This window comes from Anabrus simplex, chromosome 2 (genome assembly GCF_040414725.1).
Source record: "Anabrus simplex isolate iqAnaSimp1 chromosome 2, ASM4041472v1, whole genome shotgun sequence".
NCBI classification, from domain to species: domain Eukaryota; kingdom Metazoa; phylum Arthropoda; class Insecta; order Orthoptera; family Tettigoniidae; genus Anabrus; species Anabrus simplex.
This window is the reverse complement of record NC_090266.1, coordinates 508286343-508430521: the sequence shown is the minus strand read 5'-3', so window position 1 is coordinate 508430521 and position 144179 is coordinate 508286343.

The window sequence follows — 144179 nt, the reverse complement described above, 5'->3', positions numbered from 1 at the left end:
TTGCTACTGCTTCTCTTAAGATAACTCGCAGTTCATTAAAACTTACAGGAAGAGGTGGAAGAGACACTTTGTCTTTAACGTAGCCCCGTAAACATACATACACACACACACACACACACACACACACACACACACACCCACACACATACACACATTCAATGGCGTCAGATCGGGTGAACTTGGCGTCCAAGCTATCAAACATGTAAGGGATCTGCCAAAGTTAAATGACTTTTGAGGACAATGTTCTATCAAAGCGTATGGTCCATTCCTGTTTATCGAGAATACTGTTACTGGAATGAATTTTCTTGTTATGTTGGAAAACTATACAATGCCACAATGCAAGAACTCATGCATAGAGAATTTATTCTTCAAGAGGATGGATCACCTCCACATTTCCAACACGAAGTTACATCTTCAGTGGCATATTGACGTGGATTGGAAGCAACGGGACGATAGCTTGGCCACGAAGATCACTCAATCTGATTCCCTTGGATTTTTGTGTGTGTGTGTGTGTGTGTGTGGTGGGGGTCTCCTTTAAATGGAAAGTGTACCTTACACCTTTTCCTGTAAATATAAATGAAATACGAGTTATGATAAGATAAGCAGTAGCAATCACTGACCGTGATATGATTCGTAGAATTTGGGACGAAATTACTCACATATTAGATACTGTATATGCCGTATTACGAAAGAAAAACATAATGAACATTTGTAGTACTTATAAACGAAACTGGAAGTAGTACTGAACGTTTTGCTGTATTAGCCAATTAAATGCGATTTACACATCCTTCACTATCCAATTGCCATTCCATATAACTAATTTTCGGAGACCCTTTTTAATATATGTACGTACGTAAATATGTACTGCACACTTGCAAAGTGTATAGCTGGCGGTGACTGGCAGTGGCCCTGCCTCGGCGTCATAGACTATATATAGCGTGGATACTATTTGCTCAGACACGATCAGTTTGTCGTTTTTTGTTGACATTTTTCGAGCAGACATAACGAAAGTCGGCGCACACTTGTTGAGCTGACTGAATACCCCATGTACCATGAATGAACTGAATTGCGTGTATGTGGCAATGTATTTTGATCTACTTTTAAAGTCTGGGGTGAGCTTTTCCCTATGACGGCTAGGTGAGGCTATTCAGAGCTGCCCATTTCTATAACATAAATTTTAGCACTGTCGTTCCTGGTGCCTTGACTTTATAAAATTGAGGGGTTGCAGGCAAGAACCCCACTAGTCAAAAAAAATCGAAAAACGAGTTATAGGCGCCATCTTCTAGTGTTCAGTATTACGCACGTGATTACACAACCGACTCTGTCAAAACCACCTCAAGTCGTACTGTATTCGCCTCTAAACATACGGCGGTTCGGCAAATAAAACCACAAGTCTGGACTGTTGCTAGCGAGGACACCACTGGTCAGTGGTGCTTCAGGCAGGTGCTACGAGAGCGCTCTGCTCAACTCCCGATAAACCACTAATAAGCTACACTTTCGTTTACAACTGCCCGAATTCCTCTAGGTTGTATTCCTGTCCTCCAAGGTTTTACGTTAATATGGACACAAATGGTTCAATGAGGTTATCTCAATGCTGCCACATTTCATAAATAGCATCGCACACTCCGAGTTAACAGATGAGCTGGTTTTAATAAGTGACAGCTGTCCTGGGCAAAACAAAAATAAAACTATAGTTTACTTCCTCTTCTGTGTAGTGCACATTCGCAAATTTTTTAAAGGGGTTACATACATTTTTCCCGTTAGTGGTCATTGCTGCCTACCAAACGCCCAGGTATTTTCACTTATTTATGCTCAACGCAGGAAGACTACCATCGCCGAACTTCCTGAAGACTGGGATGAAAGGATTCTGAAGGTCCGAACGCGTCCATCTCCATTTGGTTTGGAGATATTCACCCACCAAGGTTTCAAGGATTTTAAAAAAGCAACTGACATTTTATTTTGTAAAAAACCAAAGCCATCATTCAGGCTTTAGTGTGTTTGATCTATGCGGTGTGACTTCAAACATAAAGATGTATATTTGCGACAAACGTACCGTGGTCCTTGGAGCCGTCACATCATCACATATCCGAAGTTCAAAACTCCTGACACAATCAACGTACCAGGAGCTTTCCCATCCCCTCCAGCAGTGAAACCCTGATCTATCAAATTAACATTTTTATAAAAATAAAATCAAAAAACGGCAAAGTGTCATAACAAGTGGTTGTAGTACAATCGTTTCAAAGTCCTTTAAACCATCAGATTTTAAAGTAATGATTGTCACTAGAATTATTCATGTTTTTCTTCTCTCAGTTAAAGATTTCTGAAACATAAGAGTAGTGTAGTCGTCCAAAGAAAAAGCCTCCCCTTCTTGATGAAGAGCACAAAATGCCTCGAGTGAAGCGTAGAGTGCCGGTGCTCGTAGAGTGTCAAAGTAAGCAGTATACTGCTGGACGAACTAAGTAGCTCTGAGGAGAGACGTTCTGTAGTGTCTTTCTGCTGAGAGAGACATGATTTGCCTAGAAAAGATCCATTTTATTTGAAAATTTGGGGCGAAGAACGTACAAAAATTTAGAGCTGAAAGAGACTAAAGACGGGAATTACCTAACAGAAGAATTAAGAAAGTAAAATTAAAAATCAAACGTAGGTTTTAAGGGAATATCTCTATGACAATTTAAATAAACAATCCTCGAAAAGGACATAAATAATGTAACCAATCAGGACGGAAGGAGAGGAAAAAAAGAGATCGCTGAAGGATACATTACGTCATCCGGAACAAATAGCAAATTAAGTTGCCGTTGGCAACATAGCATTTTTATTACTACGTATGAATATATAAGTATGTCTCAATTAATTCTATGGCCATGCTTTTTACATATTTTATTAGGTTAAAACAAAAATAAACCACACTCTTACACGAACATAAGGAAAGGTCGAAAAATTTAAAATAGGAATAAATATACCTGTATCTTTCCAGAAGCTTAACATTAATTACCGTACGTGTTAAGAATTAAGCCTGCTACTCCAGAAAGAATTATTGATGTATTCACTTCTTTACTTGAACGAAATATTATCTCTCGTAGTTGATGATGGAATTAGAAAATGTACCCTCTAATATTTATTACACCTGGAGTGAGAAGAAATTTCGTGATTGGGTGGCTGGTGGCACACTTACTTGGGTGCTTGCATCTTAGGCTTCAGGTAGTTGGACCTTAAGACAGTAGAAGTAACGTGAAATACATAACGTTGTGTGTACTCCCTGGTAAATTGTTTTATTGTTGTTTCGGTCAGGCGTGCAGTATGGTACCAACCTGTGATGAAGTTGAAGTGATGAAATAGTTGAATTCGCAGGGCTAACGCGCACTATTCTACCCCTAATATTGGGATATGGTAAAAGTGAGAATCGAACCTAAGCAAATGTAATGGAAAATGCGTATGCTACGCTGCCGGACTGTGGCGAATACTGTGATAAACGTCTTAAACACTTAATATGAAGTGAAGTATATAATAATTATTATTTTTGCTAGTTGCTTTACGTTGCACCGACACAGATAGGTCTTATGGTGACGAATAAAAAGAAATAGGCAAGTGCTGTTCTCATATGCGTAATCAAAGAAATTCTAGCACATAGTTTATAACCAAACTCATGCAACTCAGATTTTGTCAGAGGTAATAATCGGTGTAGGAACAACCTACGTTTAAAGAGCGATTTAGACGGCTAAAGCGAGTCTGTAATTCACTGTTATGAGAACAAAGTGAACACTTTGTAAGGCAATCTAAAGAGAGGATTAAAGGTTAGAAATTAGATACACGAGGTGTGGGAGAAATAATTAGTTGATTAATTGCTTTAGGTTAATGAGCGGATACGACCCTAAATATTGTACACAATGCACAGTGTGAAGAGTCAAGCGTATTTAGTTAAATGTCACGAGAAATAAGTTGAATTCAAGGTACAAGGGGGTTGTGTTTCTTAAAATGGCTTTACAGTATACGTGTAACTCGTCCGTTATTACGCTGCTTGAACTGAATGCATTCATAACTTATCGAGAAATCAGCGGCCGTGTTCTTGGTCGGAATTGAATTTCGAAAGAACCGAGTACAGTTCTGAACCCAAGAGTCACTCCAATCTACAAACATTCACCAAATATGGAAGTGACTATAACTGTGATCTCAGCAGTTGTTGCATTTCTGTTTTCCTAACATTAAACACATCCTCATGACTACAGTGTTCGTACTGATCAAACGGACACCGTGGTGGTTATTGCAATTTTTCTTGTTTCTTTGTGTATATATTGGGATTATTGCTTCGTTCGTCCTATCAGAATTTATTTTACTGTAATTGCATACTAATCATAGTCCTCAATCATATGAACTCGTACTTTCCTCACAATGGTGCTTAAACATACTATCTATCCCAATTTTAACAAATTGTGTCGATTTATGACTCATAGCTACCCATTACTCTACGGCAACCACTCTTATTCCGTTTCGGAACCGTTTACACCCCCACTGAATTCTTAAGTTGAAATTTCTACTTAAAACACTCCATTTCAAATCAACAGCATTTCAAAGTATACCTTTCCTGCATGCAGACTCTGCTAAGGATCCAGAATGTGTTCCGTCGCTTTACACAAATCGTGGTTCAGTCTGATTATCCCTTCCTTTCTAAGATTCTTAATTAAGTTTCAGAAATAATTTAATATATTTTGACATGACAATTTAAAGTGTTTTCAATTCTTCCACCCTTCCTTGGATTGTTTTTTGACTAAAATTAATTGTTCGGTTATACTTTCCTCCTGAATGTAATACAAACGACACATTTCAATTGAAGTCAATTCCTGTCAATGTTTGGCTGCTTCCCTCACCATCACTCCTCCAGAATGGCTGTCTTCCACAACTTGATACACTGTTCACCAAATGTATCCACTTCTGTTTCTAGAACAACAAAACTTAATGGCAAAATTTACTTATCAGAACATTGTACCTATATTTAGGAACAATTGTCTGATCACGAATTTGTACTTCTATGTGCTCTTCATATACATACTGCTTCCCACACTTATGAAAGTGCGGACCTCCTCTTCTCCTCCTTAGGCCTAGAAATACGCAATTGATGAAGAGCATAAATTATACAGTGTTTGAGTTTGTCACTGACACATTCCAGACATATAGACTGTTAGATTACACATATTAATGTGGTGCTATATCCTACACCGAATTACAGTCTATCGGAAAAAGGCCCACGGATATATTAGCGTTCGTGGTTTACGTGCGGTTTTCTTTAAAATCGCATAAATAACAAGTGTACCGTATATAATATGAAGACCCGTTTCATACCTGATGTCACTATAGGCCGTGGTATGAAAATGGAAAACAACGGAAAAGCATCTTCAGGGCTGCCAACGGCGGGGATCGAACCTGTAATATCCCGAATTCATGCTGACGGCTATATGATTCAAACCACGTAACCACTCGCTCCGTCCGTTGAAGATCCTGATGGTATTAACCTCTGATGGAAAACTTTCGATTCTTTGTACTTGAGAACTTTTATATGTTGATCAAACATGTAGGATGATAAAACAGGCTTGAAGGTCTTGACTTCGCAGATGACATTTGCCTTATGGTACAGTGGTATCGCAAGGCTTTAAGATCATCTAGCGAGTTACAACTTTGATACATGCATCATCCTTATAGACTGTTATGCCTTTCAACGTTCTGTCCTTAAGTCTTTGTGAATTAATTATACACTTCTATCTGCAACTAGCTCTGTGGCCTCGTTTAATTTTACACCTCTGCTCTTTAAATAGTCAAACCGTAATCACGCTCGTCTTCTTCTGCTTGTCTTTCCCTCCAGTTTCGAGTCTATTATTCTTCTAAGTAGCTGATATTCGAAACTTAATCTCACGTGACACCACTACTGAAACCTGTTTACACGCACAGCTTCATCCATCGCGTTCATTTCCATCTTAGCCTTTAACTCATCATTCTGACTACCTTTCTACCTTTGCTCCCTCTTTTTGTACAAGCAACGATTCTAGCTACCTTCATGCCTGTCACTTTCAGCTTATGAATAACATATCCTCAGTCCACGCAGCTTTCATGTCCGTGCAGCTAAGTCGATCGAAGTAAAGATTCGAGAGCTCACGACATTAGATTTTCTACAATATGATACGATTTCACTTACTATTCTAATGACATGGAAGATTTATAGTACACAATTTTGTAAGTTCATTCAATGACACAGTACTCCTACCTCCTCCTCTAAATCTCCAGGCCCCACCAAATCTCTTGGCCATAGAGAAGGCGTAACCTTTTAGTTGACCCATCCCTCCCCTTCAGGGAGGGGAATGAAAACTTGTAGAAATAAATATAATAAAAGTGAAATATCGAAGTTCAGTTCAGTTAGGATGAGTACACCTCATGGTTGGCAAATGATGTTTACAGGCTGATGTAGCAAAGTCCAGACTTTAGATGGAGTATTACACCAGACTTGCCTTCTCTCCCTTCTCTCTCTCTCCATTAGTTGAAGCGTGTCTCGAATATTGCAAACCAGCATTTAGGATGTGTCTCGAATATGAGTTCGCATGGCTCAGTTGATGTAGGCAAGGTAGAGAGAGATAGGGAGGGAAGAGGTGACAACAACATACTTTCACCGAACCAACAGACAACTGATCGAAGATCCCAGAACTCTTAAAACTATGCGACGTCAGCAGGAAACCGTAGTACAGAGTCATGTGTTCAGTTGAAATGCTGCCGAAGAGGAACGCAGTTCAAATGTCGTCATGGAGAGTGTGAAACATGATGCGGAGACGTTCAAAGGTGTTTAGCGCATACATGGTAAGCCCGCAGCATAACAATAATTTGGCAGCGTGTTTCAGCAAAAGCTAAAATTTGGGAACGGAACGAATATGTTATGCCCCAGTTATTAAACCCAACGGAAAATTACTGATATATTTTTGAAGCAATTTAAAGAAACGTGCCGGAAGGTTAATCTCCTAAATATGTTGTAGGGCCTATATTTCGTAAGTTACATCATGCGATATACAAGTGGACACAGTTGCTTTCTGCATATGACTTTCTAATGTTCTTACTTGCTCCGTAGTGTGAATATGAATCAATCAATGAATGAATTCAATATGAATCCTTTAATTATAGAAGGAAGTAAAGTAGGCAATGGGTAACCTTTTATTACTGTATATTATATTATATTATATTATATTATATTATATTATATTATATTATATATTATATTATATTATATTATATTATATTATATTATTAATTTCATATTAAATCATCATGTTGCATAATCCCCCATTTGTGCAGATTGTCCAGTTCGAAAATCTGTTGTCAGTAATATCAGATGTGAGATTGTGTTTGCTGACGACGCTCTAATTGTTCGTGTCCTCGAAGTCTGAACTGTTCCATATAAACAAACACACACACACACACTTTATTCTAGAATAGTGCTCAAGGCATGCGGTGTAGTTTACAGTATCACTGATTTTCTGCCAGAACGTTCAGCACTGCAATGAGCAGTTGAGATGTATTTCTTTCACAGAAAATCTCCGATGCATACAGAGTGCTTGTTTTCCCAAAGTGTGGCGAAGAATGTTTAATATTAGAAGATTAGGTACGTTGATTAGGTTAGTAAGACATTTATCTTAAAATGTTCTGATGTAATTGCAAGGTAGACATTAGAAGGAGACAAGCTGTTCGTTGCACAGCGATCATGTATAACAAATTGCTTTTACGAAACTTGAATCTAAAGTGAAACCCATAACCATGGTTAATGAGAAAAGAAGACCAATGTTTCACGCGACTCGAATTTCGCAAACCATAGGCAACGGCTGAATGGCTAGCATCCTACTTCGCAGATATTTACCAGGCACCACCAGACGGCTTTTAAGACACCTCGAATCTGTGGAATTGACGGATTGTAAATTCCATTTGAGATGCCAAGGACACCTTCGAAACAATTCGGTGAAGGAAATGGAATTCGAAGAGTAGCTATAAATATTAAAGGGATCATGGAATAAAGACTGTAAAACTGACGAGAACTCGAAAGAGGATGTGGTTGGTTTATGCTAGGAGTTAATGCTGTTCAAGTAAGATAATATAAGAAGTATGAGACAGGAGATTACAGGTATTATAATGTTTTCTTAAATTTTTTACCGGGAAAAGGCAGAGTGCTAGATGTGATTTTTCACCAACAAAACCTTAGCACGCAATAGAGTTTTGGACATGCAGGTAGGTGAAGAAATGATGTGGTCAACTATAGAGGTTGGAGCTACTAGGATAAGAATCGTCTCAGTGTATTCTCCGTTCGAGGGAGTAGATGGGGATTCGGTGCGAAATTTTTTATGAATTATTGACTGATACCGTAGTTAGGGCCAACCGCAAATCTAAGAGGGATGCAATACGTTATTTCATGAGAGAATTCGAAATAGAGCTGAGGTATATATGATGGTAATTTGTAAATTTGGGACAAGTCCAACGGTTTGATGTGTGTAAGTGTGGTACTGTAGATTGAGAAGACTGAGTGAACTAATGGAAATAGAATGGAAACTGGTTGTCTGTGTGTAAGTGAGGTGTAAACAAAAATTGTTAATTGTTTTAGGTGCGTTGATGAGGGATGTAAACGTACCAAGGGAAGAGGGAGGGGTGGGGACTTGACCCATCCCAAAAAAGTTAGGCTTGTGCATGTCTGCACGGGAAGAAAAAGGAGAGGGAAGGTAGTGCGTTGACAGTGGACTAGAGTATGTGGGACATACATAGCGGAAGTGTGTGGCAGGCCACCTGTTGGGTCTGGTTTCAGCCAAAGTGGCATGTCACCTATAGTAGGGAAGGAACACAGTGTCAGCGAGTGTCGGTGAGATATGATATCAGTTCTCACGTGGCGAGGCTGGTGGCTGCTGTCGACGGGTTGGTGGGCGTGTGTTTCATACCAGGGCTGACGCAGCGACCAGTCTAAATTTTTTTTAGATGGTAGGTAGGGGTTGGGTTTAGGGTAGTTAGTAGTGCGGTAGTGTCCTGCATGTATGCTGGCTATCCGTGTACGTGTGGGATGATAATGAGTAGATGTAGTGGTAGTTAATGTAGTTGAGTAGTTTTGAGAGAGATGTAGTAGCTATTGTTTGTTTGTTTTTTGTTTCGCTCTGACTTTATTGCCTGTAAGCCGATGGTGTATACAAGGGTTGGCAATAAAGATATATGTGTATGTATGTATGTATGTATGTTTGTATGTATGTATGTATGTATGTATGTATGTATGTATGTATGTATGTATGTATGTATGTATGTATGTATGTATGTATGTATGTAATTTGTAAATGTGAGAAGGTTGGAAGTTAGCAGGAATAGGAAGAGTTAACTGGACTTCTACTCGGGTATGCGGATATTGCACACCCAGTGGTTACACCCATGCCATCTACACTTACAGCAGGATTACCATGGTCATGATTTCGAAGCCCGAGGGGAATTCTGTCAATGGACCACGTAGTATATGGACACTGCTCCGCCTTTTTGAGACTGTCTTAATTAGGTACGAAGCGCTGTTCCACAACAGTGGAAAAAATAATCACCCTAATATGTAATACCGGAGCGTGCATAATCCCCGTTGGGTACGACAAGCAACTTTTCAGGTACAGGGTGGCATGAATGTACGTTGAGGCATCGTCCGTGATCACCTTACTGGTCTCCATTTCTTTGAGGGACCTCATACGGCAGAACGCTCTCTGCGGTTTCTCCAAGTTGAAATACCACGGTTGTGATGTTCTTTGTCTGTTATACTGCCTCACTTCTCCGATAGATGGGATTTTTGCAACGTACCGAGTATAACAGCTGCCTGAATATTGGCGGAATATAGCTGGCGACTTAGATAACTTTCTTCTTTAACATGCCATTCCTCTGGTTCATATATTTTCTGATTACGCTTGTACGCAACACACTGGTTCATCATAGTATTCCAGCAATTCGATCCTTACTCTGAGGCGCTGATTGGAATGAGCAGTATACACACTTACCGTATCATAACAAAGATGGCGGCTAGAGTAGACACGCGCAAGCTTAGTGCTGCTGCAGTTTGTCTTGTTTGTGTGGTAATAATCAGAGTTGTTGCGCTTTACGGTTCTCTGCACGGGTCTATTCGAGTTAAGGAATCGGCGTGTGCAAGTGAAAAAGTGAGTTCTCCTTTTGCATGGCTACTAGCAGAGAGAAACTACTACATTCTGGCGTTCTCTCTGACTGGATGCGCCATTTTCCAGACTTATAGGCGCCTCCCTACTAGCTCTGAGCCGAACAAGCCTAGGCCTGGTCGCTCAGCGATTAGGGGCTTGCTTTGCCTCCTACTACTGGCTGGAGATGTTCACTTAAACCCCGGTCCCACCACTTGTGAAATGAAAACAGACATAAATATCTATTGTCAGAATGTGCAAAGCCTAAACAATAAGCTGTCTGATTGTGAACTATCCCTGCCAGACTTAAGAGAAGTTGACGTGATCGGACTTACTGAAACATGGCTCTCGTGGGCTAGTGACAGTGAACTACCACTCAGTGCTAATTACAGCATATTCCGTCGTGATGGCGCTACTCTAGGTGGTGGAGTGATGCTAGCAGTGAACAGTGCGTTACCGTGTAAACGAAGGACAGATCTCGAACGGAACTGTGAGTTATTGTGGGTGGAGCTACTCTTTCCTCGACGCCCTGTACTTGTGGGATGTTACTACAGACAACCAAACAGCCCATTCTGTCACCTTGAACAGTGCCTGGACTCAGTCATTGCAGCTTTCCCTCATGGTGAAGTAATTTTAATGGGCGACTTTAACCTGTCTATAAAGTGGTCTTCTCCAACTACCGGACTGTCAGCTAACAACTGTGACACATACTTTATAGACAGTTTTATTAATGGCCTCGGACTGAAACAGTTTAATATGTACCCAACCCGTGGACCCAACACCTTGGACTTCATACTCTCCTCATTAGAACTTAAAACAATAACCCCAGGCAGAAACCTTTTCCTGTGCGACCACCAGTCTCTCGATGCTACATTCCTTCTTCCCCACCCCTCCTCAAAGCCTCACAGCAGGACATCCTACCGCCCTACCTACATCTGGCGACGTGCCGACTGGCCTGCAATGTGTCGTGCCCTGGAATGCCTTCCCTGGAGTCTGCTCGAAATAGCTGACATCGAATCGGCTCTTGACCTGCTGTACGACTGGCTGCAAGCTGCAATTAAAGACTTCGTACCTGCACAACGGGCTACTACCAGCAAACAACAACACTGGATATCACATGAGACCAGACTGATACTGTTTAATAAAAAGAGAGCTTGGCGCCTGTGGAAAGACTTCCCTAACCCACACACTCACAATACTTTCGTTAAAATCCGCCGCCACGCGAGGTTTATGGTCAGAAGAGACTACAAATCACACGTAGACACTGTCACTGAAAACGTCCGCAGCAATCCCAAGCGCTACTGGAGTCTCATCAACACACGAAGAAGGACGGAGCGGATTCCTGTCAGCGTGAACCACAACGATGCAACAGCAGACGGCGCCGATCGCAATGAACTGTTCAACAGGTATTTCTTCTCCAACTTCTCCCCTCCCTTACAAAACCAATCGCTCCCACCCATTGGTACAGCCTCAAACAGAACCCTATCAAGCATAACCACCACACCAAGTGAAGTTCATGACCTTCTTCAAACTCTTCGTACCAACAAAGCTACCGGTCCGACACTATAGGTCCTATTTTCCTAACAAATACTGCCAGTACTCTTTGCGTCCCTCTATCTAAATTATTTAACAGATGTTTTGCCGCGGGCTATTTTCCTAATGCCTGAAAACAGGCAAATATTGTTCCACTTCTCAAATCAGGCAACAAATTTAATGTTTCATCTTACCGACCAATTTCTATTCTCCCCACACTATCCTTTATCTTTGAAAATATTATACACCAGCGTCTCCTCGCATTCACGTTGCCGTATATCTCAACCAAGCAGCATGGTTTTCTACCAGGTGGCTCTTGTCTAACAAACCTGGCCACTCTGCATAGCTTTGCATCACACGCCATTGCAGCTAAATCGCAGCTGGATATCTGCTACGTAGACAATTCGAAAGCTTTCGATTCTGTAGACCATACTCTGTTGCTCCATAAACTCTCCGAACGATTTAATATACATGGCAGTATTCTGACCCTTCTTTCTGGCTTCCTACATAACCGTTGGCAGAGAGTGGTAATATCAGGCACTTCATCCTCATGGTTACCAGTCACGTCCGGTGTCCCACAAGGCAGTACTCTTGGCCCCTTGCTGTTTTCTTTGTTTATGGACGATCTGCCGTCCGAACTCAACGAAACGGCCAATACCCTACTCTTTGCTGACGACTGCAAGATATCTAGGGAGATCAGGAATCCAGGAGATGCAGCTCTGCTACAGTCCTCACTTAATGCCCTCTCGAACAGGTGCCGTACTTGGAAACTTATCCCCAATCCACAAAAATGCAGCCACATGACCATAACACTACGTAAATCTCCTCTACCGACATCATATTACCTACTCGACAAGCCCATCACCGTAGTTACGCAACAGCGTGACCTAGGTGTAATATTTGATACAAAATTACAATTTAAGACCCACATAGAAACATATACAACCAAGGCCATGAAATTACTAGGCATTCTCTATCGCTTCACAGAAATTTCTGACCCCATTGCTCTTCGTCACTTCTTCCTCACGATCATTCAACCTCTCTTAAACTACTGCTCTCTTATTTGGACAACAGCCTCCCCCTCCAATACTAAGCAGTTAGACAGAGCAGTGTCCTTCTTTGCTGCAATTGTAAGGAACAGAAACCCCAAGCTCAGAAATCTGTCTACGCAGCAGGTATTAATGGCAATTAATATGTCACCGCTGCACATCAGGCGACAGGTAGCTGACCTGAGTTTCCTCCACGGGATCTTAAATGGGCATTACCGCTCGGAACATCTTGTCTCACTCTTCTCTCTCCGCGTTCCTTCCCGCTCCACCAGAACCAAAGATCTTCTCCACATTCCCCACACTCAGCACTCAATACTTCAACGATCTTTCCTAATCCGCCTCCCGACACTCTTTAACAATATTAACAGGAGACAAGAACTGGAAATAGCATCAAATGAAAGTGTATTCGAGAGGTGTGTAAATAGCTTTTAAAGATAAGTTGATGTGAAGGGATTATACCGCCATCTTGACCCACGACGACTTGGCTATGAATATGGACATTCTTATGGTTTTCGATTTGGACAGTTGTTATTAGTAGGCTGTGTACCTGATCTTGTTATATTTTGTTATGTTTGTTATATTTTATTATGAAAGTTTACGTTGGTTAAATAGTCTGTTGGCAGTGCAAGTGAAATTTGCTCAGTGTAGCTGTATCTTGTGCTTTGTGAATAAATAAATAAATAAATAAATAAATAAATAAATAAATAAATAAATAAATAAATAAATAAATAAATAAATAAATAAATAAATAAATAAATAAATAAATAAATAAATAAATAAATAAATAAATAAGTCTGCGTAGTACTGTTCGTTAAAAGTGATAAAATGTGTGGTTTTTCATTTGATGTAATTTTTCATATGCTAACATTGCTTTTAATCGCGACATTCCTACTGACGTCATTGCAATGACTTGTGTTTATTTCAGTAGGGGAAACCACTAAGAGAGTCTTTCTGAGGATGTAAAAGGCAGGTGGAGAGTGAGAGTCTGCCATTACATTTAAAATTCCGCAACTTGATTGTGACTTATAGTAGGCAAGAGGGCCTAACATTGCAATGAAAATTCCCTAACCCAGTTTCCACATGAGAAAAGACGTCTGGTGACTTCCCCGTCACCATTCTGGGGTAATGTTAACAGCTACGCAATTTAATACAGTCCTACTCACAACGTTTATACCACCCAACCTATAATTCTGTATACAATGTAGAATTCCGTACCGAAGCATGGGTACATCGGCTAGTAGAATTTTTCAATGGTCATCTGAAACATGAATGTGTCGCAGATTAACGTTCGGTTTTCTTCCTTGCAGATGTAACAAATACTGTTCGAAAAGTTCTGTGACGAAAAATTACAAATGTTTTCTTCTTTCTATGACGTTACTATAAAAAACGAACAAGACATATTTGTTCAAAGTTCGGCGGAAACGTTCACGCTCGGAAACTAACAATGAATTACGCAAACCTAGGTTTTCTGATTTTCTTTATTATCTCTCCAAAGAAGGGTGTAGATTTCAAGTGTTTAAACGAGCTCTAATGTGGCTGTATGATCTATCTGCAACTAGACTTTGTCAATTGTCTGGTCTCCTGCTCCATAATAAATCTCCGAATTACTTAAGGGGGAAGACAGTCAAAAGTTACACAGTGCCTGGTGAAATTTGTGAATTTGTGAAAGATCTCATGTAACCTTTCCAGTGAATGAAGCCCACTATGGTGGCTTACATGTGATATATATTGATGTTAAACTAAAAGTCACATCAACGCACAAACCGTTCTAGCGTCGCACAGGAGTGAAGCATGCTGTTACGAGTTGTACAGTGGAAATTTTTCGCGAGGTGTCATAAATTTTTGTTACGCTACCGACATTGACAAAATTGTTTTACTGTACATAGGCTATATGAAGTGTTGTTTGTTTTTAGTGTTCATTTCCGTCTTAGCCTTTAACTCATCATTCCAGAATTTCACTAAAGAGGAGTTAGTGGTGTGACGATTTATTGCAACAACGTATAGGTTGACTAAGATTCTTTGACAAGACGTTCAAGGAGAAAAGAGCTGGGACCAATTGGAGGTTAGTGGATGTAATAAGAAGAAGAAAAAAAAAGTTAATCAAAACAGTATATTGTTTCTACAAAGGAAATCAATTTTAAATTTTACAACTCAAACTTTTGTAACCGGACACACACAAAAGAAAACACTCATCGTGAATGATGTACATAGGATAGAATCCCTAGACCATTTACAAGTTATAATATTTGACTAATCAAATGAACGTGGTAACCTATAAGCCTCGGAGAATATGGACACAAATTTCCAAAAGGGTAAACAAAGAGAGAAGAAAGGCACGGGAAGGACCAAGGACGGGGATCACAATAATGGGAGTCGCCTGAGTATAAATATTGCCAAATGCAGGAACAGTTTTATGTGATAAGTTGTACCGTCCAGGCCACAAGTTCAATCACTCACCAACTCTTGAAATTGGATATTACTCAATGTTCATTTGTTAAGAAAAAAGTGTCACTCATATTAGACTTAAAAGAAAACCGGCCACAGCAATGAAGATAACTCCAAAATCCATAGGAGGAGAATAATAGTGGTAATTATAAAATAAATACTCTGTTGCTCACCCAATGCAGCAAATAAAAGAAGTGGAGCTTCCCAGCAAATACTGGGAAGTCCTCAGACGACCCTCCAACCACACTCGGAATCAGTGCTGGACTGAAGACCGAGTATGTGGGGGAAGCCTTTATACCGCTGCAGAAAGTTCCGGAAAAAAGTACACAAAACGTCGAGAAATATCGGACACTGACGTAGCAGATGACGTAACGCAGAGGAGACTCAGTGTGTAGTCAGCAGTTCACCAGGACGGATGCACGGCGCGTCAGCAGAGAAGGTCCAAAGCCGGTTAGATGGATGAAGTATCGGCGAGTATATGAACATAGATGAAGTTGCAGATGACGGTAGCCGAAAATAGGTGAGTGATCGTTACATATTCCCCCGCCGGCCAGGAATCCGAAGGATTCCGGAAGTCAAGATGGACCCGACGAATGGCGACAGGCGAAGAGGAAGGAAGAACAAGAGGAGCTGGAACAAAAACAGACTCGGCAAGAAACAAAGTTTAAATAAACATAATAAAGGCACAAGGAAGGGAAGGGGGGGGGGGTATTAAAAATTTTCAATAAACGAACACAATATGGTCTAGGGTACATATTTTTTTTAACATACATAATATATAAAAAAATAAAACAAAAGAAGGGGAACATTCCCTAATGTTCACCAAGATGGGAGAGTCCAGTTGACCCGAGTGGGGTTGAAGGGTCACTGGGTAGAGCAAAAGAGAAAAGAAAAAGAAAGAAATTACTGAAAATACTGTTTCAACTGCGAAACATGGGCCTTTTTAATAATGGAAGGATCATTTGCATCCTGTAATAAAACAGAAACCGGAGTAGAGAAGTGAATGATTGAAAAAGGGCCTGTCCAACGAGGGCAAAGTTTAGCAGATATATGATCATTCGCGGAACTTTGAGGATGATTCTTTAACAGTACTTTATCTAAAAGTTTAAATTTTGATGGACGGTGCCCACGGTCGTGAACCCGTCGATGGACCTCCCGTGCCTGGTGCAATTTAGTTAAGGCCCTTTTCCACTCCGCTTGAGTGACTTGATTAGGGGGGCAAAGGAGCAAAGAAGGTAGATCCCATGTTAAATCCAAAGGAGTTTGCAAATCTCTACCCAAAAACAATTTCGCCGGGGAAAAAGAGGTGGAGTTATTGATGGCAGAATTAAGTTCTAGGGCAAAGGCAGGCAATTCAGAATCCCAATGGCGTTGGTCTTCGGAATGAAAAATGGACAATAGAACTTTCAAATTTCTATGATATCGTTCGACGAGATTGGCTTGAGGATGGTAGGGGGAGGTAAAGACCTTGTTAATACCATTCATAAAGCAAAAGTTATAAAAGGATTGTGAGGTAAAAATGGTAGCGTTATCCGAAACTAGGTATTTTGGTAGACCAATAATGGGGAAAATTTGGTCATTCAAAAGCCGAATAATAGTTTGAGAAGAAAGCGTACGCAACGGACGCAAAATCAAAAATTTAGAGAAACCATCAAGCAGAGTAAAAATATATGCATTGCCGTGGGAGGATTTAGTGATAGGTCCGACAACATCAATATAATACCTCTCAGCAGGATAAGTAGAAGGTGTGGCGGAATGAGCACCAAAGGACAATGCGTTCCGGGGTTTGTGTTTTTGGCATAAAGTACAAGATTTAACCCAAGTGATGACATCCTTACGCATATTGGGCCAAAAGAATTGAGATGCCAACCGAGAATAAGTTTTAGCGCGCCCAAAGTGTCCACCCGTAGGAGATCCATGATAATACTGAAACAGCATCGAACGTAAAGGGGAAGGAATGACTACTCTAGGGATTGATTTAGGAGTTGGTTTAAAAACCAACAATTCATTATGGATCCGGAAAGGTCCGTCATAGTTAGTAGCAGAAAGAGAAATCTTAATATCTTTACAGTAAGAATCGGTAGATTGATGCTGATGACACGAGTCAAAAGATAATGGAAAATCAATAAGAGAAGAAATCGCATTGATTTCATAAGAAGGAAGTTGATCTAAAGTTGAAGAGGGAGATTGGTCAAAAAGGCGAGAAAGAGCATCAGCGACTGAATTTTGATAACCTGAAACGAATTTTACAGAAAACTTAAAACGAGAAAGGCGGAGCAGCCATCGACCGGTCCTGCCTATTTTAGGGGCATTGTTGAGTAGCCAGGATAAGGCCTGATTATCAGTTTGAACAACAAACAACAATAAAACACCTAGCATCTAATAAAGCAGCGGGCCCCGATGGAATATACAATGAACATATAAAGACTTCAATGGGATCCTTTATTGAAGTATGGACCTCACTGTTCAATAAATGCATTTAGAAAGGGGATATACTTCAAATATGGAGAGAATCTACAGTAAAAATCTTATACAAAGGCAAAGGTAATACAAGCGCACCAGACTCATATAGAGGCATAGCTCTGGAGAGCAATATATTCAAAATTTTCACCAGACTCCTTAAACAACGACTGACAAAAGAAGTAGATGAAAAGATTCCGGACAACCAGTTCGGCTTTCGTCGAGGAAGATCGACTCTGCATGCAGTACATAATCTACTAGATAGTATCGACGACACGTTAAGACACCCAAAACAAAAATTCTTCGCAATCTTAATTGATTACAACAAGGCATTTGACTTCCTAAATAGGCAGAAATTAATCAAGAAACTAGAAGCGATCTTAGGAGGAAATCACAGATTAGTCACCATAATAAACAACATTCTCACAATAAACACAATAACCATAGATGATGGAACCAGTATCTCAGACAGCATCATACAAACAAATGGAGTCCTACAAGGAGACCCAATAAGCCCAATACTATTCAACGTGGCAAATGCAGATATTACGGAGATGGTCATAGCTGACAATGTACCAGTAGTAATATAGATGTATGCAGATGACATGGTCATCGGCTCCAGTAACAAAGAAGAACTACAAAATAATCATTTGACAGACTACAATACTGGGCTAATCAGAATGACTTTCATATAAACAGAAGCAAAACCGTGCAAATGATATACAGAAAGGGTGGCAAAATAGCCAAAAAGGATATCATACAATATGGAAAAGAAGAACTCACGGTAGTCAACCACTATAACTACCTAGGAATACGACTACAATCAACAAGAACATCGTTCAAAATGCATGTAAAAGAGAAAGCGATAGCAGCAATCAGAGCCTTTCAGGACATCTCACATCCAGAACTATTAGATCTTAAGACGGCATTATTTCTTTTCAATACTAAGATAACGCCCATAATCACATACGGGATTCAATTAATATGGAATAATCTAACAACGGCAGACCTGGCAGTCATAGAAAGAGTGAAAGCAAGCTTCCTCAAACGCACTCTGTGCGTGTCAAAATTCACACAAACGAGGCTGGTATATGAACTGGCAAAGGAGTCTTTCTATTGAACCATTCTGTTCATGGACCAATAGTATAGATTTTAGTATTGGATATTGGGATTACATAAGACCACCCACGAAGTCATTGTCTTATAGTATATTTCATAAAAGATTCCAGAAGAAGCGTTCTCGTGTGAAGAGAGCTAGAGCGTCATTATGAAAATCTCCAGAACCTCATTAAAGGGAGTTATGTCCCTAGCCAAGCCTCTTAATGAAGATTGGGGACGCTTCCCGGATCCCGGCAAAACTTACCTTCGGAGGGAAGAAAGAATTAAATTAATATCTTTGGTTACGGAAGAGATGCATTGGATCTGATACAAGAATTGCAACCTGCACAATTTCTGCTTAATTTTGAAATGCATTAGGGCTGCAATCATAAATGCATTCGTTAAGTAGGGTACTTGACGTGTTTGGTGCGGGAAAACTTCGAGTCGCGGGCGCGCGTATCCTGCACGTGATCAAGCGGCGTGGTTACGCTAACCTGATTATAAAAGCAAGGCCGCCTGGCACATCAGCCTCATTCTTTGACCGTAAGGCTGCTTGAACGAAGTCGTCATGCTACAAGTCGGCACCGCGAACAACATTTTACCTTCGAGCTGCACATACAACTAGTACTACTGAATCTGCGAGGAATTACCCCTGCATCAAGCCAGAACGAGCTTCTACATCATCATTGCGAGGAAGCCACAACCGGAGCTGAAGCCGACACGACATCGGGAATCGATCCAGGAACGTTGGGCGTACTTGATCAGCGCGACCTCGAAGGGGACATCTTCCAACCACCTAAGGAGCTGTACGAAGGAGCCACGCAAGAAAGAATGTCTCCAAGTGTTCACGAGTATCTGCTGCAAGCGTCGCAGTTTGTCATGATGCGGTAAATTCAGTGGTCCACAGGGAGGGCCGCTCCGTCATGTCATCAATCATATAAGGTCAGAGCTTTCCAATTCTGTTTCAAGCATGTCATTTAAATTTAGATAGGAGTAGGGGGGCCGTCAGCCAACATGTTAGTTATGGTAGGAAAATTCTTGGTAATAAAGAGCTAGGCCTCAAGCTCGAACCCCGTACATTAGGGTAGATGATAGTTTGTAGATTCCTTGTTGGTGTGTTTATATTTAATGAATATTGAATTTTCACGACCGCTTTGTAATCGAAAGAGACTTTCAACGTATTAGGTCGTGTTACGTACATGTAGTACGTGTTGAAGAGATGTTAAGTAGAGAACAAAAATGGGTTCGGATCCCACTGGTGTCCGGCTGGCCATTTTTGTTCTGTACTTAACATCTCTTGAATACGTACTACATGTACGTAACACGACCTAATACGTTGAAAATCTCTTTCGATTGTTTATATTTAATTTCGATAGTATTATATTAGCGTACGTGTTATCTTCATGGGTCAGGCCGAACTCCCTTGGTCATGGTAGGTTAGTCTAACAGGCAGGCACTATTTATTGGGTCGCGTTCAGGCATTTGTCTCTGCAGACGTAGGCTGTATAGTTGAGACCAGGATGTACCCCGTAATTCACCTAGCTTTACTGACAGGGCGAGCGAGTCCGAATGTTTTAGAGATGTGAGCATTATGCATGTAGCTGACTGTATGTATTGATATGAGAAAGCCCAGCACAGTTTGAGAGTGTATTGGATGCATTGGAGATGCCTTATTATGGCCATGTGACTATAGCTTAATGATTTGTGCCTTTGTATTATCAAGGTTGAGCCCATGGGAGGCGGAAATAAGATTTGTTATATTGCTGGTGATATTGAGATGAGGGCGGATAGCCCAGGTGTATTTAAAAGAGTGCTTTTAGCAGCCAGATTATGTGAGGTACTGTGAAAGGCGAGGTTTCTTAGCCCGCAGTCAGCTGAGCTCGTAAATTGTGTGGGCTGCTGCTTGTCGAGTGTTCGAATGGTGAGGGTTGTTGTGTCTGACGTCACAGTCTTGAAACTCGGTTATATTGCTGTCTGCAGCTTGTCGAGTGTGTAAGGGGGAGAAGACGACCTTGACGTTTTGAACGCAGGGAGAGATTTTTGTTCTGTTTGTTCTACTTTAATTTTAACACTGGCCCGTTTGATATTGACCCCTTGGACATGTTGGTTGTGTTCTTTTTATATTGTTTGTATATGAATATTCTACGCCTTACTCTTCATGGGACCAGGGTTCGAGACCGGGGTAGGACACTGTACATTATGTGTTTATATTTGTTTGCACCGGGGCTCGATGGTACGAGGCATAGTAAATTTTATGGGAATTACTGTTAGATGTGTATTTCAGCAGATATCCATTTTTCTAGATTTCATTACTTACACAATTGTAACATGCTTGTTACAGCACAGCTGTTTCGTAAAGGCAGTGAACTGGTTGTCATCGGCTCAACATTATCTTTACCCCAATCATATTTGAAAACTCTTATATTTGTATATAGTTTTTTTTGTAATAAATCCCTGATTGTAAAACTTTGAATGCAGCGATGTTTTCTGTTAGATATTTTTTTTTATTTTAGCTGATTCTTACCTGATTAGTCACATATCCTAGTGTTTTATCTTAATGTTGCCCATTGTTCACCCATGTTAACCCTGAGAAGTGCGCTATTGTGCGGCCGAGCATGGATGTGTGTTCATGTAAGACTATGTGCACAAGCTCACGTTTGTGAGAGTTCTTTCACTACTGTACTCTGGGTTCGAGACCGACTTTCGCCTGGCCGGAACCATAGGGTCCTGTAGGGCACACTTTATAGAGGATATCAAATCCAAACTCGGACTTCCATACACGATTACATCAGAGAAACATATAAAAGAGAGATATGAAAAGAGATCAAGTATTTGGGAAGATTTTTACAGCACTGAAGCCATGATGAACAGAGCTTGGACGATGGCAAACAATGAGCTCAGGCATATGGTAACCCGTTACGCGGTCAATGGCCTCCATCATAAAATATGCGTGATCAAGTCATTCCATACGCCAGGTGATAAGTGTAAATGTGAACTTTGCAACAAATCATGTACAAGATACCATCTACTCAGTTGTGCAAAAAGAGGGAAATCTCTCATAGAGTACAGCAAGGAGAACTAAATATTTAAAAATGCACAAATGTGCGCATTTGTTATATTATTATTTTTATCATGACACCCAGATCTAACAAGGGAACTCTCCATGCTCTCATATCGAAATCGACAATGAAATTTCGCAGAGACCATGAGGACACCCATAAAATAGTAATGCACAAAAAAATTTTTTGCTATTGGCTTTACGTCGCACCGACACAGATAGGTCTTTTGGCGACGATGGGACAGGAAAGGGCTAGAACTGGGAAGGAAGCGGGCGTTGCCTTAATTAAGGTACAGCCCCAGCATTTGCCTAGTGTGAAAGTGGGAAACCACGGAAAACCATCTTCAGGGCTGCCGACAGTGGGGTTTGAACCACCTATCTCCCGAATACTGGATACTGGCCGCACTTAAGCGACTGCAGCTATCGAGCTCGGTGCATAAAAATTAAGCTGCTATTTCGAACTGGAAGGTTTCGAAATCTTGATACAAAATCCGTGTGACAACGCAGCTTACTGGAGATGTGCTTCTTGCTGGCTCGAACGGCGCACAGCGGAATGGAGTTGCAATTGTGCTGGAGAGAGAGAGAGAGAACGAAACGGCAGGCTGCCACGCACCAAGGTCACTTTATAGTTACGGGACGAATGTGAAACGAAACTGAGGTGCGTTAATCGCATGATAAAAAAGAATATATTTTTGGCACCATGCGCAACGAATATGCACTTTGAGGCCAGATTGTTCTTCATAGTTATGTTTACTTGTTTGAAGGCAATATTTCGCAGGCACTTCAAACACGGGAGGTCTCTCCGTAGTATAATGATTGCAAGCCACGAATATTTAATAATGTCCTTCAACCGGGGGGAAGATAATTGACAATGAATGAAGGATTGAATTTTCAGTATGCTGTTTCTCTGATAAACATCAAACTTAAAGTCTTCACAAGTCGGCACAATGTCTGTTAAGCGGCGATACAAAGCCTTCCACTGCCGGAGGAAAAACTTGTCCAAGTGCTGTATTTCCCCTATAGTGCCGGGAGGAATCTGGAGAATTTATATACTATTGCCTGGAGGAACGCCTTCAAGACAGCACTTATCACTATAAGTAGTCCAGGAATTTGGATGTAGCAAATACTTCTGTTCCGCAAATGGGAAGAAGGATTCTTTAAACCAAGATTTTAATTTCTTTTTCTCCATTTTCTCTGATAATGCGTCTGTTACAAGTATATTTCTGGCATGAAACATTTCTTTGGAAACTCTCGGACGGAAAGATCCAGTTGCCTCCTGTAATACAATGAATAATTTCGGGGAAAGAGTACCGGCCATACTAATTTTAGGCATCATTGTGTACGAATGGGCGAGTGCACTAAATTATCTGATTGAGCAACTGTTTCTCTATGTTTCTCACTAACAAACGATAGAGTCCTTTTCGCTTTAATTTCGCTCTGATCAGAACTGTATACTGAAGAACGGGTGTAGTCTAAAAATAGTTCTGTAGCTGCTTCCACACATTTCCTTGCGACTTCATCTTTTTCGTCGTCTTCTTGCAGATACGTACGGGAAACAAATTTTGTAATTATTTTACTTTTCATTCTGTATTTTTCTTAAAATTACTCAATCAACTAGCACATGCGCTAAAATTAGTTCGCCTGTTTGAAATCTCACTTGAAATTTCAATGGTCCACAGTCGCAGGTATTCAACGCATACATTCAGCTTCAATCTTCTTGCTTCTGTAAAGCGAGAAGATAATTTTATATGCATCAATTTCCTATGTTCAATGGGGCTCACTGATATAGATTCCAATTGGTTCTTCCACCTGTACAGTTGCCGTAGTGACGTCACCTTACGACAAATTTTGCGAACAGTGGATAATGAAAGCCACTTCTTAAACAGCCCCCCCCCTAATTTAACCATAAATTTACAGCTTTTCTCGTGTACGCAAGATCTACCGTTTGTTTTACTTTCTTCTGTCGACTGGAAGCATAGCCTGAACTAATAAATTTGCTAGGTGACTGCGGTTCTCTTCACTTTATTGACGGGAAACAGACTCGCGGCTCAAAATCGGATACGTAACACATCTTGTTGCTGGCTGCCTTCTCTTTCAGATAATGCAGATGAGGTGTCGCTGCTTCCACTATCATTTTCATTGTCACTATTTCTCTCCAGATACGACTCCGAGACGATGCTGGCACCCATGAGATGATACTCAATTCGGAGTTATTTCACCGGAAGAGGAGAAACCGTTTTCAAGGAAATAACGTAAATCATACTCTAGAACATTAGCCGGATTCATGACTGCTCTTTCAAAGGAACATGTGTTAACTGGCTAGCGCACAAAGCTTAAGGTAACCCGATCGCTTCAGCTGGTCACGAGGGCTGTCCACGTCGAGCTAAACGCTAACGCGTGCAATTCTATTAGACATTTCCGTATCGATTTCAGGACCTTACATATCGAAATGGCAGCTGACGTTTTGTACGTTGCTTTCCTCTGAACCCCTCACCCTCCATACAAAATGTAATTGTTGATTTCGATATGACAGTATGGACAGTTTCCTAGTAAGAGTAACTTATGACTTCTACTATAAGTATTTCAAAGATAACTTTGGATACCGATCTTCGAAGTCATAAACCGGCGTTTGTTAGAAATGTGAAGAAATAAATGTAAGACTGAAAATACTTCATTGAATGAAATGAACTACAAATCAATAAGAAGCGTACTCAAAAATGTCAGGCCAAAATCAAAGAAACTAAATAACTCTGTTCGACTACTGATGACGAGTGTGAGTTTGTTGTAGATTACATGCAAAGCTTGCCCTTGCCACCTATTCCGGTTCAGGAAATATTTTATTATCGGCGAGTGTGCGTAAATGTTTTTGGAATACATAACTTCAAGACGGGAAAGACTGCAGTATTCGTGTAACACGTCCGGCTCCATGGGAAAATGGTTAGCGTGCTGGCCTTTGGTCACAATGGTCCCGGGTTCGATTCACGGCAGGGTCGAGAATTTTAACCATAATTTGTTAATTTCGCTGGCACAGGGGCTGGGTGTATGTGTCCTCTTCATCATCATTTCATCCTCATCACGACGTGCAGCTTGCCTACGTGTGTCAATTCGAAAGACCTGCTACTGGCGTGCCGAACTTGTGCTCGGACACTCCCGGCACTAAAAGCCATACGCAATTACATTTCATGTACCGTGAAGGACAGGCTTGGAAAGAGCCGAGTGAAGTATGTACCATCATTCAACATTATATACATGATTATATTCCCAACAAAATAAGACGTCTGCACGTTTCTCCAGGTGTAAGTTCGGGGGAAATTCGTAATCACACCGTCATTAGTTTCTTTTCTGCTCAATCAGTTATTGGTAGATTCGAATCTATGAACCAGTTTTTTTTCCATTTAGGTGACATACATTCCTCCGCTGTGATCGACATTTCTGAGTTATAAAAATATATTTGCGAAAAGTCGACCGAGTCTACACACCAGAAGAATATGCTCGAAAGATTGCAGAATCGAGTAAGTCATTCTTGTAAATTTATTGTTAAACTGTTGAAGACTGATGACATCAATGATTAAAAACGATGGTGGACAACTATTATAAGAGGGATGCACTTTCTCTAGAGTCTTTGTGGAAAAGATATCCTAAACGAACAAAAACTATATTTTGCAATAAGCCTATTTTCAGATTTTGTGTACAGCCTAAAAGCACTTGGATCCGTAGTATTGTAAACGTACATCGATGGACTTGTAATGAACACCATAAGACTGATGAAAATCTGTGAAGGGGATATTGGTAAGATGCAGTTGCCAACATCAAACGTTTACACTCAGAGAACACCTATTAATTCAAAGAAACTTCAAGACACCAGCAAGGTGATGTAGTATATACATCACGAGCTTAAAGAATTTTACAAGGACGTTCTGTAATTGCCATCAACTGATTGTGAACATGATGGTCTTTGAGCCTATTAAGTAGCAGCTCCTATTAATTCCTGTACAACAAAGTAAATGTATTCATTTTTAAAAGGACACATGTCTACTGACTTCCCTCATTGGGAAGAAAAATGTTTATGCTTGTATGAATAAATTCTAGACATCAATATGCACCATACTATTTACGGGAAAAATAAAATAATGTATAAAATTAGTATATGCGAAGTGTACCCAGTATTTTGTTTCATCCTGAAAAACTGACTCCTGTGGACAGATGCCCTCTTCAAAGAAAACGATTTAATTAAAATCAATGGTAACTATATGAAATAACTAGATATACATACATATAGGTCTGAGAGTTTCTTTTCTTAACGGGCAGGACAAAGAGTTCAGACTGAGAAAGGGAAGTGCATGTCGTCAGTATTGGTCATTAAGTTTTATCCAAAAAGTGAATTTCGCATTAATATCAGAATGGACATATTCAACACGTGCGTACAAACTGTTCTTGCATGCGGTGCACAAGCTTGATCTCTATTAAAGTGGCAGTAAAGAAAACAGGAGAATGAATGTACATTTCCAAGAATTTTTCCGAAGGACCGTCTGCGAAACGCGGAAATCAAGTGAGAAACCGGAGAACAGGGCGTCGGGACGAAAATTATTGCTCAAATGTGAGGTTGAACAGGTCATAGAGCGAGAATGGATCCCATGAAGTGGACACGGATGGCAACTGAATGTTACTCCAGAAATGGACAGGGAGACAGTAAAATTTGCTGAAGTAGTGAGTGATTTCTGAGTTTTGAGTTCAAGGGTTCCAGTCGAACTCAAATCTACGAATTTGCCAAGGAGTCGATTTTTAAGTTACAAATTGTGAGCCTCTGAGGTAGCTCTCCAACGTTCGTCACATAGGAGGAATATACAGCAGCCTTCGTGCCCAGTAGCTCTTGCGCCAGTTCCCCAAAGTTAGTCATATAATACCAAGAGATCCTAGGTTACACATTTTGAGCCTCTGAGGTAGATCTCCAAAATTATCTCCAATATACAGCAGCCATATTGCCCAGCGTCAACTGCGCTAATTTAGTCCGGTAAGAGCAATGGGTCCTAAGTTACAACTTTCGAGCCCCTGATGTAGCTCTTGGGATTTAGCCCCGAAAGAGCAATGCATAGCAACCATATTAAGTGGTATTGCAGTTACAATAAGCATGGGACAAAGAGCAATGCATAGCAGCCATATTAAGTAGTATTGCAGTTACAATATGCGTGGGATCAAATCCAAACCTGTAAAGATAAGCTTACTCTCATCGTCATCGTACGGTTATGGCACCATGTGAGGTTAAGCATGCACTTTTAGTCTGGGCATCTAAGAGGAAGAGGTCGCCCCTCAGGCGCGTGAGTAATGGGAGGCGCTGAACTGTCCAATTTCTAATACTCTTGTTATTATTACTACGGAATGTTTGATTAGTAGTCATATGGTTAACCTTACATAGCTATACGAATGAACTATAATAAACATACGTCAGTTAGACCGATGTAACGAACAAAACTAAATGTCAGTACACGAAATATAATTGTCCTCGTACGCTGTGACAGTGTTAGCAATAGCAGAACGAGAAGTTTGAAGAGAAATAACTGTAAATTAGAAACAACATGAATGTAATGGATGCAAAATAATAGCCCTTCCTATTTTAATGGTAGAACAGTAGAGGTCTTACACCAGTATCTTTTTATTTGTTATGCTGTCGTTTGGGACGCCTATTCGAAGAAAGTGGACGGTGATTCAGGAACACGCTGTGTGTATGGAGCTCAAGGAATATTGTTTTGTTGAAACCTGATTTAGACTTGAAGGAGATCGTTATGTCCAAAAATGCAGGAAATGCATTACTACTAATGACTGTAGTTACATGAAGATCGTTTGCTCCCTGGATAATTGGAAGATATTGCATCAAACTCTCGGCTAATTTCCCATGTAACGTTAGAACCTATTATTAACGCAAATTAACTTCTAAATTTTCTTAATTTGTTCCTACAGTGGAACTCCACAGACAATCGAAAGTTTACTAACATTAACACGCAATAAATTATAATTGATGCTCCATGTTTCAAAATTGCATGAGCAGAATTCATTTGTATTTAAATGAATAATGAATGTTGCTGATGAGTAATGTCGGTTAGCTTCCACTAGCAACAAATCTTTCTTAAAATTCTAAAGTGAGCAATATTCCAAGGAGAAGTGCTCTGTCTAAAACTACAAGATTTATCCACCGTGCTCTGCAGTCATAAAGAGTTGTGTGCTAGACGAGATCGTTAGTGTGAAGCGCTGACCCTGAAATATTTAACAAGTACTTCGTTAAAGCAATCAGTTATGAAACGTGCCATCATATTTTGTTTCTCCCCAGCATGACCCGGTCATAAAGGCTTCGCTCACTTACTTAGTAACATAATATATTCCTCATGAATGAACATTTCACCCAGAGGACAAACAAAAAATTATAGAAGGCGAGAAAAATTGTGATGCAAATTATATACGAAATGTTGTGGTATAGTTGTGTAACTAGCATTCGCTATTGTGTAATTACCATGCCAATACTATTAGTATTAATTCCACAACCCTTTGTTCCTCTTTCTTAATCGGGCCATATTAACATTTTTGTAATGATATCATGATACTACTACTACTACTACTACTACTACTACTACTACTACATGCGTATCAAAGGTACGATATTTTAAATCTATGCAACCTAGTGTTCCACGAATAGAGTTTAAGCTCCTATTTTCGCTGTTTCCGTTGATTGTGTGATTATTGAATGAATGGAAGAAATGTAAATCAGCTTTTGTATAAGTGTACTTATTTTCAGGACTTTTCTGAATAGCTACGCTCATAAGTCTTGATCAACAAAATCAGTAAAATGTGACGAATTAAACATGGCTCCTCTCTCTCTCTCCCTCACTCTCTCTCTCTCTCTCTTTCTTGTTCTCGCCTGCCTATGATATTTTAAATATGACGCTTCAACGTAATTACTTACATAGATGCAGTAAATAATTAACGCTATGTATACAAATGAAAATGTAACGTACATGACATTTCCAGTTATAAGATACAAGGGTAAAAGTTAAAAAAAAATGGCAGTGTATAATCTGATCTTAGCCTGAAATTTTACTGTATTGTTTACGTAAAATGTATTGTCCTTTGCTACCATTGGTAAAGCTCCGTGGAAAGTGAACAATTTCTTCACCATTCAAAAGTGAGTACATCTGAACTCTTGCTGGCTGTGCTTGGAAACAGTCGTTTAGAATATTCTTAAGTTATTTTTCTGCGGTACTGCCAATAGAGCCAGTTGTCTCCTTTCCCTACAGTGCGTGATATTGTTTGTTGGAAAGTGAAAGATGTATAAGCCATATATCCGTATTTATAAAATAAGTTTTGTTTGTACATTAAAAAATAGTGGTATTTTCTGTATCGGCCCTGTCAACAGTGACAAGGAAATGCAATTTTTAGTTTTCCATAATCTCTGGTTGTCTGTCTGTCTGTCTGTCTGTCTGTCTGTCTGTCTGTCTGTCTGTCTGTCTGTCTGTCTATCTGTCTTATACCCGTCTGTGAGATCGTGATTTGTGGGAGGTGCAGACTGGGGAACAAGGAAATCATCTGCAGGTGTCGAATTCATATGGGTTAGACGGGCATGTTCATAATCAAGTTGGCGCATGGGATCGATATACGATATGTTAGCTGATCGTGTGTTTCGATAGAGTTAATGATTTACCGCATCTATTGGCTTGTTAGGATAGACTTGATTATTCGTTTAAAAATTAACATGAAATGATATTAGAAATAAATAAGTAAATATATATACAATCTCATGAATTATTACATAACAAAGGTTATAATAAACAAAATATATTTCATACTTTGATTCCGTATTGACGTCAACTCTTCATGTGATTAGGAGATATAATAGACAACGTTTCCTCAAGCTTCTTTGAGAAGCCTTTCTCGTGGACAGTCGAAATTTTCTTCTGATAACGCAGAACAACGTTTTCTGCGAAACGTAAATAATTCCACCTTATTTTCTCGACATGGAATAATCCCAATAGCCTATATCATGTCTATAAGCACGGGCCGTGAAAGCATAAATAGCAATCTCCAATGCTGTTACACATTACATGTTATGATTTGAAATTCCAGACCTAAGCAGAGTGATCCTCTATTAAAAAAAAGTTTCTGTTGTAGGAAAAGTCAAGTGAGTCATCAAACTTCCTTACCATACTTGGTCTTCAAGTTGAAATTAGAAATGATGGCGTATTCTTTATTATGTTTGCTATAATTATTATTGATGTTGTAGTTGTTTGAGTCATCAGTCCATAGACTGGATCGATGCAGCGTTCCATGCCACCCTATCCTGTGATAACCCTTTCATTTCTACGTAATTATTGCCTCCTACTTCTGCTATAATCTGCTTGTCATATTGGTACCTTGGTCTACCTCGACCGTTCATACCACCTACACTTCCTTCAAAAACCAACTGAAAATATCATGCATGTATTAAGATATGTCCTATCGTTCTATCTCTTCTTCTCGTCAAATTTATCCAAATCGATCTCCTCTCACGAATTCGATTCAGTATCTGCTCATACGTGATTCGATCTATCTATCTCACCTTCAGCGTTCTTCTGTAACACCACATTTCAAAAGCTTCTATTCTCTTTCTTTCTGAGCTAGTTATCGTCCATGTTTAACTTCCATACAATGCCACGCTACAGACTAGTCTTCAGAAACATCTTTCTAATACCTATATCAATGTTTTGTAGTGAGCAAGGTTCTTTTCTCAAGAAAACTCTTCCTTGCTTGCGCTAGTCTGCATTTTATGTCCCCCTTAATTCTGCCATCGTTAGTTATTTTACTACCAAAGTAAAAACATTCATCTACTGCCTTTAAGACTTCACTTCCTAATCTAATATTAAGTGCATCACCTGCCTTCGTTCGACTGCACTACACTAATTTTGTGTTGGACTTGTTTATTTTCATCTTCTACTCCTTACCCAAGACTTCGTCCATATCACTCAGCAACTTAACGAGATCTTCTGCAGTCTCAGATAAAATAACATCATCGGCAAATCTTAAGGTTTTAATTTCCTCTCCTTGCATTGTGATTATCTTTCAAAATGATTATTTGATTTCCTTTACTGACTATTCTATGTAAACCCTGAAAATGAGGGGAGACAAAATGCAGCCTTGCCTTACTCCGTTCTGGATTTCTGATTCTTTTTTAAAATCCTTCGATTCGTATCACTGCAGACTGATTTTTATACAGATTATAGATAATTGTTGGTTCTCGGTATGATACCAATTGTCTTCAGAATCTCAAATAGTTGGTCCAATCAACATAATCGAATGCCTTTTCTAGATCCACGAACGCCATGTACGTGGGCTTTTCTTTCATAATTCGATCCTCTAAGATCAGTCATAAAGTCAGAATTGCTTCACGTGTTCCTACATTTCTTCGGAAACCGAATGGATCTTCTCCCAACTCAGCTTCAACTTGCCTTTCTATTCTTCTCTATAATAAGACTGTTAAAAGTTTGAATGCATGAGATACTAAACTGTTGGTGCGGTAGTTTTCACTCTTGTTAGCACCGACTTTCTTGGCGATATGTATAACAACATTCTGCCGAAAATCGGATGCACTTCTCCTGACTCATACATCTTACACACTAGATGGAATAACTTGGCAAATTCTCGTTTCTCTTAAGGCAGTCAGTAATTCAGGGGGAATGTCATCAATTCCCGGTGTCATGTTCCTATTTAGGTCTCTCATAGCTCTGTCAAATTCTGACCTCAAAATTGGGTCTCCCATTTCATCAGCATCAACAGCCCCTGCTAGTTACAGAACCAAATCATCTACGTCTTTACCTTGATACAACTGTTGGGTAGGTTCCTGCCATCTTTATGCCGTGTATTCCTTCCCCAGAAGTATCTTTGCATTTGAGCTCTTAATATTCATTCACCTAGATTTCCTTCCTACAAAAGTTTCCTTCATTTTGCTGTACGTAGCATCTACTTTTCTTAGGACCATACAACCTTCAACATCCTTGCACTTTTAAATCATCCGTCCTTCCTTATTCGCCTTTTTATTTTCGGCCCTCTTCATTTCTTGCATTCTTGTATTTTCATCGTTCATCAATCAGGTCTATTATCTCCTTTGATTCTTAGTTGATCTTTTCTTCCTTCCTAACATTTCTTCAGCAACCCTACTGACCTCATTTTCCTTGACTATCCATTCTCCCTCTATTGTTTTTCCTTCAGCATTTTCATTTAGTCCTTGAGGAACATGTTCCTTGAAACAATCCCTCACACTCTTTCCCTTCAACTTGTCTAGTTCCCATCTCCTTGCATTCCTTCCTTTCTTCAATTTCTTCAACTTCAGAAGAAATTTCATGACCAACAAGTTGTAGTCAGAGTACACGTCTGCTCCTGGGAAAGTTTTGCAATTCAACACCTGGTTTCAGAATCTCTGCGTAATCATAACGAAGTCTTAGTGAGGTCTATTTTATACCTTCCAGTGTCTCCAGGTATCCTCATTATTATTAATAGTACTTATTCATCAATTCATTGTTAAATTAAATTTCAGTTTTAGCCTATATTTGGTGAAAACGTTCCCAATTAATCTTATGAGGTGAACTGTGATGAACTGTAACTTTTAATGAGGGTGACTATTTCTGTAGGTTTATTAGGGTTATTTTTACTCATTACGTAAGTTTCCTATTCTTCCCATCTGTTGACTCTTATTGTCTTCGGAGACATCAATGTGCCGGAACTCTGTCCCATAAGAGTGCTATTTACAAAAAAGCTCCATTGTGACTTTGACATTATAAAGATGTACTTTGGTTTTCACAGAACAGAACTTGTACTAATACACAGACGCACATTATAAGTTTAGCTTCATCTTCTCTTTTCATCTTCGATACTGATTTCAATACATATTAAATTAATTAACTCAAGTAATCGAAATGTATGACCAGAGGTCTTTTACAGTGCATGCCGACATCGTACGACATCGGGTGTCGAATGGGGATCATCCACCGTTCGGAAATGGTATCGTTTATGAACCTGCGATCTTGGGATCTGTAGACCGACACTCTACCACTGATCCACTGATAAAACTAAGCATACACTCTACTCAGTCAGTTAACTCGTATCTAATTATCCTGGGTGTTGTGTTATCATGACCATACGACTTGATGCTACAGTTCAGATGATTAGGGGGAGGTAAAATTCTTGTTGTCCGTTTAGCTGGATTGCATGCTAAAATACGATAGCTGCAGTCGCTTAAGTGCGGCCAGTATCCAGTATTCGGGAGATAGTGTGTTCGAACCCCACTGTCGGCAGCCCTGAAAATGGTTTTCCATTTTCACACCAGGCAAATGCTGGGGCTGTACCTTAATTAAGGCCACGGCCGCTTCCTTCGCACCTCTAGCCCTTTCCTATCCCATCGTCGCCATAAGACCTATCTGTGTCGGTGCGACGTAAAGCAAGTAGCAAAAATAAATGGGAAACCACGGAAAAATATATTCAGGACTGCCGACAGTGGGGTTCGAACCTACTGTCTGCCGAACGCAAACTGACAGCTACGTGACTCAAACCGCGCAGATACTCGCTCGGTCTGCATTTATTAAATCAACGATCGTCGTAAGGAGGGAACTTTGCAAACACAGTATTCAGAGCAGAGATTCTATTAGTGAACTGCAGGGAAATATCGTGAATATAGAAAAATGGAAGCGAGGTTCTCTGCGTTCCAAACTTCAACTATAGGCTTTAACTGGAAATGTTCCATTTGGTCGCGCGAATTGGCGTTCACGTTGCTCCCTGTCATATGACCTGTTTATCCGTGAAATGACTCACCAGAGCCTTGCTGTTGACATTTAGAAGAATCATCCATAGCTTTATTAATTATGCCTTATTTTCCTCTTGTCCTCACCAACGTACTGAAGAACACAGTAGACGCTGGTAAATGGTACAATGTTCACCACTTCAGCCAGTGGCCCATGAAATTGTAAAAATGTCCGGAAGAGATAAATACAAAATGTGAATGAACATCATTGCCACCGCAATATTATAATCAACAAAGTTCAGGACGTGTGTGCCGCTCCATCGTCTTAAAAGGACATACAGAACTTCTGTATGAGAATTATTATACTGCTCCACTTAGCACTAACCATACTATCATTCGTTCCATCCCTCGCCGAGTACAGGCAGTAAGCAAAGTAGCAAAAGGCACCTCCGTACAGGCCATGAGGACCCTTGGAGGAGTGGAAGGTAAAGGCTTCCACCATTGTTAACCTCGGCACGTGATGAGGTAGAGTGGTTAGCTCTACGCCCGGCCGCCTTTGCCCCCAGGAATTAACCTGGTACTCATTTTTGGTGTAGGCTGAGTGAACCGCAGGGCCATATGCACTTACGGAAGTGGAAATCTCGTTTCTTAAATGTTACGACTTCCTGACGGGGATTCGAACCTACGTCCTTCCGGGCCAACCGAGCACGCCTTTACCGCCTCGGCTAGGCAGCCACCGAGTACAGGCAGTAGTTAATGTTAAAATAAACTAGTATATTCTAGGGATGTTCAGTTCACATTTCCACCTAGCTTGATGTCCGTTTCTACCATAAATTTTGCCGGGCTGAGTGGCTCAGACGGTTAAGGTGCTGGCCTTCTAACCCCAACTTGGCAGATTCGATCCTGGCTCAGTCCGGTGGTATTTGAAGGTGCTCAAATACGACAGCCCCGTGTCGGTAGATTTACTCGCACGTAAAAGAACTCCTGCGGGACTAAATTCCGGCACCTCGGCGTCTCCGAAGACCTTAAAAAGTAGTTAGTGGGACGTAAAGCAAATAACATTATTATTATTATTACCATAAATTTATCATTGTTTTGATGATGTGGACGTGCATCAATCTGCAGAGGAGTCAAGAGGGTTCGAATCTCATACTCAACCATCCCAGAATTTGTTGCCCATAGCATTCATCTTCTACTTAAGCCGGATGTCGATGAAGATAGTAACTTACAGGCCACCACTGACACTTTCACAGTCCTTATATTAATAAATATAGCGGTAGAGATATCGAGCCTCCGTGGCACAGGTGTCAGCGCACCGGCTACTCACCGCTGGGTTCCGTGGTTCAAATCCCTGTCACTCCATGTGAGGTTTGTGCTGGACAAAGCGGAGGCGGGACAGGTTTAACTCCGGGTACTCCGGTTTTCCCTGTCATCTTTCATTCCAGCAAAACTCTACAACATTATTACATTTCATCTCTTAGTCATTAATCATTGCCCCAGAGGAGTGCGACAGGCTTCGGCAGCCGGCACAATAAATATCCTCGCCGCTAGATGGGGCTTCATTCATTCCATTCCTGACCGGCCGAATGACTGGAAACAGGCTGTGGATTTCCATTTCAGTAGAGATACCACAATCACACAAGTAGCAAGCATCCTCACCCACATTAAAGAAGAAACTGCTGACCGTGGTAACTGAACTGGAGTACCTAAAATGAAGCCATAGCAGCGGAACTGCACTGCTGCTTATTATTCATTCATTCATTTACCTTCATGTTCTTTATGTCTCCCACATTCCATATAACTCTCTGGACACTCTAGCAATGAATGGCTTTGCCAGTTTGTGGCTAGGTGCTCTGAAACAGGGCACTGTCGTTGACACGGGCAGGACAATCAAACCCGGTCGATACGAAGGAACACAAGCTGTAAATCATAGGTGGGCAATGAGAGAGCCCCGCTCCTTGAGATAACGGCACTAGTACTGGAAGAGCCGAGAGCACCTGACTTCTAATATTTCTTACTGTAAAGACTAGATGGCGACATGCGGTGTCAAGGCGCAAACAAACCCACAGCAAGTGCACGGCTGAGTATATTATGTTTACGCAATTACCGAGCGAGTTGGCCGCGTGGTTAGGGTGGCGCAGCTGTGAGCTTGCACTCAGGAGATAGTGGTTTCGAAACCCACCGTCCGCAGCCCTGAACAAGGTTTTCCGTGGTACTCCCAATTTCATACCAGGCAAATGTTGGGACTGTACCTTAATTAAGGTCACGGCCGCTACCTTCCCAGTCTTAGCCCTTTCCTGTCCTTTCGTCGCCAAAATATTTAAATGTTTCGATGAAATGAAATGGAGTATGGCATTTAGTGCCGGAAGTGTCCGAGGACATGTTCGGCTCGCCAGGTGCAGGTCTTTTGATTTGACTCCCGTAGGCGACCTGCTCGCCGTGATGAGGATGAAATGATGATGAAGACGACACATACACCCAGCTCCCGTGCCAGCAAAATTCACCAACGATGGTTAGCCTAAATTTCCCGACCCTGCGTGGTATCGAACCCTTCACACTCTGCTCACAGGGCAGTACGCTAACCATTTAGACATAGAGCCGGACGATGGTTCGATGTGTTAGTGCGACGTTAAAGAATTAGCGAAAAAAAGTAAAACACGTTAATGTACGGCAGTTCCTGACATTTAATTCATCTATGACATTATGAATAGAACCCGAATTTACACGAAATATTAGATACAGAACTTGTAGACTATGAAAAATACCTAATTGACTGGAGCATTAATGCGTGAAACCTGTTGCCTGCCGCAACATGTGTCACGCCTTCATATCGGCGTGGTTGTGATACGAAAATTTACAATGCTTGATATGCAAGTATCGGTTTATCACTTAAATTTCAGTATAAGATTAAGCCTTTGAACAACATCCGAGTGTTCTCACTTATAAATTTGACTGTCAAATAAGAATATAATGTGGTATAATGTGGTATAATATGAACGTTACGTATATTAATTAGCGTTAAAAGATATCAATACAAGTGTATACACAAAGGCGTCATCAACCTACTAACGGTGTTAATGACACTAAAAGGTTAACGAGTCCTCCTCTAGATGTTTTTGACCGGTTTTACTCAATGTATACTTAAGATTAACCTTGTGAAAGTCAGGTACTTGAGTGTCACTCAAGCAGCTGTGTTAAGAGCTCCTCTTTACAGGACCCTGCTGTCGGGAGTTGGCTGCAACACTTAAAAGTTTATAGAGGTGGGTATCGATCCTCAACTCGTTTGGCGGGGAAGTCGCTGTGTTAACCACCTTGCAGACATCTGGGCCCTTACGACCCAATACAGCCCAGTTTTATAGTAGTGGATTTATTTTATCAAATCATCTCCTTACCGTTTAATTCTGGGTGTCTTCTCTTAAAGGTCGATACGTTAAAGAGGACGTGTGTGTTGGTTGATAGAGTGACTTGAAATAAAGAGTGTTATATGGACAGTTAGTTACGAATATACTTTTTCCGCTATTTTAGTGTAATAGGCCTTGCCGAGGCAGTAGCCATAAAAATAAAATCATCAATCACTACTGATCTGCATGTAGGGCAGTCGCCCAGGTGGCAGATTCCGTATGTGTTGTTTTCCTAGCCTGTTCTTAAATGATTGCAAAGAAATTGGAAATTTATTGAACATCTCCCTTGGTAAGTTATTACAATCCCTAACTCCCCTTCCTATAAACGAATATTTGCCCCAATTTTTCCTCTTGAATTCCAACTTATTCTTCATATTGCGATCTTTCCTACTTTTAAAAACACCACTCAAACGCATTCGTCTACTGGTGTCCTCCCATGCCATCTCTCCACTGACAGCTCGGAACATACCACTTAGTCGAGCAGCTCGTCTCCTTTTTCCCAAGTCTTCCCAGCCCAAACTTTGTAACATTTTTGTAACGCTACTCTTTTATCGGAAATCACCCAGAACAAATCGAGCTGCTTTTCTTTAGATTGTTTCCAGTTCCTGAATCAAGTAATCCTGGCGAGAGTTCCATACATTGGAAACATACTTTTTTTGGGGTCTCACCAGAGACAAATATGCTCTCTCCTTTACATCCTTACTACAACCCCTAAATACCCTCATAACCATGTGCAAAGATCTGGACCCTTTATATACAATCACATTTATGTGATTTCCCCAATGAAGAGTTTTCCTTATATTAATACCTAGGTATTTACAATGATCTCGAAACGGAACTTTCACACCATCAGCGCAGTAATTAAAACTGAGAGAACTTTTCCTATTTGTTAAACTCACAACCTGACTTTTATCCCTGTTTATCATCATACCGTTGCCTACCGTCCACCTCATAACATTATCGAGGTCATTTTGCAGTTGCTCACAATCTTGTAACTAATTTATTACTCTGTACAGAATAACATCATCTGCAAAAAGCCCTATCTCTGATTCCACCTCTTTACACATATCATTGATATATATAAGAAAACATTAAGGTCACGCCTCGTTCACCTGGAAGGACACGCGCTCTAGTCGAGAACTGGCTGGCGTATTTGAACACCTTGAAATACAACCGGACTGAGCCAGGTTCGATTCCGTCAACTTCGAGTCGCTTCTACAGTCTGAGCCACATCAATGGGGCTTCACGTCCCACACGCAAACGTCCTTGCAACTAACTTATTTGGTAACCACCTGACTGCGTATGATGCCTTCGTTTTTAGTAGTTGAGGCTTCATTTAAGTTCCGTGCGACGTCGTTAGCAACAGTGCTTTGTATATTTCATACCATCCCAACACTGAAGTCGCTGCTGAAGTAGTAATATACTTCTGGGTTGGGTGGTGGGGGGGGGGGGGGTGTAAAGAGAATGACTTTAACACTCTCAGTACCAAGGTATATTTTGTACTTGTCCCCAGAATCCAGGCAACTGGAGTGATTTTCAAAGTTCTAAACATTGAAAAGATTTATTCGACATGATACGATTATGGCCTCCGGTACCCGAAATTATTGACCACAGTCATAGTCATCTAGGTCTCCTGCATTAACTAATTCGACTTATTTAGTCTTCACCGATCGCTGTTCGCGTCATATTCACTACAATCTAACGAATTCTGTTCGTTGTGCTACAATCATAAATGATACATCTTTTCACTTCTCTGAACTGCTTCCTCGATTAATGAAAAATATCACGACATTTGCTCTCAAGTAATAATAAAAATATCGTGTGGCTATTTCTAGCCGAGTGCAGACCTTCCAATGAGGGTGGGCGGTATCTGCCATTTATAGGTAGCTGCGTGTTATTTTGGTGGAATACAGTGTTAGGTGTAGTGTGTGAGTTGCAGGAGCGTTGGAACCACAAATATCCAGTCCCTGAGCCAAGGGAATTAACCATTTAAGGTTAAAATCTCCTTCCCGGCCGGGAATCGAATCGACCGTCTCGACCAAAGGCCGTCACGCTAACATGTGCTATCTATTGACAAAATTTGTTACTACATAATAACGCAAACATGTAGCCATCACCAAGCCCGTAAAAATAGGTGATAGTTTTTACAATTATATCGTATGTTCGAGCCCGTACGAGTTACGAGCATGGAAAATTCCAATTGGTCGCTAGAGTGTTAACAACCACTTTTCGTCTCGGTTAATTTACCTAAGGTTGTGTTTACACTGCTCCAGTTAAATTTATGTCAGAGACAGAAATTCATCCCTGGTAGGAAGCTGCCCCAATGTGCACAGTAGCAGACTCATCATTCTTAATTCTGGTAAAATTTTTAAATAAGTTCAATGGAGTATGTACTCCGGATAAGCCTGGTGTCGGTCATTAAAGTCGATACCCATGGGCGACCTGCGTGTCTGTGAAGAAGGAGCCCAACGTACAGTAGGATGAATTCTAATTTTGATGACGGCATATATACTTAGTCCACGAACCCCCGGAATTATTAAATTAATGGAACTCGGAATTCCTTGCACTCAAGTCCGGCCACGAAATTTGAAAAGTGGTACGAGGGCTGGAACGGGGTCCACTCAGCCTCGGAGCTCAAATGAGTAGAGGTGGGTTCGATTCCCACCTCAGCCATCCTCGAAGTGGATTTCCGTGGTTTCCCACTTCTCCTCCAGGCAAATGCCGGGATGGTACCTAACTTAAGGCCACGGCCGCTTCCTTCCTTCTTCCTTGTCTATCCCTTCCAATCTTCCCATCGCCCACCAAGGCCCCCGTTCAGCATAGCAGGTGAGGCCGCCTGGGCGAGGTACTGGTCCTCATCCCCAGTTGTACCCAATGTCTCACGCCCCAGGACACTGCCCTTGAGGCGGTAGAGGTGGGATTTCTCGCTGAGTCCGAGGGAAAAACCGACCCTGGAGGAAAAACAGATTAAGAGGAAAAAGAAGTGTTTTATCGTCACACTAACACGTAGAAAAAATTGAGAAGGTACTGGCCGTGATCTTAATTGTGCCAGCATTTGGCAGGCCTGACGACGGAGAACAATGGCACAATGTTTTCAGGGCTAACAACGGTGAGATTCGAACACGCCATCAAGAAAGCAAGCTCACAGTTACGTGATCCAAACTGCGCAAGTAACTTTTTCGGCAGGCGATCCATGTGACCTTGCCGTGGTCGGGAGGCTTGCGTGTCCAAATGATTCAGGTAGCCGAGCCGCAGGTGCAACCATATCGGATGGGTATCTGTTGAGAGACCAGACGAAGAAATGGTTCATCGAAAGGGGGGCAGCAGCTGTTATGAAGTTGCAAGGGCGGCAGTCTAGATGATTGATTGATATGGCCATGTAATTATACTCAACATGGCTTAGCTGTGTTGATACTGCTACATGGCTGAAAGCAACCGGAAACTACAGCCGTAACTAACTCTCGAGGACATGCAGCTCTCTCTGTATGAATGATGTACTGATGATGGCTTCATCCCGGGTAAAATATTCCGGAGGTAAACTAGTGCCTCATTTGGATCTCCGGGTGGGGACTATACGAGACGGGGCGATCATCAGGAAGATGGGTACTGACATTCTGCGAGTCGGAGCGTCGAACGTTAGAAGTTTGAATCGTTGTGGTAGATTAGCGAATCTGAAAAGAGAGATGGATAGACTAAAGTTAGATGTAGTTGGTATAAGTGAAGTACGTTGGCAGGAAGAACAGGATTTTTGGTCAGGCGACTACCGAATTATCAACACAAAATCAAACAGGGGAAATGCAGGAGTTAGTTTAATAATGAATAAGAAAATAGGGCAGCGGGTAAGCTACTACAACCAGCATAGTGCAAGATTTATTGTCGTCAAAATTGACATCAAAACAATGCCCACCACAATAATGCAGTTCTATATGCCTACTAGCTCAGCGGATGATGAGGCAGTCGAAAGAATATATGAAGATATAGAAGATTTAATACAATATGTAAAAGGTGACGAGAATCTAATTGTGATGGGAGATTGGAATGCAGTGGTAGGCCAACGAAGAGAAGGTAAATCAGTAGGAGAATTCGGATTGGGACAAAGGAATGAAAGAGGAAATCGGCTGGTTGAATTCTGCACTGATCATAATTTAGTCCTTGCCAATACTTGGTTAAAACACCACAAACGACGGCTTTATACGTGGACGAGACCTGGAGACACTGGGAGGTATCAAATAGACTTCATTATGAATAGGCAGAGATTCAGAAACCAGGTGTTGGATTGCAAAACTTTCCCAGGCGCAGACGTGGACTCTGACCACAACTTGTTGGTCATCAAATGCCATCTGAAGCTGAAGTAATTGAAGAAAGGATAACAATGCAAAAATATGGGATCTAGACAAGTTGAAAGAAGAGAGTTTGAGGGATTGTTTCATGGAACATATTGCAAAAGGACTAAATGAAAAGGCTGAAGGAAACACAATAGAGGAAGTGTGGATAGTCATGAAAAATGAAGTCAGTAGGGCTGCTGAAGAAATGTTAGGAAGGAAGAAAAGATGAACTAAGAATCAGTGGATAACTCCGGAGATACTAGACCTGATTGATGAACGACGAAAATACAAGAATGCTAGAAATGAAGAGGGCAGGAAAGAATACAGGCGATTAAAGAATCAAGTGGATAGAAAGTGCAAGGTACCTAAGGAAGAATGGCTGTAGGAAAAGTGCAAGGATGTCGAAGGTTGTATGGTTCTGGGAAATGTAGCTGCTGCATACAGGAGAATCAAGGAAACCATTGGAGAAAGGAAATCTAGGTGTATGGATATTAAGAGCTCAGATGAAAGCCACTTCTAGGGAAAGAAGACAAAGCAGAAATATATCAGGAACATATCCAACAGTTGTATCAAGATAAAGAAGTAGATAATGTGGTTCTGGAACAAGAAGAGGCTGTTGATGTTGATGAAATGGGAGATCCAATTTTGAGGTCAGAGTTTGACAGAGCTGTGAGTGATCTAAATAGGAACAAGGCACCTGAAATTGATGATATTCCCTGCCTTAGGAGAAACCAGCATGACAAGGTTATTCCATTTAGTGTGTAAGATGTATGAGACAGGAGGAGTCCCATCCGATTTTCGTCAGAATGTTGAAATACCTATTCCGAAGAGATCCGTTGCTGACAGGTGTGAAAAATACCGCAACATCAGTTTATTATGTCATGCCTGCAAAATTTTAACACGTATTATTTACAGAAGAATGGAAAAACAAGTTGAAGCTGAGTTGGGAGGAGATCAATTTGGCTTCTGAAGAAATGTAGCAATCCTGACTTTACGTCTGATCTTAGAGGATCGAATCAAGGGGGACAAGCCCACGTACATGGCATTCGTAGATCTAGAAAAGGCATTCGATAATGTTGATTGGACCAAGCTATTTAAGATTCTGAAGGTGATTGGGATCAAATACAGAGAACGAAGGAGTATCTACAATCTGTATAAAATCAGTGTGCAGTAATAAGAATCGAGGGCTTTGAAAAAGAAGCAGCAATCCAGAAAGGAGTGAGGCAAGGCTGCAGTTTGTCCCCCCTCCTTTTCAGTGTTTACATAGAACAGGCAGTAAAGGAAATCAAAGAGGAATTTGGAAAGGGAATCACAATCCAAGGAGATGAAATCAAAACCTTGAGATTTGCCGATGTTATTGTTATTTTATCTGAGACTACAGAAGATCTTGAAAAGCTGCTGAATGGTATCGACAAAGTCTTGGGTAAGGAGTACAAGATGAAAGTAAATAAGGCCAAACCAAAAGTAATGGAGTGCAGTCGAACGAAGGCAGGTGATGCAAATAATATTAAATTAGGAAGTGAAGTCTTAAAGGAAGTAAATGAATATTCTTATTTGGGTAGTAAAATAACTATCTATGGCAGAAGTAAAGAGGACATAAAATGCAGATTAGCACAAGCAAGGAAGAGCTTTCTTAAGAAAAAAAATTTGCTCACTTCAGACATTGATATAGGAATTAGAAAGATGTTTTTGAAGACTTTCGTGTTGAGCGTGGCATTGTATGGAAGTGAATGAAACATGGACGATAACTAGCTCAGAAATATAGAGAATAGAAGCTTTCTAATGTGGTGTTACAGAAGAATGCTGAAGGTGAGATGGGTAGATAGGATCACGAATGAAGAGATATTGAATCGAATTGGCGAGAGGAGATGGATTTGGCTAAATTTGACGAGAAGAAGAGACAGAATGGTAGGACACATCTTAAGACACCCAGGACTTGTTCAGTTGGTTTTTGAAGGAAGTGTAGGTGGTAAAAACGGTAGGGGTAGACCAAGGTATGAATATGACAGGCAGATTATTGCAGATGTATGATGCAATATTTACGTAGAAATGAAAAGGTTTGCACGGGATAGGGTGACATGGAGAGGTGCATCAAACCAGTCTATGGACTTATGACTCAAACAACAACAACAACTCCTCTTTCGGTGAATAAAAAACACGCGTACGCAGTAAATATCTACAGAGATCCAATTAGAGTACGAATAGATGAGATTATTTAAAGAGACAAGGAATTCAATACTTTTTATTCAAATACGAATAACAAAACGGAATGGACATTTTTAATAATAATGTTTGGCTTTGCGTCCCACTAACTATTTTTTTTCGGTTTTCGGAGAGGCCGAGTTGCCGGAATGTTGTCCCGCAGGAGGTCTTTTACGTGCCAGTAAATCTACCAACACGAGCCTGACGTATTTGAGCACCTCCAAATACCACCGGACTGAGCCAGGATCCAATCTGCTAGTCAGAAGGCCAGCGCGTTAACCGTCTGAGCCACTGGGCCCGGCCGGATCTTTTTAAGGACAGTGTATGAGACAATAAAATAGAAAGATGAACGTAAGCAATTGACTAACAACTAGAGAGAAAATACATGTAGAATAGTTCTAGATTGTATATTTTAAAACACACAAGACTAAACCAAAATTATAAGGAATATAAGGTGTACTAGTAGTCTGTGGTTAATTATGCATAAATCTATACCAAGAGGTGCTTATACTAGTACTGATATGAAACAGATTTTCATTGTAAACTTTGATTAAGATAAAGGAATACTCTCTCCTGAGTTTCTGGTTATCTTTTTATTCTGCTCTCTTAATTGAAACATTTTTATGTAATTGAATTACAACACAAGTTGTAGGCTATTACTGGTTTCTATGGCTATGGCTATGGTATGGCTACGTGCAATGAGGATGGAAATGGAGTACATCCAACCCCATACTGTCGGAAAGTGAAAGATGTAGCTCTCATTTAAGCTGGAGGTTTGGAAATGTGAATGTTCATAGAATACATGCCTTATTTATGTTTACTTCAGATTTTTCTATCAAGACGCATTAATCCGTAAATGGCATTTCCCTTTAAAATACTTCGTGTTTGGAATGGATCTGGGGAATTCAAATAACATGGATATTCCATTCCACTGAGAAAAAATAAGTGCACTTTTTTGGAACGGGTTTCCGGATAAAGTGCAGATATTCTACAGGTGCTGTGGGATTATTATTTTCCTATTCGAAGATTTCTACTCTCAGAAATATTATTTAAATTTTCCATGTTACGGTTGTCTATCTCGTCAAATGTCAGGCTGCATGGCTAAATGGTTAGCGTGCTGGCCTTTGGTCACAGGGGTCCCGGGTTCGATTCCGGACAGGGTCGGGAATTTTAACCTTAATTGGTTAATTTCGCTATCACTGGGGCTGGGTGTATGTGTCGTCTTCATCATCATTTCATCCTCATCACGATGCGCAGGTCGCCTACGGACGTCAAATCAAAAGACCTGCACCTGGCGAGCCGAACTTGTCCTCGGACACTCCCGGCACTGAAAGCCATACGCCATTTCATTTCATCTCGTCAACTATTATACATTATATTAATGTATTTTTGGTTAAATCCATGTAGGTTTGAACAAGGTATATACCCTTAAAATGATGCTCGCTGGGCTACCACCACATGCTAAAGTTCTCTTCTTTCTATACAGTCCATTCGCGGCAGATTTATTTATGAAGAACGTATTGTAAATTACTTCGTAATATAACCTGACTGACAGAAGAACTTAAGTGCTTTGTAACGTAACCTGACTGACATCTTGAATAGTCGGCCATTCCAGGAATGATCAGACAGAATCTCCTTCAGTGCCACTAAGTGTAATCTGTCTCGTTTAACTTATCTGATTGTACAACCAGTCCTTTAGTATTCTGTAGCCCGTATCCGCCTCGTTGTTGAATTAATAAGAAGCAATATATGGTCACTTCATCCTGCACAAAAGCGGCAATTCCCGCTGTATTTTCAGCCTGGACGAGAGGTGCTGGACAGGCGGATGAGTGTGGTGGTCCTTTGAGAATGAAATATGAATGCACATTTAGCAAGCATTGAGGATGTTTCTCTGCTCTTCTAATTTTTATTGACTTCGTTTTGAACTCTACACTCAGTTAATCATAAATATAAACAACCATGTAGGTGCGAGATTTTCCCACTACATGGTAAAAAATGTAGGTCTTGCCAGCGGCATTGTTCTAGTGGCATTACCCCTCTAACACATCAACAAGCCTTCCCGTTGTGATCAATAACGCAAAGTCAACACAGATGACGACATTCATCTGTTAGATGAACGAGTTAGGATAAATTGGTGGCTGTGAAATGAAACGACAAACAAAATATGAAAGGCAGTAAATTTACGTCGAAACAACAGGTTTCGTGGACAGCTCGAATAGCGGGGTTGACAATAGAACTGATCGGCCGTAAGTTAGTTGTACATTATTGATTGGACAGCTCGCGAATTCCATCAGAAGCTTTCAAAAGGAACATTGTGCAATAACTTGAAAGCATCCACTGACTGAGCTAATAAAACATTACTGATGACCTGTCAAGACAAGGCAGCCTGTTCCTGAGTAGAGGGACTTGAGTGAAATCTAAATTCCTCTGATTCTGTCGTAGTTCTTTGTTATTTAAGTAACTATTGCATGTAGCATAAAATGGAAGGTGGCCTTGATATCCGTTACAAATGGACTTCAGGGTTACCCGTGAAAGCAATTTAAAATATCTCACAGAAGTAAACACGGAGAACACAAACATTCGAAAGGTTGAAAACCATAACGTTATAAACAACATTTTATGTAATCAGAGGAAATTATATTTATACATTTGAATCCTAAAATATTCGTAGTTTGCATGAAATAAAACATGCGCAATGCTTGGTACTTGGAAGCGGACATCATGGAATGGAAATAAACTTTTTTTTTTGCTACTTGTTTTACGTCGCACCGACACAGATAGGTCTTATGGCGACGAGAAATAAACTTTCTGACAGTAAGAGTTATATATAGAGTTCACATGTACATCTATGGCTGCAAAACATTCCTACTTAATGCCACTTTTATGTTTTCTAAAATGACTTAAAATGTATTCAGTACCGCTCATTAGTTCGTCACTGTTACGTAGAATTCTTCATCACCTTCTACTACAGAAACTTCCGTTGCTCGAAATTTTCCCACAAGGACGCTCCATGGTGATGAACTCTACCTCCAAAAGGACCCTGAGATATACGTAGCTGGTCCTCTGGTAAAGGTGATTTCTCAATCGGTGTTAGACTTATATAATGTCCTGAGATACTAGGGGAATGAACATTGGCAATAATATCGAGTCACCAAATTTTCCAGACAGCAGAGTGGTGTTATTAAGTTAATTAAGTTGTGAACCTGATAAAAAATGTACACCTTTGTTTATGCATGGCAGGCACCACATATACTGTACTTCTATCACTACTACATCTGATGCAAAATGACATTAATGCAATTTACCTTGTCGGGAATACATTCGTCATTTACAGCTTAAAACTCTTCTGATGTATGTTCTTCGTTTGTTTCAGAATCGCAATGAATAGGTTTGAATGAACTATCAATAATATTTGAAACAGAATTCTCAATCAAATTCAAATCCAACAACACATGCTTATGGGGGCTGCTTGCAATCTCTATGTCGTACCGTTGTGACATTCCCTAAGTGTTTGAAATCGATTGATGTAGTTGTATCACGTATCGATAAACAGCAGTAGCTGACGGTACATAAGTGAATTTTTCTGCCATCCAATAATAATAATAATAATAATAATAATATGAAGAAGAAGAAGAAGAAGAAGAAGAAGAAGAAGAATTGGTCCCGCTAACTACTTCTACAGTTGTCGAAGACACCGTAGTGCTGGAATTTTGCCCCGTATAATTTCCTTTACGTTCCCGTATATCTACTGACACAAAAATGACGTATTCGAGCACCTTCAAATATCACCGGACAGAGCCGGGATCGACCCCGCCAACTTGGGTCATCTGAAACTTTTGAACATACTCTGTGACTTTTGTGCAATTTAAATAAAAGAAGGATGTCTTTTATAGCATTATGGATTCAGCTCATTCATTTTCCTCAGCTGAGCTATGAATGCTAAAGTAGAAAGGCGTTCCCAAGGAAGGCTGAATGGTTTCATTGTTCGCTATTAGAAGTCAGATTCGTAATCATCTGCACCCAGTACACGAGGTACCAGGTGGCTCACGGACGCCGTACTTTCTACTTATAAATGTCCCGCATGCATACCTGATGTGTGGGGTGTCTACCAACTGATTTTAACAGGGGAACTACTGTCAGCGGGCAGGTTATGTCAGAATATGAAGAGCTAAGAAACAGAGTCACACTCGCAGCATGTTACTGGCCGTGGGGCTACAAGCGCGTAGCTGTGAGCTTGCACTCGGGAGATAGTGGTTTCGGATCCCATTGTCGACAGCTCTGAAGATGGTTTTCCGTGGTATCGCATTTTCATACTAGGGAAATGCTGAGGCTGTACTTTAATTAAGGCCACGGCCGCTTCCTTCCCATGAGTTCTATCTGTGTCGGTGCGACGTAAAGTCAATTGTAAAACAGAAATATTTAATTGTAATAGTAATGTCAACGCGAGAGAATGCCAGCTTTACTTTCACCGGACTAAATTATTTCGTTTGTATTATGTTATTTGATATGTAAACGTTTCCGACTCGTTGGCTGAATGGTCACCGTAGTGGCCTTCGGTTCAGAGGGTCCCGTGTTCGATTCTCGGCCGGGTCGGGGTTTTTAATCTTAATTGGGTAATTCCAATGGCTCAGGGGCTGGGTGTGTGTGGCGTATTCAGGATTAGAAATCATCCTAGGTAGGGTCCACATCTTCACAGACATGCAGGTCGCCTAATAGGCCGTCTAATAGAAAAAGACTTGCACCAGGCCTCTCCGGAGGCCATACGCCATTATTATTATTATTATTATTATTATTATTATTATTATTATTATTATTATTATTATTATTATACGTAAATGTAAATTATCTGCCCCGTGAATTAGGCCTATTCGTAATAATAGATATTTTCGGTCTTGATTCAATGCTGTATAATAAAATGTTCACCAGGTCTGACACATACTACGGGGCATTTACTTAATAAATAACATAACACAAAGACATAATTTATGAACGTTGGTATTAGTTCCTGTTGAAATACGATTACCACTGATTTTTTTTTTTACTATCGGCTTTACGTCGCACCGACATAGATAGGATTTATGGCGACGATGAGACAGGAAAGGGCTACGTGTGGAAAGGAAGCGACCATGGCCTTAAATAAGGTACAGCCCCAGCACTTGCCTGGTGTGAAAATAGGAAACCACGGAAAACCATCTTCAGGGCTGCTTACAGTGGGATTCGAAACTACTTTCTCCCGAGTGCAAACTCAGAGCTGCGCGCCCGTAACCCCACGGCCACCTCGCCCGGTATAATTAAATAGATGTACGGCATGATTATGCAATTAAAAATCATTTAGTATTTGAAAACTCACTAACAGACACTAAATAGACTGCCAGACTGATGAATGCACGCGGCAAGTGGGTGAATTATAACTCAGTGGCCACGACCTCGGCAAAAAATGTGTACCCCTACTACCCTTCCTCACAGCACATGCGAAGTCTCTATTACTTGCCGTAATGCTATACAAATTGGTTAGTCGCGACAAACAGCATTTTATCAGTATTTTCGTCAACAATTATGTTAATAATAAAGAAAATAAGCAATGGAATTAACAGATAAGATAACCAGGTTTATACAAACAGCTTTCTAAAATAATTCCTAGTTCCAGCTGGCTAATGTGGATTGAAAATGTTTACCCCACAAAGTGGGGGGGGGGGGGCTACTGTCCCTCCTCGCCCCAACCCGCTAATCACTGCTACTGCTTGTAGACACGCCAAAAATGCAGAAAAATAAATCGAATAACTAATTAATTTATACACGTGTAGACATTCCACTCGATGGAAGAGTTGCTTGTATGAAACAGAAACTAATATTGTTCGGTGAAGTACGTGTGTAGAAGGCATACGTCTGTTTGGAGCTTCTGTTGCATTTCGACCAGATTGTCCAGATTAAAATAATGTCTGTGTATTCACCGCTGCTGATCACACTGGCCATTGCTGATATGCAGACAGCAAATATAATGTGGCTGTACCATACACCAGCCTAGAACTATGCGGTCTATAACGAAGTTTACTAATGCAAGGGGTGCATTCGACCGGCAGCGCTGAGTAACATGCTGCGAGTGACACTCCGTTTCTAACTTCTTCATATTCTGATGTAACCTGCCCGCTGGCAGTAGTTCCCCTGTGAAAATCAGTTGGTAGATATCCCATTCTTCATTTGTGCATGCGGGGCATTTATAAGTAGAAAGTACGGCGTTCGAGAGTCACCTGGTATAACCCGTGCGTTCTAAGAGATCAGCTCAAGTCAAGAATGCCTTTGAACGTATTTTTCAATAATTAAAGCGCTGCCCACGTATTATACAAACTGATCAACGTATAGAGTTTTACAACAACGGTTTTTCTTCTTATCTCAATTCACTCGGAATTCATCACTATTCTACACACAGCAGTCTGAAGGCAAGTGTTGAAGAACGCTATATTCGCACGCTCGAAACAAAAATGTGGTAAGAATACATTTCAAGATTCTTATCGCTGGATTGATCTGCTACCTAGACTTGTGTCTACCTACAACGATACTCCTCGTCGCACCAACGGCGCAAAACCACGTCTTGTTACCATGAATACACCACGGTTAGATTCTATTCATCTAGTAATTAAAACAGCTGATCCACGTCGCCATCACTTTCAAAAAGGTGATTTTGTTCGTATCAGCAAATACAAGTCTGTCTTCGCAAAGGCATACACTCCTAAACAGAGCACAGAGTGTTATCAAATCAACAGTGTTGATCTTACTGATCCAGTTACCTATTTATTTCACTACTTTTCAGGATAGCCTATCGAAGGAGGATTCTACATCGAAGAGCTGCAGTAAACTAAATATCCGTATCACTATTTAATCGTACATGTTATTCGTCTTCATGAATAAACTGTATGTAAAATGGTTTGGTTTAAATGACAACTACACTACACGGGTTAATAAAGAGGGTGTGCTTTAAGACGTCAGATGCATTTTTTGAACCTCTAACTCTCCTCTATACTATTGATTAAACTTTTTAGTCAACACCATTACTACTAGTTAAGTTAGGACTTGGAGTTGAGTAGGATTAATGTAAAAAATAATCAAGCACCAACTGCATTATGTTTCTAAAATCTTGTTTATTTCAGAGTGTGCACATTTTTTCTTTCAGCGGGTGACTTTGCCGTGCGGTTGGGGACGCGCAGCTGTGAGCTTGCATCCGGAAGATAGTGGATTCGAACCCCACTGTCGACTGACCTGAAGATGGCTTTCCATGGTTTCCAATTTACATACCAGCCAAATGTTGGGGCTGTACCTTAATCAAGGCTATGGTCACTTCCTTCCCCCTCCCAGGCTTTCCCTATTCAATCGTCAACATAATACCTACCTGTGTCGTTGCGACATAAAAACAAGTTGTAAAAATAACTGTCATAAAATAAATATGTTTAGTCCTTAGATTTTCGCTGCTGTGTTTGTCATCTTATGCCTCTATCCAGCAACAGTTTCCCTATCATTGCAAGAACAACGACGAACGCTGGTCTCTTATCAGCAAATGTAGCATTAGGTGTCGTCGCACGCTGCCTACCTCTACGAAGCAGAATTTTATCACGTACACGTCTCAGTTCAGGTTTGTTTTCGCGTATAATAACACGTTAAGCAAGATCATGCTCATTGCAAGCAGCATCTAATGTATTAATACCAGGGTCACCACGCGCTAAGCGAAAATCGAGTCGAGTGCCAGGACCATAGTGTTGGTAGCTACGAAGATGAAGCTCTAAAGTAACAAGACCAATTGCTTTATTGATAAGAACATGCCCAGCGTGCTTTCTCACCTTTCTCCGCGCACGCGTCTTCAGTTTTTCTTCGTCTGCTAGTTTATTTTCTTTGCTGCTATGGTACGTGTCCATAAGCGAAGTCAAATCATTAGTCTTAGGCCCATGATACAGTTTAATCAGTTGACACGTACGACACTGTCTGACTGAGGGTCTCTTAGATAAACTTACTTGTTGATGATGTAGACTATACGTTTGAAGCTCCGACTGAACATGATCTTGCGTCCACTCACGAAGCACTTTCACCTAGATCTTCTTTACAGCATTCGCACCTACAATGACTAGGAAAGCCTTTGGTAATGCCTTTAACTCTCCTTCAGTAGAAGTGTTTACTTTCTATTTTGCAAGAATAATGTTTTACGATCGCCTATTCAACATCGTTACACTTAGTGTCAGACAGGAATGACATTATGGCTTTACTCTAGAAATGTTTCTTCCCAACTTACGAGTTTTTAACACTGCAATTTACATAGGTCGCTTTCTTCCCGCCATACATTGCGACGCAGCCAAACAGAGAGCATACACACATGGCGTAAAGACTGTTTCATTGTTTCCGCCCTATGCTTCTCCAGAAGAGATTGAAATTATGGACATCCTAATTCATGCAGATCGATAACGTTACATGTTGATGGTAGATACTCACGCAACTCTTCCTTCATTTGACAACTACTCACAAACATTATATCTTCCCCTGAAAAATAAGCGTTCATCATGATAGCTGGAATGCGATAAGGAATACTTTTTTCTTCCGGCCGCAGTCCTAAATAATTTTGAATCCATTGCGTCTGATTTTTATCTTTCTCTGTTTGCAAGCAGTAAGGGGAATGTGGTGCCCAGAACACAGTGCAGTCCAACACAGCTATCTCTTTAAGCGTAAACTTGTTTCAGTTCACTATAAAACTTTGCACATCAGCTATCATTCTTGTCATGATGAGCTAAAAAGCTGGCAAATATTTACCGCAGTATCTTATCGACTAAGTCGCAGGTTGGTCCGAGGTTTTATTTCGGCGGAATCAACATTATTTTCATACAAGGATGGTACACATTTGTTTGTAGATTAGTGAAGTTTCCATTTCATCCTTTGCACTCTCACCAGTAAGCCACTAATTCATATTGTGTATTCTCGCAAATAACCACCGACGATGTAGGCAGGCTGGATCCTCACAAGCAACCACCAGCGTTGTAGGAAAGGTGTATCCTAGCAAGTGATCAGTTGTTATGAGGGTCGATTACAGTTCGACTAGGGAGTAAGTTTTGATGCCGGTAGTACATAAATTTAATTTTATTAGGTTTCATTCAACTTAGCAGGACAATGGTTTACGTATATTTTAAAATTATTATTGGAATTTATTTATTCAAGAGATCGTTTGTATAGTACGTGTGATCCACGTTAATAATGCTTTGAGTAAGGTCATGGAAGTATATTTAGTGGGACACGTGATAGGTGATGATAAATGTCAGAAACCGAAACAGCTGGGGTACACATTCTGAGTTAGTACTGCGTAGCCTATTTCGAAGTATTTCTTCTCATCACATGAAATCCCATCTGAAGGTGATTGTATCTAACGGCTAGCAGACGGTTAGTTGATGGTCATATGCCATGTTTCTTTGTATTTTCAAGGTTTAGCTGATCTTATGCTCAATTTTCATTGTTGGTTAGGGTTGTAAATATCCGTTGTATAGTATACCGTTGTATTATTTTCACTGCGGTTTGACTCATTGGTAGCGAAGCCGATTATTTAGTAGACATTCTCATGCGAGAATGTATTTTAAGCTGCATAATATATGGTTTGGTGGAACGTTAAAACGACAAAGCTGTCAAAAAGCATATTTTATTTTCAGACCCGGGAGTTGACAAATTGTATATCTGTAAATGGCAAATGAACCATTTACTTGAGTCTGTGTTAATTTTCTTCAACTAAATTTGAAAGGTTATTTTAAGTGTACCATTTCAGTTTAATTATTCGCGTCATGAACCTGAAGAATAATTTAGGAGTAGTTTATAGTTTCGATGTCGTTGGCGTATTAATTTTTAGTAGGTTTTCCTTGCGCTTACTATGAAGATTTTTATTTGACATTGTCACGATATCTGGTTTTTCAAGTGATGTAATCATCAACTATTTTTTCGTGTTCGATTATTTTAAGCTCAACTATAGAGCACGATGCTTCAATGAGGAGCACGTTTTAGTTTATTGAACGTTGGCTAATAACTGACAATTGGTTAAAGGTAAATTGGAAGTTGTGTCTTCTCAAGTAAGTGTCCATTCGGTGATTGTCTGGTACCGTATTTGGGTATTTTATCAGTGGGCATCATTACATTGGATGAACATTTTGAAATTGATGTTCGAGAAACCAAACTTTCACGTGCAACAACAAACTATAGTCTAACTTTGAAGTCCATATTTAGTTTTCAGGTTTCTTTCAATTAAGAGTGGTGTTAATGTAGTGCAACCCCAGTTGGTCATTGAGTTCAGAAATGAGGAAACAATGTGTAACTTATGATCATTTTTTCAGATAATTTACTCAGACTGTTTGTTTTTCTTTGTCAACACGTAACTTAATTTCACATAATTTGTACATTCTGCCTTTATCTTTTTTACTTTTCAAAAAATAAGAAGTAAACTTCTATTTCTTCTTATTTAAAGTTGTTAATATTTTTCTTATTAACCTGTCGATCATACGATGAAGTAACTACAAAGGATAGCAACCACCTCTGAGATGAGGATGTTTGTGATCACCGTGCCGAGGTTCCGAGATCATCGACAAAAAAGGTATATTTTATTTAGGATCAATATAATTTTTATGTAGTTCTCCACGATATGTGGTTTGTAATACAAGCAAACTTTATTCAGTAATGTTATTCTTCTTATACTTCTCGGGCTTTTCCCAAATTATCTGTGGATGGCAATAATATTGATTAAGTCCAGTTTTACGGCCGTGTGCCCTTCTTGGCACTAAACCAATCTTAAGTTATGCATTTACCATAGCGTGTTTCTGTGGTGGTTGGTAGCGTGACAATTTATATGTAAATGGAGATGCGGCTTTAATCAACGGCCCGACGGCGAATCGAACTCGGGACCCTATGAACCGAAAGCTACTACTCTGACCGTTCAGCCAAAGAGCCGGACATTTTCTAATGATGTTGCTACCCTATATGCAAACTGATCTCTGGTATTATCGATGGCCTCTAGTGGATGCAGCACACGTTTTGAGTACATTTCGAAACCTGTAGGCTATATTTATATTTGTCACTTTACACCCTTCCGCGTATTTTACTGGTTACTTAAGTCCACCTGAGAAAAACGTGAAAACATTTCTTTTTCTTAACGTAAGTCCACTCTTTCATTGTTCACCCAGCGATCATATTTCTCAAACTAGCTGATGTACCCGTGCTTCGCTACGGGATTCTCAGAAAGACTGACTTGGTGGTTTTCCTAACTGAATTCAACATAGGTCATTACAAAAACGTCAGTAGGAATGTAGCGATTGGAAGCAATGTTATCATATAAAATACTCTATCAAACGAAAAACTGCACACTTTCTCACTTCCAACGAACAGTACTACGGTGCCGATCTAAAAATCCAAAGTTCCAGAGCTGGAGTAACCAGGTCGCAGACTGCCATGAACACTCCTCTGTCATTATTCCGTTAAATATGCACACTACACATTCCAATCAGTGCCTCAGAGTAGGGATTGAATAGCTCGAATACTATGATGAAGCAGTGTGTAACGTACCAGATATATCAGAAAATGTATGAACCAGAGGAATGGCATGCTAAAGAAGAAAGTTATCTTACACCCCAGCTACTTCCCACCAATATACAGGCAGGCTGTTACAGTCGGTACGACCAGGCGAGTTGGCCGTGTGGTTAGGGGCGCGCAGCTGTGAGCTTGCATCCGGGAGATAGTGGATTCGAACCGCACTGCCGGCAACCCTGAAGATGGTATTCGGGAGATAGTGGGTTCGAGCCTCACTGTCGGCAGCCCTGACGATGGTTTTCCGTGGTTTCCCATTTTCACACCAGGCAAATGCCGGGACTGTACCTTAATTAAGCCACGGCTGCTTCCTTCCACTTCCTAGACCTTTCTTATCCCATCGTCGCCATAAGACATATCTGTGTCGCTGCGACGTTAAGCAACAAAAGTATGTTATTCCGTGGTTTCCCATTTTCACACCGGTCACACCAGGCTGTACCTTAAAGCCAAGGCCGCTTCCTTCACACCACTATTCATTTCCTATCCCATCGTCGCCATAAGACCTACCTATGTCGGTGCGGCGTCAAGCAAATTAGAAAAAAACTCGGTACGCTGCAGTAATCCTATCTATCGGGGATGAGAGGAAACAGAAGACAAAAAGCACATCACAACAAACAATGGTCAATGTAATGTAATTGTTGAAGAAGTTTATGAGCTTTCTATATTGCAGGCCTTCACATTAGTTTTCTTTCGACTCTGTGATATTAGGGTGTCTTACAAAATTATTTATGTCGTAGACAGTAGTTCCTTATTCACAGACTTTACATACCGATTTTCACTGAATTCTCTTTACCCATTTTCTCGTGACTCGGCGCTGATATGGACTTAGTAACAAAAATCCAAATTCATGAATATCTCCGATTATATGCGGTACGGTAACAATGTATAAGACATAAGTAATCGGAAATTTATTAACTTCTTACATAACTACTATTAACTTACGACATAACTAAAGTTATGTTAGTTATGTAGTATTTATCGATACGACCACTAATAACATAAATAACTTATTCGAGAATTACATTTCAGACCTTCCCCTAAACTACTATTTCACTCAGCGTGAATAAAATAATTTGTAGCCCAGATTGCAGTGGTTCAACACCCCACATTACATACCGATTTTCATTAAATTCTCTTCAGCCGTTTTACCGTGATGCGTGTACATACATACATACATACATACATACATACATACATACATACATACATACATACATACATACATACATACATACATACATACATACATACGTACATACACACAAACATACATACATACATACATACATACATACATACATACATACATACATACATACATAGGCCTACATACATACATACATACATACATACATACATACATACATACAGACGGACAGAAATTACGGAAAAGTAAAAAATGCATTTCTTTGTTACTGTGGACTTGACAGATACAGAAATACCATTCATTTCAAATTCTGGGCAATGTACAGGCAAAACACTTATTTTATATCTAGATTACATTTCAGGCCTTCCCCCAAACTACCATTTCACTCAGTGTGAATAAGATTATTGATACCCTAGATTATAGCGACCTATTTCCCGACTTTGCATAAGAATTCTCGTGAAGATACGACCACTAATAGAATAAATATATGACAATCAAATTTTAGGCCTTCCCCTAAACTACCATTTTTCTCAGCGTGTATAGCCTATATTGTAGCGACTTATTTCCCATCTTTGTCTAGCGATTTTCACTAAGACACGAACACTAATAACATACATATTTGAGAATTAAATTGCAGGCCTTCCCCTAAACTACCATTTCACACAGCGTGATTAAAATAATTTATAGCCTAGATTGTAGTGGTTTATCACCCGACTTTACATTCCGATTTTCATTAAATTATCTTCAGCCGTTTTCTCGTGATGCGTGTACATACATACATACATACATACAGACAGACAGACAGACAGACAGACAGACAGACAGACAGACAGACAGACAGACAGACAGACAGACAGACAGAAATTACGGAAAAGTAAAAAAATGCATTCTCTTGTTACTGTGGACATGACCGATACAGAAATACCATTCTTTTCAAATTCTGAGCAATGTACAGACAAAACTCTTATTTTATATGTATAGATTACATTTCAGGCCTTCCCCTAAACTACCATTTCACTCAGTGTGATTAACATTATTGATACCCTAGATTATAGCGACCTATTCCCCGACTTTGCATACCAATTCTCGTGAAGATACGACCACTAATAAAATAAATATCTGACAATTAAATTTTAGGCCTTCCCCTAAACTACCATTTTTCTCAGCGTGTATAGCCTATATTGTAGCGACTTATTTCCCATCCTTGTCTAGCGATTTTCACTAAGACACGACCACTAATAACATAAATATTTGAGAATTAAATTTCAGGCCTTCCCCTAAACCACCATTTCACACAGCGTGATTAAAATAATTTATAGCCTAGATTGTAGCGGTTTATCGCCCGACTTTGCATTCCGATTTTCATTAAATTCTCTTCAGGCGTTTTCTCGTGATGCGTGTACATACATACATACAGACAGACAGACATTACGGAAAAGTAAAAAATGTATTTTCTTGTTACTGTGGACATGACCGGTACAGAAATACAATTCTTTTCAAATTCTGAGCAATGTATAGACAAAACTCTTATCTATATATATAAAATAGCTTGTCCTGACTGACTGACTGACTGACTGACTGATTCATCATCGCCGTGCCAAAACTACTGGACATAATGAAATGAAATTTAATTTTGGGGATACATTCATATTAAGATGTAGGTGCTCGCTAAGAGAGGATTTTTGGATATTCCGTCGCTAAGGAGGTGAAAAGGGGGGTGAAATTCTAAAATGAGTGAATCTATATCTCAAAACTTTAAAAGTTTACAGATGTAAAAATTGGTATTTAGAATCTTCATTAAAAGTAAAGAAACACGTATTTTTTTGTTTTCAGAAAATCCAAATAGGAAAGGTTGAAAGGGGTGAAAAATGGGTTGAATGCATTTAATGAGGATACTTATGTCTCAGAAACTGAATATATTACAGACCTGAAAGTTGGTGTTTTGGATCTCCTTTAAAAATAAACACGTATTTTTTGTTTTTGGAAAATCCAATTAATGGGGGGAGGTGAGAGGGTGTGAATTTTCAAAATGAGTGAATCTATATCTCAAAACTTTAAAAGTTTATAGATGTAAAAAAATAGTATTTAGAATCTCCTTTAAAAATAAAGAAACACGTATAATTTTGTTTTCGGAAAATCCCAATAGGAAGGGTGGAAAAGGGTGCAAAATATGTTGAGTGCCTTTAATGAGGCTAATTATATGTCAGAACCTGAAGAGATTACAGACCTGAAAAGTAGTATTTGGGATCTATTTTAAAATAATAAAGAAACATGTATTTTTCGTTTTTGGAAAATCCAATTAATGGGGGGTGAAAAGGGGAGTGAATTATTAATATGAGTGTATCTACATCCTAAAAATTTAAAGTTTATAGATGTGAAAATTTTTATTTTGAATCTCCTTTAAAAATAAAGAAACATGTATTTTTTATTTTCGGAAAATCCCAATAGGAGGGGTGTAAAAGGGTGGATAATGGGTTGAATGCCTTTAATGGGGATACATATATCTCAGAAACTGAAGATATTACAGAGATGAAAATTTGTATATGGGATCTCCTGTAAAAATAAAGAAACACGTATTTTTTTTGTTTTTGGAAAATCCAATTAATGGCGGTTAAACAGGAATGACATATTTGGGTGATTTTTTTGAAAGACAGTATCTGCAGAATATCTGAGAAACGTAGAATGTTACAGACGTAAAAAGTTATATTTGGAATCTCCTGGAAATGTAAAGAAACATAGGCGATTTGTTTCTGGAAACTCCTATTAAGGGGAACTAAAAAGGGGGTTAAAATTTAAAATGAGAATTTATACAGTATATCTCAAGAAACTTAACGTGTGATAGAAGTGAAAAATTGTATCTTTATCTCTATAAAAATAAGGAAACGTGTATTTTTAGTTTTCGGATATAGCACTTGTGTGCAGGGGGGGGGTGACTAAAAATGGTGTTGAATTCTTTTAATTAGGCTACTGTTATCTCAAAAATGAAGATGTTACAGACGTGAAATTTGATAATTGGAATCTGCTTTAATAGTAAAGAAGCACAAATTCTCGGAAAATCCAATGAATGGGGAGGGGTTTTGGTGAAAGAATTGAAAAAATTAATTGACTTAATTGTATGAGCATACTTACATCTAATAAAAACTAAAATTGTTAAGTCCTACAGATGTGAAAATTGGTATTTGGATCTCCTTTGAAGACAAAGAAAAGCCCGTTTTGTGGGGGGAATCATCTTGGGAGGCGTGAGTGAAAAAGAGTTGAATTCCTCTCATGAGGACACATAAATCAAAAACTGAAGAAGTTTAGTCGTAATAATTGGTATTTAGAAGATCCTTTACTATTAAAGAAACAAGTATTTTTTGCCTGAAAATTCACTTGAGGGGGGGGGGGGGGAGGACTGTGAAAGTGAAAAAAGTGAATTATTTTAATCTGAAAACTGAATGTGATAGACGTAAACAATGGTGTTTGGAATCTTCTTTAATCATAAAGAAACACGCCTTCTTTTAGTTTTTTTCGGGGGGGGGGTAAATAAACTTAACGGCGGTGGGGTGTAAAAGGAGTTGAGACCAATTGATTTTACTGTTCATAATGTATTTATAAGGAGCCTCCGTTGATCAGGCGGCAGCCTCTCACAGCTGGGTTCCATGGTTCAAATCCCGGTCTCTCCATGTGACATTCGTGCTGGACAAAACGGAGGTGGGACAGGTTTTTCTCCGGATACTCCGGTTTTCCCTGTCATCATTCATTCCAGCAACACTATCCAATGTAATTTCATTTCATTTCTCATCCATTAATCATTGCCTCAGAGGAGTGCGACAGGTTTCAGCTGCCGGCACAATTCCTATTGTCGCCGCCAGATGGGGGCTTTATTCATTTCATTCCTGATCCTGTCGAATGACTGGAAACAGGCTGTAGATTTTCGATGTACTTATTCTGATCATAAACCGATCATTTTTAATATTTCCTGGGTTCGTTTTCAAGAGCCATCTTTCCGTTCTGAGAACGTTCTTAGATTACAATACCTTCTCCTGGCATATAAATAAAAATTTAAACACATTTGAAATAAACGATTGGAATGAGATTGACCGTCCAGTTTTTCACCTCTATAATAAGGTCAATAATGCACGGAAGTATGTCATTCGTATGGCCAGAAATCCCCCACACTTGCCTACGCGCAACAATGGTGCTGGTCACATTCTCAGCAATGACAATGACAGCAGATGTAATTTACCGCCAAGTAGCGGTCTTGCATCTTGCTGTTGGGTCCAGAACATCTATAATAATAATAATAATAATAATAATAATAATAATAATAATAATAATAATAATAATAATAATAATAATAATAATAATAATAATAATAATAATAATAATGTTCTGGACCGTCGTCAAATGTGCGGACCGCGCTGGAAACGGGTCCTGGTAATGACTAAGAATACAGACCGGATGCGGGTTCAGAACCGCCAAGGCACCCAAGAGGACACCACGCCGGATCTCCTGAAGGATTTCATCCAGATAAAAATGCTTATAGGAAAAGATGGCAAAGATTTAGGGACGCAAATGACTGGGTGGATTACCTGGACCTAGCCCGGGAAGTACGAAATCGATTGCTGAAAAGAAAGATTGAAAAATGGAGGGAGACTTGCCGTAATCTATTAGAAAACGAGTCAGATCGCGAATTTCGGCGGATTATATATATAAAACAATAAGCATTCAATTATAAATTTCAGTATAATACCGTAGCGAAGCACGAGCACCTTGCTAGTTTTATATATATAGATAACCAAAGTTGAACGTTACTGCTCTGTATAGAAATTGAAGAACTTTTGCTTGATTTATGCCCCTGAAAACCGCGATATCCTAGATTGTTTACAGTGAAGTTCCATTTCAACTTTTTACATTATGCCTCATTTACTCATGCTTATTGCCGTGGTCACTAACACATTTCCTTCTGATGAGTATATTTTCAATAGTATGGTAGATACATTGATCCATCATATCTTTGTTTGTTTAACAGAGTCCCTTTTAAAGTATGAAGTTCATTCTACATGTACAAAACTTTCCAGGAATTTTCTACGTCATTCGTAACATTATCTGCCGTTTATCTACGCGGTCACCGCTTTCCTAACGTTTATATTCGCTGTTTCTTTGTTTGGAATATCAGTGTACATGAAATATATCTAGATCGTCCGACTAATAGCTTATATAGACATCATTGTTTGTGGAAGAGGCCGGTAGCGGGATTGATAGTCCTGTATTCCATAAATGTTCGGCGTTTTCACTACTCTTACGGTTCAGTCAACAATGTAGTGATTATTAAAATGCAATGTAGAACTTGATTTGTATCATTCTGTTTTCTTGATACCCAAATGAATTAATCAGACAAAACTGTACATTATACTGAACCCTTGACTTACCATTCCATCGTTGGTCGGCCACAGCTGCTACAGTAGAGCAATATTGAACTCCTAAATCTTGGGGTTGTTGCGGGAATGTTTCGGTCACGATCTTAACCAAACGATGGGGTTCAGAAGAGAGCCTAACTACTTTAAATGAGGAGCACATATGTGCTTACTAACTTTTATTAAATTCTTAATGGCACAAAAAATTATTATTTGTATAAATCCTTGATCAACAATTAATTATTAATTATAAAATGTTTCAAACAAAGTCACATTACATAGCGTATATATTTTCTTTTACAATATCGAAGAATTTGCTTCGGGGAAAGTAGGAATCTCATAAATTAGTGGACAGCGAGACTGAAAAGTGAAAAGAAAACCTGAAAAATCAGGCACCTATTAATCCAAACGATAACTGAGAATTAATCCACACGATCCGTGGAAAATCTGACCTTCAACAAGTAGTACGCCTGATTTACTCTCAATTAAGGTTATCCACCAGTCGAATACCCTTTCGGATACGGAACACCCGCCGAATGGACCCTTAATCGAACCAAATTGACTATCAGTTGCTTTGGCTAGGTTGCGAAATATTATTGGAAAGCATGGTGTTCACTACAATTAACAGCAGCATTCACAACTGAAACAAAATTCCATCACGTATTTGTCATTTCATGACACCCTTAAGTGATAAAATAATCCCAATGCTAAACGTGCATCACCCAATCAGCTGTTCAGAAGGAACCAACAACAACACGATCCGCGAAGATCTTACGTTACGTCGTTCTGAAGGAACAAAACTGCGAAATGCAGGAAACACTTATTCATCAAGCATTTAAAAGAAATGCCAAACACTGAACTTAATTAAAAAGTGGTAAATCACTTGAAAAATATTATTGTCAGACCGATTTTCAGGTTATAAATGGTTACGTTACGCCTAATAAAATTACAAGTCCACATGGTAAAATAAAACAAAATAACAGAATTCCTTCCTATTTAACAATGACTACCATCACAGATCCATCTACATATTGTTTGTCCCAACACAATACCTACAAAGTTATCAATTGACCGAACTCAAATAGTATAAAAATGAAAGAACGACAAAGATTGAAATTAAAATATATTACCGGCTGACGAATCGAATCCCCGTTCGTAACTCAAGTCTCACACTAATACGTTGCGTGTCAACATGCACACTGCCAAAGCAAAAACGGACGTCAGAACGACAAAACAATTAGGTCCGTAAAATAAAATAAAATAAAATAAAATAAAATAAAATAAAATAAAATACCGAAGTCATTTGAACTCAACACGCATGGAGAACTGCAGTAAAATATTCAATCACCGTTAGCTCAGTACCCAAAGTTTTACAACCCTTATATTCATGCCGTCAGTGATCCCATAATCTTGAGTAAACACCTTCCAGCTGTTGAAGGCCGCACGCAAGTTAGGCTTCGTTATTACCGATCTAAAACCCTTCACATTTCGTATTCTACTGCAGACACTACCTTCGATCAAGTCACTTCGCAAAAACATCTAATCTAAGACTTGAGTATGTACAGCTGACATTCCAGACCTATCGTCGGGCCTACTCAACGTCTGTACACCCTAACACTAACCTCTATGTACGCGTACCTTCCTAATTATGTCGTCGAGCGTGAACTAGGACGTCTCATCATCAGTATACTCCTAGGATAACATGTGACGTCCTAAATCCATTGTCGGGCGGAAGATGGGTCGTATACGCTTCCCCTAGCATATCAGGCGAAATCGTAATTTCAAACAAACTCTTAAATATCTCGCCTGTAAATCTGCTCGAAACTAATAACACACAACGAAACAACTCTTGCCACAGAACGAACGCAATTCGGAAAATGCAGTAAGTCCCTATCTTGTTACTAAACGTGAAATTGAAAATAAATATCGCGTGGCGAACAATCCACAATTCGAACACGATCTCAGCATGCGCAATGAACTTTAAGAAAGAAATAATGACTTACAACACACGTCTAACATTGAGTGGATGTCGTCAAAAAACAATAATAAGCAATAACAATAAGCCCCCAAATCGCCTACCGTCATTTTTCCAAATATTCAAATCCATGACTATCCAGTGAAATGAAACCCAATCAGTCTACACAGCCAAACATCTCGCTTCAATAACGTCCAATATCTCATCCCACAAATGTTTCCGATTTAATGATAAATTACCGCCTTGTAATTTATGAACTTTACTGATTGGAAACTTGTCATCACAGTCAAACAACATCAACCGTGTATTTCAAATGCTCTTCTATCCTTGATGTCATATTATTCTAATTTTCATTATACTGACATTACGCAACTAGTCACTTGAATTTTACTACTAAGATTTACAATCTTCACCAGAGTCGTTTTTCACATGGGATATTACTTGAAATTTACTGTGCCTCACACAATAATTCTCGAACCAACCTTCTCCACGTCCCATCTTTCGGACTGTTAGCGGAATATACCACAGCCTGCCACATAAATCTCCTGTCTCAAAAATTCTTCCTCGCAAATATAGCCTGTCTCAAAAATTCATTCTCGTCGCCTTCTCACGGCGGTATTATATGAAATATACAGGCATTCTCTGCCTTCAACATTCCAACAACTTTTATCTCCACATATATAAATTCTTCGCTCTCAATCCATTTCTTATATTTCAAGATCCTCTCGTGACAAACAAATTTTATAAAAATACACCTTTTTATGTTACTGTTACTATAACTTTGGGACCTCGAGAATACAACAACACACCGTGATTTTCCATATCAACGACATACACGATGACACAAAATTTTACTTCCCATGAATAAAACATAACTTTATCGGAATTCACTGGAAATTTTTTAGACGCCCGCAAACCTTGTAGAACATACTTGTTAAATCCACTTTTAACATAGGAAAATTTTTATCCCGCGGTAGACATTATTATTATTATTATTATTATTATTATTATTATTATTATTATTATTATTTATATTATTATTATTATTATTATTATTATTTCGACAAAAATGTTCTCAATCCAAACGATATTCGACATGAAGACATTCGCCACGACTACGTTATTGTCCTCACCTTCCTAACTTTCCTAAATTCGGATAATATCTCAAAGAATATTAACACAATATTTAAACGTCGCATTTTATAGTTCCTTAATGTGAATTTTACAACACTAAAGATTATCACACGTGGACCTTCGCCGGATCATTACAAAAATCCACGCAACACACCTCCGCTCCGCTAATTCAAACTTTGCGCCAGTTGAAACTCCTCTACTGGAGGAAGCCTGAACTCTAACAACCATGTAAATTCTAAAGTTTATCAGAAGATGTCATTACTATAAATTTTGAAGTGTTCTGAACTGTGTTTTTTTCGATTTATATTTGTTTTCTCTGTAGCAAGAAGTGTGAACATTCTCTTCTAGATGGCACCACTTAAGAACTACAATTGTGCACCCTAGTGCAAAGTGAAGGAACTTTTCTTTGAAGAAATTTTGTAGTCATAAGTTTGCTCTTTGTTAAATTTCTTTCTGTCATTGTTTGAGTTGGCAATGTTAATCCGTTCGTTCCGCCAGTTTTGAAATTAGCCAATCCCGAATTTCTTAAATTAATTTTCGACCAATCGGGGCTTTCTTCCCCAACCTACTCTGTAAGTGTGTTCGGTAACCAATAAAAGCTCGTGGGCGGGTGTTATCATTCGTGAAAGGTCTCGAACGTTCCACGAGAGTATATAAACTGCTGATTTTTGGGTCTCCGGGCCACTTCAGTAACATCTATCATTGTGTAAATTATGTAGCAGGGGGCGGGAAGCGCCTCTTTCTTCGGGCAGCGGTTCATCAATAAGGTAATGGCCTTTTAATAACTTCTTTTCTTGCTAGCTCAGCAGTTTAACTCTCGGGGCAGGTTCGATACTTTTTACCATGTAACTTTCCTCTAAAACGTAAAAGACTCTTGGTATAAATTCTGTCTCTTTAAACTACAAATTGGGATAGAGAGTGCCTAACCCTCTCGAGCTCCCATTCATTTTGTTTTGAGGTGACTACGTTTTCATAAGTGTTTCCCCTCTACTCGTAATGTAGTGAAGTTTTTCTATCGTGTCACCTCCGTAGAATGGGACTAGCCCTTGCATAAGCGGCCTAGGGCCAAATTAGGTTTTAATAATGTGTATTAGGAGTGCAAGTACGCCTCCACTCAAGTTGATATTTTGGAGGCCATGTAATTGTCCTGTTTCTTTATTGAGTAGGCCTCAGTAGGTTGGGTATTTTTACCCCTGTTTTCATGTGCTTGGAGGTCAGCTAGAAGGCGGAGTTTGGTGTGGCCTTTGGTAGGCTTGAACTTTGAAAGCGGGTTGCTCTTTCTAAAATCGGTTTCTGTGTGCCTCGAGGAGGCTTTACTGAGTAATAGGGAGCAAGTGCTCCTGGGCATGATTGGGGTTTTCTGCCCCTTTGTCAAACCTGGTATTTGACTAAAGTTGGGCTAATTGCTCAAGAATTGTGTGTCTGGCTCTCGGAGCCCAAATCCTGTAACACTGTAATTGTACATTCTCTATTTGTTGCTAGGCTACTGAGTACCTGTTATATTTGTTATTTCTTGATCTTGAAAAGAAAATATAACCTTGTTAAATTTTAAATTAACTTTAATTTCGTATATTGAGACCTATTCATCCCAGCATCTACTTTCACCTCTGCTGATCCACCAAACCACGGTAACAATTATTATTATTATTATTATTATTATTATTATTATTATTATTATTATTATTATTATTATTATTATTATTATTATTATTATTATTTCGACAAAAATGTTCTCAATCCAAACGATATTCGACATAAAGACATGCGCCACGACTACGTTATTGTCCTCACCTTCCTAACTTTCCTCAATTCGGACAATATCTCCAAGAATATTAACACAATATTTAAACGTCGCATTTTTTAGTTCCTTAATGTGAATTTTACAACACTAAAGATTATCACACGCGGACCAGAAATATAATACCTTCGCCGGATCATTACAAAAATCCACCCAACATACGCAATGAAAAATTTGGTAGGGACAAACAATAATCTAACTACAACATAGATATAAAATATACACAGACCTGCGATCGTAGCCGTCGTCCTGAATTCTGGCTGCATCAGCCAGCAAACTTCGTTTATTTTAGCCTCCCGTGGCTATCTGGGATTTCTTATTATATTTACACAGGTAACTTAAATTACACAACACTCTACAACGCACTTTCAAAACATTTACCAGGCGACGAGCATTCTTCTCAACTGATCACGTCCACTGCCTTAGCAAGATTGTCCCCTTCTCCCTACTATGGCCAGATGTTCCAACAGATAAGAAACCAGACACAGTAGCCAACTTCAAACTCCCCTTTAACAAACACACACTGAATACCGAGAGAAATTCAATTACTTCTAAACCTTCAAAGTTTCCATTAGCGGTAGCTCAGAAAATTTTTATCATCTTCCGCCTCTAACAGTATATTTGAACCATAGCCACGAACATGTAACAAGTTATTTGGAGACCAAATTTTTACACCTTTTTGCCGACGAGGGACGTGGGCTCCGCCGCTCCAGAAACCAGACAGACACTGAGAAATATACGGAGGGAGATTTCTTTTATACTCTACGGGATGACGCTACTCACACCATGAAGCTTGGTTGTGCAATATGGTAATTCCTCATCCAATAGACCGATTTTCCTGAAATTTGTTCCATAACTTCGGACAGACTTACGATTTATTTCGGTGTTAATTTCATCATTTATCCCATACTCGCAACAGGCGAAATGAATTATTTCTGCCCGGGCGTTTCGCGGGTTTTCTTCATTCATCGACCTTGGCACGTGTCGGTAGTCCGCGGGTCTCTAGGCTTAACTGCATTTATTTTTACCCTAGGGGTTCTGTCTTCCCATAGGGTTTAAGGATAATTTATTTTCTTTATTTCTGGACTTACTGTGTTGCCAAAATCTCTCGTTACGAAGAATTCCTTGAATTTGAAAAATTGTTGAATATTCGAAGTCAACTGAAATAAATATTGAGAGAAAAAAATTAATTTTCTCATCGTAGAATTATGGGTTCAATACAGTATTCTCTTCAGACCCAGAGTCAAGGACGATTCTCTGTTCCACACACCGATTCTCTTACGATCACTGCAGTTAAGCAACATCGGTCGTCGATAGTACTCAGACTGATAACCGCTTGGGAACACCATGTGCGGTTAACTGACTCCATGGTTTATGAATAGCGGATTCAATTCACGTCCAGGTCAGGGAGTTTTACCCGATTTGAGGGCAGTATCAAAGTTTATTCATTCTTTGAGGGAACAATTGTGAAGCTATCTGAAGATGGGATACCGGGCGTGTTGGCCGTGCGGTTAGGGGCGTGTAGCTGTGAGCTTGCATCCTGGAGATAGTTGATTCGAACCCCACTGTCGGCAGCCCTGAAGATGGTTTTCCATGGTTTCCCATGTTCACACCAGGCAAATGCTGGTGTTGTACCTTAATTTAGGCCATATCGGTTTCTTCCCACTCCTAGCCTTTTCCTATCACATTGTCGCCATAAGACGTGTTTGTGTCGGTGTGACGTAAAACAAATTGTACAAAAAAGGTGAGATAGCGACTCAGGTCCAGAAAGCCAGGAATAACGATCGAGAGGATTCGTCGCATTGATCATGCGTCACCTCATAGTATGCTGGGTTTAGGGCTTAGTAGGGCAAAGGCCATCTGGGCTCCAGTGGCTTTGGGCTTTGCTATGTTTTCAAGAAAAATAATGTTACTGGTTTTATATCCAACTCACTACTTTTACGGTTTACAGAGACGCCGAAATGCCAGAATTTTGGCCTGCAGGAGATCTTTTATCTGGCGTTAAATATAACGAAACGGGGCTGGAGTATTTCAGTACCTCCGAATACCCTTCTATTGTGACTCAGAAGTTCAGCGCTTCTACCGTCTGAGGAACTCAGTCCAGCGGTTTGGTTTCCGGACTGAACTCTGAATGGCACACCGGTCTATAATGAGGATGTAAGCACGTTTCTGACCCAAAACCAGACGAACAAAAATTCCTTTGTGTTCGTCCTTAACAAGTATTGTTCCAAATAACTGAGGTTTATGTTCGAACCCCAACTTCGGCAGTCCTGAAGAAAGTTTCTCGTGGTTTCCCATTTTACACCAGGCAAACGCTCATTAAAGAAATCTTCGGGGAAGAATACTGACAGCTTGACATGTCATAAAATAGTTTCGATGGGACATTGAATACATTAAGTTAAATTCATTAATTTTTCAGTTAATTACAAATATTGTACAAGAACCATTGCAGACATCACAGCCACACTTCACATACACCAAGTAGCCTACACAGGGGTGTTTTCCTCAGTGGCTCAGATTTATATAAATATAAAGCGACGAAAGCTCTTCTTAATAATTATTTCTTATTCGGAAACAAGCATTTCTGAATAGTAAAAGACCTCAATGGTGCAGTCGGTTCATCATTGGCCACGTATTCCAAAGAGAGTGGCTTAATTCCCAGCTGAGGTCAGTGACATTTGAGGATGTCCATACGTGTAATTCTGTGCCGTCAAGGAACTCCTGCAGAGCTCAACTCTGGGTCTCTCCTACCCAGGGAAGTTGAAGGAACATTCATGTCTTCAGCATACCTTCTACTGTGACCTCTTGCAGAGCAAGAAATAAAACTTCTTACAAACACGGATCCTGAAAAGCAAAGGTGCTTAAAAAGGAAATTTGATAAGAATTCGCGCCAGAAACTTTATATTACAGGTGGATATAAGGTTATAGTTTAGGGCACTGATACGCATTACTCATAACGTAGTCACCATTCTCGTTCTAACACATGTTCCAAATTTACACCGAATCGTCGATAGCATCATGGAAATCAGCGAACAATCCCTGAAGCCACGTAATGACGGCATGCTGCGTAGACGTGTCGCTGTTGAATTGCGTAGTGTTTCTTCAACGTTCCGAAGAGATGGAAGTCTCTGGATGCCAGGTCGCGAATGTGGGGAGGATGGTCCAGATGTTTGATTTCCTCACCGGAGGAGCGACAATGAATGGTAACAGTTATTGGAACACATTGGATCATTTGCTCGTTGCAATTGCCAGTACGTCCCTCAACATGCTGCCAGACCACATGTAATTTAGCTAGCAGCACACGTGAAGCGATTTAACGACGCATTGGCCATTCAACGTCCTGTTAGCGTGGATTTAGGGACTGGACGTAGATTCCTCCATCGATTCCTTGGAGTAGCTTTGGAATGTGCTCAGACAAGAAAGATGTCTGGGATGAATAGTGATGCGTATCAGTGTCCAACTACTGTTCATTCTTATATTTTCCAGTGGAATACAGTTTATTCATGCGAGCACTTGCTCCAATTTTCGGAGCTACCATGTAAATATCGTCTGAGAATCGAGGGACGGCAGAGTTCACAGTATAGGATATGCTGCAATTTAGTGGTGGTCAACATTTGTCAATTTCCCATAATAAATTTCAGGGCTCATATTCTTAAAGCTGGTTTCTTACTGGTACACACTACATCCTTTCAAATTATTGCACACATTTTAAAGAACACTTTGCATACATACTATTATGTTCATCAGCCTTCTATCTGCGAGCATCTGTGAATTAATTTAGCGCCCCGAATATCCAGTGTTTGAAACTAGCTCTGAGGTTTGGTGTGGTTCCACACCGCTTACTTTTAACTCACTATAAACTGAGTGTATAGATCAACGCAAGGGTCTCCTACTTCTCTTACCACTAAGGCTGAGTCCATTATTACCCTTGGTAGTCTATCGTTGTACAGTCACCTAACACGAACCCTACACTGAAGCTGATTTATTCTCATAGCTTCAAAATCGAGTTAAATTCCTACCGTTATGTCCTCATTCCGAGTATCTTCCTGCCATTGTTCCCGCCTGCTTTTATCAGCAATTTTTCTCGTTGTTTTCATGTTTGTTATTTTCAAAGTATGAATAAGGTATAATCAGTCTATCTAGCTTTCACTCCCGTAGAGAAAATCTGGTCTGAAAAGAGAAAGATTTAAGGATGATTTTGTCCCAGACCTCACTTCTAAAATACAGAGTACCGTTCATCACAAGTAAGAGATCACCGCAGTACCCCTGGTACACCTTGAGTCGACTTCACTTACTATACTAACATCGTGGGAGAATACATGTACTTGATGTGATTCATCCGTACCAGTTTAGTCTTTACTTCAGTCCTCATAGGTTTCTTCTCAGCTGACAACTTTTTATTCTTAGAAACGCTAATTTTCATATCATACTAGCATCAGTTCTTATAAAGTTCCAGTACCGCATTAAGATGGAATATTAGAGTTGAACAGTAATCTAAAGAGTATTCATTATTTTTTGATAAATGCTTGGGTATAAGTGATTAATTCTGTTTTAATTTCGATGAACAAGAACGCCCGAATATGTGACTGTTGGAAGCGGCTAATATTTCAAAATTACCTTCGGTAATGAGTTTATTTGAATTTTAGAATGATATTTTTTCTCAGTATTCGAAGCTGCTTTGACTAATTTTTACTTTGCTAGTTAACAGGATCCTCGACACTGTTCCTCACCACGGCAGGATGACATACACGCGCGACACGTGTTAGCGAGTGAGAGGGAGAATCATGGAAACAGGAGCTACACAGACTAAACAAATAATGTGATTTACACCAGCACGCCGGGGTACAATATAACGTATTCTACTGGGCTCATTATGGTTGGTTTGTCAATTTGAAGCTTTAACAAACACGTTTCCTCTGTTTTATTGGCCTAGTATATAGGGTAATGTTTCTCTCAAAGCGGATAGCATGATGTGTTTAACAAAATGGAATTCTGTCGAAGCGAAGCTTTCGTATTATTATTATTATTATTATTATTATTATTATTATTATTATTATTATTATTATTATTATTATTGCTATTTGCTTTACGTCGCACTGACACAGATAGGTCTTATTTGGCGACGATGGGATAGGAAAGTCCCGGGAATTGGAAGGAAGCGGCCGTGGCCTTAATTAAGGAACAGTCCTGGCATTTTCCTGGTGTGAAAATGGGGAAACCACGGAGAACCATCTTCAGGGCTGCCGACAGTGGGGCTCGAACCCACTATCTCCCGATTACTGGATACTGGCTTTACATAAGCGACTGCAGCTACCTATGAGCAACGTTTATACAAGAAAAATGTCCGTCTGTTCCTCAGATCGATGGAAATGTGTATTCCGTCCTCCCAGTTATCATACTGCTAGTTCAATTAAGGATGCAATCGCTCATTTTCACGTGGCGGCTGTGAGTTTCAGAACAAGCCTTAGGCGCTAACAATGAACCGGCTATGCGACTAATGGGCACCAAAATTCTCCAGTAAAAACTGATTAATCAAAGAGGTTGGTTTAGTAATTTGTTAGCAGGGAACATCTCTCGCTTACTGGTTGCCCTCATAGCGTTTTGATACTTTCGATATTGTTATAATTGACGTTCAATAAGTCTGACTATGTATTCGCGTTCGTATTTCAAGTAGCCTTCTTTCATTCATTCTGACTTACGTTCCCTTTTCCTTTGATACTCCATTTAATTTGTTTATCGTTCTCGTAACTTCTATGTTCTTTATTGAATTTGTTTTATTCAAATGTGTGAAGTCACAGTAAACATTCCTGTGAACTTAGATTGTGTGTTTGAGGTCGATCAATTAATTATCCACTAGTGAACGTGGAAAATTCTTAGTAGACTGTAAATATGGAAGCCAGCGATCAAACTGCAATATTCGAATTCGGCACCCAATCCACCCATGATACAGTACATATAGGAAAATCCCTCGCTATGAATTTGGATACGATTTATTCATTCACGTCACCTGCAAAGTTGTTCAGATTTGAAAATTGTACCAAAATAATGCATGCGTATTTCCATTACCGGAAAAATAAAGTTATGATTCGAAGTTTCTAACCATAGTCAATATCATCTTCAGTGGGAATATTTCACCTCAATAGTTGGAGTCAACGAGTTAAACAGTCTGTTTTAATTATTGGGTTGTGAAGGCCGATATATTTCACCATGGGCCGATATTTCAACATGTGACAATGACAAAATATACGAAGATTTATGAAATAAGGTAGAAACTTACCCATTCCATCCTGTAGCAAGGGAACAGAGCCACGTCGTAATCTTCTTCCCTGTGCTAACAATGTAGCGCAGAAACATGCCATGCGCTCTAAAAATCTCCGAAGGTTAAATATCATTGAAGGTATGCAACGAAATGATCCCCGTGAATATAAAGGCTGTATCCGTGATGATATTACAAACTTTCAGGGATGGTGGAGGAGGGAAGTAGATCAATTTGAGACAAGGAACCGTAGTTCGAAAACGTTCGAGTCGAAAGTTATTAATAATTTAAGTGTTTTTAACGTCCGTCGGTTCTTAACAAACTCCAGGGTGTCGGGAATTCGTCTCTCAGTAGTTCTTCATTGTGCCGAAAGACAACGACATTGGGTTGTAACCTATAAACACCCTTAAAAGCCACCGACTCAGTCGGATTTGAACCTGTTAACTTGGGATTAGTAAACCAGCGCCAAATCCACTACACCAATGCGGCCGGCAGTCAAAAGTTAAAGCAAAAATCGGTTTGACACCTCCGACTCTAATATACACTACATGTGCAAAGAGTACAATAGGGGAGACAATCCCAACGAGCAGAAGATAATAATGATAATGTTGTTGTTTGAGTCATCAGTCCATAGACTGGTTTGATGCAGCTCTCCATGCCACTCTATCCTGCGCTAACCTTTTCATTTCTACGTAACTATTGCATCCTACATGTGCTCTAATCTGCTTGTCATATTCATACCTCGGTCTACCCCTAACGTTCTTACCACCTACACTTCCTTCAAAAACCAACTGAACAAGTCCTGGGTGTCTTAAGATGTGTCCTATCATTCTATCTCTTCTTTTCGTCAAATTTCGCCAAATCGATCTCTCTCCAATTCGATTCAGTATCTCATCATTCGTGATTCGATCCATCCATCTCACCTTCAGCATTCTTCTGTAACACCACATTTCAAAAGCTTCTATTCTCTTTCTTTCTGAGCTAGTTATCGTCCATGTTTCACTTCCATACAATGCCACGCTCCACACGAATGTCTTCAAAAACATCTTTCTAATTCCGATATCAATGTCTGAAGTGAGCAAATTTCTTTTCTTAAGAAAGCTCTTCCTTGCTTGTGCTAGTCTGCATTTTATGTTCTCCTTACTTCTGCCATCGTTAGTTATTTTACTACCCAAGTAACAATATTCATCTACTTCCTTTAAGACTTCATTTCCTAATCTAATATTTCCTACATCACCTGCCTTCGTTCGATTGCACTCCATTACTTTTGTTTTGGACTTATTTATTTTCATCTTGTACTCCTTACCCAAGACTTCATCCATACCATTCAGCAACTTCTCGAGATCTTCTGCAGTCTCAGATAAAATAACAATATCATCGGCAAATCTCAAGGTTTTGATTTCCTCTCCTTGGACTGTGATTCCATTTCCAAATTTCTCTTTGATTTCCTTTACTGCCTGTTCTATGTAAACATTGTCTCACTCCTTTCTGGATTGCTGCTTCTTTTTCAAAGCCTTCGATTCTTATCACTGCAGACTGATTTTTATACAGATTGTAGATAATTCTTCGTTCTCGGTATCTGATCCCTATCATCTTCAGAATCATAAATAGCTTGGTCCAATCAACATTATCGAATGCCTTTTCTAGATCTACGAATGCCATGTACGTGGGCTTGTCCTTCTTGATTCGATCCTCTAAGATCAGACGTAAAGTCAGTATTGCTTCACGTGTGCCTGTATTTCTTCTGAAGCCAAATTGATCTTCTCCCAACTCAGCTTCTACTTGTTTTTCCTTTCTTCTGTAAATAATACGTGTTAAAATTTTGCAGGCATGAGATACTAAACTAATGGTGCGGTAGTTTTCACACCTGTCAGCATCGGCTTTCATGGGAATAGGTATAACAACATTCTTCCGAAAATCGGATGGGACTTCTCCTGTCTCATACATCTTGCACACTAAATGAAACAACCTTGCCATGCTGGTTTCTCCTAAGGCAATCAGTAATTCAGAGGGAATGTCATCAATTCCAGGTGCCTTGTTCCTATTGAGGTCACTCACAGCTCTGTCAAACTCTGACCTCAAAATTTGGTCTCCTATTTCATCAGCATCAACAGACTCTTCATGTTCCAGAAACAAATTATCTACATCTTTACCTTCATACAACTGTTGGATATGCTCCTGCCATCTTTCTGCTTTGTCTTCTTTCCCTAGAAGTGGCTTTCCATCTGAGCTCTTAATATTCATACACCTAGATTTCCTTTCTCCAAAGGTTTCCTTGATTTTCCTGTATGCAGCATCTACCTTACCCAGGACCATACAGCCTTCGACATCCTTGCACATCTCCTTCAGCCATTCTTCCTTAGCTAAATTGCACTTTCTATCCACTTGATTCTTTAATCGCCTGTATTCTTTTCTGCCCCCTTCATTTTTAGCATTCTTGTATTTTCGTCGTTCATCAATCAGGTCTAGTATCTCCTGAGTTATCCACTGATTCTTAGTTGATCTTTTCTTCCTTCCTAACATTTCTTCAGCAGCCCTACTGACTTCATTCTTCATGACTCTCCACTCTTCCTCTATAGTGTTTCCTTCAGCCTTTTCATTTAGTCCTTGTGCAACATGTTCCTTGAAACAATCCCTCACACTCTTTTCTTTCAACTTGTCTAGATCCCATCTTTTTGCATTCTTTCCTTTCTTCAATTTCTTCAACTTCAGATGGCATTTCATGACCAACAAGTTATGGTCAGAGTCCACGTCTGCACCTGGGAATGTTTTGCAATCCAACACCTGGTTTCTGAATCTCTGCCTAATCATAATGAAGTCTATTTGATACCTTCCGGTGTCACCAGGTCTCGTCCACGTATACAGCCGTCGTTTGTGGTGTTTGAACCAAGTATTGGCAAGGACTAAATTATGATCAGTGCAGAATTTAACCAGCCGACTTCCTCTTTCGTTCCTTTGTCCCAATCCAAATTCTCCTACTGTATTACCTTCTCTTCCTTGGCCTACCACTGCATTCCAGTCTCCCATCACAATTAGATTCTCATCACCTTTTACATATTGTATTAAATCTTCTATCTCCTCATATATTCTTTCGATTTCTTCATCATCCGCTGAACTAGTAGGCATATAGACCTGCACTATTGTGGTGGGCATTGTTTTGGTGTCTATCTTGACGACAATAATTCTTTCACTATGCTGGTCGTAGTAGTTTACCCGCTGCCTTATTTTCTTATTCATTATTAAACCAACTCCTGCATTTCCCCTGTTTGATTTTGTGTTGATAATTCGGTAGTCGCCTGACCAAAAATCTTGTTCTTCCTGCCAACGTACTTCACTTATACCAACTACATCTAACTTTAGCATATCCATCTCCCTTTTCAGGTTCTCTAACCTACCACAACGATTCAAACTTCTAACATTCCACGCTCCGACTCGCAGAATGTCAGTATCCATCTTCCTGATGATCGCCCTCTCTCGTGTAGTCCCCACCCGGAGATCCGAATGGGGGACTAGTTTACCTCCGGAATATTTTACCCGGGAGGAAGCCATCATCAGTACATCATTCATACAGAGAGAGCTGCATGTCCTCGGGAGGTAGTTACGGCTGTAGTTTCCCGTTGCTTTCAGCCGTGTAGCAGTATCAACACAGCTAAGCCATGTTGAGTATTATTACAAGGCCGTATCAGTCAATCGTCTAGACTGCCGCCCTTGCAACTATCGAAAGGCTGCTACCCCCCTTTCGATGAACCATTCGTTAGTCTGGTCTGTCAACAGATACCCATCCGATATGGTTGCACCTGCGGCTCGGCTATCTGCATCATTGGGACACGCAAGCCTCCCCACCGCGGCAAGGTCACATGGTTCGCAGAGGATAATAATAATAATAATAATAATAATAATAATAATAATAATAATAATAATAATAATAATAATAATAATAATAATAATAATAATAATAATAATAATAATGTTAGCTTTACGTCCCACGAAGTACTTTTTTGGTTTTCGGTTACGCCAAGGTGCCGGAATTTAGTCACGCAGGAGTGCTTTTACGTGCCAATAAATGTACCGACACGAGGCTGACGTATTTGAACACCATCAAATATCACCGGAGTTTGCCAGGTTCGAACCTGCCCAAGTGGGGGTCAGATGGCCAGCGCCCCAACCCTCTGAGCCACTCAGCCCGGTACGAGCAGAGGACGCTAGGATAATAACTCTATGATTCCAATGCATATGACGTACCGTGTACTGACGTGATCCGTGTGCGATGTCTGTACTGTAGGCTTAAGATCTTGTTGACGGGTTGAAACAGTGCGTTGATCAGCCATATCCAAATGGAGTTGTACCCGGTTACGGAACTTGCCGATATGGTGTACGTGTATAGGCAAGGAAATGGAAGCAGTAGTGAGGCCGAACGATTGTACATGATCAAATATCCACGCAGTGAGCATCCGGCTCACATCATGTTTCCAGGACTGTTCCAAGGATTCAGGGCAATTGATGCCACAGTTCAATGACCGAGGAGGGCGACGAATTGCACGGGCTCCCGAATTAGAAGACGCAGTGTTCGCTCACGTGGATGAGGCACTAGAGCAGTTGTACGTGAAATGGATTTTTCGCATATGACTGTGGGGCGAGTATTATGCGGAATGCTGCTACACCCCTACCAACCACAGAAAGTGCAGGCTTTGAGTACTTGACTTCGCACCTCCAGTCGTGTAAAGCCAATGGGTCTTGCAGCGGGTTGCATTTGATCCTTACTTTCTTGCCAATGTGATTTTCACAGATGAAGCCTGTTTCACCAGAGACGGAATACAAATTAGTCACAATAATCATGTTTGTGCCGATGAGAATCCCCGTGCTACAGTTGTGAAGAGCCATCAGCACAAACTTTTAGTCAACGTGTGGGCAGGCATAGTCAGTGATTACGTACAGGCCCGTTTCTTCTTCCGCCCCGCCTAAATGCAGCAGTGTACTCAGTGGCGCTCTGAGATGTACTATCAACGTTCATAGAAAACATCCCACTTGCCCTACGTCAACGGATATGGTTCTAACATGATGGAGCCCCACCTCACTTCGAACTGAAGGTTCGTAAACACCTGGATGTGATTAGGAAGAGGAGGTCCTATTTCGTGACCCGCTCGTTCACCTGAACTCACCCCCTATTGATTTCTTGTGGGGTCATGTGAATAGCCTTGTGTATGAGACATCTGAAGAGGATCCCTTGGCAATAATTCTTTCTACCTGCGATTCTGTTCAAACAACACAGGGGATGCTCGAACTGGTACGACAGGACTTTGGGTAACGATGCCATGCCCACATTGACGCAAGGTGGATGGCATTTCGAACACTTGTTGGAAGTGGAATAGCTTGTGATATTTGTGCAGGTAAATGGACTTAAATGTGAAAAATTTTTCTTACATTTTGGCTCGATCGTCTCCGAAATATGGTTCCTTATCTCAAATTGATCAATTTGCTGTCCTCCATCATCAACGAACGTTTGTTACATCATCGCGGATACCCCCATAAATACAGTATATGTATAAATATGACAAGAAAAGGTAAATGAAAGAAGAGGGAAGAATAATAATATATATTTCTGTATTGTACTGTAAATTAGCATAATAAATAAACGGAGCTGGTGAAAACTCTACTACGTTGTTTGGGTCATCAGTCTGTAGACTGATTTTATGCTGCGGTCCATGCTACCCTTTTCTGTGCAAAATTTTTTATTTCTATGTAACTCCTACATCAAACATATACCCTAATCCGTTTGTCATATTTAGGCGTTTGTCAACCTCCTACCGTTCTTACCGTCTACACTTCTCTCAAAAACTAACTGAACAAGTTTTGCGTGTCTTAAGTTGTGTCCTGTCATTCTGTCCCTTCTTCTGGTCAAATTTCACCAAATCGTTCTCCTCTCACCAATTCGATTCGGTATCCCATCATACGTGATTCGATATACCCTTCTAACATTCAGCATTCTTCTGTAACGCCACATTTTGAAAGTTTATATTATATTTCTATCTGAGCTAGTTATCGTCCATGTTTCACTTCCATACAATACCACGATACAGACGAAGACCTTCGAAACTTACTTCTATATCCTATATCAATGTTCGAAGTGAGCAAATTTCTTTCCTTTTGTTGATTGTGCTAGTCTGTATTTTATGTTCTCCTTCCTTCTAGTATCGCACATTATTCCACCACTCAAGTAAAATTATACATCTACTTCCTTTACCATTTAATTTTCAAATCTAATATTTCTTGTGTCATTTGACTTCGTTCGACTTCACTCCCTTGCTTTTGTTTTGGATTTATTAATCTTAATTTTTTGAACCTTCTCTAATATAGTATCAATACCCTTCAAAATTTTCTACAGATATTCTGCAGATAACGATATCATAGGCAAGTCTCAGAGTTTTGATTTCGTCTTCTTGGATTGGGATTTCGTTTCTAGGCGAAAACTTCATTTTCTCCTTTAGTTACTCGATGATATTCATCCTCCATCTAAATTTTCCTTATTTGCCTTTCTCAATCTTTCCTAATTCCTGGAGCCAACATTCTAATTAATTCATGAAAAAGAGAATGTACTATTCATCAGAATAGTTAAATAGCTTGAGCAGACAGATTGCTCTGCGACACTCCCATTCAATTGAAAATATATTGTTCACTTTGGACATTCTATAAGCTACGATGATGTGTCAAGGGTATTGCAATTATATTGATACAATCAAGAATATTGTTTCTTTTAATTTGTGTTGTTGCTCATTTTGGTGAATTTCAGAATCTCTAAACAAGAAATTAATTAACTGACAAATCCAAAAAGACTATTCATCACAGAGTACCGATCTCGACAGTTGAAGTCGCTCAAGTGGGGACAGTATCCAGTAATCGGGAGAGAGTAGGTTCGAATCCCACTGTCGGCAGCCCTGAAGATGGTTTTTCATGGTTTACCATTCTCAGACCAGACAAATGCTGGGGCTGTACAATAATTAAGGCCACGGCCGCTTCCTTTCCATTCTTAGGGCATTCCTATCCCACCGTTGCCATGAGACCTATCTGTGTCGGTGCGACGTAAAGCAAATAGCAAATAAAAAATTAATCACAGATCATTCGTTTTCGTCGAGATCTTTCATGACTATTTCTGGGAAGGCTGAATCTACGTTCTGAGCTCGTAGATATCTTTGGGTAACTTGAGGAATGTTCCGATTAAGGTCAAACACCTCCTTCAGCTTCGATTCCTTGCCTGGCAGTGATTCTGAGTACATTGTAGTGATGCTTCAGATAGACAGATACTCATGTACTTTAAATGGTTCATGATGTGGATTACTGTAGTCACGTACTAGTTCGTGAACCATGGGCAACGGCTGTGTGGCCTAGTAAGTGGTGCTGAGAGTCGGGATAACCAGTTGTTATGGAATGGGAGTGGGCATTTCGGACATATTCTGAGTCATGGCCCTCCTTGTGCTCAGGCGGCTAGGATTATACAATCCACCGGTGGTCCTAAACCGTTAGAGGAGAGATCCTCACTTGGGATATGTGTAAGTAGGGTAGCACCCTGATTCATGAATTTACCGTGCTCAGAACACTTTAAGCAAGCCTCGGTCCTATGGCAGTAACGGAGTCCCACTCTCATTTGACAGGCGAGGGACTCCTTGGAAAAAACTTGGCGAACGAAACTGAATTCGATATTTAGCTATATATATTAATGGGGCTTATGGAAGAAAGAAAGTAGAACGAGCTAGTCAGCAAAGAGGATGCGTCTGGATATACTGGGAGTAAGTGATATTCAGGTAAGGGGAGATTACGAGGAAGAGACAGGGGATTATAAATTGTACATGATGGGCGTTAGATAGGGAAGGGCAGAGTCTGGGTTAGGGCTGTTTATCAGGAATACTATTGCACGCAACATAGTTTCTGCTAGGCACGGGAATAAGCGAATGATGTGGATAGATTTGGAATTTGGAAGAATTAGGACGAGAATTGCCTCCGTGTATTCACCAGGTGAGGGTGAAGATGAAGATGAAGTTGACAAGTTTTATGAAGCATTCAGTGACATCGTAGTCAGGGTCAACAGCAAAGACAGGATAGGGCTAATGAGCGATTTCAATGCAAGAGTTGGAAATAGAACTGAAGGATACGAAAGGGTGATTGGTAAATGTGGGGAAGATATGGAAGCTAATGAGAATGGGATCTTTTGCTAGACTTCTGTGATAGTATGGGTTTAGCAGTTACGAATACATTCTTCAAGCATTAGGCTAATCACCGCTACACATGGGAGGCTAGGGGTACCAGATCCGTAATAGATTTTATCTTAACCGACTTGTAATTCAGGAAGTCTGTTAGGAAAATAAGGGTTTCTCGGGGTTTTTTGATGATACACACCACTATCTAATCTGTAGTGAACAAATTTTCTCTAGGTCAGGGATAGAGAAAGTGAAATGTTTCTGTAAACGAATAAGGGTAGAAAATCACCAGGACGAGCAAATTAGACAGAAGTACATGGATATGATTATTGAGAAGTTTCGAAATGTGGACAGTAAACATGTTCAGGAAATAGAAAGAGAATGGGAGGCATATAGGGATGCTGTAGTAGAAACAGCAAGGGAATGTCTAGGAATGACTGTGTGTAAAGATGGGGGAAAAAGCGAACATGATGAAGTGAGAGTAGCTTGTAAACGTAAGAATAAGGCTTATCAGAAATGGCTCCGAACAAGGGCCGATGCAGACAAGGAGTTGACATAGATGAAAGAAACAGAGCAAAACACATAGTTGTTGAATCCAGAAAGAAGTCGTGGGAAGAATTTGGTAATAACCTGGAAAGGCTAGGTCAAGCAGCAGGGAAACTTTTCTCGACACTAATATAGAATCTTAGGAAAGGAGGGAAAAATAAAATGAACAGTGGTTTGAGTAATTCAGGTGAACACATAATAGATCCCAGGGTATCACTGGACAGGTGGAGATAATATTTCGAAAATCTTCTCAGAGTAAAAGGAAATATCCCTAGTGGTGTCGCGAACAAACAAGTTCATGGAGAGGAAGAAAATGATGTTGAAATTAAGCTTGAGGAAGTGGAAAGAATGGTAAATAATTTCAATTTTCATAAAACAACATGAATATATGATATTAGGCCTGAAATGGTAAAGTATAGTGGGTAGGCAGGGATGAAATGGCTTCATAGAGTAGTAAGATTAGCATGGAGTGTTCGTAAGGTAACTTCCGATTGGACAAAAGCAGTAATTGCACCTATCTCTAAGCAAGGGAACAGGAAGGATTGCAACAACTATCGATGTATTTTATTGATTAGCATACCAGGCAGAGTATTCACTGGCATCTTGGAAGGGAGGATGCGGTCAGTTGTTGAGAGGAAGTGGGATGAAAACCAGTGTGGTTTCAGATCACAGAGGGGCTGTCAGGATCAGATTTTCAATATGCACCAGGAAATTGAAAAACGTTACGAGAGGAATAGGTAGTTGTGTTTATGTTTCGTAGATCTAGAGAAAGCATATTGTAACCGTACAACAAGGTTACAGATTCCATTCAGTATTTATTATTATTATTATTATTATTATTATTATTATTATTATTATTATCATTATTATTATTATTATTATTATTATTATTATTATTTTTATTATTAACCCTATTCATTAGATTTTATATATTCTGTTTCTCATCACTTAGACTGTAATAATTAGGTATCACGTATATTATTTTATTTCATCATAGGTTAAGTGAATATGTTTGTAATTATTCTGTATTGTAGTAAGTGAGATTTGTTGGTTTCATATTGTCATGCTGTGGCTTGTCACTTTGGCTAGATGAGCTGGCATAGTATTTTGCAATCGAGGCTATGTTTAACTGTGCAAGGAGATTTCCCGGTGACGCATTCAGCATAGTCATTCCCGAACCGCTTGGGTACGCTTAGACGACACATGACTGATGACATCAGTGCGTGGACAGGTGATTGCGACCAAGTGTCAGTATTCGCCAGCTACTGTATGTGGAAGTGGAAGGGATGAAGAGTGAGTGGGGAGATGAGTCGTCATCGCGAGGTTATATAAGTCAAGGCAACGATAGGGAGAGGTATTCAGATCATATCTACTCAGTTGATAGTTCCTCAGTTCATAGTATCATAAGCAGTTGATATCGTGCAGATCATATGTAACAGTCAGATGTATCAAATGGAAGAAGTGGTCTTAGTGTGATGGTAAGAACTAAGAGTTGTGGTTGAAGAAGTAATAATCGAGGAGGTCTACAAGTGGTGGTTGTATCCGAGCAGAGACGGGTACTATGCTGATAAAGAAACATCATCTTCTTGTGAGGATGGACTTCACAAGATGTTTCAATAATATTTTCCAATTATTTAAAATATATTGAGTGGACGTAATTACATTGGAGCTCCCTACACGCGTACATGGTATGTAGGTCAACTCCTTGTTATATAAGAAGATTACAACAGACGGCTCCCGACTTCAGCTCACAGGTTTTCCCAAGAATTTCAAGTTCAACAGCGGTGTATGCAGACAACAGGTAATTAAAGCATCAGACATGTTATGCATTCATAACATGAAGAAGAGTGTAATCAGCGGCGATATCACATCTCACTTCAAGTTCATGCCAATAGCTTTTTTTGTTTAGATTAAATTTTTCCTTTTATTTAGTACCGCAAATCTCACGATATATTTCTTTTGTTAAATTAAAAGACGTCAATGATTGTTCATTGTGACGTAAATTTAGTCATAAACTCAGTTTTATTTTTAATTATAATAAGTGATTCCAGTTCCATGTACAATCCTCAATTGTGGAAATGCAACAGTAATTTAATATTGTCCAGATCCATATCCCTGTATATTGCCAAATATGTGAGTTTATCACCTCACGCCTTGAGATAATTGATATAAGAGGTATGCTCTACCGAATTTTGTTGTTTTTCTTAAAAAATCAACTGGCGCTCAAACAAATGTTATGTATATTGTGTGAAGGAGATGTAAGTATAAGAGTAGTGGTCAGAGTAGCCACAACGTGTCGCCAGCAACGTGGGACTCGAAAGGTTCAGAAAAAGTGTTTCTGAATGGCAATATACATGGATCAGTTCTTTTAATGAGTACGCACATGTTAAATTCACCGAGTAATGTTAGGAAGGTCATTTTGTTGAAGTTTGTATTTAAGGGGTAATGTCAGAGGAATTGCAAGGGGAAATAGCTTTGAGATCGCGAAAAATTAGTAGGAAACCGAAGATGGACAAGGATAGCAATATGCAGTCAGGTGATGAGGCTGAGGTTATTGTGTCCAAGGAAATCCAAGGTGGTAACATAAATAGGAAGTTGGTGACTAAGGTGGGACCTGCTGAAAGTCAGAAAATAGTAGAAACTGAGGAAAACGCTGTCACGCAAGATCAAAGTAAAGGGGTGATTGACCTGGGTTTATTTAATTTGCTGATGTCCAAAATGACTGAGCAGAATAATATCATTAGGGAGAAAATTGAATCTCAGAATATTATTATGAGTGAGAAAATTGAAACGGTTATTAGTGAAAAAATTGAATCTCAGAATAATATTATGAGTGAGAAAATTGAAGCGGTCATTAGTGAGAAAATTGAATCTCAGAATAATATTATGAGTGAGAAAATTGAATCTCAGAATAATATCATTCGTGAGAAAATTGAAGCTCAGGGTATTAGTATTAATAAGAAGATCGATGATGTTAGTAATAAGATAGATCATAAGGTGTTAGAAATAAGTAAGCAAATTAATAATTTAGAAAGTAAGGTAAATAGGGAGTGTAGTGACATCAGAGCTGAGATGGAATTGGGTCGGAGCAATCTGCATACTGAAATAGAGCAAGTTAGTGAGACATACATCAAACAAGGGCATAAGATTGATGAATTAGGTGCCAAGATCGAGTCGAATAAAGGAGAAATCAATGAGTTAGTAGAAGAAAGGTTTGAAAAGATAACCAATACAGTGGGGCAAGAAACTAGAAAATGTATTAGTAGGGTAGAACATGTGGAAAGAAAACTTGGAGAAGTAGGTGATCTAGAGAGTGAACAAAAATCATTATCACAGAAGGTGAGAGAATCGGAAGAAAAATTACAGGAGGAATTAAGAAAAATTCAAGAAAAGGCTGAGGAAACAGTGGAAAAAAAATTTCTGAGTTGCCAGAGAGTACTCCAGCAAGAAGTGCGTGATAGTAAGAATGTACGTGAGATAATTGTAAATAATGGTTTAATCACTAGAGATCATGATTTACCTAAGTTTTCTGGGAAAGAATTTAACCCGATGGAATTTATGAGAGTAGTAGAGAAGAAATTTGCAGTTCAATTAAGAGACAATATTATTAGCTGGGAAACTGTATTGGAGATCTTATCTAATGCTTTCGTAGGAGAGACTAAGTCTTGGTTTCAAGTATATAAAAGCTCGATGTCTAGTCTAACTGAATTTAAGGAGAAATTCATGGCTAAATTTTGGAGTGAAGGTGTTCAGAGTAGAGAGAGAGAGAGAGTAATGTTTGGCAGGTATAATTCTAACGAGGGTGTTAGAATGACTGAATACTTTTTGGCTCATGTTTTGGTGTGGAGAAATTTAGAATGTATTGGACCTGAGGCTGATATAGTTAGACTTATGGCTAAGCACTATCCCGATAGAATAAGAGAAGCTGTTTGTATGCAAAGAGTGGAGACTGTTAAGGAAATGGAGATTTTGTTGGAAAGTTTTGATGCTTTAAGTAGTAGCTTGAATAATAGTAGGACACCTAATAGGAATGTAGAAGGAAGGGGTAACCAATCTAATAATCAGGACAGGACTATGAATAATCGTAACTACAGAAGAGAATATCAGGAGAGACCTAATAATAATTTCCACAGGGAGAGAAATTATCAAAATAGTTCGGAAAATTTCAGGGCTGGGAGGCGTGATTATGGTAATCAACCAGAAGCTGGGAGGCGGGAGAATACAGGCCATAATAATAATAATAATGACGCTAGAGGAAATAGGCAACAGGGGAGGCCGACTGAGGTGTGTAACCAACAAGTCGTAACTGAACCAAGTACTTTAAACGCGCAACGGACTGTATAAACAGGTCACTGAGACAGTCCGTAAATGGTAAGTTCACGTATAAGGTAGATAAGTATGTTAATGTCGACCAGCCTATAGTTGTAAGTGAACTTGATTGTGACCTAAGTAGCAATAATTCAAATATCTTAAGTGACGACTTAATCGTAGACAATAAATTTTATAAGTGTAATTTAAATTTAGATATAAGGCAAGATTTGTTAAGTGATCTTATATTATGTAATGAGGATAATTTAAGTAGTGTTACTGTTACACCGACGATTGAACTGCTGATATGGGGCAGAAAAGTTAAGATGTTGTTGGACTCTGGTAGTGAGAAGTCATGTGTAAATTCCAAGCTGTATGAGGAAGTTTTGAGAGAGAAGTATGAGGTAGCGGAAATTCCAGTGAGGAATACGTTCATCGTAACAGCTGTTGGAAACAAGTCTCAAAGAGTGAATAAACAAATAGCTGTCCCCATTAGCATAAGTGGAGAATGTATTTTCCAACCATGCTTAGTAGTGCCTAATTTAGTTTATGCCGTTATTTTAGGTACCGACTGGTTAACGTGTCACAAGGCTAAATTAAATTTTGATCTGTGTAATGTCAATCTTATTTGGGGAAAGAGTAGCAGGGAAGTCAGTTTACCATATGATGTTTTGTCAGAAATTAGTGCGAATAAAGTGTGTTCTAGTACGGAAGGATCTTGTGAAATTCCTAATATGAGGAAAAATATTGATGTCTGCCATGTGTCTATACAGAGAGATTCTAGAGATGAATTGTATGAGACAGTGGAGAAATGTAATTTAGCGGAAAGTCAGAAGGACGAATTGTGTGAATTATTGATATCACATAGTGATGTTTTTAGCGATCGGCCTGGTAGAACACATCTTTACGAACACAAATTTAATGTTATTGATAACTCAACTTTTGTAGGACCGAAATATCCCATTCCGTTAAAATACGCTAGCGCTGTTGAAGAGCAGATTGACATTATGCTAGATTATAATATAATTGAACCATCATGTAGTCCTAATTTAAATCCACTTGTTATTATACCTAAGAAGGATAACACGGTAAGACTGTGCATTGATGGCAGATTAATGAATATGAGGATAGAAGCCGATCAGCAAAGGGCGGAGACGGTAGAGGAACTTATTCAACGTTTTGAAGGTAGAAAATGGTTTTCTACTTTTGATTTGTCGTCATCTTTCTGGCAGATTCCACTTAGAGAAAGTGACCGTCCACTTACGGCCTTTGCATACAAGAATTGCTTGTATCAGTTCGCCAGGGTGCCCTTCGGGACCCGTACTTCTTCTGCAGCATTAGTTAGAGCCATGAATAAAGTATTAGGGAGAGATACGGATAGTTTTGTGACCATGTACATCGACGACATTGTTATAGCATCCCACACGTTTGACGAACACATGAAACACTTACAGATTGTTCTACAGAAAATCAGGGAAGGGGGATTTACATTAAAACTGAGTAAATCGACATTGTGTTCACAACAGATCACATTTTTGGGACACACTGTATCTGAACAGGGGGTAAAACCGGAACAGACGAGATTAGACAAGATAAACAACACTCCTACTCCACGTAATGTTAAGCAATTGAAATCTTTTCTGGGAATGTGTAATTACTTTCGACGTTTTGTGGGTAAATATTCTGCGCTGTTAGAGCCGTTTCGTGAGCTATTGAAAGGAGGTGCGAAGTGGAAGTGGAGGAAAGAACATGATGAGGCTTTCCAGAAGTTGAAGGATGGATTTAATGAAGCTGTTATGTTGAGATATCCTATGTCAGATCGTGAATTTATTCTCATGACTGATGGTTCAGAGAAGGGAGTTGCTGGATGTTTATGTCAGAGAGATGATAACGGCAATTTAGGCATAGTTTCCTTGGCAAGTCGTGGGCTCAGTATGGCAGAAAAGAGATATACGATCACTGAGATTGAATTTCTTGCAATCATGTATTCATTAAGTAAGTTTAGAATGTATGTTTTAGGTAATAAATTCGAGATATGGACTGACCATCAGGCCTTGGTATTCTTAAATACTTATAAACTAACTAGTAATCGTATGACTCGTTGGATTTTAGCCATAAGTGAATATGATTTTAAGATACGTCATATTAAAGGGAAAGATAATGTTATGGCTGACTTTCTCAGCAGGTATCTCCCTAAGGAGGAAAATACTGTCTCTTTAGAGGTGAAAGAAGGTATTTTGATTTGTGTTGGCTCGATGACTGATAATACGGCAGAAAGAGATAGACTTCGTTATCTGTTGTCCGAGCAGGAAAGAGAAGAAGAGTTGGCGGGACTGTTGACCTCGCTTAGAGATAAGGAACCAGGTACTGTTCTTGTGAACGGTAAATTTACGTATAAGTTATGTAATGGTTTTCTCACTCGGAAATGTTATTCTGGGAAGTTCAATGTATGTGTACCCAAAGCCCTGCAAGAGGATATGATTTGGTTTTATCATAAGGAGCTGGGTCATTTTGGAGCAAATAAGGTCTTATATGCTATTCAGGGTAACTTTGTGTGGAGGAATATGGGAAGGCACGTGAGGAAAATACTCGCTACGTGTGATCTCTGCCAACGCTCTAAGCACCCGACTAGACTTCTAGAGGGGCCCAGGCAGGCTGTTATTGTTGACAGACCCGGGAAGCTTATTAGTGTTGATCTGTTTGGACCGTTAGTTAAATCCAGATATGGTTACCAATTTGTTTTTGTCTTGATTGATGCCTTCAGCAAATATGTCAAGATGTACCCATTGAGGAAAGCTACAGGGAGGGGTTGTCTCAAAAGGGTCGTGGACAGATATATTCCTGAGTTCGGATGTCCCCTCAGAATATTATCTGATCATGGCAGCCAGTTTATTTCGAAGATCTGGAATACCAAACTAAATGAACTGGGGATCAAAACTATATTTTCATCGGTACGTTGCCCGCAGAGCAATATGGTTGAAAGAACGATGCGTGAAATAGGACGTATATTTAGGGCATATGTGCATGACAAACACAACTCGTGGTTTTCACAGTTGGGTAATGTCGAACGTTGGTGTAACATCACGTTGCACGAGTCCACTGGATTTACGCCCTATGAAATTCATCACGGCAGGAAGCCTACTGATGAAATTGCGAGTATGTTAGGTTTGGACTTGGGAGAGGAGAAAACTAAGGATTTTTATATCCAGCTGGCTAGGGAGAATTTAAAGAAAGCAGGAGATAAACGTATTCGCCAGCAGAAAAAGACTACATTGGATGAATTTGAGCTTGGTGACAAGGTTTTACTCAGAGTGCCACTCCCGTCATCAGCAGAAGCTGGTCAATTTTCTAAGTTTTTCTTGTTATATCAGGGATACTTCACCGTAGTGAAACGGATTGGGAAATGTGCTTATTCATTAGAAGACAAGGAAGGAAATATCGTAGGCACATACAATATAAGAAATCTTAAGAAATATATCATGTGAGTTTGTTGATTAATTCCCATTATTATGTTAATTCACCATGTTTTATGAAGCTGGCATTGCGAACAGGACTTCAGTGAAATTAGCGTGTGTTGTGATAATAAGTGAAGCACGGCAGTGCAATAAACTCCAGTGCTTGGAGACAGTGTAAATAATGAAATGTCTTCGAGAATTACTTTAGAACACTCAATGAACGTTTGAAACGACAGAAATGAGAAAGAAAGGTAATGTCTGTATGTACTGTATAATCAAAGTGAAAATGATAATTGATCAATGTTTTATATGTGTAACAATGAACATCCAGATGGATGATACTATGTACCCAAATTTGTAAAGGGCATTTTTATACATGTATATATGGTGTACTCGATTTCAGGTGATTATGTATATATTTCATGAATCAATCGATTCATTAAATCGATTATTTCATGAGGGAGGCGTTCTGTAACCGTACAACAAGGTTACAGATTCCATTCAGTATTTATTATTATTATTATTATTATTATTATTATTATTATTATTATTATTATCATCATCATTATTATTATTATTATTATTTTTATTATTAACCCTATTCATTAGATTTTATATATTCTGTTTCTCATCACTTAGACTGTAATAATTAGGTATCACGTATATTATTTTATTTCATCATAGGTTAAGTGAATATGTTTGTAATTATTCTGTATTGTAGTAAGTGAGATTTGTTGGTTTCATATTGTCATGCTGTGGCTTGTCACTTTGGCTAGATGAGCTGGCATAGTATTTTGCAATCGAGGCTATGTTTAACTGTGCAAGGAGATTTCCCGGTGACGCATTCAGCATAGTCATTCCCGAACCGCTTGGGTACGCTTAGACGACACATGACTGATGACATCAGTGCGTGGACAGGTGATTGCGACCAAGTGTCAGTATTCGCCAGCTACTGTATGTGGAAGTGGAAGGGATGAAGAGTGAGTGGGGAGATGAGTCGTCATCGCGAGGTTATATAAGTCAAGGCAACGATAGGGAGAGGTATTCAGATCATATCTACTCAGTTGATAGTTCCTCAGTTCATAGTATCATAAGCAGTTGATATCGTGCAGATCATATGTAACAGTCAGATGTATCAAATGGAAGAAGTGGTCTTAGTGTGATGGTAAGAGCTAAGAGTTGTGGTTGAAGAAGTAATAATCGAGGAGGTCTACAAGTGGTGGTTGTATCCGAGCAGAGACGGGTACTATGCTGATAAAGAAACATCATCTTCTTGTGAGGATGGACTTCACAAGATGTTTCAATAATATTTTCCAATTATTTAAAATATATTGAGTGGACGTAATTACATTGGAGCTCCCTACACGCGTACATGGTATGTAGGTCAACTCCTTGTTATATAAGAAGATTACAACAGACGGCTCCCGACTTCAGCTCACAGGTTTTCCCAAGAATTTCAAGTTCAACAGCGGTGTATGCAGACAACAGGTAATTAAAGCATCAGACATGTTATGCATTCATAACATGAAGAAGAGTGTAATCAGCGGCGATATCACATCTCACTTCAAGTTCATGCCAATAGCTTTTTTTGTTTAGATTAAATTTTTCCTTTTATTTAGTACCGCAAATCTCACGATATATTTCTTTTGTTAAATTAAAAGACGTCAATGATTGTTCATTGTGACGTAAATTTAGTCATAAACTCAGTTTTATTTTTAATTATAATAAGTGATTCCAGTTCCATGTACAATCCTCAATTGTGGAAATGCAACAGTAATTTAATATTGTCCAGATCCATATCCCTGTATATTGCCAAATATGTGAGTTTATCACCTCACGCCTTGAGATAATTGATATAAGAGGTATGCTCTACCGAATTTTGTTGTTTTTCTTAAAAAATCAACTGGCGCTCAAACAAATGTTATGTATATTGTGTGAAGGAGATGTAAGTATAAGAGTAGTGGTCAGAGTAGCCACAATATAACAGTGTACCGAGCGAAAATGTATTCGCCATGCTGGGGGACTATGGAATTAAGGGTAGATTATTAAAATCAATCAAAGGCATTTATGTTGACAATTGGGATGCAGTGAGAATTGATGGCAGAATGAGTTCTTGGTTCAAGATACATACAGGCATAAGACAAGGCTGTAATATTTTACCTTTGTTGTTCGTAGTTTACATGGATCACCTACTGAAAGGTATAAAGTGGCATGGGGGGATTCAGTTAGGTGGAAATGTGGTAAGCAGTCTGGCCTATGCCGAAGCCTTGGTCTCATTGGCAGATTGTGCCGAAAGCCCGCAGTCTAATATCTTGGACCTTGAAAATAGGTGCAATGTGTATGGTATGCAAATTATCCTCTCGAAGACTAAATTGATGTCAGTAGGTAAGAAATTCAATAGAATTGTATGTCAGATTGGTGATACAATGCTGGAAGAAGTAGATAATTTTAACTATTTAGGTTATGTGTGGTAATATAGTAAGTGATATTAAATCATGGTGCAGTAAAGCTAATGCAGTGAGTTCGCAGATGCGACCAACAGTGTTCTGTAAGAAGGAAGTCAGCTCCCTGCCGAAACTATCTTTACATCGGTTTGTTTTCAGACCAACTTTGCTTTACGGGAAGCGAAAGCTGGGTGGAATCAGGATATCTTATTCACAAGTTAGAAGTAACAGACATGAAAGTGGCGAGAATGATTGCTGGTACAAAGAGGTGGGATCAATGGTAGGAGGGTACTCGGAATGAGAAGATAAAGGCTAAGTTAGGAATGAATCCGATGGATGAAGCTGTGCGCATTAACCGGCTTAGATGGTGGGGTCATGTGAGGCGAATGGAGAAGGATAGGTTATCTAGGAGAATAGTGGACTCTGGTATGGGGGGTAAGAGAAGTGTAGGAAGACCTAGACGACGATGGTTAGACTCTATCTCTAACAATTTAAACACGCGAGGTATAGAGGTAAATGAAGCCACAGAACTAGTTGCAAATAGAGGATTGTGGCGACGTTTATTACATTCACAGATGCTTGCAGACTGAACGCTGCAAGGCATAACGGTCAGCGAGTATAATGACAATGAATGAATGAATGAATGAATGTGTAAATTAAACTTGTTTACACAATGCAGTGAGCAGAACTAGTACCGGAAGCACAATTTTTAACGTCATCGAAGGAAAGTAAGATAACTGATAATCCTATGATGAAAATGATGTACTGAAAAAGTTATATTTTCAGTAAAAACCCATGCAGCAAACATATACATAACAAGAGTGAGTGCCAAACTGCTGGACCATCCTTAAGCGATTAAATAGATGCCATTTTCGCCTTAGAACTTCCTAATCAATCACAGGTTGCCATTTCTTCAAGAACGAAATTCATTGTACTTACTATTCGATTATTCTTGTCAAATTCACGGAAGACAGCAATGTTGTTCTTCCGACCACACTGGTGCTGTCGACTGATGGTTGACTTTCTGTTCCCAACATCATGGGTTCGAATTCGACTGAAAGTGGTGCCACTTGATGGTGTTTACATTTGAAAATTCCGTGTCATTGCACATTAAGAATTTCCTTTTCAAACACAATGTTAACATCCTGGTGATTCTAAAAATATATAGCAATTTGAGGAATATTAAAAGAACTATATTATTATTATTATTATTATTATTATTATTATTATTATTATTATTATTATTATTATTATTATTGTTGTACCGGGAGGTACACCCCAACGCCGCGCATTTAAATTCAGCGCCTAAACCAACTCCTCTAGTGGCAAAAACAGTGAAACTGAAACTATACCAACATAGAACGTTACTCTGAAGATGTCATCACCGAAATATGATGTAATTTTGTTACTGTGCAGTTTCCTAACCTGCGTGAATTTGTACTTGTTTTGTTTGGCATTCATCAAGAAGTTTGGACATTCTTCCACAGATGACAACACTAAAAACTATGATCATGCACCCTGGCGCGTAGTGAAAGAACCTATAATTTAAATAAGTTTTGTATTTCTAGGTTTTTTAACTAATTGATGTTCATTTATTTTTGGGTTGGCAATATTTACCTTTTCTTTCCGCCAATTTTGAATCCAACCAATCACTAATTTCTGTAATTAATTTTCCACCTATCACAGGCTTCTTCCCTGATTCTGAGTGTTACTTTCGAAATCTACCAATAAAATTCAGGGGGTGTGTCTTGATTAATCGTGAATGATCTTGAACCTTCCCTGAGGGTTTATAAACTGCGGCTTTTCTCGTTTCTTGGCCAATTGATCGACATTTATCTGAGTGTGTGTGTTAAGCAGGAGGCGGGGGCCTTTTCGTCGGTAACTAGAACTGCTACAAGGTATGGCCACATAACTGCATATTTTCTTCTTGCTAACTCCGCAGGTTAACTCGAGGGAAAGATCCGAATCGTTAAGTATGTAACATCCTTTTCAAAAATGTAACTTCTGCCGGCAAATGTAAAAACTTCATAAATATTTAACTGTAAATCGGGGATAGAGAGTGATGTACCCTCTCGAGCTCCCCTCCATGTTGGTTTGAGGTGACTACGTTTCATAACTTTTTTCATTCTGTAACGTGGTAATGTAATTTCTATACGAGTCACCTCAGTAGTTTGGGAATGGCCCCTGTTTCATCCGCCTAGTGCCCTTTAGGTTTTAAGTGTTCACATCTGGGAGTGAAAGTTTCGCCTTCATTCATTTTGTGTTCGGGCCATTTATTTAACCGTTGTTCTTTTTCCATGAAGGCCCAGTAGGTTGCGTATTAAATGCCCCTGTGTAATCCTTTTCCAATCGTAAGTTGTGCCTTTAGAGGGCTGAAATTGTAAGTTCATGTTGCCTTGAGTAGGCTTGGAAAACTGAGAGCCTGTTAGCTCTTTTTCAAAATTTTTGTGAGATTAATAAATGCCTCTTGATGGCTAGATGTTGCAATTTTGGGAGTAAGTGCTCTTTGAATTAGGGGATTTCTGCCCTTATATAAATTTGTGCTGTTTTGTAAATTGAGCTAGTAGCTCAGGAAATGTAAAGTTAGGGGCTTAAAGCCCGATGTGTTAAGATTCTGAATCTTGGATTTTTCCCCATTTTGTTTAATGATTGCTACTTGTACCTGTAATATTGGCATAAAATTGTTGAGTTTAAAGTTCTGAAAATATAACCTTCAGTTCAAGTTTTAAATTATATTCCTGACATTGTAGATATACCCATTCCAGCTCGCACCTTCTTTAACCTCTTCTGCTCCACGTGTAACCCCGTATCAGTTATTATTATTATTTATTATTATTATTATTATTATTATTATTATTATTATTATTATTATTATTATTATTATTATTTCCTGAAATATAATTAGCTGCTTCCTTGGATAAAATCCATGATCAAGGTATATCGATTGATAGGTAGATAATTTACTTTCTATGCCAGTGGTTTAGGCTAATATCACATAAAGACATCGAAGACTGGGCTGGCCGTGCGGATAAAGGCGCGCAGCTGTGAGCTTGCATTCGGGAGATAGTGGGTTCGAATCCCACTGTCGGCAGCCCTGAAGATGGTTGTCCGTGGTTTCCCATTTTCACACCAGGCAAATGCTGGGGATGTACCTTAATTAAGGCCACGGCCGCTTCCTTCCAACTCCGAGGCCTTTCTTCTCCCATCGTCGCCATAAGACCTATCTGAGTAGGTGCGACGTAAAGCCGCTAGCAAAAAAAAGACATCGAAGGTTACGGCGAGGGAAGGATCGGAAAGAAAGCAGTCATGGTATTAATTAAGGTATAGTCCCATCATTTGGCTGGTGTGAAAATGGGAAACTACAGTAAAACTAACGGGTGCCAATAGTTGGATCCGAGCCCACCAACTCCCGAATGCAAGCTCACTGCTGCGATACGCGGACCTCATAGCCAATTTGCTCTGTGGGAGAGATATTATGGATAGATATATTGTACCTAGGAAAGTGAGATACACTTCCTCTGTCTTACATTTAATTAGTAATTACATAACAGCTCTTATAACGTCGTTCTGCGAGCTCCCATGGTGATAATTTGTGTAAACTTGCTTAAAGCTTCCAGACCTCTTGCGAAAGGAAGTTCAATTCCCAGCTGGCCTTAAGAGTACGGCATACCATAGGATTATCTGGCTCAAATTCATACAGCCAATGTATTAATGCCAATTGGTGTCTTGTGTTGGTGTGTGTGCCAGACTGTTTGTTCAACACCTTCCTATTTTTTAACTTCATCTTTTGATGTTTTTATCCTAATTTTTGTTCAGACTGTAGCATAGGACTGTTTCGAATCAAGCCCTTGAGTGTTTCAAACTCCCAATTAGTCTGAATACATTTTAATTTACTACTTAATTAGGCCACCTTATTTTCCTTTATCTGATATGCAGAATGCTTGCCTAAGCAGCACATTCTTGTAAAATAATTCTTGTGTACAAGGAGAGAATAAGTTATATTTGGTCTTCATATTCTGCATCGCGTTAATTTTTATGGTACCGACAAATATTTTTCATTAGAATGCCAGTGGCGAAGAATACCCTCAACCAAATTAGACGGCTCCGCTATCAAATTGCATTACCAGTTAGGAAGAGAAATTCATAAAATTCTTTGTGGAATGTTACACTTTCAGATTATCACAAACAGAGACTGGAGGCTATGTAATGCAGTATTACTAAATATTCCCTGGTGGATGGAGTAAAAGGAGTCTCCGTATAATGTTGCGGATATCGTGAGCATAATCTAAGCTTTATTTAACTAACCGACGTAATAAAAACGTAACCAAGAAATCTGCTCGGCCATGTAGACAGAATTTCCCCTGAAACTTCCCAGGTTACGAAGTACAATGTTAGTTCATATAAAACTTTAGGTATTTAACAAGGCAGTTACATCTGGTATTCAGGTCGTGGCATGTGAAATTTATCCAAGTGATACTGATAAATCATGGTCAATGTTCCTTCAGAGTTCCATGTTTTATGATCATACGTTAGAAGGTAATAAACATGTGACTCACACATTGAACCTTTGACTTACCATTCCATCGTTGGTCGGCCACAGCTGCTACAGTAGAACAATATTGAACTCTTAAATCTTGGGGTCGTTGCGGGAATGTTTCGGTCACGATCTTAACCAAACGATGGGGTTCAGAAGAGAGCCTAACTACTTGAAATGAGGAGCAAATATGTGCTTACTAACTTTTATTAAATTCTTAATGGCACAAAAAATTTTATTTGTATAAATCCTTGATCAACAATTAATTATTAATTATAAAATGTTTCAAACGAAGTCACATTGCATGGCATATATATTTTCTTTTACAATATCGAAGAATTTTCTTCGGAGAAAGTAGGAATCTCATGAATTAGTGGACAGCGAAACTGAAAAAGTGAAAAGAAAACCAGAAAATTCGGGCACCTATTAATCCAAACGATAACTGTGAATTAATCCACACGATCCGTGGAAAATCTGACCTTCAACAAGTAGAACGCCTGAATTCCTCTTAATTAAGGTTATTCACCAGTCGAATACCCTCCCGGATAGGGAACACGCGCCGAATGGACCCTTAATCGAACCAAATTGACTCTCAGTTTCTTTGGATAGGTTGCGAAATATTATTGGAAAGCATGGTGTTCACTACAAGTTAACAGCAGCATTCACAATTGAAAAAAAAAATCCACCATGTATTTGTCATTTCATGACACCCGTAAGTTATAAAATAATCCCGATGCTAAAACGTGCATCACCCAAAAAGCTGTTCAGAAGGAGCCAACAACAACACGATCCGCGAGGATCTTACGTTACGTCGTTCTGAAGGAACAAAACTGCGAAATGCTGGAAACACTTATTCATCACGCATTTAGAAGAAATGCCAAACACTGAAGTTAAATAAAAAGTGGTAAATCACTTGAAAAATATTATTATAGAACCGATTTTCAGGTTACGTTACGCTTAATAAAATTACAAGTCCACATGGTAAAATAAAACAAAATAACAGAATTCTTTCCTATTTAACAATGACTACCATCACAGATCCCTCTACTTATTGTTTGTCCCAACACACTACCTACAAAGTTATCAATGGACCAAACTCAACTACGTATAAAAATGAAAGAACGACAAAGATTGAAAATAAAATATATTACCGGCTGACGAATCAAATCCGCATTCTTAACTCAAGTCTCACACTAATACGTTGAGTGTCAGCACGCATACTGCCACAGCAAAAAATGGACGTCAGAACGATTAAAGCAATTAAGTTATGTCCGTAAAATAAAATAAAATTCTGAAGTTCATTGAACTCAAACACGCATGGCAATCTGCAGTAATAGTCAATCACCGCTAGCTCAGTACCCAATGTTGGGCAACCCTTGCCATTAGTGGTTCCATAATCTTAGGTAAACACCTTCCAGCTGGTAAAGGACTGCACGCAAGCCTGGCATCAAAATTACTGAGCTAACACTCTTCGCATTGCGTATACTACTGCAGACACTACCATCGCTCAAGTCACTTCGCAAAACCATATAATCTAAGACTTGAGTATGTACAGCTGACATCCCAGACCTATCGTCGGGCTTACCTAACGTCTGCACACCCTAACACTAACCTCTATGTACACATACCTTCCTAATTCTATCGTTGAGCGTGAAATAGGACGTCTCATCTTCAGTATACTCCTAGGATAACATGTGACGTCCTAAATCTACTGTCGAGGGGAAATTGAGTCGTATACGCTTCCTCTAGCATATCAGGCGAAATCGTAACTTCAAACAAACTCTTAGATATTTCGGTTGTAAATCTGGTCGAAACTAATAACACACAACCAAACGAATCTTGCAACAGAAATGAACGCAAGTCGGGAAATGCAACTAAATCCCTATCTTGTTACTAAAACGTGAACTTGAAAATAAATAGCACGTGGCGAACAATCCACAACTCAAACGCGATCTCAGCATGCCCAATGAAGTTTAGAAAAGAATAAGGACTTCCAACACACGTCTGACACTACTTGACTATCGCCCAACAATAATCATCACCATCGGAAAAATCCACACTGCAGTTTTAGGGTGAATCCCTCAAGTTGCCTACCGTCATTTTCCAAATATTCACATCCATGACTATCCAGTGAAACGAAACCCAATGAATCTAAGGCCACGGCCGCTTTCTAACCACTCCTAGCCCTTTCCTGTACCATCGTCGCCATAAGACATATCTGTGTCGGTGCGACGTTAAGCAACTTGCAAAAGAAATCAAGTGATATTTCATCAAGCTGTAATCGTGATCATCAGAAATTGTGTTAATGAATCTCAACAGTGGATGTTCTGTATACCAAACCGAGTACAGCTGTACCAGAGTTGCCATTTTTAAAATTAATGTAACCAAAAGTAAAAACGAAATGACATTCATTTAATAAAGCATCTAAAATGATGTCACTTTCATATAGATCGCCGTATACATCCCACGGACGCAGAGGAACGAGCACGCGGCTCCACAGACTGTCCGTGCGAGAGAAGGGTCGTACATTCCCTGGGGCAAGGCATTTCAGAGCCCCATAGTGGGTTACGGGCGTTAAAATCATCTAGAAGGGGGATAAGAGGTGGGACCTGATATATAAGTTCAATTATATCACAGATATTCAGAGGTTGGCCTGGTGGGAAACAAACGTTGCAAACTGTTACCATAACAGACAACGAATCGGGTGCCACTATTGCGTCCAGCTCGATTATTACGGAAACCGCTTCGCTGTAGGTATCAGAAGGATTGAAGAAACCGACGTCTCTGAAAAACCGTCGGGCAAAATCCCGTTCTTTCGGGTATATTCTAAAATTTCTCAAGACCGTATGATGATTGGGTGTGAGATTAGTTTCTTGATTACAGACTATATTCGCCGCGAACTGTTTGGTTAGCTGGCGCAGCTCAAAAGGTGCCTGTTATAACAGTTACAATCCCACTGTAACATGGCATAGTGTGGATTCCTTGTTTTGTTTAGGTTGTAATTTGCGAGACACTTTTTAACCTAAACACCAACGTCTCCATCTGAAGATGGAGATGAAGCCTCAAGGTCCATCACCTCGTCACCAGTCGAGGTTTTGTTTGAGTAGATGGTTCCGGAATGTTTCTTCGACGCTTTCCAGTGGCAGGGTATTCTACTATGAGGGAAGAGCGCAGGTTTTGCAGCAGGAGCTCCTGCTGGAACTGGCACATACTTTGGATGGAAAGCATGTTTTCCCTTTCATAGGAGGAGTAAGACCCAGAAATCGCCGCTTTTCTCCCCGCCTTTTATTCAGGCTTAGGCGGTCTGGTCGACGATCTCGCTTCTGCCGGCTTACGTGTGGTTTTGGCCAACTTAATGTGGAAGGGGGACTTGGCCTTCCTCCCCTACTATTCCGCCTCATTTGCTTTCACTGGCACACGCTTCTTTATGACCACAGGTTGGGGTGTCCTCACATTCGAGATTTGACACTTAGCGGAGTTGCTCCCAGAAACAACTACCGCCTTGCGTGCAACGATCTTTACAGGTGTTGCTAGAGGAAACAGGGAATCTTGTAGACTTTATGCTATAACGCTAAAGTCATGTCGCTGCACAGGTCTGGCGGATACTACTGCAGGCTACCACCTGACTGGTTGTGAATACCGTCTGGGATTTTGAGCGTAGTCGCACACGTAAGAGGCTCTCCCCGAGCAGCACGCACGTAGAAATCCCCTCGAGAGGGGACGAGTGGCCACTCGACTCCTTTAGTCTTCTTATAAGGTAGGCAATGATTACCTGTGGATGTATTTAACCCTTCCCATCCACAGAGGGTCGAATTCACAATTCCAATGCCATAATACTTTTCCGCGCCAGTGTCACCACTGTTAGTCACCACTTACGGCAAGCAGGGGACACCGTCGTCGTATTCTGCCGTCTCCACACACAGGGGTTTAGTTTCTGGTAGGCGTAGAACTCCTGAACATTCAAAAACATGTGAATATCATTATGCTACTTATTTATAAAAAGCTCTGTGTTTGCCCTGTAGATTGTGTAGGTACAAATACAAGAAATGTGCTCGCTACAAAGAATATTCCATACTTTACCTGTTTGTGTCTGTACATAAAGAAAAATATCCAGCTCGTTCTCCATTGCATTCGAGAGCGTTGGACGGCGAGCAAGTGGTAATTTGTACTTGAGTGGAATGTGTTATGAAGACCACAGTGGCAAATAGAAAAAAGAAATTTATTATCATACTTAATATTGTAGCTTGGGTACTGTGATCTTTCTGAGCTGACGATTTTTGAGGCACTAACTTCATTTTAAATGCAATTGTGTATACCGAGCTCGATAGCTGTAGTCGCTTAAGTGCGGCCAGTATCCAGTATTCGGGAGATAGTAGGTTCGAACCCCACTGTCGGCAGCCCTGAAAATGGTTTTCCGTGGTTTCCCATTTTCACACAAGGCAAATGCTGGGGCTGTACCTTAATTAAGGCCACAGCCGCTTCCTTCCCACTCCTAGCCCTTTCCTGTCCCATCGTCGCCGTAAGACCTATCTGTGTCGGTGCGACGTAAAACAACTAGCAATTTCGTACGTAGTGGAGTCCAGTTTGTACTTCCGTTAACGGAAGAGCAATTGAGATCCATAGTGACTAACAACGATGTTCAGTGTTACGACATACGGGTCTGGGTAGGTAAGTACATTAAGGAACCAACCAGTGTGACAAATAGCTATGGATAGAGGAGACAGTGGGTTTAAAACTTGTTTTTAGTCTTTTTTTGAAGTGGTTATTCCCAGAGGTTTCCACGTTCAAATCAGTGTGAATTCCGGGAGGGCATATAAACGGCGTACCATGCTGTTTTCCTTCCTGTTCAACTCTAAGTAATTCAAATACATCCAAAATTACTGACATCATACTCATATAGGGTAAGCTAAGTACTCGGAGATATTAGCCACGATGCTACAAAGCATTAAATTACAGCAATAAAAACTAGAGAATAGCAGTAACAGGACGTAACCCGAACAGTTAAATCAATTAAGGGCTCCCCTTGCAGCTACCCTGAAAGGATCTCGAACCTGAGAATTTCTCCATCAGCTCAGGTATATGACAGAAATATACTGTTACAAAGTGTACACATTTCGTCATATATGACGTAAATTAGTAGCGCTCTGTCAGTAACAATCTGGCTCAAGGAATCTCATTTGGATGTCAATACTGATTAACTGATGACTGCACGAGGATGATGATGGTGATGATGATGACAAAGAGACCACTCAGAAGTTTGACATGAATAGCTACCTTCTTGCTCCATGTTGGAATATTTTAGACATCATTGGGGTGAACTGATATAATATCAAACTTCAGGACGCATAACAAACAATGGTAAGCAAAATGATTGCTGGGTCTACCTTCAAGCTTAACTGATCTCAGCTAATCCCCTTCCAACCTATTTCGTACCTTATTGGGAAATATTAGAACCAGTGAGTTTTCATTCAATTCGAATAATGAATTCTTATCCACGTCTGGAGTTTCACTGATTGTTTCATACTTGTAATCTACAGTTATTTGGTAGTAATTTCGTATTTATCCCAGAGATCAATCAAGGATAAGTTCACTTCACAAATAATTTATCTCCCGATTTAGTTTTAATAATTTAATATTATTATTTGAGCGTATTAGAAGAGCCTCCGTGGCTCAGACGGCAGCGCGTCGGCCTCTCACCGCTGGATACCGTGGTTCAAATCCCGGTCACTCATGTCAGATTTGTGCTGGACAAAGCGGAGACGGGACAGGTTTTTCTCCGGGTACTCCGGTTTTCCCTGTCAATCCAGCAACACTCTCCATTCTCATTTCATAGCATCTATCAGCCATTAATAAATCACTTTGGGAGTGGCGACCCATCGTACTAATAGCCTATATCTGCTTCATTAATTACATCCCTGACCCGGTCAGTGACTGGAAAACAGGTTGTAGGTTTTCATTTTCATTTTCATTTGAGCATATTCCTACCTTCTGGAGAGAATAGATCCTGAGTTCTATTCGAATGATTAAGAACTGCACTGAAGCTGTAAAAGCAGTTTTTATAGATTTATTGTTCCTAGTATCGAACAGAGAAGGTAATATATGTTTGTTGTTACGCATGATGTATCACTATATTGGAACTATGCAAGATTCTCCGAAAATAATATTTCCCGATAGTTTATAGCAATCCAGACGCTCTATTGAGCTATTCATGCCGTTACAAACCGAACCAAATTTCAGGATTTCGGTGCGCGTGGCCCGAATTATACTCAAACGTCGATACCTCTAAGTGCTTGTGGAGGACGAAAAAAACTTGAGTTATCAAAGCTCGAGGTATAGAAATAAGTACATTCAATTTTTACTCCTCAAAAAGGAAATATATTTATTGTTATTTAACTCCTCGTTTTGCCACAAATAACACCATTCTTTCTGTTTCTGCCATTATTAACACACTGCTCAAAAACTATATTTGATCACCTTGTATATGTTCACTTGCTACTTACTCTGCCTTCGCACGAAAGCAGTTATGAATTTAAGGCGACAAGCTACTTTTAACAGAGAACTTACAAGATCTCCTCGTATACAATATTAGACGATTTTCGTCCTGTAGTCTACATGGCAAAATTTCGTTTTGATGAAACTTGCGAAATGGACTTGTAAAGCTGTCCATTAGAAAAACGTTGTCCCCTGAGATCAATTCCAGTTACGCTAAGTGTCTGACCCTGTGCTTTGGTTATTGTCATGTCGAAGCAGACACTTGCAATGAACTGGACTCATTTGAAAACAAAACCAACGTCTGAAGGAATCATTGTGTTCCTCGGTATTAAACCATTTCTCCTGTGTCACATCCAGTTAAAATAGTAGCTTCAGTCAAACAGTTTTTCAAAGTTTCCATTACAAATCGCATCCCATTGCACAGCTTTTGCTGGTTTAGTTTACGTAACAATATCACAGGCACACCCACGTTCAAAATAAGCTTGTTTGCTGGCATGCGAGAAGGATGTGCAGATTTTATAAATTCTGTACGGTAATGAACACCTTCTTCATTATCGATTAATGTGTCTACTGAATGATGAACTTGAGCATAGAGAATGAATTTGGAGAATATCAGGAAATTACCAACTTGTTCGTTTGTCGGCGATAATATTGACCTTTCTTTAAAACATGCAGGCGACTTCTTAGGTAGATCATGGATATCAGGACAAATGATATAAGTCAATTGTTGAATGTTAATTACTAAAACACATAGATCAGATCTGAGGGTTATTTTTCGTCCAGACTTCGATAATAATTATAAATTTCTGACTTTAATTAGCATATCAGTTGAAAGACTATTATCTGAAGATAAAAATACTCGCATGTTTATTTTGAGTGCCAATTTTGTTATATCCAGCCAGATGTAAGGTATTTTTAAAGAATAATTTACTTAGTAAGCCCTCATTCCTCTCGTAAGAAGTGGTATGGTTTTAAGAAAATCTCCGGCGAACAAAACTATGCATAGTTGTGTTCACATACCTTATATCATGCATGGTCCTGTCTAGAGCTTCCACCGAAGATTTCTGCGACATTGTAATCTCATCCCATACTGCTAATGAATAATTTTGGATTAGATTTGCATTGTTACTTTGCTTTGAAATGTTACAAACAATTCCATCATTACTGCTGACTTTCAGAAAAATTTTGAATGCTGCATGTGGTTTTCTTTCCCCATATCCCGTGATGCGACGGATAGAGCAATATTACCACCACAACTCACTTCGGCGAGCAACAAATTAATCAAAGTATTTTGTCTGTGCCTCTAAGGGTAACTAGGAAAATCACCTTACATTCCTCATTATGGTGCCATAATCTCTCATCTGATCGGGTTTTAAACGGTGTTTTCCACGAGTAGCGGTTTGCAGGATCCGAAAACGATCATATTATATCTGCCTCAAGTATTCGTTATTATTCAGTTATAATTTATTTTACCTGAGAAAGGAAGGCCAAATTCATTGATATATTTTCTTGTTAGTGATTCTAGTATTCTGTTCACTTTAGTCAGTCATTCAACGAACACATTTTGATAATAGTTTAATTGTTCTAATGCTAGCTTTTGAGTTTTCCGTTCAATATATCTTCTGAGATGCTTTCCCCGCTATTATCTCAGATATGCTTGACTTCCCATCTATTGAACACTTCATATTTCAAGAAATTCAGATGGTTCAGAGCTTTCCCCTAGGGATAGCCCTTGCTTCTATTTGGAGAAGAAGTCTTGGTGAAACCGTCCATTTCGCCTGTGCTCTTGTGTGACTGAAGTGGGACTTCGCAATCCGGTCGTCATGTACTGTGAATTGTGAAAACTTCTTGTAATGTCTGACCAAACGTACCACATTAAACTTATCTTTATTATAATTAATTCATAACTGCAAGATTTATTAAGTGTATTAGTATACGAATATCTAGACATTCGTAGTTATTGGTTTTCTTTTAACCTTTAGCCATAGTCGCCGTTGAAATATCACTGTCCGATAAATGAAACATTAGGAACATGCATGTGCAAAGAAAGCATTTCTTAAGAATAAAGACAACTAAGTGATAAGATACATATTTATATCCAATGTTGTTGTTTGCCCTTTGTATAATATACTTTGAATCTAAAACACATTTTTTCTGACCGGGTGTTTTACATGTGGGTGAAATATTAGAATTTATAGAAGATGGTGGTACAAAAAGAGCATCAGGTGACGAATAAATTGAAACTATTCTCCAGTCCCCACAGAATATCTGTAATATTTCACTGATAAATACTCTGAGGACAAGGACTCTGTGAATGTAAGCAATCTTCCAGGAAGTGTGCTGTGGACCGAAGCTGTGGAAACATTCCACAAGCGATGAGACCACGAACGAACCTCAAAGAAAGAGAAATAAGGATTACTTCTGGACAAAGAGAAGTGCATACTCCTTTCAGTCCAGTTTGGCGCTACAAACCTGATCGTTTTGAAGACGACCTCTCGCCAGTACAGGATGTATTCGCTTTGATGGCACTCTTAGGTATCATCGTCAACAAGTCGCACCGGTATGCATCTCAAAAATAATAAAATAGGAAACATAACTTCTGATAAAATAAAAGTTCTCATTGGAATTCTGATTCTTGCAGGTTATCACGCAGTTCTACGCCGAAGAATATATTGGGAACAATCAAAAGACGCACGCAATGTCCTTGTTGCCTCTACAATATCCAGAGATGAATTAAATCTACCATGTCTAATCTTCATTTCACAAACACTGCTCATAAATGCGAATGTTTGGCCGAAGTTCGACCATTTTTCAGAGTTTTGCATTCATACTTTCAATCCAAAGCTGCAGCGCAAGAGCACCATAGATTGGATGAGACCATGGATCCATACTTCGTCATAAATTGTTGCAAGCAATTATCAGGCAGAAACGATACGATATTATTACAATTTATGGATAGAGGACACACGACTAGGCTATGTATTGGGTATGGAGCCCTCTCAAGGTAAAGGAATTAAAGTAAAATACCAATATATAGAAATGGGTTTGTGGGAATTTGTAATTTAAGGGTACACCGGCGTTCTTGCTTCTGTAAGTGAACAGACAGATCACTAGATTTTGACAAATTTGCACATGACTTCATTTGCTGGAAGGTCTAAGGAAACGGGGAATGAAGGTAACTGGGAGTATTTTTTTTAAACCAGAGGAAAATTCTGATTGCTAGACAGTACTGTGATGAAGAAAGAGCGGGGTACGTCTGACTTGTTGTCTGTAAGTGTCATGACGATAGCGCGGTGACTACTGCGTCTTCTCTTGAGCCAGTCCCAAAGTGACTCGATTCTTATAGATTTAGAGAGAGAGAGAGAGAGAGAGAGAGAGAGAAGGAATGGATTGTTGTACTTCAACTGCATCTCTTCCGCGAGTATAACACACACATGGAAGGTGTTGACAGATGCGACCAAAATGTGAATCTCTGCCGAGTAAGCATCAGAGGTAAAAAAATGGTATTTACTCCTGTCTTCATACTAATATGACTGTACAAAATGCTTGGCAGTTTCACAAGATACGAGGAAGAAAATGTGATCATTTTGAGTTCAGAAGGAGAACAGCAATTTCAGTTTTATGCAAGCACAGTACTTCGAAACAAGGCACTGCTAGACCCTCGAGAAAGGAAAATGGAGGTATCAGGTATGATGAAATTGATCACTTAGATGAAGCACAAGAGAAACGAACAAGATATCTAATTTTCCGTTCAAAATCTGCAACAAACTACAAAAATGCTATGTTGGCATGCATTTTCAATCCTTCATTGGGTATCATTCAAGGTAGGAAACGGAATATGAACTGCCCTATGCAGTTTTCAGGAAGAAGAGACCCATCTATTGTGTTCCACCAGTCACAGGAACCTTGTTTAGGTCTACTGGTAAATATTGTGGAAGAAGTTAGAATAAGGTAAATGTAATGAACTGGATAGTAAAGTATAAGTGTTCAAATGGTATCAATTTCTTGTGTATTTAAACACGGATGGAAAATGAAATCCTAACACCAAGAAACATACTGTATGTGCTAGAGAAACGAAATTCGGAAGACGTGTTTGCACACTTGAAAGATGACGAATATTAAAATTTGAACGCTAGTCGACGAAGAGTTGTGCCAGTAGCGCTATTATGACGTTGCAAATCAAGTTTGTTTAAATACGCGCTGTAAAATTCGCGGGCGTTAATCATCGTCCAGTGTTGACGTCGTGATGTACTGTTATTGTAGGTCAGATGTGCTTTTAAGGAGACGAAGAAGGCAGTAACCGTGTACTAGAGCAACGAAATGGTGGATGTTCTTTCCACGGTATTAAAGAAAGACCTGGCAGGGGTGTACAGATTGTGCATCGGTGTTGGCAAAAATGGTCACGGCAAGGCAATGTATTAGGAAGACTGCGCTCCAGCAGCACACAGGCCACTTCGGAGATGGAAGACCACTGTATTCGCCGCATGGCTGTGGTGGATCTACAACTTCCATTAGAGCTTCATTTGGCACCAGAGTGACACAGAGAACTGTAACAAATTGATTACTTTTTTCTTGCTATTGGCTTTACGTCACACCGACACAGATAAGTCTTATTGGCGACGATGGGACAGGAAAGGGTTAGGACTGGTAAAAAAGCGGCCTTGGCCTTAATTAAGGTACAGCCTTAGCATTTGCCTGCTGTGAAAATGGGAAACCACGGAAAACCATTTTCAGGGCTGCCGACAGTGGGGTTCGAACCCACTATCTCTCGAATGCTGGATACTGGCCGCACGTAAACGACTGCAGCTATCGAGGTCGGTAATTGATTACTTGGGGAACAGCTCCGAGCTAGACATTCTCTAGCCTTCATGCCACTAACTGCCAATCATCGCCATCTTCGATTTCAGGGGTGTCAAGCTAGAGCTCGTTAGGGGGCGGATTGGAGGTTTGTTGTGTGCTCAGATGAGAATGTACTGTACATTGCAAACTACCGTAATATCTAAATCCTAGGTTCCTACTGCACGAAATAGTTTTCTTTATACACAGCCCAATGTTCTGCATAACTTCGAGTTACAGGGAACTATTTTACATCTGAGCTTAGGTTATCCTTCATGATATCGGGAAATTCGAGTAATAAAACTCGAGTAAGTTATAAGTATGACCGACTGGTTTGCCCATATTGCGACGTCAAAATTTACTCTAAAACTCTATTTTACTTTAGAAGAACAACGGAACTCAAGCACAGAGTGCGTTGGCGTAAGAGATGCTTATATTTACTGTGAATTTTCTAAATTTTCCTCTTACTATTTATCATTTCTTAGCAGTGGAACTTAATCTGGATTAAGGAAAGGTAGGAACATCTCTCTTTCTCACCCACGGTAAAGAATATCTACATTATAGTTCGGTTTTTGAACTATTCCACAGCCACGCTCACTTACAATCTTAAACAACAGCAAAGTAACAAACACAGAGGAAGTATATTCAACATGTTATATATATATATATATGTATGCTGAAATAAACAACAACAACAACAACAACAACAACAATGCCTCATTAATTTACAACTGACGAAGTTGTCATGACCTGGATATTATTCGGGTCTTTTTTTCTTTGCTCGTTGCTTTACGTCGCACCGACACAGATAGGTCTTATGGCGACGATGGGACAGGGAAGGGCTAGGAGTGTGAAGGAAGCGGCCGTGGCCTTAATTAAGGTACAGCCCCAACATTTGCCTGGTGTGAAAATGGGAAACCACGGAAAACCATCTTCAGGGCTGCCGACAGCGGGGTTCGAACCTACTAACTCCCGAATACTGGATACTGGCCGCACTTAAGTGACTGCAGCTATCGAGCTCGCTTTTATTCCAGTCTCACTTAATGCTGACCTAAATCAGGCGCCACATTCAAGTGGATGTTTAAAATAACAGTCCAAATATTTCAAGTTCATTATTGGGCAAACGTATATTTTTTCCAGTAAATAACACTTTTAAGAGCCGATGAATAAGATCACGGCTTCTTGTCTTGACACAAACTGAATACGATCCCCAGCGAAGGTAAAGAAGAAATTTGTCTCTATCAGTATTTTAACTGAAATATCCTGGACAAAGTAATTTCAAATGTGAGTAGAAACTGTGTTGCAGATAAGCTAGTGGTATGTTTTCTTACTTCGATAGTATACATTTTGACGTCACGGGAAATTGGAGGTAGAGAGGTAATAATTGACACATATGATTGGTATGACATGGGGTTTTAATGACACCAAAGTAAAGCAAAGAAAGCTTCATTAACAGTGCCTTTTCTGGTAACGTCAACATGCCGTGATAGCAGGAGCATCTGACACCCTCTCACACGAGAGCTCCTTTTATACCGTAAACGGGTCTCATGTGGCATCACTGACGTGCTGTTGTCGAGCGACATCTCTTCAACATTTTTTGTACTTATTTCGGTTTCAATAAAACCAAATGTCATGACAATCATGTGAGTCAATTATTACCTCTCTACCTCATATATTCCGCGAAGTATTGCCTTGTCAAATGTTAACAGACTTTTGGGTACCTCTGTATACTTTTCCTCAGTTACATGATTTACATGTTTATCGCTTCACTAAATAGTGATCCACTATACAGTACCTATTGTAAATCTGCATGGAATTCGAAATAAATTATGATGTATAACTTTCAGTCAGTCTTAAATCAGAATGATGGAATAGAAAGCTTGGTCGAATCCTTTTTCGAAAAATTCATAGACACATCATCTCAAGCGTAGTGAGTTTTGTGAAAGTCTAAGACCAAATTTCTTCTCCGTGGAAGCTCATAAACTAAATCTATGGTAAGTCCATCCAGACATGGAGAGGAACAGGAGAGTACAGCTGGAAAACATGGTAGAAAGCAGGGTGGATAGAAAGGTATGTAAAATTTGCCTTTGTGGAGGTTTGGAGAATTGTTTGTGATATCAGTTTCGACTCAGGTAATTCATGACTGTTACATTCTTCAGTATGCCGAAAGTGGAAAACTTATCAATTGTAAAATGTAAAATATTAGAAGAATGATAAGGAAGATGAGAGTGATGTTGTGGTGACATAATAGAATGACACGGACGATGCGAAGGATTCCACAAAAGATGTAATCGCAGCTGTGCTAAATGTAGAAACAGTTACGGGAAATCAAGAACAGCTCAGCAACAAAAAGAGAAGTAGAGAGAAATTTACTGTACTATGCACTCATCAGCCAGAACATTATGACTACCTACCTACTATCGATATAAACCCGTCCAGGCGATAGAAGCTATACCTGACGAGGAATGATTGCTGGTCAGACACACGTACGGTGCATGTAGTATCAGAGAGTGTGCTGTCCTTGTGTAGAATGGGGAAGGCGCACGATCTATCTGCACAACTTATCGGGTGTTCAAGGAGTGCTGTGGCCAGCGTCTTCAGAAAGTGGAGAAACCAAGGTGAAACCACCCCTCATTACAGATGTCGGACGTTGTAGGCTTGGCAGACTGGTAAAACTGGACAGGCGGTGAAATGTGGCGGAACTAAAAGCAGACTTTAATCCTGGGCGGAATACAAGTGTGTCTGAACACACAGTGCACCGAACACTCCTAAGCATGAACCTCCGCAGCCGACAACCATGCATGTGCCAATGTTAACACCACAACATCGGTAACTACGACAGAAATGGGCACGTGACCATCGTCACTTGACGTTCGCACTGTGGCAGAGCTTTGCATGGTCTTATGAATCCCGATACCTTCTTCATCATGCCGATGGGTGGTGCGAATCCGTCGTCTTCCAGGGGAACAGCTCCTTGAGACCTGTACTGCGGGACGGAGACAAGCTAACGGCGGTTCAATTATGCTCTGGGGAACATTCGCGTGAGCATCCATGGGTCCAGTGGAGCTTGTGCAAGGCACCGTGATGGCCGAGAAGTATCGTACCGGCTATTAGGTACGTTTTCATCATGTTCTGGCCGATCATTGTATTACAGCAACTGAAGGAGAAGAGGAAGGGAAATAGAACGTCTCATCACCCATTACTGAAGTGGCGTGTTTGCTGCATCACTTATTGCTATGTTGGTAATTACTAGAACACTTAGTCGTTAGTGCAGAACGGTCGTTCATTTCACTCCTATACGCACTGGCAAGTGAGTCAGTGATATAATGTGAACAGGATATTCCTGGAGGTAACAGAGAGGACGTCCTTTTAGGTAACGAACGGGAAAGTAGCGAATACTATTGCTGGTGTGAATAATTGGAAACATTAGAAATGTCAGTTGTAATGAAATTATGTGAATGAATCGGCACAGATTGCAGATTCACGTAGTTCGAATGTTTTTGAAGTACCCAGTAGACTAACGAACTCGTCCTCACAAAATGAAAGCTTTGGAATAACATTCACAATTAAGTAAAATGGAATACTGAGTCAAACGGTAGGATTCTCTTTTTAAGGTTTCATTCGGTACCCTGATGGGGTATGGTGGTCCACCTATAGGACGACCCCCCATTGCATATGAAATCCTCTCGAAAACGTTGCAGCTTAGAATTGGAACTCATCTAGACGAATAGTAGGGTGAATATCGGCAGGTTTTAGGAAAGGATGCTTCTGCGCAGAAACAAATATATCCTTAAATCTCTAATTAAGATAACAGCAATAATAAGCCGGAAGAGTACAAACTCTGACCTTCGTAGATTTCAAAAAATGCATACAACTTAGAAGATCGTAAAATACTGTTAAATGTCCTTCGTGAGTTTGGTTTAGGTGATAAATCCCTCACGTTAATCAAGAAGACATTGACAGACACCTCATCTCAAGTTAATTTTTGGGTGAAATTTCAGAACTATATGAGATAAAAATGGGTCTGAGACGAGGGAAGTGCTTTCCACCACTGCCATTTTATTGTATCCCGAAAAAGGTCATCAGAGATTGGGGATGAAGAATGAGGGAAATGGAACAACAGAACGTGATAATGATAGGATATGGAATAGGTGCGATCGTAATTGACTCCTCTCTTGAGCGGACGATGTAGCACTCCTAACTGACAATCAACACTCAGCCGCAAAACAAGAAGAGGAATTACAAAATGTGGCCGTCAAAACTGGTTTAAGAATATCCCTCGAAAAAAATGCATACATAGACTCAAAGAAAACAGATCTCACAGACAGAGCTGAAAACAAATTTGGGGAAATCCACAGTGTTCAGAATTTCAATTACCTAGGAGGATTTTACACCCCGCACAGAAATGAGAAAGGAGGGTGGGAAAGATGAAAATGACTTCCAGACTATGTCATGTAATTTACAAATGCAATTTCATATCAATCCAAGCAAAATTAAGACATTATTGTACGTTGGTCAGAGCACAGTGTTTATATTCGGCGTAAACAATGACGAGGGTAACGGACCCAGTCATTGAAAATACGGAAAGGAGGTTTCTTAGGAAAATCTGAGGTCCAAACAAGTCACTAGATTCACAACCCATGTTCCGATTGAGACTGAATCGAGTACTTTATGAAAAGTCGAGAATATAACCGCTACTATGAGGAAAAGAAGTCTATCATGTTATGAGCACATTAGGAGGATGAATCCAAAGAGACTGCCACACACGATACTTAGTCCTCAAGAGAAGTGGAAGGCACAACAATTATGGCTGCAGAAGGTTCACAGGCACTTGGAAGAAGTGGGGATCCATTAGGGAGATATACAGGAAAGAACAACCTTTAGGATGGAAATTGCGGGAATGAGGGATGCACCGGAGAAACTCTTCAAGTCACGCAACATCTCAGTTGAAGAGCGACAAAGGATATGTCAATGACTTAAGAACATCTGAAAGGAGTACAAAGAAAATGGAATAAGATTGAGAGATAGAAGATCTGGTGGATTGTGTAAACGTGGTCCATAGATGACCGTAATTATAACAACCCTGTCATAGTGCAATTGGTTTAATGGTTTGAGATACCATGGTCAACAGCCTCTTTCATTATGTGATAATTGTCTAGTGACACTTGAGACAATTCTGTTCTGGCATGTGCGTCTGCAATGAATTTGCCAAAGTGTCAGTTATGGCCTGTACGTTAGGTACTTTCGCAACATTCGTCTGTGCATGAAGAGGAAAAACAAAGAGGAAACACTCCCAGATAGTCAGTGCGATGAATGCTCCCAGCCGTCATTCTTGGCTCTCTAAACCGAGGTCGCCATCTTACCGTCAGATAGTTCCTCAATAATAATCACGTAGCTGAATGGACCTCGAAGCAGCCCTCCGAGCCAGGTAAAATTCCCTGGCCTGGCGGGAATAGAAGCCGGAGCCTCCGCGTGAGAGGCAGGCACAATTTGCTTTACGTCGCGCTGATATAGACAGGTCATATGATGACGATAAGGTAGTATAGGGTGACGAGTGGGAAGGAAGCGGCTCTGGCCTTAATTAAGGTACATTCCCAGCATTTATCTAGTGTGAAAATGGGAAACCACGGAAAATCATCTCCGGGGCTGTCGACTACCTCCCGCATGCAATCTCGCTGCTGCACGACGCTAACAGGAACGACCAACTCGCTCGGAAATTATTAGTTCAGTATCCTGCGTAAATTTAGTAAATCATATGCAATTTTAAGCATTGTTTAAAAGTATATTGTGTAAGTGCGGCTCGCACATTTTCTCTGGAATTTCCGTATTTCAGTTGTCGGAATAGTGATAAAAATACTAATATTAACCATGTATTAAAAAGAGTAACCTGTACGCACCATATGATAGAGAAACTGCTGCGATTACTTCAATAATACATCCGAAAATTTCTAATGTTGTAGAAACAGTAATATGTTCATATTTCTACATGCCTGTGAATGCACGCTGAGTAAAGTATCACCTAGGGGTTTAGAATATTAAAATATGAGTAAAGGGAATATCACATATGAAATTGTGTTTCGTTTCCCCTTTTAAACCTTTTTTGTGTTTGCTTTTGACCTTGGTTTCCATATTATGCACAATATATTGGTTTTCTTCGAGCCTCCGTGGCTCAGGCGGCAGCGCACCGTCCTCTCACCGCTGGGTCCCGTGGTTCAAATCCCACTCACTAAATGTGAGATTTGTGCTGGACATAGTGGAAGTGGGACAGGTTTCATTCCGGGTACTCCGGTTTTCTCTGTCATATTTCATTCCAGCAACACTCTCCAATATCACCACATTTCATCTTTCATTCATTCATCATTGCCCTAGAGGATTGCGACAGGCTTCAGCGGCCGGTACAATTCCTATCCTCTTCGTTAGGTGGGGCTTCATTTCATTTCTGACCCGGTCGAATGACTGGAAACAGGCTGTGGTTTTTCATACTTCACACGGGGGAACTCACAAAGTTCAAAATACTGAGGTTGCGATATAGACTCAATTGTGGCTAACAACGGTTTTCTCCTTGACATTACGTAAAGTGCGTTAACCTAGTTCTGAAACTTCGACGCCATGTAATTACATTATATTCATAATCAAACAACTATATTGATAAGTATTATTTGGAATTTGTTGTAAAAATATACATCATCATTATGACATTTCCAACAGCTCCAACAACGTGTATGCTCGGGGTAAAGAATTTCGCTGTCGGCCGTACACATAAGGACATGTGGTGGCGGCGCACTAAGATATAAATAATGAGTTAAAACGTGGGTGCCTGTGGACCAGTAGCCTTTGATTTGCAAATGGAGGTACAGAATACCTTGTAGGAAATAATATAATTATGTTGTCTTAAAACAAATACCAAAATGTGTACTTTTCTATCTGCAGTGGTACATCACATAATATGCTGCATAAATGCAAATATTCTTTTACTTCATGCTCGATAGTATCTCATAGATGTTGTAGTATAACAGGCAAAAGCATTCACAATCTCTTTCAAAGTGCCTCTACATAATATTGTACTTTGTAAGTTAGAAAAACGAACAGGTCATTGTAGAACATTTAAGGCTATTACTGAACTTTTCATGTATTGCATTTAATGATTTGGTACTGTAGATCTTGTGGTACAATCTTGTTTCTTGTAATATTTCCTCTTCTATTAACTGTTTAATAAATTCTGACTTATTTTTTTTCTTGCTAGTGGCTTTACCTCGCACCTACACAGACAGGTCTTATGGCGAAAATGGGTTGGGAAGGGGCTAGGAGTGGGAAGGAAACGGCCGTGGCCTTAATTAAGGTACAGCCCCAGCATTTGCCTGGTGTGAAAATGGGAAAACACTGAAAAGCAACTTCAGGGCTGCCGAGAGTCTGATCCGAAGACACTATCTCCAGAATGCAAGGTCACAGCTGCGCGCCCCTAACCGCATAGCCGACTCGCCCGGTGACTTAATTTCTGATTGGTTGCATCAGTTGATTCAGAATGTATGGCTCATACCTAAATTTCGAGAATTCTACCAAACTCCCAGTTTCTTGGTATACAGAAAGGTCCCTTGTCATGCTACAGTTTTAGTCAAGGCAAATATAGAACTGATCACATATCCATTGAAATGAAACCTACTGATTAATTAAACAGATTTTAAAAACAATAATTAACCGGTTAATATTGATCCCGTTCTTAAAAAAGGCATGGACGCCCAGTGGCGGCTCGTGACAAAATTTTTAGGGTGTTCACAACAACATTTTTGTTCATGTCTCAAATCAGCAAAAAATTAACATAGGTACAAAAATTATTTCACTAACAGTTCCTTGTACGGTTCCTTCTTCACAAATAATTTGGTAGAACCCCTGTAACCGTGGATAAATTTTATAAGAGACTAATTTGTTAGTGTAGAACTAAAGTAAAATGCACAATAACTTTATTACACTGCGAATATTGAAGGGTGCGAGCACTATTCTTGGTTTTTAAATAGCACGAACTTCACCTGGGTGTTAGTGTAGAACCAAACAAAACCCCATGGTCTACCAGCTTTTTTGACCGCCATCTCACCGTCAGATAGCTCCTCAATTGTAGCGGACCTCGAACCAGCCCTCAGATCCAGGTTAAAATCCCTGACCTGGCCGGGAATCGAACCCGGGGCCTCCGGGTAAGAGGCAGGCACGCTACCCCTACACCACGGGGCCGGCAGAGTTCTACTGTGTCATATGTTAATTATTCTCGTCTTGAAAATTATAGACAATACTACCGTAGGGAATTCAATACTGGCGTTGTTGTGTGCATGAGAATTTTCATGTTTATTTATTTTTGCACTCAAATGAGCAAGGTCTGTGCACCCAGCTGAATTCCATTCACTTCTTTCTTTGTTGAACAATAAACAGGGCAAACAAGGACCAAGGGGGAAGTTTTCATTCCCCTTCCCGAAGGGAAGGGGCGGGCCACCTAGAAGGTTACGCCTTCTCTCTGACCAGGAGATTTGGCGAGGTTCGGGGATTTGGAGAGGTTTGATGTTAAAAGGAAGGAGCTTTGGATTTGTTGAAGTGAGGGATTGGCCTCTTGGCTAAGGTGCAGTATCCGTTCTTTTGCTTTTTATTGATATCTTTGTGGTTACATACATTAATTGGAATTATTTTACGGTTTACATACATTGGCTGGTTACATAGATAGACTTAAATTCTAATGAGGTTGCGATTGTTTGGAAGGAATAGTGGGATGATTTGATGGTAGAAGGAGGTGATGTTTGCTAGGGAGGTTAGGAGTAGTAGAAGGAGCTGGGAGTTGTTGTGTGAGTTGGTAGGGGGAGCGAGACGGGTATGGTTCTGGGAAGAGTTGCGATTGGAGTGGGTGGGTTTTTGCGGAGGGGAGCGTGATGCTTCCACCCGATGGTGCTTCCCGAAGAGCTGGATTCCGTTTTCGGTCAGGCGGTGGGTTTCTTCGGGGAGCTGGAGTTGTACTCTTATCATGTAGGTGGGTCCTGTTGCGTTGTAGATTCTGCTTACTTTCTTCGGTTGTAGTCCTGCTCGTTGAAGTTCTTGGTTTATTAGTTCTGGTGGGATGGCTGGATTCACTCCTCTAATGACACAGCTGGTATGAAGTTCTGGAGCTGGTGGATGCAGGGTTGTTCTATTGGGTTCGGACTCGGACTCGGGAGCTGGTGGCGGTGACGGTGGTCTTTCTGTGTCCATGGTGGTATTGTGGGCTGCTTCTTCTGTCGCTGGTCGGGTTGGGTTGGGTAGGGAAACGGGGGACATCATAATAGGGGAGGAGTGGGTCATGGTGGTAGTGGTTGTAGGGGTGTAGGGAGTGCTGCAGGCAGGAGTAGTAGCCATGGTGGTGGTGATGGTAGTGACTAGGTTAGTGAGGGGATGGGTTGATGGCTGGGGTGGTGGGATGTATGGGGGTGTCCTTACTGGAGGTGGCCGGCAAGGTGGCTTGGTTCCCGGGTCCGGTCCGAACTCGTTTTCCAGTTGGGGTAGGCAGGGCTCGGCGTAGTGCGGCTTGGCGTTGATGAGGATTCCATATCTTATTGCAGTCTGGACAGCTCGTTCTGAAGAAAGTTGAAGGAGTACCCGGTCAGTAGGCATGTAGTTCTGATGTATTCTCCGGAGGTTTATAATCGGGATTCCTTCATTTTTCAGGTATCGGAACAGAACATCGTCTGTGTAGGCAAGATCTACGCCAGGTAGGATGCAGTTGGGCATAGTGGTGGGAGGCCGACTTCCAGTTTGGTGTCTTGGCCTGATTGTGCTTTGTTGTCACGGCTAGGGTACGAAGTGGAGACTGGAGTGTTCCCTAGCCGTAGTAAAAACTGGCATAGATCGTATTCCCGCGCAAACAAAAAAGCGCGTTCCTAGATCTACATCCACAGAGCCACTTGCGTGTTTCGTACACTTCTGTCTTAAACTTACGCCTATACTCGCGTTTGTCAGTTTTTGTAAATTTTTCGATAATCAAATCTGGTCTGTTCGGTCCAAGCCTTTTTAATTCTAACTTATCCTGATAGGTTAATATTTCACTGGTTAAAATTACCTGAACCGAATTCATTTCCTCTTACACAAAGAATACCATGGTCACAAACCATACAAACACAGAAGCAGAACAGAACACTTAAATTAATTTCACTTGAAAAGATTTTCCAGTCACAAGGTAAAGCAAACTCCTTCCCGCGATTACAAACACCTGTTCACAACGAGCTAGAAAATGCCTATTCAGAATTAGGGTACTAGCGAAATCTGCCGGTAATGTAATGCAATAGTAGTTCCTGGGAGGCTGTAGCTAACCGTAATAGGGGAGGTGGCGGACCCTTGTGGTCAACTGTCATACTGCCACTGAGTTGAGGGTGGCTCTAGACGAGAAGGCACGTACCTTGCCGTGCTCTTCGCTAATGGGAATATCAGTGCAGAAAACCATGACGTCATCTGCTTTGCGCATGCGTATAGTCTTCAGCACAATAGCGCATTATCCAGTGTGCTCGCTGCACTGTCAGTCAAAACGAACAACTGTCGGTGTAACGGAGCTTCGATATAAGTCGAGTGTTTTCGATCGATTGTCGAAATCAGGTCGAAAGAAAGGAAAGTTTTAAATTATCCATGAATGCGTAAATATGTATTAAAAGTGGGTGTTCACGTGCTCCTGTGCTCCTGAGAGCCCACCGCCACTGTGGACGCCTATATATCAATTGCCTTTTATTTATAATGGAGGAACAGAATATCTTGTAGGAACGATACGCACTTGTCGCTTCTAATGTCTTTATCAGTGTTACTGGCAAAGGCTCAAGACTACGACAAATTTAGTACAATCAATGCTCTGTTAAATATATATTTTACTGGAATATTCCATATCTACGACTAAATAGGAGGTGTGCAATTGATATACTATCGTTCGAACAATCTTTTCTTGAATGGGGGTGGGGGAGATTCAGACAGTCGCATTCATAATTCGGTAGGCATATGTATACTTACCTGTAACTAAAATAACTTCAATGGTAAACACACACATGTTTCTACTGTAATATTGAGTGATGCACTGTGGTAATCATACAGCTGTTTATTGGCCCACCAAGTCCCCGCACTTCAGTCTCGTTGAGGTTGTTCAAAGACACTCTCAGTTCAACAGGCGTGAAATGACATTGCACAGCAGTCCATAGCTGCAGAAAAATGTAGTTAGAAGACTGAAAATCAAGCCTTCATAGGGCAGGTAATTTTCCACCTTTGCAAGTACGGGGTGGTAAAGTAAAGACTAATGATTCAAATGGCAATTATATCTTTATTTTCTGAATCAACAGTTATTTGCTTTAGTTACTCACACATAACGCATCCAGCTGGCACACGTTCACGTTTGGAACGGACTTGGTAGGTGATAGTGTATCCTCTTAGTTGGTAATGTGCAAGCATAACACGTGCACCTGAGCTCATTGAAGTTCATTTGTTCTTCTGGTAGCATTTACGTTTGAGAAAAATCGATTTAACTGTTATTTTCTTTCTTACGTGCTATTTAACGTCATGCTAACATGGCTGGATGCAGCGGGAAATGCTGAAATAGAAATGTGCTGGGAATAGATGGGTATCGGCTGCAGTCTCAATTTAAGTACTACCACGGCATTTGCCTGATATGCTATTTTCAGGGCTGCCAGCGGTGGGGTTCCAATTCACAATCTCTCGATTGCATGCTCACAACGATACAATGTTAGATGTAACTCTTAAGGTTTGAATTGCAGTCTTCTAATTACATTGTTTTACACCTAAGGATTTGGTTGTTTTTTGTGATACCTGAAGGTACCCCTTTTAAGTTTCGACTTAGTTAATTTATAATTGTTATTAAATTCTTCAGTCTGCCGAAATTCATTTTGGAAAAATAAACTTATCAACTACCTGAAAAATAATAACTTATTTCTGCTAACAAAATTATACCTGAAAGGGAAACAACTTCTCTTTCAGGTTTATGCAATTCCATTTTGTTTAAGTTGTTACATTTTCCGGTATAATTCTGTTACCATGTGTTTTCTTTTTCAGATAGTACATATATTTATTTATTCAAAATTAGCTTCGGAAGACTGAAAAACCTGACAGTTTTGAATCTAAATTATTTTAAGTTCCGAAATATGAAATTCGTCTGAAATCGTAATTGGGAGTAGGTACCAGCATGAAATATCTAGCAGGCTGGCTTTGTCAACGGAGGGTAATGTTATTGAAAACCACTATTGACAATATTTTCTGTCACATAAGCAAATACATACTAGTCCATCATGTAGTATTAAAGCTATAGTAGACATGCAGGGAAATAGCAAAATTTAATTGAATTTTTAAGCATTGGATTTTCAACCAAGTTAAGCTGATCGCACTTCGAAATAGCCCCCTACAAAACAAATATTGAATGTACACACACACACGAAAAATTGTGACTCTAGTATTACGTTATTATTGATATTATGTTTGTAGCCACTGGACCTGCAGTATTACATCGAATCCGAACCATAGGGTCCTGAAATTTCCTTTCAAGAATCCCGAATTCATTGGCTAGAATTCGAACCACGGTCGTCTCCTTAAGATGTCAGTGACAATGCCATTCAGTGTTCATGCCCTAGCACAGTTGAAACATTGTAGATTATAATGTATGTACTCCGTAATGGTAATGAAAAGTGGATGTATTCTATAAAACAGAGAAGAGAATCATTTACTGAACATTCTTACCCGTAGTTCTCAACCTAAGAGTGCCAGGTCCGAATTTGGAGTGTTATTCGTTTTCAGTATGAATGCAAATTCAGTGTCATGCACTCGTTTTGGGACAGTATGAAATTATGAGCATAGTCTGAATGTTTCAGAAATTCATGTTCACTGAACGATTTCAGGCCGTTTTTCACTTCTATCCTGGTGATCGGGAGTCCAACAGAAATTCCATTCTTGGCGTCACTTTCTATGATCATACAGCGTTCATCCTAGGAAGGATCGAATAGTTCATTTTCTTCCCTTTAATACAATGACCTCATTTTAAACCACAAGGTGGAGGAGAAAAGCTTATGATGGTGACAAAGGTTATTATGAATTCAGTGGAAACATTGATATGAATGAAACGATTATTGTTCTTTTAGAGTTCCATTTACTTCTTCATACATCATGTAATTATCCATGTCAAGCAGTTTTGAATCTTATGTTGCAACCTTAGTTATCGGAAAACTCTGAAAAAGTCTGAACGATTACTATCTGCCTGATTGACGGTGGAGAGTTATATAGGTTATTTCTCTCCCTTTCAGTTGACCTGGAAGACTGAAGTTCTTTGCTGATGAGGAAAAATAATGTGTGAATACATACATGCATATCTACTCCAGTCTATTTCCACAAATTCACGAATTTAGTGCTCTATATGCGTTTCAAAATCCAATTGATATCCATCTTCTTCGAGGAATATGATTTGTTTTTGTCGGTAATTGCACAAATCGAATTTAAATTTTTCAATCATGTGATCTAGTTGCCAGCATTTTTCATGCGGAATTCCGTATTACAACCGTACATTTAGTGAATGTTTCTTTGAATGTAACAAATTATTCTCAGTAATTTTAAATACAACATTTGTGAACCTATTAGCGCGTAATATAAGTCTAGTGTTTCTAAAACGTGGCATATGGGTTATAAAGTTTATTTTTAAAGGTTTGCTACTTTAATTAATTTAATTTAACTTCGTTATCTACAATATTTCGTTCATTTTTAGCTTACACTTCTTTCCCTACATAGCTTGATGTGATGGGAATGTAATCAGGACGGTAGATGAACTCATAAACGCATTCCACTTGCCATTAATATCAGAACTTTATAAAGGACAACATAATGAAAGCCACATTTATCATGAATAGCACATAAAATATAAGAACAAATTATTTGCATTTATACCTCCGTTTGACGGAAAGAATGTGCGGAAATCGGTATTACATGGAGGCGCCAGGTGTGTCAGCATCCGTTATTACATGGCGCTCCATAGGGAGGAAGACATCAGATGTGCGTGGAGTGTATCAGTCCATGCGGTTTACGCACGTTACGAAATTTCATCTGCTGCGGTGGTCTGTCTTGTGTCAGCAATTATTCTGAAGTGCTCAATAGGTGACATATTCAGTGAACACGTAGCTCAAGGAAGACAAGATGGTCATCTAGGAAATCTGGGATGTTATGTCGTGCAATCGTGCATTGTCTTGTTGGTAAATGGCAGCAGACTTTCCCAGAGGATGAGGGACAACAACAGGATTGAGCACCTCGTAAATATAATGATGGTAATATTATGCACCTACAATTCGTGCTGGACGTTAACCAGACTGAAATCCAATATCACCTAATACTATAACACTAAGTGCTAGATCACTATGGCGAGGAAAAATTCAGGAGTAGCCTTGAATATCACCGCCGTATTATTCGATTTAGACTATCAAATTGTTGGTGCAGAGAAAAGTGGAATTTTTAGTAATGTCCTGTTGCTCGTTGGTGTGATATCGTCCGTGGGATTCCTCATCTCGGAAGATGCGATCAGTCAGTGCCATACATCATTCGTTTTATCATGCACGCCGTCCTTGAAACTGCTCCTGGGTCTGTTGCAGGTACAGTGATACTAGATTTGCAGTTATGGGTAGCTGAATCATTATATACCTTACAAATTATCACAATGCATGCATTTGGAGACAGATTGCAGTAGGAAAAACCCGAAATTATGAACGGCTACTTGAAATGCAGATTACGATTCTTAATAACAATGCACACTAGTTGTCTGCCAACTTGTTCCTGGCTGTGGCGGTGTCGTCGTGATCCGTCACAGCAAAACACTCGTCCCTCATTTACATACCGATACCATATTCACATGGAAATTATGGCCACTTTCCGTCTAATGTATGATAGTATAGGAAAGTCATCTACACGCTCCACGTGCCATAATTCTCTGAAGTTCGAAACCTGCCAGGTGAAATAATGCGTTATATTTTCTCCACCTTAGTTGCCTGTAAATACGGTTACCTTATGTAACAGTGTCTATTTGTTCTCCACTACTTCCATGTGGATTAACAGACATACGATTGGTGTGTCGTGTCTTTGATCTTGTCTTGGTTCTCCAAAATTCTTCACATCCTGCATATCGTCGTTGCCGGGACAAAACTTCCTATGTGATAATGTTTTTGGAGATATACTGTGCCCGTTGTAGTCAGTCTGCGAACACGAGACACCCCAGGGGTGCTCAGTTCGGTGGCTGTAAGCTTATAAAATAAATGAATGTGGCAGGATTTTATCATAGGGTTCATCAAATAAGCACGTTCCAAGTATAGAACAAATGTGACACTTTTATTTAATTAAATGCAATATTGGCCATCCTGAAATCTATGATTATGATTATGATCGTTACGTTATGGAATTTAATATGGCTCTTGATGTAACAAACCTATGTGCAATCAAATGGGATGGTACACGACAGTTATTTCCCTGACATTCTAACAGAGTATTTACATTGTAAAAAATTTTTTTCTCGTCTTTAAAGTTATTAAGTTATTGGTTTAAAGTTGAATTAAATTTTCATTCAGAAAAATGAGGTCTGGGCCAAGCCTTCATCGATAATCTGGAAAAAATGCAGTAATTGTAAGAACGAGTATAATAGAGAAATATCCAAAATTCAAAAGTTAACACTCATAGCAAAAATAAAATTTACAGTCGTTGTCTTAACAATAAAATGAAAAGTTGAATTTGCCTTGGTTTTCTCTAAGTTAATCCGAGACGTCGGATATACCTGTTCACGTCGTCTCACATCTCCTTTCGTGAGAATTTATACTGAACGTTAAGTATTTGACCAATAATTAAACAAAATAAAACGCCTCCTGGGCTTGCAAACGTAAGTAAATGGGGAGAATACCATCCATGTGGAAATCCTGTCCACTATCAATCGATAATATCAGTGTCACATATTTCAGAACAGAACACATAAAAAAAGAATCCTATAAATACTAACAAATAACTACTTCTACAGCTAACTACGGAAATTGTCAAGAAGACTGTGAGTACCAAGAAGAAAATATTTACACTATGTACATGTCGACGAGTGTCGATCAACCGTAATACTCTCCTATTAACAAATTTATTGAGTTACAGCAAGATTGAGTTATCACATGAGAGCGAAAAATTGCATCAACGAATGAGCTGATATAGTCCCGAATCAGATATTATTTAGATATTTCGTCGAAGACCTGTTCTTTAGACCTAAGGCCTTCTCGAACATTATCTGTACCTTGAGCTTGAAATTTCTGGATTACTTGAGAAAATTTGGGATATTCCCACGAATTAAAAAGTACATCAATTAACATGGACTTTCATTTTCTTCATCTGAAGACACCAATATTAGGCTACACTGCATTTATCGCGAACAATCCATTAACATGTGAAAAGCTCAGTTTCACGAAGATTTGTGCCATGCACAATTATTCCATCTACTCTACACGTACAGTGTACCACAATGACGACCCTTACTTGTCGCATCTTAATCTCAAGTATGTGTAGCCATGAAATATCAGGACCTACCATCGTCCTACAAATACATAATATCCACTTAAAAGTGTCTCGATGATTAATTACTCCAACTAATTATCACATGCTCCCAATGCACATGTTCACATTAAATTCGTACATAGAATTCGGACTCAATATCCCGATGACACGTTGTCTCAGACACGAGGTACAAGTAGAAGTTCCAATACAAGGAAAATATAGAAAATATGGACGAAATATCCTACCATTAAATCCATCAGACATAAATTAATCCATATTCGTGACGAAATTTACTCAATAAGCAAAGATGGTGTAGATAACACATGGATAACTATCAGAACCCTTCACTGTCATATTCACGGCCACATGGTCATTAAGTAGTCACATGTGTCAGTTTTACGACGTATTCGAGCAAATAAACAACCATAAAATGTGTCAAAATAGCTTACTAAGAAGAAAGAAAGAATAGAACAAAACTACATAGAACAGATATAAATGAGACGTAATCGACTTAACTTATAGAGAAATCTTCATGTTTGGAAGTCTGGGTTCTCAATCAGCCATGCCAGGATGAAAGAATCTGCATCCCGACGCCGCCAACGATGGTCAAAGGTTTAGAACTTCATGGTGAAGCACTGGTAATCCATGATGTGAGTTTCCGTCCTCTTCTGGAAATATTCACGTCCACGTCTTCCGCGTCCACTCGTAAGAAAGCTGAAACTTACACAAAGTGTTTTAGCATAAACTCCAAACACACACGTAACTGTATTTTGGAAATGACACGTACTTAAGGGATTAATATCTGCACATTCGACGTCTGATCACAGCACTGTCCTAAATTGTATCCAATTATCGGAGGTGTAGAGCACAGGAGTGAAGCCAGTATTCACGACGTTCCACGCTGAGCGACTGAAGGTGATAGTCCAAGACACGCCAGTGTGTGTGTGAGAATGAGTATTCGTATCACATGACTTAAATATCATGTCGGGTGCACATGCACGGAAGTAAAGTCAATTTAGGAACTAAATTCTTCTACTGTACGAATCTACAACTTCATCACCATTTTAGCCACAAGGTCGTGCAAATTATTCCAAAATTTCAGTTTTTAATTTATATCCCCTAAATGTGCTATTCTTTTATCCAGTTTATTTTAATTTAGTCCTTGAGCCTTCCGTAATTATGCACGTCGCCATCAAAGATATTACAAATATTTCATTCATATCATTCCTCGCAATTACAGGTGACACGCGCTGGCCTCCTTCTCTCACTCGCCAACCTTCATTTTTTTATTTTTATTCCGTTAGCCAGCTGGCCGCCCTCTGCACAAAAAAACTCGTTCTCGCCCTTGTCCAAGGTCGCGCGCTCCCCATCTCGCCGACAAGCGAACACAAGCCGCACCAACACCTGTTCACTCATTTGTGGCCTCACGGTCACATCCACCTCTTACTGGGACAAAAATTTTTAAACAAGGTTAAAAATTTTTAAATTATGTTCGTTCCTTAAAATGTGGTCCGTATGCTGTCCACTTCACTGTTTAATTTTCCATGGTATTTATAATTTCCAGGTATCTGTCAGTTGTCTGAACGGTAATCATTCTGCACGACACAAACTGGTATTTCTTCGATAGCCGACCTGGGTCTTTCCTTTTTTCTTTCTTCACTCTTCTGCTTTACGGTAGAGTCTTAGGTTCGAGGCATTGAATATAAATTCCTGTCGTCCATCGAGACTTTGGACTCGGTAGGCGTTGTTGTTATACGACCTTATAACCTTAAATGGTCCAGTATACAAGTCAGCAAACTTGCCGTAAAATCGTTCTGTAGGGCTGGAGACCATCGGTTTTCTCACTAAGACCAGTTCGTTTACTTGTAAAGGTCTGTGAAATCTTTTCCTCGCAACTCTGCGTAATCTGCGGTCAGCCTGTTTACGCAGGTGCTCTGCTGTCATTTCAATGCGCCTTGCTGGAGTCGGTTGTACGTCAGGCGGACATTGTACGATGTTTTCCCAAGGTCGAGAGGGAAACTGCCCATGTTGAATAAGAACGGGTATCTGGCCTGTAGATTCATGAATGGTATTGTTATGGCAATCCATAAGAATAGGCAGTACTTTTATCCAGTTCCAGTGACATTGTCCAGAGTATATTCTGCAAAACTTAGCGATTTCGGGCATGACCCGCTCGGCTGGGTTACCGGCTGGATATCTGATTGAATTTAAGACGTGTTTGATATCAAGCTGTCTCATGGCTTGTTGGAATTCCTGAGATGTAAACTGAGGACCATGGTCCGATAATAAGAACTCTGGTTTGCCCATCGTAGGTATCACGTTACGTGTAATGCGTCTCAAAATTGACTTGGTATTACTCTTCTGTATGGCGAAAAGTGACAAGAATTTAGAAAAGACATCTATGGTCACTACTACATGTTTGTTTCCATGGGTAGACCTGGGAAGTGGTCCGAATAGGTCGATTGCGAATACCTTCCTGGGCTGTTCAGGCAATAACGGAATGGGATATTGTTTTAGCAGGCGGTTGTTCGGCTTTACACGTTGGCACGTGTCGCAGGTTCCGATTGTTACTCGTACCATCTCTCTCATCTTTGCCCATGTGAATGTTTCTTGTATAGCAGCCACCACCTTATCTGTCCCAGCATGACCTGTAGTTCGGTGTGTTAACCAAATAATTCCCTTCTGCAATTTTGCAGGAACCACAATCCTTAATTTTGTGTGGTCCGCGTCCACATATTTATGTAACAGTTTATTGAACATCAGGTAGTGAGATGCTAACTTGTGGATAGCTTCATAGTCTAGATCACCAGCTACCAGCTTCCTTTCAAAGTAATCAATTAGTTTACGAGTAAAGGTGTCTCGTCTCTGCGCCTGTCGAAGATATCCGAGTCTTCTTAGTATTTCTTGATCCTCGTTTATTAGGTCTACATATTGTACAGAAGCGTTATTTTCTTCCGGATTCCGGCTCAGAGCGTCAGCTATGACATTATTTCGTCCATGACAGTGTTCGAATTCAATGTCGAATTGTTGGACAAAGAGAGACCACCGTGAAACACGTTCGTTCGCTATTGTGGTTTTTAACATGAACGTTAAAGCCTTATGGTCAGTTCTTAATATCACAGGGTATCCGAAAACAATTTTCTGCCAGTGTCGCAGAGCACAAACTATGGAAAGCATCTCTAGCTCAGTAGTGTTATAGTGCAGTTCATGGCTCCGTAGTTTTCTACTATAAAAAGCTAAGTACACTTTATTCGTAGGATTGGTAACATCTTCTTGGAAAAGAACAGCTCCTATTCCTATTGTGGATGCATCCGTCTGGATTATGAATTTAGAATTAAAATCTGGGTAACCCAACTTTATGCTTTCATTGAGTAAAGATTTTATTTTTCTAAAGGCCTCTTCACATTCGTGGTTCCAGCACCACCTGTTGTTTTTATGTAGCAGTTTTTGTAGTGGCGCTACTGTACCAGTATAGTTAGGACAATGTTCCGAAAAAAATCCACATAAGCCCAGGAATTGCCTTACATGTTTGACCCGTCGCGGCCGCGGAAAATTACTAATGGCCTGAATCTTCGCAGGATTAGGTCTTATCCCTGTACCGTCCACAACGTGACCTAAAAATAAGATCTCAGGTTGGCAAAAGTTAGACTTTTCCAAGTTGATTTTAAAACCAGCGTCTTGCAAGTTGACCAACAGTTTCTCCAACTGTTCCAGATGTTCTTCAATACTTTTACTTGGGAGAATGATATCATCCATGTACCTCACGGTCTGTTCTTTCACCTCATCTGTGAGATTTCTATCTAAGGCCCTCAGCAAAACACATCCTGATGTCTTGATCCCGAATGGAAGTCTGACGAAGACGTAGGTTTGCTGGTCAAAGAGGAAACCTGTTAATAGTTGTGATTTATCGTCCAACACTATGTGATGGTATGAAGAAACTATATCAACTCCGGTCAGGTACGAACTACCCTTAAATCGTCGGATCAGGTCTTTCAGGGGCGTAACTTGATTGTGTTCCGGTATGATACGGCCATTTAATAGACGCGCGTCGAGGCACAATCTCAAGGACCCGTTCGGTTTACGAACCACGGCCAGTGGATTAACGAATGGAGTGGTAGCCTTTCGAATAATTCCATTAGCTTCCATTTCTTGAATAATTTTCTTCACTTCCGTGAAGTACTTCTCAGCGATAGGATAAGGTTTACGTTTGTACGGTGTCCAGTCATTGACTAGGAGTGAGTACTTGAAATTTGGGATCTTTCCCGGCTTGTCACTGAAAACACTCTCATATTTTGTCAATAATTCGAGTAATTTTCCCTGATTCTCCTTGGAACATTTGGCTTCGCTGACCTTTCTCCTTACTAGGCTAACGAAATCCTCCTTCGTTTCATCCTCTGCCATTTTCTCCGGTGAGGTAAAAAACCCTTGTTCTATTTCAGTGTTTTCCTCCTGAATTACCTCAGCAACTGAGCTAGCTGGGCTATCTTCGTCTTGATCCGCCTCTATCTCCCTGGCTTTCAGTACCTCATGATGATCAGACAGAAGTGACGTTCGTTCCACTGTATTTGCGTTATATAGATAAATTTCATTTTTTGCATGTTGATAACGGCATTGTACTCTTTCATAAAGTCAGCTCCCAATATAAGATTAAAATTAATCTTGTTCATGACAACAAATATGTGTGGAAATACAGTGTTACCTAGCTGGAGATCAATGTACACCTGTTCTTTGCATGTAGTGGTTTTGTCCGGAATTATTCCCTTCACTTTAACATTTGAGACCGGTATAGTGTGTATGGCATGTTTGTTTTTCAGTTCCTCACACAAAGCTTTAGAAATGATACTAATGGACGCGCCTGTGTCTACGAGAGAGTACACCCTAAGACCGTATAATCGGGTGACTATAATTGGTAGCCCCTTAGACTTATCAAGTTGACATGGTTGTTTTTCCTCGATTAGGTCTTCCGGTTTCACGAACCATGAATCTATTTGAGCAACTGTCCATTCCTTCATATAAAATAAATCGTTAAAGGAGAGTGAAAAAGTCGGTCTTAAATTGACGTTTTTTTTTTTCCTTGACACTGCGGCGCGTATTGTGGCGCGGAAGGATTTAGCTCCCTAGCCTCCAGCTGTTGATTCCTATGTCGTTGGAACTCTAGGCTTTCGGCTCCTGTCACATCTGGATCAGTGTCTTGATTATGAATGGCGTCCTTCCATTTTGAGCCTTTTTCAGTTTCCTTCCTTAATTCTTCAATGTACCTCATGCTTTCTCGATGACGGTTCTCCATTTCATCTCTGAAATTCCGGTAGTTGCGATCTGAATAATATCTAGGTCTATCATAGGGCCTATTCCGTCTGTAGTCCTGTGGTCGATCCCGTGTCCTGTAATTTCCCCTTCTTCGGACATTCTTCGGATCTTCCATCCTGTCCTCTCTGGGTCTCGTTCTTCTCTCTTCCCATCGACGGTCGTACGCTCTGGGATAGTTTTTGTACTCTTTAGGTCCACTCTGATTTCCGTTTTCAGGCATTGGAGGCGAATTCCGGTTTTTCGGAGTGTCTATTACGTTGACCTGATAAGTATTGCTCCTTTGAGTTTTCGGTACTGTTGAGACATTCATGGTGTGGTCGAGCTGTCTGAGGATAGCCTCAGCCTGCACGGCGGTCTGAACATTGGCAGCAATGAGTAAACGCTGTACTTCCACAGGAAACTGCTTTGTTATCGCCTGGACCAACTCATTTTCAGATGGTGGAGTGTCGAGGTCTTTCATTCGTCGTACTTGATTACAGAAGTAATTAGCGTACTGCGTCTGCCCATCTGTGGAATATTTTCGTGAATACAAATCCAACCGTAGTGCTTGTTGCAGATCCGCTCCCCAGTATCTCTGTAGGAATAAGCGCTTGAAACCTTCATAGTCTTCAAACGTATAACGGAAAGCATGGTACCAGTTGAGCACGTCTCCCTCTAAAAATTTCTCCGCTGTTCGCAGATGTTTTTCAGTAGGGATCTTCTGTTCACGAATATATTCATCAAGGTCCCTAATGAAATTTTTAGGCGTGACCCCGTTTAAGTTGTTGAATTTTCTAGGCCTGTCCTCGCTCATTCGGATAAAATTAATGATTTGAGGTACGCTTTGTGCCGGTGTAGTACTGAGATTTACTGTGGGTTGTTCAATGTGGGTAATATTCTGAGACGATTCAGCTACGGGCGATATTCCTTCTGTTACAGTAGATTTAGCCTGTATGACCTCTTCGACATTACTCTGTCGGTCCATTAACGATGTCACTAAGACCCTAGTGCTCCTATCCTGCAACTTCAAGAATCCTACTTCCTTTTCTAATTTTTGGAGGGCGTCCATATTTTCCTCCATCTTCTGTTTCCCGGACTTGACATCTCCGGCAAGATTAATAATTTGCTCGAGTATTTCCGACTTGTCTTTGTCAATCATGCTCTTGATATCATCGAACTGGAGTGAAATATCTTGTATCTCCATTTGGTTGACTGAGATACTGTCCTTTACGGAACGGAGATCATCGTCGACCTTCTCTTTTATTTTCTTTAAGTCTTCTGTGACCTCTCCTCTAAGATTTTTCACTTGTTCTGACATCTCTTCTTGTGCCGTAGAAATCTCTACCTTTATAACATCTATCTCCTTCCTCACGGATTCAATGTTATTTCTGACTAGGACTACGTCACTCTGAAGAGCGGTGACCTTCCCGGTGATAACCTTATTATCCTCTTTAATCTGGCTCGTCAAAGTAACAACTTGTTCCAGGGTTTTTTTCTGATTTTCCCTGCACTCTAACACGATATTGTCAATCCGACAACTAGTTTCCTCCAGTTTTGCATATAGTTCGTCACGACCCTTTTTCGCCTCTTCCTGTATCGCAGCACCCATAATGTTCATTTTTTGACTCAACCGTTCATTACTATCTTCCTGAATTTTCCTAAATTCCTCTTTATTCTCTTCCTGCATTTTCCTACTCTCTTCCTGTGCTCTCCTACTCTCTTCCTGTATTTTTCTGAGTTCCTCTTTATTCTCGTCCTGTGCTCTCCTACTCTCTACTGTCAGAGTCTCTAATAACTTCCTAATCTCCTCGAGATCCATTCTATTATTCATAAAGTGACCTGTGTCAGCAAACGCCGAAATGCAGAAACTTTCCCCCCAGACATGTTGATTGTGATAAGGCAAATTCAAGTTTCATGAAGAAAATTCCTAACCCTCATTTTTCCATGTGAAACACATCATCATAAGTAAAATATTCTGAAAATTCCGCGTACTCTGTTAGAATTTTACCTAACTGGGATGGCATTAAATCTGAAATGAACCTGCCGAACCTTGAATAATAGGAATTTGAGCAAGTCAATTTAAACCACGTGGAGAAGCAATTAATCAAATTCCACGATGGATTAAGCCACTCTTAAGCCACAAATCGAGCCCCACGGAAGGGACTAGCCACTAAGATGCCCCACGGATGGGAAAAGCCACTAAGATGTGCCCGTTGTAGTCAGTCTGCGAACACGAGACACCCCAGGGGTGCTCAGTTCGGTGGCTGTAAGCTTATAAAATAAATGAATGTGGCAGGATTTTATCATAGGGTTCATCAAATAAGCACGTTCCAAGTATAGAACAAATGTGACACTTTTATTTAATTAAATGCAATATTGGCCATCCTGAAATCTATGATTATGATTATGATCGTTACGTTATGGAATTTAATATGGCTCTTGATGTAACAAACCTATGTGCAATCAAATGGGATGGTACACGACAGTTATTTCCCTGACATTCTAACAGAGTATTTACATTGTAAAAAATTTTTTTCTCGTCTTTAAAGTTATTAAGTTATTGGTTTAAAGTTGAATTAAATTTTCATTCAGAAAAATGAGGTCTGGGCCAAGCCTTCATCGATAATCTGGAAAAAATGCAGTAATTGTAAGAACGAGTATAATAGAGAAATATCCAAAATTCAAAAGTTAACACTCATAGCAAAAATAAAATTTACAGTCGTTGTCTTAACAATAAAATGAAAAGTTGAATTTGCCTTGGTTTTCTCTAAGTTAATCCGAGACGTCGGATATACCTGTTCACGTCGTCTCACATCTCCTTTCGTGAGAATTTATACTGAACGTTAAGTATTTGACCAATAATTAAACAAAATAAAACGCCTCCTGGGCTTGCAAACGTAAGTAAATGGGGAGAATACCATCCATGTGGAAATCCTGTCCACTATCAATCGATAATATCAGTGTCACATATTTCAGAACAGAACACATAAAAAATAATCCTATAAATACTAACAAATAACTACTTCTACAGCTAACTACGGAAATTGTCAAGAAGACTGTGAGTACCAAGAAGAAAATATTTACACTATGTACATGTCGACGAGTGTCGATCAACCGTAATACTCTCCTATTAACAAATTTATTGAGTTACAGCAAGATTGAGTTATCACATGAGAGCGAAAAATTGCATCAACGAATGAGCTGATATAGTCCCGAATCAGATATTATTTAGATATTTCGTCGAAGACCTGTTCTTTAGACCTAAGGCCTTCTCGATCATTATCTGTACCTTGAGCTTGAAATTTCTGGATTACTTGAGAAAATTTGGGATATTCCCACGAATTAAAAAGTACATCAATTAACATGGACTTTCATTTTCTTCATCTGAAGACACCAATATTAGGCTACACTGCATTTATCGCGAACAATCCATTAATATGTGAAAAGCTCAGTTTCACGAAGATTTGTGCCATGCACAATTATTCCATCTACTCTACACGTACAGTGTACCACAATGACGACCCTTACTTGTCGCATCTTAATCTCAAATATGTGTAGCCATGAAATATCAGGACCTACCATCGTCCTACAAATACATAATATCCACTTAAAAGTGTCTCGATGATTAATTACTCCAACTAATTATCACATGCTCCCAATGCACATGTTCACATTAAATTCGTACATAGAATTCGGACTCAATATCCCGATGACACGTTGTCTCAGACACGAGGTACAAGTAGAAGTTCCAATACAAGGAAAATATAGAAAATATGGACGAAATATCCTACCATTAAATCCATCAGACATAAATTAATCCATATTCGTGACGAAATTTACTCAATAAGCAAAGATGGTGTAGATAACACATGGATAACTATCAGAACCCTTCACTGTCATATTCATGGCCACATGGTCATTAAGTAGTCACATGTGTCAGTTTTACGACGTATTCGAGCAAATAAACAACCATAAAATGTGTCAAAATAGCTTACTAAGAAGAAAGAAAGAATAGAACAAAACTACATAGAACAGATATAAATGAGACGTAATCGACTTAACTTATAGAGAAATCTTCATGTTTGGAAGTCTGGGTTCTCAATCAGCCATGCCAGGATGAAAGAATCTGCATCCCGACGCCGCCAACGATGGTCAAAGGTTTAGAACTTCATGGTGAAGCACTGGTAATCCATGATGTGAGTTTCCGTCCTCTTCTGGAAATATTCACGTCCACGTCTTCCGCGTCCACTCGTAAGAAAGCTGAAACTTACACAAAGTGTTTTAGCATAAACTCCAAACACACACGTAACTGTATTTTGGAAATGACACGTACTTAATTTTTTTTGCTAGGGGCTTTACGTCGCACCGACACAGATAGGTCTTATGGCGACGATGGGATAGGAAAGGCCTAGGAGTTGGAAGGAAGCGGCCGTGGCCTTAATTAAGGTACAGCCCCAGCATTTGCCTGGTGTGAAAATGGGAAACCACGGAAAACCATCTTCAGGGCTGCCGATAGTGGGATTCGAACCTACTATCTCCCGGATGCAAGCTCACAGCCGCGCTGACACTTACTTAAGGGATTAATATCTGCACATTCGACGTCTGATCACAGCACTGTCCTAAATTGTATCCAATTATCGGAGGTGTAGAGCACAGGAGTGAAGCCAGTATTCACGACGTTCCACGCTGAGCGACTGAAGGTGATAGTCCAAGACACGCCAGTGTGTGTGTGAGAATGAGTATTCGTATCACATGACTTAAATATCATGTCGGGTGCACATGCACGGAAGTAAAGTCAATTTAGGAACTAAATTCTTCTACTGTACGAATCTACAACTTCATCACCATTTTAGCCACAAGGTCGTGCAAATTATTCCAAAATTTCAGTTTTTAATTTATATCCCCTAAATGTGCTATTCTTTTATCCAGTTTATTTTAATTTAGTCCTTGAGCCTTCCGTAATTATGCACGTCGCCATCAAAGATATTACAAATATTTCATTCATATCATTCCTCGCAATTACAGGTGACACGCGCTGGCCTCCTTCTCTCACTCGCCAACCTTCATTTTTTTTATTTTTATTCCGTTAGCCAGCTGGCCGCCCTCTGCACAAAAAAACTCGTTCTCGCCCTTGTCCAAGGTCGCGCGCTCCCCATCTCGCCGACAAGCGAACACAAGCCGTACCAACACCTGTTCACTCATTTGTGGCCTCACGGTCACAATACTGACCCGCAGCACTTAAATTACGAAGAACGAGAATGCCTTGACGATACGCACACAATATTGCACCTTAGAAGATAGAACCTTATCGGCCAAAGTTCTAAGCTAAAATATTTCACATAGGAGATTTTGTCCCAGCAGCGACGATATGTAAAATCGATCAAATGCTATTTTTGAATTAGAAATGTTAATATCCAGCAAGTAAAAAATGAAATGTATGGATTTAGTGCCGGGAGTGCTCGCCAGATGCAGGACTATTGATTTGACTCTCGTAGGCGACCTGCGCGTCATGATGAGGGTGAAATAATGATGAGGACGTCACATACAACCAGACCCCGTGCAAGCGAAATTAATCAATTATGGTTAAAAATCCAGACGGTGCCAGGAATCGAACTGATGACCCCAGTGACAAAAGGTCATAACGCTTACCATTTAGCCACGGAGCCATATTTTTGCCATGTTTTGCCATGTTTTATATTGAGTAACATATTGAGGTCATGAGTTTTATGCCGTACGTTCTCTTTCATTAATTATGTAGATGATCAAAATGATAATTAAGTGTACTTCCGTGTCCTCCAGATCGAGTATTGAGATTTGTTAAGGTTGTTTGGTTCCTGTTGGATAAGAACCGCATAACTCTCATCTCCTGAAAGTAAACTAAAAATGTAGGCGGAAAATGGTGCATCAACTGGCGAATGGGCCTGTGCCATTCGTCGCATTGTGAATGAACATTAATGAATGGAAAGCATTGTTCACCATCGTTGATTGTTCCAGCATCCCTCTGCAGAAGGGAAGTGCTGCTCACTTTTGTTTCCTCGTGAAGGCCCTCTTTAAATAGATTGCTGCGAAGTTGTTTATCAATATATAAATGGATTACTGCTATAACTAATGGCATTAATTTTAGTTTCGATCAGTTCATGAATGCACCACATTATCACAAGTGTAATATTCACGGTTGAGATGTAAGTACTGACAGGTTCTGTATTCCATCACTGATCAGCACAATAGTAGCGTAGATGTTAACATTCAACCTACGGGTTATGCCTTTTAACTTTTAAAGACATTATGATTTGCACTGAGAGTGGGTGTTCTCCGCTCCGTTCAGGAACATGAATTAAACAGGAAGATCCATAAAGGAACTTATTGTTCGTCAATGATGTCACTGACATTGTATATCGGCTGTATTACGTACATTGAATATATTCATATTCATGAATTAAAATAACTACAAGGAATGATTAAAATTGGTCACGAACAGTAACTCAAGACAGATCTACAGCCAACATTTGGATATTATTATTATTATTATTATTATTATTATTATTATTATTATTATTATTATTATTAATTTAATTAAGAACATCTTGTTTTCATGTATACATTTTCGTAGCGAAGCTTACTATATCTTTATTTCTAGACCCGAGGTGATTATCCAGGTATGTACAACAAATTTCTCTAAATCATTCAGCATCCATTCCAGGAAAATGCTGAGATTGCAAATTATTCCCAAATCCTGAGTCTCATGCTCGAATCATAGATCCAAATAATTACAATGTGACACACTACTATAGCCTTGAGTATAAGTTTAAGTTTACTTCGAGTAGATGCTGAAGGCTTCTTATATTAATCAACATAAAGGACAATACTCTCTTTGCCCTTTTAATCAAAATTATTTACTAAATTCTTAGCGCTGTGTGCTTACAATGTTTATCCATTCTTCAAAATAATATTGTGGTGTTTGAGGAAGGATCTTGTTCAAGAATTTATCTCAATCTCCAATTAGATAGCCACTGCCTCCTGTCGCGCTCTTTACACATTGGTTCTAAGTTTCCTCTCTACGATCGTTTACCTTCAGAGTGAGGTAATGGGCTTTCGTACCTGTGAATTCAGGATTTAAATCTCTCCAATTTGGCTGAAAAATAATCAATTTATACAGCAGTTTATTAATCGTACATTTTTAAGGTTTCAAAATTGAAGACTTTGGTTACCTGGATTTAATACATAAGCCACTTGGAAAATTATACGGCGAAAAGAGGTTCGAGTACTATTTTCAGCATTGTTTGTAATGAAACGTGTTTTGGTTCACTTTTTTCGTGCAACGTTGTGCTGTGTAGGGTGATACATTTCCTCTATTCTGTTAGAGTGCATTCACAAATTTGTAGCATATAGGCCAATACGTTCCTTCAGTCAACTAATTCAGTTAAAATCATGATTAATTCGTGTTTCATGCTCTTCACTGCAATAAAGCAAGCAAACCCAAACAATATCCAATATCATGTAGAAATGTTCTTTGGTCAATATTTGAAGTTCATATTCTGTGATCTAGATAAAATATATATTAGGATCGCAGTAAACATCCTCTACGGTTGTGTAAGCTTCACGACAAAACTAAAAGTTGCCAGTTTGAGGGTACGCACTGACATGAAGATGGCTCTCCTGAGAATAGACGTTGTCTAAAGTCGTTCATGATAAATGCGACTTTATTATACATTCGACACAGACGACACTGCACGCGCGAGAGGACGGAGCACATTACAATAGAGATTATTATTGATTTATTTTCTACAAATTGTAGATACAATTCAGGGATGGTGAATGGAGAAAGGGCATAGCTTATATACAGTTGCCGTATTTATATAGACGTATTATTTACATAAGATTCGCAACACCTCTTCAACATTCAAGTAATTCTATACACACATACACACACACTCTTGAATCCCCACGTATACTTCAGCTAGACCGGCTGATAGATACGTACATATAATCTCACTCACTCGGGATCACATACACATTCATCCGTACCCCCATTCTATACTGAATATTTACACAGTAGAAAATTATGTTATGTACAGAAGGTTTCCTTATATATAAATTAATTTCATCTCTTTACAATTTTTTTTTGATCAGGTAGTTATTTTTGTCTTTGATAAAGAGTTAATTAAATAGATGAGCAGAACGAATAGAGTAAATGGTTAATCATCAAACGTAGTTTTAGCTACACTTCATCATTAAAGGGATGCACTTCTATGGATTTATTACGATTTTAAGTCATAATACTCCCTACAATTTGCCCTAAACGTCGCTTGCCATTTTCCTAACTTAATAAAAGTAGTATACATAAGGTTATTGAAAAATTGTGTACGGTACTGGAGAAATACGTATTAAAAATAGGACAAGAAATTCTTTATTAACAAATACGTGGGACGTGGAATAGAACCTTTGACGCTGATTCTCGTTCCCGTCCGTTTTGTCGAATCGATGTTCCCGACACCATTCCCCCGACAAGCTGCTTTACCGAAACCCGTTTTACGAAAGTACTGTAACATTCCCGACAGCACATTTCCCGACACACATTTTACAATATCTAATTTCACGACACTTTCACGACGATTTATTTTCCCGGCAAACAGCTATTTTTTTTTGTTTCAAAAATTGTAGTTTCCATAATTTGCATAGTAGGCCTACGTATTATATTTCGTAAAATGGATAGTCAGCCAAAAATTATTAGTGAGAAGTTATTACTGGACGGTTGTAATTACCTAATGTCAACAGGGCACAGTGGTAAAACGTATTTGGATTGCAGTTGCTTGCGTGGTGGAGAATGTACTGCAATGGCTGTGACTGTGAGAAATTTTGACGAAATTGTCATGCAGCGCGGAAGAGACCAGTCTCCACATGCACATTCACCAGACCGCAGACAAGGCGAGACCGAAAAAATAATATGTAATCTGAAACGTGCAGCTGAAAAACATCCTGAGGTGCCGCCAGCTCAGATATTTCGAAATGAGCTTCATTGAGTATCTTCTGGAGATTTTTTGCTAGGGGGCTTTACGTCGCACCGACACAGGTAGGTATAATGGCAACGTGGGATAGGAAAGGCACGGGAGTTGGAAGGAAGCGGCCGTGGCCTTAATTAAGGTACAGCCCCAGCATTTGCCTGGTGTGAAAATGGGAAACAACGGAAAACAATCTTCAGGGTTGCCGACAGTGGGATTCGAACCCACTATCTCATGGATGCCAGCTCACAGCAGCGCGCCTCTACGCGCACGGTCAACTCGCCTGGTTTCTGGAGTTTTAAGCCAACTTCCAGAGCGGCAAAATCTGAGTTCAATGCGGAGGTTTCGGCGGCGAGAATTACCTCTTAACCCTACATCACTTAAATAACAGGGCGACATTCCAAAACGGTTTACCAAAACTTTAGCAGGCGAAACGTTCTTAATTTTTTATTCCAAGGAGCCAGAGCGAGTGTTGGTATTTGCGACAAGACGAAATCTACATCTGTTATCTCGAAGTGGGACTTTGTTCGTAGATGTGACCTTCGAGGTGTTTTCCACCCTTTTTACTCAGATCTTCACCGTAATGGGATTGGTGCCTAAAGCTGCACGACGTCCTGGCGATACTCTAGAGTATATTGCTCTGGAATTCGTCCTCACCTTACTGCCGTCCGGCTCCACGGCTAAATGGTTAGCGTACTGGCCTTTGATCCAAAGGATCCTGGGTTCAGTTCCAGAATCTGTCGGGGGTTGTAACCTTCATTAATTATTTCCGATGGCTGAGGGGCTGGTTGTGTGTGTCGTCTTCATCATTGTAATTCATCATAGGTAGGGCCTCATCCTCACAGACATGCAGGTCGCCTATAAGGAGTCAATTCGAAAGACCTGCACCAGACTCCTTCGGAGGCCACACGCCATTCTAATTCTACCTTACTGCCTTCAAAAACATCAGCGCACTACGCCTTTACACTCAGCCGTGTTGTAACTATAGCTGTTAAAAACAGAATTCCAAATTTCGCTGCAAGTGAAATCATGGGAGATTTTGAGAAAGCAATAATGAATCCATGAACTGAGGTTTTTCCGAATGATTCTTACTCCGGCTGATTGTTCCATTTCTGCCAATCAGTTTACAGCCAAGTTCAACAAAATTGTTTGCAGCAGCATTATAACCACCCCGATGGTCGAGATATTAATACTACATCGCACATGCTCGTGGCCCTTGGACTTCATCCAGAAAACGATATAGAAGAAGCTTTTCATCATGTCAGAAACAGTAATGAGCGTGAGGTACTTACCATTTTTCGATTACCATGCAGAATATTACGTCATAGGACGACCAGCCAAACGTAGACGAAGGACTTTTCCGCCAAGGTATGGAATTCGAATGTGGAACCACCATCGAGTAGCTTACGATGGCACACAAAAGACCAGAAATGCATGTGAATGGTGGCATAATTGATTTCGTGTACTACTTGGGATGCATCCCCAAGATTTGTACTCATCTCTTCGTTAACTCCGGAACGAGCAAGCCGACACGGAAATAATGGTAGTTGAGTTAGCTTGGGGCGATCAGCTAAGCCTGCCCCAATAAAGAACTGGGTGGATGTTCAGAACCGGTTATGCTCGGCAGTATTAAGTTATGAATATCATAAAGATGACGACAATACCTTTAATTTTTTAAGCCCAATCGTGCACTACATTGTTCTCTAAAAAATTATTGTATAGCAATATAGGACATAAATTTATTGTAATATAGCAACGAAAGACAATATCATTGGTTATTTAAAAGCATCCATGGCTCAGGCGGCAGCGCGCCGGCCTCTTACCGCTGGGTTCCGTGGTTCAAATCCTGGTCACTCCATGTGAGATTTGTGTTGGACAAAGCGGAGGCAGGACAGGTTATTCTCCCGGTACTCCGATTTTCTTCTGTCACAATTCATTCCAGCAACACTCTCCAATATCATTTCATTTCATCTGCCATTCATTCATCATTGCCCCAGAGGAGTGCGACAGGCTTCGGCAGCCGGCACAATTCCTATCGTCGACACTAGATGGGGCTTTATTCATTCCATTTCTGACCCGGTTGAATGACTGGAAACAGGCTGTGAATTTTCATTCATCATTGGTTATTTCTATGATACCACAAAGCACACTATGTGCAAGGGCAATAACCGTCCTTTCCGGAAAAGTTCTGTTGAGAAATTGTATGTCGGGATTGGAATGGCGTCAGAAAATAGGATTGTCGGGAACAGGTACGTCTGGAGAAATGATTTCGGGCAATACGATTCGGGGAAAGTGCTGTTGGTATAATGTATGTCGGGAAATTTGATTTGGGAAAACTGACAGAAATCTTGATTCTTCCGTGCGAGTGTCCATTCAGTTCCTGTGTCATGAAGTGTGCATTACTTCAGGTCTTGTGGGAGTTATTCCATTCTGAGGTCAAAATAATTGCAGTTGTACACATTGCGCAGTAACAAGACAATTCCAACACACTCAAGACAGGTATGACTCTGTGGAAAGTAACGGCATATTCAAGGAGTTTATGCATTTGGAGGTGGTGTGTAATGTTTTGGGCACGGATAACGCATGGCCGTGGTACAAATTTAATACCAATTCGAGGGATATTGACTGCCCCAAGGTATAACTATGGGTCTTCGACAATTTGTGCAACGTTTTAGAGATAAATATGGTGCTGAATTAATTTACGTCGGCGAACATGCTCACCCTATTTAGGGAGCAACAGTGAGGGACTTCATGAGGGAGGCGGGTATCAACCATATGAATTGGCCAGCTAATCCACCAGACATGAAATCCATATGGATGAATCGGCACAGGATGAACGTTTATCAGAACGTGACCAATATTAAAAAGTAAACGTATTTAATACGACGTTATATATCATTTTCAATGAAACTGTTGTCTGCACGGTTCGGGTCGCGTAGCTGTGATCTTGCATTCGGAAGACGGTGAATGTGAATTCCACTGTTGGCTGCCCTGTATGTAATCTTTCATGGCTTCCCATTTCCAAATCAAGTAAAGGTTACTGGGGTTCGCCTTAGTTATGGTCAAAGTACCTTCCTTCCCAGTCCTAGCCCTGTCACATTCCGTCGTCCCCTAAAGTCCTATTTGCGTCGGTGTGACGTAAAACCAATAGGAATTTCACATTTATGTTAGATTCAACTCAATGAAATGTGTGAGTGACCGGTTCCTGTACTCCGCAGCAGACAAAGAATTGCACAACAAAGCGCAAGTTTTACCAATAGAATATACTGCATCCATGGTTTCGCATTTTCTCACCAGGCAAATGCTGGGGGTGTACCTTCACTAAGGCCGCGGCCACTTCCTTCCCACTCCTAGTCCTTCCCTGGCCCATCGTCGCCATAAGACCTATCTGTGTCGGTGGGACGTAAGGCAACCTGCACAAAAAAAAAGAAGAGTAAACTGGCGATATAGCAGGAGATTTTGGCCTTTAGTTACAGTGCTTTAAGTCTGCAGTAAAAATGATATAGAAAACAAATCATCAGTGAGAGAGTTGGCACACCTCTTACTAACTGAAGATTATGCTTTACCATCAACCATTCCATTCCTACTTCTTGTACCACTTTCATTGTATTTTCCTCTTTATATGTATGCCTACCACTTGAGAATTAAATGTTTGACTTCCCCTTAAACTATTGCATGTTATGAGTCTCATTATGATAGACGTATTGGAGTATAGAATGTAAAACTTTCAAACAAATTTATTTAAAAAATCACCTTTCTAATACTTTGCAATCTTTAAATTTGAGATACAAATAATACATATATGTTAAAATGGGACATGTTTATTGAATCTACGCTAAACAGCTCACGACTACATTCTATTACAAAGATTATTCTAGAAGGAGACACAACACCTCTATACTGATGCTTCAAGCGCTTTTTGACCTTATCACGCAACCACTTGGAGTTAACAACTCTACTGTAAATCTACGTACCTGATTCTCAATCAACAACGTTCGAAGATTTATCTTTAGATATTTTAAATAATCCACGCTTCATTAATATTAAATAATCTGTACAATCCAAATGTATGTCAGATCATTATGACTATGTCTCGTTCTACAAATAACCAACTTGTACTTTTTTAGACAAACACTAGTATTCATTCCTTGCACATATAATACTACGACAAGTTCATTATTGAATTTTAGTTGCATTTAAAGCATCGCTTTCTCCATGGACTAGATTTTCATGACTGTTTTGTCTGTCTGTCTGTCTGTCTGTCTGTCTGTCTGTCTGTCTGTCTGTCTGTCTGTCTGTTAGGTCATCAGCCCAGAGGCTAGTTGGATCCTCAAATAGCACCACCAAGGTTATGCGGTTATAAGGCAACCCCAAAAACGAAAATGAGACGTACTAGGCAAGATGAGGAGTGAGGTAGTTTGCCATTGCTTTCCTCACTGGGTCAGAAAGTACTATTGCAGCACGACTGACCGTATGAGCAGCACCTTTCTTAACACTCAGATGCACTAGTCATGCTCTGAATGTCATTACTCAGCACTACCCATACCCCAGCAACTTCCATATTGTCACAGCCATGGATGTTGACTGGGACTTCGGTGGAAGCTACACTTTACTCTGGCCTGTGACAAGAGATGGATGCAAAAGTACTGCATCCGTCAAGAAATGACTGTTTTATCTTGTATTAAAGCATGTATTATACTTTAATGAGGAACCCAGTTCAGGGCCCTGACTTAGCTTTAGATTACGTATGGCTGAAGATGCTTACAAAACCTAAGCGAAACATGTCCCATTTTAACATATAAATGTATTATTTGTATCTTAAACTTAAATATTGTAAAGTATTGGAGTGGTGGTTTTTTAATAAATTTGTTTGAAAGCTTTACATTCTACTTAAACGACCATTTCATCCTGCATGAATAAAATTACTTATATACTGGAGTTTAGTGCCTTATTCTCCTACTTAACACACCGATTTTCATTAAATTATGTCATCCATTTTATCGTGGCTCAGTGCTGATATGGACTAAGCAACAAAAGTGTAAATTCGCAAATATCTCATATTATAACCGTTACGTTAAATATATGTATAAGACATAAATGATCGGAAATTCCAATCCGTATAGCTTCTGTTATATAGTATTTATCGATAGGATGATTAATAACTTAGATCTTTTAGAAATAAAGTTTAGGCCTTTTCCTAAACTACTATTTTGCTTTGCGTGAATAAAAATATTTGTAGCCTAAAATGTGGTGCCTTATAGCCCGACTTTACAAATTGAAATTTAATAAATTATGTTCAGCCATTTACTCGTGATGCGTGTACATGCATGCACACAGACAGGCAAACAGACAGACAGAGATGGCGGAAAATTAAAATTAAATATTTTCCTTAATATGAACACGACCGATACAGAAATGCAATTCGTTTTAATTCTGAGCAATGCACAGACCGAACTTAAATGTTATATTTATAGATCAATTCAAAACATATGAACAAAGTAATTCCCTTCAAAAGTACACAAATTTGTTTTAATAAGTAAAAAATATATTAATTTAATATGTCGAGTGATGTTTCCTATAATCATTGTTCATTTTCTAATTACAGATTTAGTACAGCATTTTACAAGTTGACATTAATATGAAAACTTTAATCATGTTGGCACCACATTTCTGCTTAACAAATGATCCTGCAATAGCAGCGGAAATCCTGATGTTTGATGAAATAAAACGGAAACTTGAAGAAGAATAAGACACTATTCACGAA